The sequence below is a fragment of the Fundulus heteroclitus genome, chromosome 8 (genome assembly GCF_011125445.2).
Source record: "Fundulus heteroclitus isolate FHET01 chromosome 8, MU-UCD_Fhet_4.1, whole genome shotgun sequence".
NCBI lineage: Eukaryota > Metazoa > Chordata > Actinopteri > Cyprinodontiformes > Fundulidae > Fundulus > Fundulus heteroclitus.
In genome coordinates this window covers 151,636-276,440 of record NC_046368.1, presented here as the reverse complement: position 1 = coordinate 276,440, position 124,805 = coordinate 151,636, and the positions used below count along the sequence as shown (strand labels likewise).

At 41.3% G+C, this 124,805-nt stretch overlaps 5 protein-coding genes across 9 annotated transcripts; all 5 read left to right on the top strand.

Annotated features, from left to right (window-relative positions):
- The first annotated feature begins 7,516 nt into the window (after positions 1-7,516).
- Positions 7,517-20,627, top strand: swi5 (SWI5 homologous recombination repair protein). Of its 3 annotated transcripts, none has more exons than XR_004931472.1 (6): positions 7,517-7,712; positions 8,152-8,206; positions 8,309-8,412; positions 8,692-8,786; positions 18,381-19,945; positions 20,020-20,627. XR_004931472.1 is itself a non-coding variant. In XM_036139799.1 (5 exons), exons 1-5 carry the CDS (start codon positions 7,630-7,632, stop codon positions 20,082-20,084), a joined length of 402 nt encoding a protein of 133 aa, XP_035995692.1. In that variant the 5' UTR covers positions 7,523-7,629; the 3' UTR covers positions 20,085-20,627. The 3 variants fall into 3 exon arrangements, 1 of the variants encoding a protein (XP_035995692.1); XR_004931473.1 differs by having other exon boundaries at positions 7,518-7,712; positions 8,158-8,206; XM_036139799.1 differs by lacking the exon at positions 18,381-19,945 and having other exon boundaries at positions 7,523-7,712.
- Positions 20,628-24,013: 3,386 nt separating this feature from the next.
- On the top strand, positions 24,014-43,868 carry slc27a4 (solute carrier family 27 member 4). The gene is made up of 14 exons (XM_012871093.3): positions 24,014-24,407; positions 27,185-27,346; positions 29,575-29,785; positions 30,809-30,992; positions 32,060-32,218; positions 33,571-33,640; positions 33,833-33,924; positions 34,477-34,586; positions 34,719-34,928; positions 36,121-36,247; positions 36,540-36,677; positions 36,766-36,930; positions 39,712-39,858; positions 41,609-43,868. Exons 2-14 carry the CDS (start codon positions 27,186-27,188, stop codon positions 41,764-41,766), a joined length of 1,932 nt encoding a protein of 643 aa, XP_012726547.2. The 5' UTR covers positions 24,014-24,407; position 27,185; the 3' UTR covers positions 41,767-43,868.
- A 4,038-nt stretch (positions 43,869-47,906) lies between these two features.
- On the top strand, positions 47,907-54,488 carry ptgdsa (prostaglandin D2 synthase a). Its single transcript, XM_012871096.3, has 7 exons — positions 47,907-48,139; positions 49,746-49,885; positions 50,165-50,241; positions 51,104-51,214; positions 51,330-51,431; positions 52,964-52,995; positions 53,106-54,488. The coding sequence occupies exons 1-6, from the start codon at positions 48,041-48,043 to the stop codon at positions 52,981-52,983; spliced, it is 549 nt and encodes a 182-aa protein (XP_012726550.2). The 5' UTR covers positions 47,907-48,040; the 3' UTR covers positions 52,984-52,995; positions 53,106-54,488.
- A 2,886-nt stretch (positions 54,489-57,374) lies between these two features.
- LOC105932102 (protein AMBP) lies at positions 57,375-61,050 on the top strand. Of its 3 annotated transcripts, XM_036139797.1 has the most exons (9): positions 57,375-57,664; positions 57,743-57,863; positions 58,114-58,259; positions 58,335-58,411; positions 58,604-58,723; positions 59,742-59,843; positions 60,216-60,265; positions 60,364-60,430; positions 60,929-61,050. In XM_036139797.1, exons 1-9 carry the CDS (start codon positions 57,600-57,602, stop codon positions 60,943-60,945), a joined length of 765 nt encoding a protein of 254 aa, XP_035995690.1. In that variant the 5' UTR covers positions 57,375-57,599; the 3' UTR covers positions 60,946-61,050. The 3 variants fall into 3 exon arrangements, with proteins under 3 accessions (XP_035995690.1, XP_021176450.2, XP_012726549.2); XM_021320775.2 differs by having other exon boundaries at positions 57,375-57,863; positions 58,121-58,259; XM_012871095.3 differs by having other exon boundaries at positions 57,375-57,863.
- A 6,709-nt stretch (positions 61,051-67,759) lies between these two features.
- LOC105932101 (papilin) lies at positions 67,760-102,959 on the top strand. Its single transcript, XM_036139789.1, has 20 exons — positions 67,760-67,956; positions 68,334-68,476; positions 70,120-70,196; positions 70,308-70,424; positions 71,338-71,439; positions 71,654-71,709; positions 73,438-73,522; positions 73,624-73,791; positions 86,462-86,629; positions 86,758-86,931; positions 90,737-90,885; positions 91,327-91,469; positions 93,459-93,535; positions 93,647-93,763; positions 100,223-100,324; positions 100,521-100,576; positions 101,933-102,017; positions 102,119-102,286; positions 102,415-102,588; positions 102,785-102,959. The coding sequence occupies exons 1-20, from the start codon at positions 67,837-67,839 to the stop codon at positions 102,805-102,807; spliced, it is 2,304 nt and encodes a 767-aa protein (XP_035995682.1). The 5' UTR covers positions 67,760-67,836; the 3' UTR covers positions 102,808-102,959.
- The last annotated feature ends 21,846 nt before the right edge of the window (positions 102,960-124,805 follow it).

The window sequence follows — 124,805 nt, the reverse complement described above, 5'->3', positions numbered from 1 at the left end:
AAACTGTAAAGTCAGGAGAAGTGCTCAGAGTGTCTCTTTTTATTGCTCTGTACTGAATTTCTGCACTTGGATTCCTGTACTCACTTACCTGATCAAAAAAGAGAAAGAAGAATTTGACCAAAAAAAAGAGAAAACATATCAATGTGGCAGAGTGCATGTGCCATTATCTGTTGGCCTTTCCCAATTCAACTCTTAACCTCTGCGATAATTGTGTCCCTGTGCAAAAATGTTTTTAAAAACTACTTAAAATAATCAAGAATCTTCTTTCTTGTGACCCGATGTTTATTCAGCATCTCACATTAGGACCATTAAGGTTCTCAGGGCCTTTAAAAGGTAAACATGGCACACATCAAAGCTCTTCAACCATACTTAGGAGTGATTGAGAGTTTATTTTTAACACATTTTCATCCTTTGTTTCGCACCAAACCCACTTGAATGCGACTTTTTTTTCTTTGGATCTCTGTATGAACTGAACATAAGAAGCTGTTAAGTTTAAACCTTTAGTTGATGTTGTTCTAACTTGCTATTTTATCCATGTAACATTTAAAGGAGAAATAAATAATTATGACACCTAGCATTTTAAATTGGAACAACACATACACAACAGCCTGTCTGTTCCTCAACGGTCCGTTGCTGCTATAAAGTCCACAGAATTTTTACTTAAACAGGATAGTGTATGATGCTGTATTTTGTTCTATTTCTGGTCCGCTTCTCTTACTGGCTTCCATGTTTTCAGGCTTCTGCTCTCTTGCCAAGATAAGATATCAAATGCTGCGTTCTTTTCTGGGAACCCTGGGAACTGTCATATGATTGGCTGAGGAACCAGGAAGTATACATGGGCTACACTCTGCACAGAAGTAGTTCCGGACAGTACCACTAGGTTTTAAACTTGGCTAAGAAATTGTTGATTAAGAGGACCGATTGTTACTTCCTTACCAAGTGACAAATGAGAATGATTTTGATTAATTTTGCAGTAAATTTCTTACTTATTGCTCCTTTAATGTTTACTTTCACACCTGGTGCTCATGCTCCCAATAGTTCAATTAGCATGGAAATGTTTTGTGTTCGCTTATTTGTACATTTCTTTCAACTTTGCTTGTCACACTATTGGCCTGATTTACTGCTGAAAGTCATTGGTGTGCAATGCATGATACCAGCTGAATTCAACAAAGTTCTTAGTCCATGCAACATGCAAGTTGTTAAATTGCTGCTGGAACACATTTCACTTTATGCAGATGACTATGCAGTACTTTATGAACTACACATTATATATGATATGCATTTGCTGTGCCACCTAAATACATAGTTATTAAAGGTGTGTACTCTCAATTCACAATTCTTAGCTATTTTCACCCGAGCAGAACTTTTTATATTTATTTTCAGTTTTTAATAGCTCACATTAAGGAATCATCGTTTTTTTGGTTGCATTTATGTTCTTCCAAAATTCAAATCATTGCCGACATTGTTCCTGTTTGATGAAGGTTAGGGATTGCAGGCTTTCAGGGTTTCTGATGCTACAACTACATGGCTCCTGTGTCAAAGATGGGGGAGAAATAGCCCACCTCCATAAATCTCTTTCTCCCACACACACACACACACACACACACACGAGTGCATGCCGGAGCCATTACCCTCCAGTGTCTGTGATAGTGGTTTTTTTTAAAGGAGGAAAAGCCATGCTTCTTGTCTGAATTTTTTATTTTCCGCACTCTCTGTTTCTGTATAACAACTAATAAATAAGCAATGAATCCAGAGGACATAACACAGAATGGATGGGATTTTATACCCTCCGTGCCATGTCTGTTCCTTTGAATGTCTGGCCTTCTCTTCCTGCTTCAACCTCCTATTGTTGTCCCCATGAATGCGTTGTCTCTTTTTTAAGTTTTAAGAGCTAGATCTTTGACAGACCTTCTTGAACTTGAGAAGGGAATGGAACCAAATGGCTTTGGACCCAGTGTGTGGTGAAAACCAAGTTTCTTTTTCTGTTTTTGTCGATTGAGTATGACCTTTTGCTCTGTAAATCCATAACTATTTGTAGCTTTAGAGTGATTTTCAGACCTTAGGTAGTGCATAAATCTGAAATACAGGATTAACTCCTGATTAAATATGACAGCATTGCCTTTTTTTTTTACACAATATTAATTTTAGTGTGTGGGTTGTTTCACATAAAGAGGGTCAAAAATTCAACATTGTGAGACAAAAGCTAACGAGGTCTTTGGCGCCATCTGATGGACAGTAAGTAAATTGTTATGATTGTATTGACTGTTATGTCATTTCGTGTTTTTTTCTTTTTGTGCTGATTAGTATGTAGAGTCACAATGCAAAAGAAAGTGCTCCTTTTTTAATTCAGTGTTCTAGAGAAAAAAATTAATTTGACTGTTTCAAACGCATATCTTAACTAAGACGTGAATATTTTGTCTTGACTTTAGAGATGTACATCATTGATAAAACATGTTGACAAATAGTTACACTACATTACATAGTCATCAGTACTACACTTTTAAGACTTTTTGTAACCCTTTTACATCAATGGGAAAGGATATTGCCTTCTTAGGTTACATTTCACTAACAAATCTGTAAATATTTAAGCCCACCATTAAGTTTTAATGTAACATATATAAAATATAGAATGCATGTTAATTGACATTTTATGGTTTTGTATGATATTGGTATTGTATGGTCTAAGAAGGCTTTCCCTTCCTTTCCATCCTTCTCACTCTGCATGGTCGCACAGAATCCATCTTGCTTTAAGTCCAGTGTAAAGTTTCCATAATCAGTGATGATTTAGAGTACCAGTTTTAATTCAATTCAATTCAATTCAATTTTATTTATATAGCGCCAAATCATGAAACATGTCATCTCAAGGCACTTTACAAAATCAAGTTCAATCATATTATACAGATTGGGTCAGATTATACAGATTGGTCAAAAATGTCCTATATAAGGAAACCAGTTGATTGCATCAAAGTCCCGACAAGCAGCATTCACTCCTGGGGAACCGTAGAGCCACAGGGAGAGTCGTCTGCATTGTACATGGCTTTGCTGCAATCCCTCATACTGAGCAAGCATGAAGCGACAGTGGGAAGAAAAACTCCCCATTAACGGGAAGGAAAACCTCCGGCAGAACCGGGCTCAGTATGAACGGTCATCTGCCTCAATCGACTGGGGTTACGGAAGACAGAGCAGAGACACAACAAGAGAAACAAAAAAGCACAGAAGCACACATTGATCCAGTAATCTGTTCTACATTAGATGGTAATAGCGGGTGAGCCGTCTTCTCTGGATGATGTCACAGTTAACAGAACGCCAGACCAGGTGTACCTACTATGAAGAAAAAGAGAGAGAGCAAAAAGTTAAAAGCTGAAATGACGACAGTCATTTCAATGTAATACAATGCAAAACTGGAGAACAGTAGACTGAAGAACAGTAGAAATCAGTAGAGTGAGAAAATTAGACCCTGATGTCCTCCAGCAGCCTAGGCCTATCACAGCACAACTATAGAGATAGCTCAGGGTATGAGCCACTCTAACTATAAGCTTTGTCAAAAAGGAAAGTTTTAACATTAGTCTTAAAAATAGATAGGGTGTCTGCCTCACGGACCAAAACTGGGAGTTGGTTCCACAGGAGAGGAGCCTGATAGCTAAAGGATCTGCCTCCCATTCTACTTTTAGAGACTCTAGGAACCAGCAGCAGACCTGCAGTCTGAGAGCGAAGTGCTCTGTTAGGAACATACGGGGTAATCAGAGCTCTGATATATGATGGAGCTTGATTATTAAGGGCTTTATACGTTAGAAGGAGAATTTTAAATTCTATTCTTGATTTAACAGGAAGCCAATGAAGGGAAGCTAAAATTGGAGAAATATGATCCCTCTTGTTGATTTTCATCAGAACTCTTGCCGCAGCATTTTGAATCAGCTGAAGACTTCGAACTGCATTTTGTGGACTTCCTGATAGTAAAGAATTACAATAGTCCAGCCTTGAAGTAACAAATGCATGGACTAGTTTTTCAGCATCACTCCTGGACAGAATGTTTCTAATTTTGGCGATATTCCGGAGGTGAAAAAAGGAAACTCTGGAAATCTGTTTAATATGGGATTTAAATGACATGTCTTGGTTGAAAACAACACCAAGATTTTTAACTTTATTACCAGAGGCCAAGTTAATGCCATCCAGATTAAGTGATTGATTAAGAACTTTATTTTTTGAAGACTCTGGCCCAAAGATTACAACTTCTGTCTTGTCAGAATTTAAATGCAGGAAATTTAAAGTCATCCAGCTTTTGATGTCATCAAGACATGACTGCAGTCGAAGTAACTGATTGGATTCATCAGGATTTATGGATAAATATAGCTGAGTGTCATCAGCATAACAGTGGAAATTAATCCCATGCTGTCTGATAATTTTGCCAATCGGAAGCATATATATAGTAAATAGAATTGGTCCAAGGACTGAACCCTGTGGTACTCCACAAGTGACCCTAGAGTTTGAAGAAGATTTATTATTAACATGAACAAACTGGAATCTGTCCGACAGATAAGATTTAAACCAGCCTAATGCTTTTCCCTTAATCCCTACAGTATGCTCAAGTCTTTGTAGGAGAATATTGTGATCAACTGTATCAAATGCAGCACTGAGATCTAACAGGACAAGTATAGACACAAGTCCATTATCTGAGGCCATGAGAATATCATTGGTGACCTTCACCAGAGCTGTTTCAGTGCTATGATGAGCTCTGAAGCCTGACTGAAACTCCTCAAGTAGGTCATTACTTTGTAAATGTTCACATAGTTGATTAGCAACTACTTTCTCAAGAATTTTAGATAAGAAAAGAAGATTAGATATAGGTCTGTAATTTACTAACTCATCTTGATCAAGAGATGGTTTCTTAAGTAAAGGTTTAATAACAGCTACTTTAAAAGCCTGTGGTACATATCCATTTACCAAGGATAGATTAATCATGTCTAAAATAGGACCACTGATCAGAGGGAATACCTCCTTAAACAACTTGGTTGGGATTGGGTCTAACATACAGGTAGAAGGTTTAGATGAAGCTAAAATGTTTAGATAGCTCAGAAAGCTTTACTGCTTTTAAACAGTTCAGACACTGCGCAGGTTCTAAGGATTCCTCCAATGCTGCCTCACTTACTGAGGACGAGGTAATCATGTTTGGGAGGATGCCAATTATTTTATTTTTAATGGAATCAATTTTATTTATGAAGAATCCCATAAAATCATTACTGCTAAGAGCTAAGGGAATGGATGGATCAACAGAGCTGTGGCTCTGGGTAAGTTTGGCAACTGTACTGAAGAGAAATCTAGGATTATTTTTATTCTCCTCAATTAATGATGAAAAATATGCTGCTCTAACTCTGCGAAGAGTCTTGTTATACAACAATAGACTGTTCTTCCAGATTAGGTAGGATTCCTCTTGGTGTGTAGAGCGCCATTTTCTCTCCAATTTCCTAACATTGTGCTTCAAGGAACGCAGCTCTGAATTAAACCAAGGAGCCAGCTTCCTGTGAATAATCACCTTCTTTTTCAAGGGAGCTACATTGTCTAATGCAGAACGCAATGACGAAGTCATACCGTTTACAAAGACATCTATTTGTGAATTGGAAGAAACAACATTGCTGCCATCTACAGGGCATTTCTGCAATATGGAGGATATTAAAAAGGGGACAGACTCTTTAAGTTTTGATACAGCATTATCCGATAAAGATCCACTATAATGGAACCCTCTTTTGGGGGTGGAGAACTCTGTTAGATTAAACTCAAATGTTATTAAAAAATGATCAGATAGGACAGGGTTGTGAGGAAATACTGTTAATTCTTCACAATCAATGCCATATGTCAGCACAAGGTCTAAAGTATGGAGCCAAGAGTGCATCGGTTTATGCACATTTTGAGCAAAACCAATTGAATCTAGGATAGTTTTAAAGGCTACACTAAGGTTATCACATTCTGTGTCAACATGGATGTTAAAATCACCCACTATAATAGCCTTATCAGTATTTAACACCAAATCAGATAAGAAATCTGACAACTCATCCAAAAACTGAGTGTAAGGGCCTAGTGGACGATACAAAACAACAAACAGAAGAGGTTTTATTGCTTTGCAGTTTGGAGGAGGGAAACTGAGGGTTAAATGTTCAAAACAACTGTAGTTATTAATTGGCCTGGGACTAATTAATTAATCAGACTGAAAGATGGTTCCCACTCCTCCTCCTCTTCCCACAGATCTGGGAATGTGGAAATTTGAATAATTGGAGGGAGTTGACTCATTTATACTAACGTAGTCCTCTTGTAGCCAGGTTTCTGTGAGACAAAACAAATCAATCTGTTTATCAGAAATCAATTTGTTAACTAACAAAGTCTTTGGAGGGAGAGACCTTATATTTAATAGACCACATTTAATTGTTTTATTTTTAGGTTCAAGGTGAACCGTATTGATTTTTATTAGGTTTTTATGATTTGTTCCTTTTAGATAAGTTTTTGATCTGTTAAGTTTTGGCCGTGGGAAAGACACGTGGGAAAGAAGTCTTTATGCTTCCTTCTGCAAGCCTTATAGAGATGCTGATTTAATTTTCTATCAGGATTGGCCACTGGCCACACTGCCCAAGGTACCAAAAGCTGGTTCAATGAGGATGATGTTACTTGCCAGGAAACTCACATGAACTGCACCCCATTCAGAATGAAGTTTTGTCAAGACAAAGATCAGAAACACCAGACCCAACAAAGCAGATAACCTGAAGGCTGCTATGGTTAATAATATGAGTTGCACTTTCTTAAATGAGTGACAAAAAATATTGATATGAACTGTTAGCGGTAACAAAAAATGTGACACTGTTGGTTCTGTTAAAAGACGTTACTTAAACTTGTGGGATATTTACTGTCACCAAATAACTGTGCTCAAATTAAAGTAAAAAATGTAAAAGAAAATGTTACCGTGTGATATTACAACAGCTAAAAAGACACTTCAGGTAAAATAAATGTGAAGGAGCTGTATCTATATGAAATTAATTTTTTCTCCTAATATAATACAAAAAGGAAAAACACGTAAATCCATGCTTCACATCTGTTGTTTGGCTTCCGTTCTGTTTGATTTCAATGGGATATTTGCCACCGCCACTTACCAGAGTTCTTAAGGGGACTTTTCCCATGTTAATGCACTTGGCTTGATTTTTTACAAATTATTTTGTATCTGTTAATTTTATGTTATTATCATTTGAGTTGTTTCACTTTCCATACATTTATAGTAGACTACTAGCATTAGTATTATAGCTTAGGCCTAAGTATTTTGGTCAACTTCAGTTACTTTAACATGTGCTGCTCTTTAAATAAATTGCGCTTTAACTTTGGTAGGAGTTTGAGTGTATTGTCACTATTTTATGCTTATTTTTCAAAGTTTCAACTTTTCAATTAAAATAAAAATCCAATAAACTTGGTGAGTGCTCCGTGTGTAGTTCTGGTCTCCAAGTCCCGCCTCCTTGTTTCAATATCCAATCAAATACCGCGATGAGTCTGTTTTTAGCTTTAGCCGCGAGCTTCAAACCTCTTCTTCTTCTTCTCGGCGTTGTTGTATCGGAACATTAGCGCGAATGAACGTGTTTCTGTTGAAGTTCCAACAAAATGAGCACAGAGCAGAGTGTTGACAGTGCAAATAGTGCCACAGCGCCGGTGGAAGACGACCTAAAGCAAGAAGCATCAAAGAGGTAACTGACAGTTAGCTTAGCTCCGATGGTAGCTAACAGCTAACGATGCTAACGCTTCATCTCGGGGAGAGAAAAGACTTGAGGAGGGAATCTCAAGTGGCTTAGGTGTCTTAAAAGGGGCTAATTAAACTTTTTTTTTTTTAATGTTTAATATTTACATGTAGGCGTTGCGTAACTTTTAAATGGATCAACCTGTGCAAATATAATTTGTCCATGGTTTATTGGAATTGTGCTGCTGATTTGCTGCAAAGTAGCTCTAACCAAGCAAAATAAAAATAACATGTTTTCTAAATGCCTGCGTGTTGCGAGTAAAATACACTGTTTAGTACTGTGGTATTAAATTAAACAGGCTGAAGATAAGTCACAGCTGCTAATTAATTTAAATGTTTTTGCGTGAAACATGTCCAGTTATTTACTTTTTTTTTCAACCCTATTTAAAATCTAGAACTCCATTGTCAAAGTTTAGGAAGGTGAATTCCCACTTCAAATCACCTGTAAGTAGCTTTCTCTCTTTTACACTTACACAATACTGTGCTTTTGCTTCCTGTGTCCTGTGTACATTGGGTTTTTATGTTTTTTGTGTTTGAACCTCACAGCTTCAAGTAGCAGAAAGTCCTAAATTGAGTGCCGAAGAGGAGGTGGCAGAACTACAGAGGAAGAAAAGGCAGCTGGATTCAGAGATAGCACAGCTGGAGGAACAGTGAGTACAGCTGTGTTTGCTTTTCTATATTAAATATGTGAGGTCAAACCTCTGTGGCATTGCTGAGACATGTGGAGATGTTTTGTAAAATATTAGTAACCGTGAAGTTAATAGTTTTCCATATAAGACTTAATCATTTAAAGACCATGCAGGTCTTCTTTTCTGCACTTGTAATAATTTAGCATTTCTATGCATTCATAGAAACAATCAAATCAAACGGCTCTGGTTTAAGACCAACATTCAATGTTTTTTTTTGTTTTGTTTTGTTTTGTTTTGCAGGGGATATAGAGTTGAAGAGCTAGACCAGCATATTGATAAGTTGCATGAATACAATGACATCAAAGACATTGGACAGACTCTTCTGGGCCGTATTGGTGAGACATTCTTTTGAACGTTAAAAAATACACGGCAGAGGCCAAGGTATTCTGAAGTCTCTAATTTATAATTATCAATTATACAGGTGAAATCAAATGTTTACCTACACTGTATGAAAATATGCAATTTTTTTTCTTTCTTTTTTCTTCACTGCCTTGACATTAAATCAGACTAAATAATTGTTTTAATCTGTTAAGTGCTAGAACAATAGCAAGAAAGGTTTTGCAATGTTAAGTGTCAGAAGTCCTTAGTGTTTGGTAACATTATGTAGTAATCTGAAGGGTTTGGGTCAAAACATTTTTATGTGTCCAGTCCCTCCATAAGCCTTTTAAAATAGTTTTGGCTCATTCCTCCTGCATTGGGAGAACATGCAATCTCCAGGCAGGGATTTGAACCCAAGACCTTCTTGCTGCAAATAAACAATCCTACCAACTGCACCACTGTGCAGCCCCGTGTTGGTGTTTTTCTGCAGGAAACTGCAACGTAACTGTTGTGAGGGACTTGCGAAAGGGTACTGGAAACCCTTGTTTCTCAAGTCATACCGCAAGTATGTTCACCAAAAGCCAAATAAATCTCTACAAACTTCTAGGTTGGAAGGAAATTAAAAAAAATCAAGTAATAAATATTATTTTGCTAACTTTAAAAGTTGCGTCTGCGATTTTTCTAGAAATGTAAGTAAGAAATGCCCAAGTCCCTTTTTGACTAACTGCGCATGTGCAAGACCGTCTTACCTGCTCTTCGGCTCCTCAGGGGGATCGCATGGGGGAAAAAAAATCCCAAATCCACTGTGCTCTTATTTCGTTCTACTGAATCCTTCCTCTTCTTCTCATAAACTTGTACTCTGTTTGCTTCTTGCGACTCTCAGCCATGTTCCAAGTATACTGTTAGAGCAGCGGAGCTACAATGAAAGGCTAACACCAATGCTAACCGGATAATAAACACTAGAATCGTGCAGCCAGCAAGCAGAAACTAACAAGGAAGATTGGTGTTAAGTGAGCGTGTCAGTGTTATGATATATTTTTCTGGGATGAACCCGGACACAGTACGCACACACAGAGTCAGTTCTTATGAGTGAGTTTTATTGAATAGTTTGGAAGATGGAGGATGAGACCAGAGTCTTTCAACGGACGGAGGTGAAGGGTGTAGAAGCTGGCTGGCAGGAGGAGTGTGGAGAGACTGACCGGGAGGAACTCTGGAGCCGAGCACTGGAGAGCAGGACATCTGAGCAGAGCCGTGGAGCGCAGAGCATCAGAGCCGAGCAGAGCAGTGGCGAGCAGAACGTCAGAGCCGAGCAGAGGCGAGCAGATCATCAGAGTCGAGCAGTGGCGAGCAGATCATCAGAGCCGAGCAGAGGCGAGCAGAACGTCAGAGTCGAGCAGTGGCGAGCAGATCATCAGAGCCGAGCAGAGGCGAGCAGAACGTCAGAGTCGAGCAGTGGCGAGCAGATCATCAGAGCCGAGCAGAGGCGAGCAGAGCATCGGAGCCGAGCAGAGCATCAGAGACGAGCAGAGCCGAGCAGATCATCAGAGCCGAGTAGAGGCGAGCAGAACGTCAGAGACGAGCAGAGCCGAGCAGAGCATCAGAGCCGAGCAGAGGCGAGGCAGAACGTCAGAGTCGAGCAGTGGCGAGCAGATCATCAGAGCCGAGCAGAGGCGAGCAGAGCATCAGAGCTGAGCAGAGGCGAGCAGAACCTCAGAGCCGAGTAGTGGAGCACAGGACGTCCGAGCCGTGCAGTGGAGGGCTGAACGTCCGAGCCGAGCGGTGGAGGTCTGAACGTCTGAGCCGAGCGGTGGAGGTCTGAACGTCTGAGCCGAGCGGTGGAGGTCTGAACGTCTGAGCTGAATACTGGAGGAAACAAAACTGTCGGAAAGTCTATGGGCTGACTGTAACATGACCAGGTGAACGGAGTCTTCAGGCTGACGGGTACGAACGGAGCTGACAAGAAAAACTGGCAGGGACTGAGCGGGAGTGAACGCTATGGACCGGCGACGGGAACAGAAAGAGGTGAGTCTGATAAAGCGGTGGGAACAGGTGGAAGCAGTTGTGGGTTAATTGCAGCCTGCCAGGTGAAACTGATCAGGCTGCGCAGGAACAAGAGAGAGGGAGAGAGGCTCAGCATGCAGCCAATAAGCTGCATCCTGACAGTACCCCCCCCCCCAAGGCCGGACACCGGACGGCCCAGAATCCCCACGCCGGGCGGGTGGAGGGGGCCCAGGAAGGCGGGCAAGAGTCGAAACCGAACACTGAGGGACCAAAGAGCCTGCAAACACAAAAGGGGCCAGAGAATACGGGGAACCAAAGGGGCCAGAGAACACGGGGAACCAAGGAGCAAGAGAACACTGATGTGCCAAAGCACAATCAGGGGGCGGCACATCAGGGAAAGGCACGAACGCTTGACTGCGCCGGGGGAAAAAGCGAGTGCTTGACAGCGCTGGGGAAAGAGCGAGCGCAACACAGCGCCAAAGGGAAGGAACGGGCGCAACACAGCGCCAAAGGGAAGGAACGGGCGCAACACAGCGCCAAAGGGAAGGAACGGGCGCAACACAGCGCCAAAAGGGAAAGAACGGGCGTACACAACGCCAAAAGGGAAGGATCGGGCGTATGGAAACGCCAAAAAGGGAAAGATCGGGCGTATGGAAACGCCAAAAGGGAAGGAACGGGCGTATGGAAACGCCAAGGGGAAGGAACGGGCGTATGGAAACGCCAAGGGCAAGGAACGGGCGTGTGGAAACGCCAAGGAGAAACAACGCCGAAGCGTGAGAGGAGCGCTGGGGCCCAAGGGGCGAGATCGCCGGGGCGTGAGGGAAACGCCGAGGCGAAACGGACGCATGACAGCGTCAAGGGGAAAATATAGGCGTACAAAAACGCCAAGAGGGAAGAACGGACGTACTTAACGCCAAAGGAAAAGAACGGGCGTACAAAACGCCAAGGGGAAAGAACGGGCGTACTAAACGCCAAAGGGAAGGAACGGGCGTACTTAACGCCAAAGGGAAGGAACGGACGTACTTAACGCCAAAGGGAAGGAACGGGCGTACTTAACGCCAAGGGGAAGGAACGGGCGTACAAAACGCCAAGGGGAAAGAACGGGCGTACTTAACGCCAAAGGGAAGGAACGGGCGTACTTAACGCCAAAGGGAAGGAACGGGCGTACTTAACGCCAAAGGGAAGGAACAAGCGTACTTAACTCCAAAGGGAAGGAACGGGCGTACTTAACGCCAAAGGGAAGGTACGGGCGTACTTAACGCCAAAGGGAAGGTACGGGCGTACTTAACGCCAAAGGGAAGGAACGGGCGTACTTAACGCCAAAGGGAAGGAACGGGCGTACTTAACGCCAAGGGGAAGGAACGGGCGTACTTAACGCCAAAGGGAAGGAACGGGCGTACTTAACGCCAAAGGGAAGGAACAGGCGTACTTAACGCCAAAGGGAAGGATAAGCGTACGACAACGCCAGAGGGAAGAACAGGCGTACGACAACGCCAGAGGGAAGAACAGGCGTACGACAACGCCAGAGGGAAGAACAAGCGTACGACAACGCCAGAGGGAAGAACAAGCGTACGACAACGCCAGAGGGAAGAACAAGCGTACGACAACGCCAGAGGGAAGAACAGGCGTACGAAAACACCAAGGCTCAACAACTCCTGCTGGAACACGACTGGTGTACAGAAACGCCAGGGGAAAACCCGCCGGGGCGTGAGGGAAACACCGGGGCTTGGGGAAGAGAACGCCGGGGCGCCAGGAAGAAGAATGCCGGGGCGCAAAGGGAACGCCGGGGCACAAGGGAAACAGGAATATCTAAAACACCAGGGAACAAGAACGGAGGGCGTACTAACACGCCGAGGAACCGAGAAAAGAGGGCGTCCTAACATGCCGGGGAACCACGAATCAGAGGGCGTCCTAACACGCCGGGAAACCGAGAATCAGAGGGCGTCCTAACACGCTGGGGAACCGAGAATCTGAGGGCGTCCTAACACGCCGGGGAACACTAAATCTAAACGCCAGGAAAACAAGACCTAAACACCAGGGAACTAGAGGGTGAGCTAGGCAGCAACAGGCCTAGTGCGCCAGAGGGCACAGACAGCGACTTAAGCACTGGAGGGCTCTGGCGGCGACCTGCGTGCGCTGGGCAGCGACAGGTTGGCGCACCAGAGGGCTCAGCCGGCGACATAGGGGCGCCGGAGGGCTCTGGCAGCGCCTAAACAAGGGAATAACAACAAGAGGGTGAGCTAGGCAGCAACAGGCCAGGCGCGCCAGAGGGCACAGACAGCGACTTAAGCACCGGAGGGCTCTGGCGGCGACCTGCGTGCACTGGGTGGCGACAGGCTGGCACACCAGAGGGCTCAGCCGGCGTCATAGGAGCGCCGGAGGGCTCTGGCGGCAACCTGCATGCGCAGGGCAGCGACAGTCTGGCCCACCAGAGGGCTCAGCCGGCGACATGGGTGCGCCGGAGGACTCTGACAGCGACCTGCATGCGCCTAAACAGGGGAACAACACAGAGACACTAGGGCAAGACAGAACAAAACAACTACGGAAGGGAACTAAACTAACCTAAACAGGGCAAAACATACAACGAAAACAGGAGAAGGGTGTAGGGACCTAGAAAGCGTAGGGACCTAGAGAACACAGGGACCTTTAAGAGCGCTGGACTCCATCCAACGCAGGAACCCATACAGCGCAGGAACCCAGATGGCGCAGGAACCCTGACACCTAAATACTAAAGGGGGAAAAAATAAAGACAAAACAAAACTAAAATAAAGAAAAAAACAAAAAAAAAAAAAAAAAAACAAATACAGAACAAGACTAGAACTACAGGGCTAGGACAGAAACTACAGAGGCTAGACTGGAATTACAGGGGCTAGACTGAAACTACGGGGGCTAGACAGGGACTACAGGGTCAAGACAGGGACTACAGAGCTAACGAAACTACAGGGCTGACGAAACTACAGGGTCTCAAACTGAAAAATCAAAACAAGACTGGTAAACTAGGAAAGGAACCAAAAGCTAAAGCAAAACTATGAAACGAAACAGAACAGGGAGATGAGGGCAAGTACGACTAAATTAATGAAAAACTAGATAACTAAAGCTAGAAATCTGTACAGAAGCAAGCAAGAAGTCTAAAATAAAAAACTGGAACTCAAAAACAAAACTCAGAAGACTAAGGCGAACCTAGAACACTAAATCAGGGCTATGGCTAAAACAAGAAGACGGAGAACAAAACCCGAACTAGCTGACTAAGAAAACCAAAAACTAGACTACTAAAAAAAAACCCGAACGACTAGAGTAAACCTGGGACACAAAAACCCGGACAAAACCAACAAAATAAAACACAATACTCAAAAGCAACATAAATCTCAAAAAATCCTAAGTAAAGCAAAACTAAAGTTGAGCCAAAACAAAGAACAGAAGGCGGAAATAAATCTTCTAAAACAATAAAAAATATACAAAAAGACTAGAAACTAAAGCAGATCTAGAACACAACACCAAAAAATAACTCCAAACAAAAACCAGAAGGCGCTGGGCAGCAAAGTCTGAATCTGCTGGGCAGCAGCAAAAGTTAACGCTGGGCAGCGACGACGAGGAGCGCCGTCTTTAACGGCTGCGCAGCGTAGGAGGCGGAACTTGCAAAAAACGAACCAGGAAACAGAGTCAGAAGCGGGGCGTCGCGGATGCGACCTCGGCAGACGAACCAGAAGCGTAACGTCGCAATCCAGCGACCATGGCGAAACAGAGGCAAGGCGTCGCCGCACGGCGACCCAGGCGAGGCGAGACGGAAGCGTGGCGTCGCAACTTTGCGACCCAGGCGAGACGAACCGGAGGCGAGGCAGATCCTACCAGCTTCTACACCAGGCTCTGTGCGTGCTCGGGTTCATCCCTTGGCCGGTCCATAATGTTATGATATATTTTTCTGGGATGAACCCGGACACAGTACGCACACACAGAGTCAGTTCTTATGAGTGAGTTTTATTGAATAGTTTGGAAGATGGAGGATGAGACCAGAGTCTTTCAACGGACGGAGGTGAAGGGTGTAGAAGCTGGCTGGCAGGAGGAGTGTGGAGAGACTGACCGGGAGGAACTCTGGAGCCGAGCACTGGAGAGCAGGACATCTGAGCAGAGCCGTGGAGCGCAGAGCATCAGAGCCGAGCAGAGCAGTGGCGAGCAGAACGTCAGAGCCGAGCAGAGGCGAGCAGATCATCAGAGTCGAGCAGTGGCGAGCAGATCATCAGAGCCGAGCAGAGGCGAGCAGAACGTCAGAGTCGAGCAGTGGCGAGCAGATCATCAGAGCCGAGCAGAGGCGAGCAGAACGTCAGAGTCGAGCAGTGGCGAGCAGATCATCAGAGCCGAGCAGAGGCGAGCAGAGCATCGGAGCCGAGCAGAGCATCAGAGACGAGCAGAGCCGAGCAGATCATCAGAGCCGAGTAGAGGCGAGCAGAACGTCAGAGCCGAGCAGTGGCGAGCAGAGCATCAGAGCTGAGCAGAGGCGAGCAGAACCTCAGAGCCGAGTAGTGGAGCACAGGACGTCCGAGCCGTGCAGTGGAGGGCTGAACGTCCGAGCCGAGCGGTGGAGGTCTGAACGTCTGAGCCGAGCGGTGGAGGTCTGAACGTCTGAGCCGAGCGGTGGAGGTCTGAACGTCTGAGCTGAATACTGGAGGAAACAAAACTGTCGGAAAGTCTATGGGCTGACTGTAACATGACCAGGTGAACGGAGTCTTCAGGCTGACGGGTACGAACGGAGCTGACAAGAAAAACTGGCAGGGACTGAGCGGGAGTGAACGCTATGGACCGGCGACGGGAACAGAAAGAGGTGAGTCTGATAAAGCGGTGGGAACAGGTGGAAGCAGTTGTGGGTTAATTGCAGCCTGCCAGGTGAAACTGATCAGGCTGCGCAGGAACAAGAGAGAGGGAGAGAGGCTCAGCATGCAGCCAATAAGCTGCATCCTGACAGTCAGAATGATTGGCATGTGGGACAAACAATACATAAGGGCTCAATGCGAATTAGCCCTTATAGACCAAGGACTCTTTAGCCAAAGCAGAAGTGCGTTAGCGGTCGCGATAAGTGGTGTCTGAATAGTGCAGTCAGTAAGGAAGTAGGTAAGAAAAGTGGCCTGTACGCTCTCTCCTGTGGCTAGTTTTGCCTAGGAATCCTGCGACGTCCCTTACTGGCGCTAACAAACCCTCCACAATTCTATGCGTGACATGACGTATAAGCACAGCCCCCTCATGGAAATCAACGAAAATGTCCGGAGAGAAGAGATTGCGCACTTTGTAGTTCATTCCACACAATAGAGTTCTTACTGTCTTACTGCTAGAAGCTATAATTATGGGTATTCGGATGGAGCCAAGGTGATACCACTGGAACTAAATGGACACAAGGTGGCGTGGACAGGACGAGACATGAAGGCATCTGATTGGTTCTTTCCATCCAGATCAATGGAAACATACTTGTTAAAACTGTTTCAGAGTTTTGCCTGCTCCTCTCACAGAGATCTAACTTTTTAACCTCCTTTTTCCGAATACATGATGTATTAACCACTTTCAGGATGGAAGGACCATTTCACCCAATATAACAAAAAGTGTTTCTGAACAGGATTACAAACCATAGCTTTAACCTGCCTAAATCAGAAAATGTTATGTCTGATTTAATGGCAGATATTATTATATAAACAGCCAAAACCTTTTTTATAACTGTCGTTCATTTTTAGAGACAGGGAAGTATCTTTGTAGCAGGTGATTCTGAACAGCCTTCGAAGCAAGAATGGTTGTATGTAGTTTCTGATTGTTATCCTGCCTCACTCCTTGTATGGTGTTACTATTTAACCAAACCATAAAGTCCACATTCGGAGAAAAAAAAAAAAAGAATGGGATACAGGAAGCTGCAAGTCTGAAAAAATGCCGGTCAGCATTTAATATTGCCTACTCATACAGAACAGTTTTAAGAGGGATGTTTGTTGCCATTAGAGGGCAGCAGAGATGCACATTTGTTTTCTCGTGGCAGGCACAGCAAAGTCTTTTATTGAGTGATCTTTCATTTGTTTATGTCATAAATGGTTGTATAATGTTAGGGCCACAACAAATGTTGGACAATAATACATTCACACCAAGTATAAATGCTCATGTGGGCAGGGTAAAAAGGGTGATGCTTGTGCCTTTCACAATATTAGGAAGTTATGGTGAATCATGGTCATGTTAGTTTGACTCTTGACTTCACCCACCTCTACACATTCTTATATCTTTGTATCTCAGCCACCAACATGAAAAAACTCTATACTCCCTTTTGTTAACCCACGCATTAACTTCTTCTGCAGTTTGGGTGCTTAGTAAAACTTGCAAAATCTGTTTTATGGGTTAAAAGCTCCCTATCTCTTTAAATTCCAAGTACAGTGAAGAGTTGCGATGATAATGACCTCTTAGTGAACGGAGGTGGCATTTCCCCTCTGACACAATGACAGCCTTTCACATCACACACACATTGACAGACAATTACCGTCTCTGTCTGTGCCTATGGATATATTCATACACTCGCATGTCCACATGCAGTCAAATACAAACACGGACTATCTTCTCTCACCCCACACCCCTGTTCTTTCTCTTTCTACTCGTCACTTTGTCTCAGACAAGCACACTTATACAAAGAGTCTACACTTGGACACTGAGTGCCGTTGTACTGTATGTTCTTATACGGACAGGGAGGGGATTGGTGGGCAGGGCGAGGGGTAAGAGATGCCCTGTTGTACCCTCTAAAGACAACCGTCCTTTTGTTATGAATTATGGGTTTCTCTGTGTCTGTCTGTAAGGATAAAAACCGTAAATAATTTGAACAAACCATTTTTAATGTATGTTTCTTAATACACTGGCATTTTCTGCACTTTGAGGCTAATTTAAAAGCAGGACTAACTGTCCTTCACATTTTTTTCCTTAGTATGTATCAGCTGTGAATCTACACATTAAATTAAATCACAGAGATTAAAATTGTTAGAAGAGGAAACGAGTCTGTGAGCTTCAAACTGTCCGTCTGAACTGGCATGAAGATGTATGGTTGTTAGTTTCAAGCTGGTCTGAGTGTTTCAGAAACTGCTGATCTACTGGGATATTCACTCACAACAACTTCTCGGAGAAGGGACCAAAGAAGACAAAATGTCCAGGGACCAGCCGTCACACGGACGAAAAGGCCTTGTTGATGTCTGAGGCGAATAGGCGGACTGCCGTAGGTCAAGGTGATAGAAAGGCAAAAGCAGCTCAAGTGACCACTTGAAATACCGGCAGTGAACGGATAAGACGCTGAACCTTGAAGCAGATGTGAAACACCAGCTGAAGAACCACACCTTGTGTCCAATCTTGACAGCTAATCAGAGAAAACTGTGGCTTTGATTCATACTGACTAACCAGAGTTGCAACTATAAATGCTGCATCTTCAGCTGTGAGATTCAGATTTTGGGGTCATAATTTGACCTAAAACATAAAAGCATGGGTCCGTTGCGTCCTGCCTTGTGTCGAGGGCTCAGGCTGCTGCTGCTGCTGCTTGTACAATGGTGTGGGAGATATTTTCTTTCTGAGTCAGAGTTTTTTAGCTCACTGTATCCATCCTTTTATGACTACAGTGTTCCAGTCGTCTGACGGCTTCATTCAGCAGGAAACTGTACCAAGTCACAAAGTTCAGATCATCGCACGCCGACTTCTTGAAGATGAAATTGATCTTACTTTATCCAGGGACCTCAAGATCTCACCAGATCTCAATTTAATAGCACACCTTTGCTATGTGAGGGAACGGGAGGTTAACTTCAGGAATAAGCAGCCGAAATATCTGCAGCAACTCTGTGATGCCAACTTGTCCATATCGACAAGGTTTCCAACAACCTCGCCATGAAGAACAAGGGCAGTTCTTTAAAAAAGAAAAGTAAAAGAAGGTCCAACCTGATGTCAGCAAGGTGTACCTAATAATGTGGCCATGGAGTGAGTGTTTATGTATGTGTTATTTTTATTCATAATAATGTTATTGTCTTTTCTGGTGGAACTATACATCTATCCAAATCATAGTTATTCACAGACCTAGATTATCACAAAAGCCATAACTGTTTATATACCAGCATGTTTTATCTCTTCTTACATTTCTGCGTGTTTGATTTAGTTTAAAAGTTGATGTTTAATCTTTGGCTTTTTAATTAACCCTGGTGTCACCTTCGCAAACATTTGTTCAAATGTTGCCTTGAGGACGCTTTTACCTGTTCTGTTAACCATCAATTTGACAGGACACTAATGTAAACAAGATCTTTGATATGAATTTGTTTGGGGTTTATTTTTGGCTTTAATGAACTTAATAGTTTTCCACTGGAAGGAAAAGCTGGGTGAGAGGAGAGGTTAAATGCCTATTCAACATATAGTAGAAGCCCTCAACAGTAATTCTAGGAACAGGCAAAAGTATTTAGCTGTTTGCATTGAAAAGCAATGGAGTACAGAAAGAACAAGAGACCTCTGTGTGTGTTTGAAGACCCTGCCTGCTGTATTCCTGAAAAGCTAATGCTAACATATGTACAATGTCTCAGATTTACTGCCATTAAAATCAATCTGCAGAACAGTCGTATCAAACAAATAGTCTCTTACTTTAACACTGATAATTCTGTTATACCTGCATCGCTTATTCATTCTGTGTTGTCAAATGTTCCTTTTCTTACCCTGCAGCGTTAGACGTGGTGCCGGCTGCTTAGATAGAATGGTATCTTAATTGATCTCTAAATGTGAACTACTCTGAGCTAAGAAAGCTGCTTTTTCTTTATTTGTGGTAGGATGGTCATCATGAGATAGTGTTAACAATTTTTTTTTTTTTTATTGTTTTTCATTTTCGTTCACCCAATTTGATCTCTAACAGTGGTAAATAATAAACCAGTAGTCAAAGCAGCTCTCCCCTACAATACTTTCTTCACACTCCGTTAGATCAACGGACTTACCTACTATGAAATGCTAAAGCTGAAGGTTTGTTCAGATGTTCTTAAAAGAGCAATTATTTGCGTTCTTTCGTCAAAAAGAATGAAAATGTATATTCAAATGGCCAAGAATGCAAAACGTAGTGTGGCGCCGGTAACATTTTAACACGGTGGTTGTTGGGTTTTTTTTGTCTATCCCCATGTTGAGCGCTGGTGTGGATGTCCCACGCTGTGATCTTGGTCTGGTCAGTGTTCAGGGGATTGTTTGAAATGCCGAGCAGAGCGAGTTGACCTTGTAATCTGTGTTTGTGTCTTGCAGCTGCTCTGAGGGGGACCACCACGCGAGAACTCTACGCACACTTTGGTCTTGAACTGGACGACTGAAGACGAGAGCCTGCGAAGTGCAGTTATGACTGCTTCACCAAACCCGTTAAAGAATATAAAAGTTAGGCAGAAGCAGCTAATTTAAAAGCAATATGCTTTGGAACTATATGTCCTTTTTTATTTTCCTTTTTTTGTATATATAATTATTTAATGAGATGGGGGGGTTAGTTGAGTTTAACAGATCTACAATCCGATCTGAATAATGCCAGAGACAACAAGGAGGTAATGGGCATTGTTCAGCATGTATGTTATTTAAAGCATGCTTGCTATTCTGACATTTGGCTCACGGCAAGTTACTGCGTAGTAACAGAGACATTTTTTCCAACCCCCGGTTTGTCTAAGGTGTGAGAGGATGTTAAGTGTATTTCTGCGGTAGCGTACAAGAAATCGTTTCCTCACATTTGAAATGGCATGAATTGATTGCTTAGAGAAACACGACAGCACAGATGTCACTGTTGTTCTTGTTAAAAGCTCAGAGCTCTTTATGTAATTTCCTCTATATAGACTAATTTGTAATAATAAAACACACAAAGCATCAAAAAGCGTTGGCGTTTTTGGATATTTATTTAGGATACTCATTTAAATGGATTTAATTCAGGTGTATGTGTTGTTTTTGTAACCTAAAATATCCCCTCCTACTCAAGCTGCAGCCCTATAAAAATTCAAAGGCCTTTCAAAAATATCTAATAGTTAAACTGAAAAAAAAATGTGTTGATCTGAATGTGCTTAACAAAACGGTTTTAAAGTATTTCAAAACTATTTAAATCTTGTTGGAGCAGTTTAATCCATCCATTGACTGCAGGAATAGTCCAACTGGTAACACCAGAGTGTCACAACCCTAAACCTCTCTTCCGTTGTGTCTTTTGGGTCAGGCAGTATCTTATCTTGATAATTTTTAGCCAGTGATTGATAAATTAACTCTCGTTTGGAAAGTGCATCTCCTACTGTATTCATATTGCGATGACTGCATCAGTGCACTTTGTGCATTTGCAGAGTAATAACGTTTGTTCCTGTGCTAAATGACACAGCTCAGTTTCGGTACAACGGTTGTGTTTGATGCCATGATATTAATGCAGGTACAAGCAGCCGTTTGAAAAGGGGCAACATAAAATTGAATTACATGTATAAAGTTTTTTTTTTTTTAATTATTGTAAAGGGGAGTAAAATGTTGCACAACAGAGCCAGAGTTTTGTTGCAACAGAGCTTTTATAATTGCCCCAGGTTGGGCAACATGCTTAAAGCTGTGTCACATTCCTGTTACGTTATGTAAAATATAAACCTTACATTCTGCAGTTACTAAAATTAGGGCCTTTTTCAAGATCAGCCATAGCAAATTGTAGAAATGTTCTAGCATGTTGCTTAATAAGTCCTAATATCTGGATATTTTGTTGGTCTGTCTTGGCCATTAGAGCTGCTTGCCAGACTAAAAAAAAAAAAAAAATTCTTTCAGTCATCACAATCAGTTGATCTCTAATTTTTTTCTTTCCATTTTGTTGAAAATCTGCTTGTAATATAAAAAAAATCTGATGTGCACCTTTCTTGAGCTAGTGCAACAAAATCTCATTTAGATGTGTATGTGAAGGTGCAAATCTGAAGGCTAAAGTCTACTTTCCTAAAATAAAATAAAACTTCTTCTGCACACATTGGTGATATCACAAAAGGCACAAATCAACCAACTAGGTGCTTCTAGTATGTTCATTTAGATTTTTTTTATTTACTTTTTTCCTCTTTTATTTGCATGTTTAATAAAATTCATCCTTCAAATGTGTTTAATTTATACTCTGTACCTTTGCAGAAAATTTTCTTGGTGAACATTGCATTTTTTTTTTAAAGTCTGGAGATCCCTAAATATAATTATCAGAGTTAGACTCTGTGCACCTCAAGTACAACGCAAATGCTTTAGAGCAGGGATGTCCAAACTTTTCGTCCCGTGGGCCAAAATTGTCAAGTCAAAAGTAGTCGAGGGTCAAACAATTATATATAATATAATATCAAACTCCTCCATGAAATATGAGCACGCAAGTTAAACAAGTTAGTCAGATTTTCTGTAGGACCGACCAAGAGTGTAAAAAGTGTGGTTATTAAAAGACAAATACTTTATGCTGTGCCTAACATTTTAAACTGGAAAAAGAGCTTACCTTGTCTAATTATTTTGTCCTAAAAATAAAAAAGTCTCCATCCGCATCAACAGCCTGAGCTGGTGGACCAAATTATTCCTGAGTTGCACACACAAAATCAGTCCAGGGACCGCAAATGGCCCCTGGGCCACACTTTGGACACCCAGGCTTTAGAGTCTATGTTGAAATTTGTCCAATCCCAAAGGCACACCAAGTAGAATAAGTTAATTAACAATAAATTTTTACAGATTATTATGTGAAATCTTGCAGCGAGTCCTCCGTACTTTATTACCAGGCTGTGTTTTCAATGTAAGCACACATTTTCTATCAAAAAAAAAATTAAATTTTTTTTTTTAATAAATTGGCACCTCTCCAAAAACCACCCAAGCCTGCAATTAGATCAACAATTTGCCAGTTTGAAAATATCCAGGTTATAGGTCGTCGTGTTAAAAGGGTAGGAACTGGTTATTTTATTTATGACACTTCATACCCTGTCCTGCCTCATTCCTTGCTAATCAGCAGGCCCCTTTTGTTGACACAGCAGTATTAGTTGAGTGGAGTAGGGAGGGTAATGAAGTGGTGTGGCGAGGTAGGACTCATTTTACACCATAACAGCCTCGTCATCAACGGGTGGAGACCGCTGGGGTGGGCCGGCCTGTTTGGGTCCTCACCATTTCAAAGCCAGGGAATGCAGAGGGTGGGTGGGCCATGAGAAATGTGGCATGATTCCAGTGCTCACCACAGGTCTAACGGCCAATACGCCTACATTGACCATACTTGTACGGCTGATACAGATGCAACACAATTCTCCATTAGGAATAAACCCTGTGAATCTAATGATAATATATGTCTGTGCATTATTAAGGAGAGGGTGTGTGGTGTTTTGTAATTTTACTATGAATGATATGAAAAAGGTTTTACCGGGTCAGTAGGCCCCCGAGGCTTTGGGCGCCTCAAAAGTTTCTCCTTCCCTTTGTTTTTTTTTCTCTTTCATTCTTCTTGTTTAAGAAAACGTGTTGGAAAACGTTATTGCATAAAGTCGTTAACTTGCAGCTGTCCTGCGCCGGTCCTCAAAAGGCATGCGGCGCACGTGGAAATTAACAACTCCCTTTTTACAAGAAAATACACCTTGAAAAGAACCAGTTAGACTGGCCACCCGCTGTGACTGGCAGTTTTAAGATGACGGAGCAGGCACACAAAGACCCAGACGTTGCTTAAAGGTGTGTTTTTTGTTTTTTATGTTAAACAACAAATAGCTTCTTTAGTTGCTTTGTCCAGGAGAGATTGAAGACAAAATGACCCAAGAGTGCATCACCTAATAGGAAGAAGAGTTCAGTGACTAAATTTCATAACCGTTTACAGGCTTGGCACATTAACTATATTATTGTGGGCTAGGGGATATTTTTTTTTATCCAGAAATGATGTGCGTATGAATAACCTTTCAGAAAGATGCCTAGGCCTACTAAGATTGTCTTAAAAATCTTTATTTTAATTTGGACAAGGCCTGAAAATCTTTAAGTTGATGTGTACTTTACTTACTTGCTGTAATTTGTGTAAACAGTTGGTCCTATATAGGGTAGAAACTGTACATTATAAGGGCCACCCCCCTCATCCCTCGCCCCTCACGCCGGCGAACCAGAGAGGAGCGGACCCACAGCCTTGCGGGCCAGCAAAGCAGAGCCTGCGCCGCATTTCCTCTCCCACACCGCCGCAGACCCCACCTCCCCCCGGACGAGACGTAAGAAACAGTCCCTCTCCGTCTATTGGTCCGGTCGCCCCGTCTGTCAGCTTTTATTCCTGATTCACTGATTTGACGCGCCGACTGCGGTGGGCGGGCTCGGCTTAGAAAATTATAAGGTCATTTGAATTACGCCTGCCCGTTGTGCGCTCGCCGGTGACAATGGAGCGGAGAATAATAAAAGCGACCGTGACCCTGGACGGATGATGATCGCCGGGTCGAAGTCGACGCGCAATCGCTCGGGCATTTTCTCAGCGGCAGCAGCGGGAGGTCGTTGCGGGGTTGACGGCAGGAGGAGAGGAGCCCAGCGCGAGCGTCTGCTTGGGTGCGTTTCTCTGAGCCTCCATCGAGCCGGAGGGAGCGACCGGGCTGGCCTGTAAGCCGATCAAGGTGGAATCTCCCACATCGAGCTTCACGGTCGGATTGCTGCGCACATACATGCTGTAGCAGAGAGAAGAAAGGGGCAAGGTAAGCAAAAAATATATATATATATATATATATATCCTCCTCCCCGTACCGCTACTAGCGGCTTGGTGTGCGCCAACCATACGGGTTGATGGTCAGGTTATTATACCCCATAGGAGAGAAAGGAAGCGCGTCCTGACACTTCCTCGACATTGTGAGCCAATTATACACCGATGTGAATCAGTGGGCTCCCTGGGATGTGCAATTTAAAGGCAGCTCTCGGCCCTTAAAAGGTAAATTATGCATATGGGAGACCGCATGCCTGTTCATCACGAAAGATACAGCTGCTGCAGTTGTGCCGTCTGTCCCATCCGCTTCCTCACGCCGCGGCGCGCACTCTACGCAGCGCATCCTGCTCGTGTAGCAAAGCCTAGCTGCCACCGAGATGACCCGCATCAGGTTACAACAGACCAACCGGTTCTCAAATCAAGGCCTCGTCTGAAGCGCGCACATGGCATATGGTTAGAGAGGTTACAAGCAGTGGGCTGAGACTTCCTTTCTGTGCCAGAACATCCACCCACCCACCCCACCGCAATATGATGCTCCGCGCCTTTAGATTTCCGGGTTCAGCAACGGCGGATGATGAAGCTTTTGTCTCTCTCCGTCATGAGGCTGCTTTGGTGCCTTTCTGTCGCTTGTGACTTTGAGCCGACGTCAGATCCTATCCGTTGTCCCCAGCGATGCGAAATGAGGGTATGACAGAGGGGTTTATGTGTTGGCTGACGCATAAAACACACCACCAGGCGAAATTAAATGTGCCGTTGTTTTTTTTTTTTTTTTGATGATAAAGTGAGAGGAGATAAGGGCTGATTAATTTCTCATGAGCAGGGATGTAAACATATCATTTACAGCTTGGGGTCCGCTTTCATCGGCTACCAGGTGGCATTGGCCCCTAATATCAGTAACACTTGGATGCTTTTATGTGTTACTAAAAACTGCATGGGATTTCCTCAAGGTCTTAAATATTTCTCAGCTGCAAGTGAAAAGTAAAGGATCCTCTCAGGTAGCTGTGTATTTGGCTTTAGAAGCCTGAAATTTTAAGCAGCTGAATGTTTTTTATCATTATTTTATTATGTATTTTTTTTAAAAAAGCTTTTCACTCACTCATTAAAGTGTCTTGCAAAAGTATCCATACCGTTTCAGTTTCTTCACATGTTGTAAGCTTGCAAACAAAAAAATGTTCAATTTCCCACAAACCATGTGGAGGACACGGCGAAACACGTGGAAGGACTTGCTCTGGTCAGACAAGAGCAGGATCTATTATTATGCAAATTGCTGCACCTGTCAGGGAAAGGGCAATAAGCATAACCCTGAACCGTCGCTGCTGGGAAACGTGGCAGCAGCAGCACAATGGAGTTGATGGGAAGGTGGAGTGAGTTAAACACAAGCAAACGTCAATGTGTTTTAAAGTGAAAATCTGAAAAGTCTGGCAGGCATTAATATCGAGTCCCCTTTCCTCTTATACCCCTAAATAAAACCCAGAGCTACCAATTGCCTTCAGCAGCCATCTAGTTAGTAGAGTCCATCTCTGTTATTTAAACTAGAGTCCATCTCTGGTATTTAAACTCAAAATAAGTACAGATCTGAAGCCATTGGATGTATTTTCTTAAGGAAAATTGTGAAAAAGCTCCCCTGTGAAGGGGAAATGTATGGTATTAGAGAGGTTTAATGCAGGGCTAGGTTATGAAAAAATGGTTTGAACATCTCACATAGCACCGTTCAGTCCGTTTTCTGAAAATGGAACAGGTATGGCACTACAACAATCCTAGCAACTCATGGCTGGTCCACTAAACAGACAGGTCAGGCAAGGAAAGGCAGTACTAATGGGAATAAAAGCAGCCAGTAGTCTTGTGGTGTGCTGATCCGCAGCTCATAGGACAACTAGTACTCATTTACCTAAAGAATCTGGCCTTTAGGGAAGAATTGCAAGGTAAAAGCCAAGCCTTGTGTGTAGTTTTTGGAAAAAGTCAAAGAGGGGAGCCATTAAACATTATATGGTCACAAAAGACCTAAATTAATCTTTTTTTTTTCACCTATATGCAAAAGCTTTGTGTATCAGAAACCAAATGCTCCACATTGCTCAGAAAAAAGCCATCTGAATAGAGAAACGTGGTTGCAGCATCATAATGCAAAGGATGCTTCAGCGCAAATGGTCACACTAGTCGGTGTTAATGTTAATTTTGGAAGAAACAGATGCTCGAAAAGGGCTTGGGCCTGGGATAGAGAATCACCTTACATATAAGGCCCCAAAATGTAGAACCACAACCTGCAAGAAATGTTTATATCATTTTTGACTGGGCCTGTCGAGTGGCCCAGTCAAAGTCCAGGCATGAATCCGTCTGAGAATCTGTTGCAAGACTTCAGAACAGATGCCCAAAGACACAATGTGTCCAATCTGACCCAACTAAGATGTGCAAATCTATTATTTTTCCTTCTACTTAACAATCACATGCATGTCTTTTGCATAAAATTCCAATGATATAAACTGAAGTTTGGGAGAAAATGCGAAAACAAAATCCAACGTGCAAGAGGTATAATACTTTTGTAAAACACTGTACACCGAGCCCAGTTTAGTAGTTCAAACTTGGCGCAGCATGTGTAAACAGAATCAGTGCAGATAACATTCTTTGGCTCTATGGCAGTGCGAACTCTAGAAACCCTTCCTGTGTACATAATCTACAAGCAGCATTTGTGGAAGTGGTCTAACGCACAGCCTGGAAAGATTTGTAGTTATGCATGTTTTTTTTTTTATTTGTGATGTTTTGTTTTTCTTCTCTCAGGATGATGCGTCTGGCATGTTGCACAGCCCTGCTGTTTGTGTTGAAGCTGCTGGTGGGCCTGCCATGGCACCAGGTTATTCCAGGCATCCTGATCTTCTATCTCGGAAGCGGAGGATGGACCTTTCTGGACATTGTTGCCAAAACCATTGGCAGAGATCTACAGTAAGTATTTAAAAAAAATTACATTTTAAAATGTAAGCAATTATACCACATTTTTAATGTTTTACAACAGAATTGGGATTTCAGCTGCTAGTCTTTGGCGTCTCATGTATAGACGCTAAGTCACTGTCATTCATTGCAATTTTAAAACAACATGTAAAAGCTGAAAGCAATAGAACATTTGAAGCTTGTTAGTTTAAACCACAGGAAGCTGCTCTGACATAAAGTAACACCAACTTGATCTTAAAACAGTCTTTAGGTTTGTGTCTTGTCCTTTTAATTAAAAATAGAAGTTAGACAAGTTTGAAATGTGTTTTTTTTTATGCTCTCTCTTTTTGAAATTGTGTTTAAAAAAAAACATTTTATTCTTGCTGTTATCATTCGTAGATATTAAGTCTGCAGCAAAGTGCAGCATTCACATTAATAATCTAAATAACTTAAAATTCTGATTTGCCTAATAATGTCTGTCAGGACATAATTGCAAAGGAGCCTTTTTAATTATTGCTTCTTTTACAATACCTTGCCAAAGTAATCATACCCCCTGATTTTTTTTTTTTTTTTACATTTTGTGAGCTTTACAATCTCAAACTTACCTCAACTCTCCCAATAAAATATGATTTTTGAGCCACCTTTTGCCACAGCTGCAAGGAATTTACACATCCAAAAGACTGAACATTTTGTAAATCCTTCTTTGCAAAATAGGTTGGATGAAAACTGCTTGTTGAACATTACATTTGAAATCTTGACCATCAATTCTCACCCATAATTTTAGCTTTGACCTATAACCCTGTGCTCTGTATTTAGCTCCATTTCTTCTTCACACAGACATCAATGCACTGAGCTGTTCCTGCTAGAAAAAGGCTTCCCCGCAGCACAACGCCGCAGCAGTGAGGATGGGGTGTTGCGCTGACCTGCGGTGTCAGTCATCGCCTTTTTTATACGCAACATTGTTTCGGCCTGTTAAATAAAATCACAAGTTAAAGGCTTTCGCAAGGGGGGGGGGGGGGGGTTGTAGCTCCGTTTCCTTTTGAAAGTGGCAAGCGTGAAAAATGTAGTTTGCAATCCTGCAATCCTTGGCCACTGATGCCAAGAATGCAGCTAGACGGCGATGCTTCAATGTGTTAACCTTAAGCAAATATTTACAGATAAAGGGGTTACTATGGTAATATGTTTTGGTTAACTTCCTGTTTCCGCCCGCGCACCACTGCTGAAAGGGGAAATTGAAAACGACAACCTGGCCTTTTAATGACCTCCTTGTGACAAAATACCCCAACTAGTGGTCCAACTAGGGGATGGCGTTTAAAGCAAACGCTTTACGTCTTTTTCACTCAGGGGTACATTTCCTCTTTTTAATATAAATAAAAGAACATCTTTCTCTGCTACAACTGGGAAGGGTTGTTAGTTTTTGATGACATTATCCAATGACTTAAGGTTAAGAATTCAACAGATTTCATTTTGACTATGGCTAAAATTTCCACGGTGACTCACAGTGTCGTTATGTGAAGTAGTTTGCAAAGCATGTGTATGTGGATTGCATCCACACTTGTAACAAACGTTGGTATGCTACAGCGTATGATTAAAAAATGGATGTTTTTTTTTTTTAAGTTTTTTGAAAACTTTCCATTACTAAAATCTTAGCTTAAAACAGGTTACTGCTATTATTCGATTTCTTCTGCTGCCACAGAAAGAACCCTAAACACTATAGAATAGTCAATTGATATGTTTGAACCACAGTAAACTGCTTCTATCTAGCCAAACATGAAAATAACCCCTTATGTAATGATAAGCATTGCAACACGATCACATTATAACCATGAAATTACTTCTCCTGTTGGTTTTTTATGACTGTTATCTGAAGGGTGTCTTTTGCTTGTACCTCTGTGCAATAAACACAAAGTACGAAGCATTGCTATTTATTCAGACTTTGCCCCCTTGGGCAAGCTAGTTGCAAGTATTTTGCATTATCTACTTTTATGAGTGGCATACATGTTGATAACGGACCCAGTTGTGTTTGAGCAACGGCTTCATCCCGTTAAGGGTCAGCCAGCTCGCTCATCAGTATTTGAAAATAAAATGATAATTCTCCCTAGCTGCATTAAGCCAAAACGCCAAACATAGCTAAATATAAGTAGGTTTAGGATTTTCTTGCAGAGGAAAAAAATTTACTTGTAGCATTAAAAAAAAAATGTGTTTTTAAAACTGGTGTATGTTGTATTTTTTTTCTCCTCCAGTGCGGCCTACGTGTTACTGCGCGTGAAGCTAAACGTGAAGCGCCACGTCAGAGAGAAGAACACTATTCCTAAGATCTTTGCGGAAACTGTGCAGCGCCACGGCGACAAAACTGCTCTCATCTTCGAGGGGACCGGGGAGAGGTGGACTTTCCGACAGCTGGATGAATACTCCAACCGAGTGGCCAACCTGCTGCTGGATCGCGGCTTTAAGGTATTAAAAAAGTAAAAAAAAAAAAAAACATGGTAGAAATACTCTGTAAAAGATTCTGGTAATTGGTGTACCGTAAACAATTATAAACCCTTTGATTATTTTTTTTTAATGTATTCACATGACAACCTCAAGGTTTTTATGTGTTTCATTGTGTTTTTCTTATTATTCTTTTTGCTGTTTGGCCAACACAAGGTCGTACATAATTGAGAAGCAGAAGGAAACTCCTGCATGGTTTTCCTATATTTTTGTCACAAAAAGTTTGAAAAGTTTCGCCTGTTCTTCAGAAGAAAAGTTTCCCCACAGCATCATACTGACAACATCCATTTAGTTCCAAAAAAAGTAAAAAACAAAGCAACTGGACCTGTTTTCCGTAGTTGAAGACGTTTCGCTTCCTCTCCAGGAAGCTTTCTCAATTCAAATCAAAAAGTCTGGAGTAATGTGGAGTACCAACTTTATACTACTTGGTACTCCACATTACTTCAGACTTTTTGAATTGAGAAAGCTTCCTGGAGAGGAAGTGAAACGTCTTCAACTATGGAAAACAAGTCCAGTTGCTTTGTTTTTTTACTTTTTTTGGAATGACCATGACCTGGATGACTGAGAATCTTCACCAGCAACATCCATTTAGGGTAGTGTGCAGCTAGCTCTCAGGCATGTAGCTCAGAAAGTTCAGCTGTGGTCTCATCAGGCCACCTTCCACGTTTTGGATGTTTTCTGTATATGGCTCTTGGTTCCCTGTAATTTATGTGGGGGACATCAGAGTAAAAGGGCCGAATGCAAATGCAGGCCACACTTTTGAGATTTGGCGATGGCAGACGGTATCATGCTGTGGGGCTGCTTTTGTAAAAATCTACTATGCAATTACAATATACACCACTTGTCTATTATATGATACCCTAGCAAAATACATTAAAATTAGTGTTTGTAACATGAGAGATTCTAAAAAAAAAAAAAATTAAAATGATGTAAATACTGTTGTTTGACAGCTCTTACTTTTTCCCCCCCTGACGTTTCTACTTTAAGGAAGGCGATGTGGTGGCCCTCTTCATGGAGAACAGATCCCAGTACGTGGGGCTCTGGCTGGGCATGGCTAAAATCGGAGTCGAAGCTGCTCTCATCAACTTCAACCTGAGACTAGAAGCTCTGGTCCACTGTGTTACCATCTCCGACGCCAAGGCTGTGGTGTTTGGTTCAGAGCTGTCTGATGGTGAGATGACAGAAGAGCTCAAGTTCAACGACCGTCCAAAAAGGCATTTTATATGTCCAGACCCGACTTATGCTGATGGTTGCTGTTCTGCTTCCTTTGTAAGGAGATAGGCGAGTTCTGGGAGAAAGCAGCTGAGGTCATGAAAGATAAATGGTTATTTGAGTAGGTGTCTCCTCCGTATCGGTCGGCAGCGCTGTCTCTACCACCAATTACGCGGTATCAGAGGACCGACAAGAATTATCACCTGATAAGTGATAATCAGCAACCGATAATGTTGTCAGAAATGTGTAGAGCAATGTTCAATTCCTACGGATATTTATTACAGGCTAGAAATGTTCTACGATCCCTTTTGATGCGCAAAAACAGTTGAATGTTTGTAAATGAATCCCAGTTTTAATGCGGGGGGAAAACAGCGCAGCACATTATCATAGTTTTTAACTAAATACAACATCAAAGTCATTCGCCGAAAGGATTAGCTGACTCACTTGGGAGATAATTGAGTTATGAAAAGATCGTGTGTTTGTGTGGCATTGAAGTTGCATTAATTAATCTGCCATCTACTAATCAGCAGTATATTAGGAACTGACCTTCCTTTTGTCTTTTACATGGACTTGCATTGTAACATACGTTTAGGATCTACTTTACTTTTCCCCTCTTGGATCCACGACCCATCCTTGATTTCATCGCCTATAAAGGGGGAGAAAGTGTACAACTGTTTGCTCAGAGATTGATGGAGCTCTCTCTGTATTGGCTCGTCAACATGTAGTGTGCTTAATGCCTTTAAGTAATTGGAAGCGCTGCCTTTTAATGGTGCAGACCACCATCATGCTTGCAGCAGAAGTACTGAGCCGACGGGACATAAAGCTTCGTCACTCCATTTTTGTATATGCTGTAGGAGAGAAAACCTTTGAGAATTTTTCAGTCTTTTTATAGTTGTTTATTTTCTTTATTTTCTCTCCTAACTTCTGCCCTCATATCGTGTGTTCTCCCCGCGTCACTGATTTGAATTAGGATAATAATTATTATACAATATGTCAGTGTTGGTTTTGTTTGTTTTCTTATCACAGCGGTGTCGGAGGTCCACAGTTCAATGAGAAAGGCAGTTCTGATGTTTTGCTCTGGAGACTGGGACCCCAAGCGAGCACCGCAGGGAACCGAGTGCTTGGAGACCCTGCTGGCTGGTGCCTCGTCTCGCCTGCCTAAACGGCCGCAGCGCTGCTTCACAGGTGAAACACGCGGTTTCAGATCCACTAAATTACTGTGTTTGACTTTACTAACGGCAGAGGGGGAATTGAAGGAAGGTTTATACGGACACCATTTTCTAACGTTATCAGGAGTGTTTTTGTGATAATTCACCTTCCTCTGTTTACAGAGGATAAAACATTTATCACAGGATTTTTCGTTTTGAAAGATTAGCTGCGTAGGTGCTCACGTGTGCAAATGAGGGGAAAACACATAGAACAGCAGAGCTGCAAGTAGCTGGAGGTATTGAATGGTGACGAGTTTAACCCAGCAAATGTGCGTTCGTGGGGCCTGATGTGGGAACACCAACAGCTTTCCCCGCAGGCTGCTGTCCAGAGTGGGACCTGCAAATATCCCAAAATCCAGCTCACCTAGTGGGAAACATCTCTACCTGTGGATAGAGTTCAGTAAACAAATGTTTAAAAGTGGATACAAGTACTAGCAGTTGGTTGGTTTTGTTGATAGAACAGGAATGATAAGAGTTCTTCAGACCAAAAATACACAAATGTCCTTTTATTTATTTATATATATATATATTACTATATATATGATCGTAGATGATATAGATATGATAGATAGTTAGATAGATGTAGATATAGAGAGATAGAGCAGAGATATGAGGATATATAGATAGATATCGAGATAGATTATATGATATATATACGAGAATAGTATATATATATATATATATATATATCTATATATATATATATATATATATATATATATATATATATCCCAAAAATCTGCATGAGTAAAATGTGCATTGGGGCATCTAATGAGTAATGGGAATCCATTTGTGTATACATGTAGCTATGCTGGGCTATGAATATTTTTTTGCCAAGCATCATATATACAGCATTAGATTTAAATAGAAACTGCTGTCTTGCTGCTTACTCAGCTTTGTACATAAAGTACCTGACCCACAAAGATAATTTCTGTATACCAAACAATTCAGCAGAGAATGTAAAGTTTCCATGTGACCTGTGTATACACACACACAGCCTACTTGTGTTTTAATCCTTCACTCTAGCATCGGTCCATATTTTTTAAACATTTCCTCGGTTCTGTAGGCTTTAGGGATTGATTTCTGTAAAATCAGTCAAGCAAAATCTAAATGTAAGTGGATGACTGAGATTGAAAATGAATTTTTTAATCCACCTAAATGAATATTTTGGGTCAGAAGATACAATAGAGATGGATTCTACTTTTTACATTGGTCAACTCTATCTGTGCCTTGATCACATAGGCTTGTTAGATGACCGAGTCATTAACAAAAAGCTTCAAAGTACAACTACATATATTTTTATCTACTTTTTTGTGTTTTCTGTTTTAGATCGCCTGTTTTATATTTACACATCAGGAACCACGGGGATGCCTAAAGCTGCCATTGTTGTGCACAGCAGGTAGGAAACGGGCGTTTGGCCAACAAATGGACACGCAGGAACTGCAGCTGTTCTTTTTGGATCCATGTTGTGTGTAGTGCAAATAATCTTAGCACAGAAGGAGATGGAGATAAAGTAAAGCTTGCTGCTTTTGATTTGACTGATTTGAGCGTTTCCCTTCTGTCATTTCTAAAAATCCATTCTGCTTTTCAGATACTACCGCATGGCTGCTTTGGTGTATTATGGCTTTAGGATGACCTCAGACGATGTCCTGTATGACTGCCTCCCGCTCTATCACTCTGCAGGTATGTTTGGTTAAGCGGAGTCGGTTTTACACTTCATCTATGCATGAGTGGATTCCCCTCTTGTACTTCCTCTTGGGCTCAGTTTCCTACAAAAAAAAAAAAAAAGATTTAAATGGTGAAAACAAACACAAAAAAAACTATCTTGAGACGGTGTCTCGTGTTGAGGCTAATGGGTGGCATTAACAAGTAGATTTTCACTCGTTTCCATATGCAAATCAATCCATTGGCTTTGGGTTGGGTTACAGTTGGAGAAACGTCACGACCATGTTGGTCTGAGTCCTTGCACAAACAAAGCCAAATTAGTTTGACCCACCGACAGCACTTCCTCTGAAGGGCCTTGGCATCTTGTTGATTTCAGCACAATTTCTGTTTCAAACGTCAAGGGAGGGAAAACAGGATCAGATTAAGCTTGAATGGATACGACTCCAAACTGTTCTTTATGACATTTTAATGTTCATTATTACTGCATAGATCATGTCCGCTTAGCCATTGTTTTTATCATAACCATGTCAAGACCTGACACTGTGATTTGTTCATATTCTTCAATCTCAGGAAACATTGTGGGAGTGGGGCAGTGCCTAATACACGGAATGACTGTGGTCATCAGAAAGAAGTTCTCTGCATCGCGTTTCTGGGACGACTGTGTCAAATACAACTGCACCGTAAGCCTTGTTTAAATTGAAAGTTCCTGCCATGAGTCCCCTTTTTGATATTTCTTGTAAATAATAATGGTATTTGGATAGTTTTCGATCATTGTAAACGTTTTGCTTTCCGTGTCCCTATTCAACGTCTAGATTGTGCAGTACATCGGAGAGATCTGTCGATATCTCCTGAACCAGCCGGTTCGGGACACGGAGCGCCAGCATCGGGTGCGCATGGCGCTGGGCAACGGCCTGCGCCAGTCCATATGGGAGGAATTCATGAAGCGCTTCAATATCCCACAGATCGCAGAGTTTTACGGAGCCACGGAGTGCAACTGCAGCCTGGGCAACTTTGGGAACAAGGTGGGGACGCAGCCTTAAAAAAAGAAGCATTGAGAATGGTTCAACTCAAGTAAAATAACCTCAAGGACTCTGAAATAAATTATAAGGGAGGGAAATGATGTGTAAAATAGTCTACTAGGTCTACAGATACTCCTTCAAGTATCATCGGTTGCTCCAGATTCCTGATGTGTAAACACATGCGTTCCTAGACTACCTTTACACCAGGTTAAAGAACACCACACGGTTTTCAAAATCTCTGCAATCATTTGGATTTTGCATGATCACAGAAAATGTGGACATCCTCATTTCACTTTGAAAGCAAACCTGACGCTGCAGTTCTCTTAGTACTCACCACAGACAATCAGCAATGCCATCAGCTTGGCAACTAGACATGTGCTTTTCATTGATCAAGTACAGCCAATCAAACCAAGCTTTTAAACCATGTTTTAAAGCTTTGCTGCAGCTGTTGTAAAATCATACTGCAAACTCTGTAAGCTGTAATTTTTTGATTTAATTTTTTGTCACTACTGGTTGTCCTACTTTCTCATAACGGGTAAATTTTTGCATTTAAATTGGAGCCTGGAAAAACTCACAACTTTCTTTGGTCTCTGAACAATTTGGAGGTCTGCATACTTTCTCAAGGCGGGCACCCAGCACACACACATTGCCATTCACAAGAGGACTGGGCATGTGCCGCTCTCTTATTTGCATGATGAGGAAGGATTAGTAATTGCACCTGCTTGATAACAGTGTTGGCATGACTAGTTTGTGCCTTGACATGAGGCCTGCCCTCCTTTAGAGTTTCAGATGACTAAGCCGCACACAGCTGTCCACAAGCCACAGGAAGTAGATACACTGCTACTACTGCCACTACAGCCCTCCATGCCTCACCCTGGAACCCATATACACTGCAACTACACCAATAAACCCACCCTGACCAACATGCACTGGTTTTGAAGACCTGACTACGTTCAGTTGGATTTTTAATGTTGTAGTTAAGTCTTAATCTGGTGTAGAGGTGGTCTTCAGTCAAATGGAAATTTGCTTTAAATTTGCCTTCTCGTGTCAGCCGTGATATTTAAAGTTTAGCGCTGCAGCTTTAAAAATCCTCATCACAACTTCAAATTTGGCCGGATAGAAATGTTGTGTTATTATTCTTTCCCCAACCTCGGGAAATGTTATCATATTTCATATCTTTCTTTTTTCCATCTAGGTTGGCGCGTGTGGCTTTAACAGCCAAATTCTGCCCTTCATCTATCCCATCAGACTGGTGAGGGTTGACGAGGAAACCATGGAGCTCATAAGAGGGCCTGATGGAGTCTGCATTCCTTGTAAACCTGGTAGGTTTTTTATGTATGCATTATACAATCATGACTTATAGGCTAGAATTTGCTCAAAGTGGTTGTTCTAAGGAACTTTAGACAGAGATCCAGCAGTTTATACGTTCACATACAAATAGTGAATACTGGAAACTGGATTATTAATGAAAAAAATTAACTAAACTAATAATGGAAACGATGCCTTGGAAGTTTAATTTTTCATACAAACATAAATAAGTTTTAATTAGAATGTAGCAAACCTTTTTTTTAAAATTAGCGAATGTGAAATAATCTGATGCTTCCCTTGTTCAAGGCGAACCTGGTCAGCTTGTTGGCAAGATCATTCAGAACGACCCCCTTCGCAGGTTCGACGGCTACGTTAACCAATCCGCAACGAGCAAGAAGGTCGCCAATAGTGTCTTCAAGAAGGGCGACAGCGCCTATCTCTCTGGTTAGAATTCATCTCCTGCACACACTTGCTGTATTAAGTTGTTTGAAACATCTTATTTGAACAGACCTTTCTTAAATGCTCTCACCAGGGGACGTGCTGATCATGGATAAGTATGGCCACATGTACTTCAAGGATCGAACAGGAGACACTTTCCGGTGGAAAGGAGAGAACGTGTCAACAACTGAGGTGGAGGGAACCCTGAGCAGGCTGCTAGATATGAAAGATGTGGTTGTTTACGGAGTAGAAGTACCAGGTAAAAATCCTCTGATGTATTTCAGTACTGCATGTTTTCTGTTAAAGGAACACCATTAACACTATGTGGTAAGGCTATTAAGAAAATGTTCTGCTTAAACTTTTTTAGCTGTATCGGAATATGTATTTTTACAAACAACACTTTTTTAATGTAAGCTTTCTACTTGTTGAATTGAAACATTAGTATACAGGGCGACATTTTCAATGTATTTTATTGGAGTTTTATGGGCTTAGCAACATACCTATGAAATGGAAGAATAGGAAGAAAATGATACAATGTTTAAATTTTTATTTTCTTTTTTTAACCAAAAAATCTGAAAAGTGTAGCTTGCATATTTATTCAGCCAGCCTCTCTGAATACTTTTCCGAACCACCTGTCACTCATGGTTAAAGTCTCCGGGGCTATGTCTCTTAACCTTGCCTGCAAGATGACTTTTGGTTGGAATTTACGCGTTCACAAACACACGAGAATCTGTCTTGTACCGCTTCGACTGTTTGTCTCCGAACCAAAAAAAGGTTCGGGCCAATCCCGTTGCAGTATTGATGTTTAAACATGGCAGTGCAGAAGGACACACGCGTAGCTGCTGCTATCACATGTTTTTTCTTCTTTGATAGTACAACAGCCAGAGGCACCTTGACCAGCTTACCTAGTGCCTTCTCATAGCAGCTGTTGGTTGTTTTTAATTTGATACCGTGATTGGCTGAAAACCAACCTTTGGTAGGTTCGCCCAATCAGAGTTCTACTAAAATCTCCTCCTTTTTTCAAACGGATTCAAATGAAGTGGTCCCAGATTGATAATGTGCAGAACTAGAGTGCTACACATTATCAATCTGGTAGGCTAGGTTATATATTTCATCCAGCATTGCTAATGTAGTCTGGCATTTTTGTCCATTCTTTGCAGAACGGGTCAGGCCCTGTCAGACTGGATCTAAAGCATCTTAAAAAAATAAAAAAAATAAGCTTTGATCTAAATTCTCAATTAGGCTTTTATCTGGGCATTTAAACGGCCATTCCGGATCTCAAAATATGCACTCATCTAAATAATTTCATCATAACTTGGGCTGTGTGTTTGGACTCATTTCCTGCTGGAAGGTGAACCCCTGCCCCAAGTCTTTTGGACCCTCTATCAGATTTTTACCATCATTCATTTTCCCATGAAGTTAATATGTCTGAATGCGTATCAATGCTACATCATTTCCCCTACACTTTGCTGTTGTGTGCTATTTTGTGCTTATCATGTAAAATATCCATAAAACACACTGAAGTCTGTGATTGTAATTTAACAAAATACAAAAAAAAAGGTGAATACCATTGTAAGCTACTATATACTAGAGCAGGGGTTCCCAAACTTTCATAGCCACGCACCCCCTTTCATGTCCCAGCCTGCAGTTACAACTGAAACGTCGTGACAAAGCTTCTAAATCTGAGTCTGGCGCACAATTTACGCCGCAAAATACAAACACAAAGCAGTTTCATTTGTGTCCGGTGACGAGCGAGTGAGAGAGAGAGAGAGAGGGCGTAACAATAACTCCAGAGCTCCATAAAGATGTTATTAATCAGATAAATCTTTCTGATTGTTTCACAGCGGTTACCTTCAGCAGGTAAACACACCCACGACAACACACCTCGGCTCCCCCAGCCCGTTTCTGTCTGAATATGCACTAAAACTGCCTCTTTAAAATGAACTGCATGGTGCAGTCTGCACCTGTCTGAATCGCAATGAAAAGTATTTTAGATCTGTGTGTGGGCATAATCAAGAAATCATAGAGACAGAGTCACTCAATTTAATCTCGTATATAAAGAGAAGAGGAAGAGAGTGAGAGAGGAATTGAAGGCAACAGAGGAGAGAATCGCAACGGATCCGGGAGAAGAAACCGAGCCAGAATCAGAAAATGTCTTTCTCTTTCCTGACTTTTCGTCGTTTACGTCAGCAGAGAAAACATTTAATTCGGGCCGAATTAAATGTTTTCTCTGCTGACGTAAACGACGAATTGATTAAATTAACAGTTTTTAAGCGTTACAAAAGAAATGCTTATTTACACGTCTTTATTGTGTGGGGGAAAAAAAACACAGTCAGACGCCATTACAGTTTTTGCCTCGCGCACCCCCTAGTGGCAGCTCGCGCATCCCCAGGGGTGCACACTTTGGGAATCCCTGTACTAGAGTAGTTACAAGGCTCTTGTTGACAAAAAGCAGATGATAGTAAATACTGTGGCTGATGTAGCTGGAGTGTCTCGGCTCACTCTTGATCTGTTGCGACATGAAATTAATTACGGCACTGAGAAATGCCATCACCTATAAACCTACCCTGTAATTTAGGGCACCAGTGGCACAAAAGGCTAATCAGAGACGCCGCTTTTCAGTGGCTGCTGTTAGATTATTCTTCAGAGGGGAAGATATCAGCACACAAACATATCAGTAGCGTTAACGAGGAGCGTTAGCAAATGAGTTATAAAATAATTTTTGTCGCTTTACATCAAGAACGTGCTTGGTTTAAGAATTGGCTGTGCAGCATTAAAGATTGGTTCTTTTCCTCTATTGTTTTAATGGACTGATGGTCCCGCCACCATAAACGCTGAAGTAGACAATGTAGCTACAGAAAATGTTCAGCTGGATGTGCAAAATCCTGCAGCAAGGTATGAAAGAGTGACAACGAGTTTGGTGTGTTTAAGAATATTTGACAGGTTCTGAAATCTTGGCCTTGCTGCATGACAACCAAAACCTAAATTTTTATGGTCCCTAGTAGCTAATCGTCCTTCATGTCTGATTCTGTGTGCACAGGAGCAGAGGGGAAGGCTGGAATGGCAGCCATCGCCGATCCGTCCCAATCCACCGACCTGGAGAAGTTTTTTAAAGACATGGACAAAGTTCTCCCCCCGTATGCCAGACCTGTGTTTCTTCGCTTCCTCCCAGAAGTCAACAAGACGGGTATTTATTTGCTCATTTTGTTTTCTGAAGGCAGCATGTACTGTACAGGTGCAAAGTGTACACGCAATCATGGCGTTAATGCCATATTATATTTGGGTCTGGAGTGTTTGACCGAATTCTAAAAATTTAAAACAATGCATACACATCTTACAATGGACGGTGGATTTTCTTTAATAAAAAAATAATAATACAGAGATGCTCAATTATATACAACTCCACTAATATTTGAATAAAAGTAGAAATTTGAAGACAAACCAGATACGTTTGTTTAGTTCAGCAAGATTAAGGCATAGCTGAACATTTGATCACTCTTCTTGGCAGAAATGGTAGAAAAATTGCAATTGGTCAGTTTCCTGGTAAGGATCTGGGTTTAAAGCATTTTGCACAAAATGTCTTACATAGTAGAAGTGAGGGCTTTGGGAGAAACATTACAGAACCTGTCCATGTTGCAAAAAACACAATACTTGTCTATATGGACATAAAAGCTGTCAAAGTTGGCCATTTAAAATTATTATTATATTTATCTATTTTATCTTTTGTTAGTCACCCTCTGCATCTAAAGTAATGCAAAAGGTGCTTCCTTCCAGAAAGGGACAGTGTCGCTCTTTATTCAGGATGGATAATGCTGGCTCAAATTGAGTTAATGGCTTGAATCCATCGAAACTCTGAGCTACGGTTAAAAGCCGAGTCCTTGTCAGTAAATCAACCACAGGATCTTTACCAAATCTGCTAAGAGTGTTCAAATGTCCAGTCAGAGTTATGGCAGAAGCTAAAAAAAAAAGTGTACATGTTCTCTGCAATTTACTAAGAAAAACCTAACCAAATATTACGTTAAGAGATTAATGCACATATTTAAGTCTGTATGCATGGTTTTTAACAGTAGTCCCAAATTAACAACATTCAGACCAGTGATGAGTGTATATAAGCTTGTTACTATAACCGGACAAAAGATGGAAGCAATTTAGATTCAGCACTACGATTCGATCTCCTTTATCCAGCAATACTGGCCAAAAGGTGAAGAAGCAGGTTTGTGAATAGGTGCCGCATCCACCAGAGAATAACAGTCTATATTTCTGCTGTTTGTTTAGATTTTCTTTCCAGTGCTATTAACTATTTTTGAGGTTTAAAACACATTGTTGTTGTATTTATTTTTTATCCCACTCATAGTTTTCTAAATAAATTATGCAAATGTATGGAATTTACTTTTTTTTATTCTGGATGGGTATATAATAGAGTATGGAAAAACATTTGCATATCTAGGCTTTATTCCACTGTTTGCCTGCTGGATCATTCTTTCTATATTCTTTCCTTTTGTCCTTTTTCTCTTCCATCCTTGTTTTCCGCATTTGTTCCTTACTACTTCTGTTCCTTTTTTATTTCCTTTTTTCTGCTGTTTCTTTGATTCTTTCCTTCCTCTTCCCTTTCCCCCATAATTACTCCCTTCTTTCCTTTATATCCTCCCTCCTTTCCTTTCTTGTATCTTTATATATATTTTTTCCTTCCTACTTTCTTCGCTTTCTTCCTTCTTTCATCCGTTCCTTTCTTCAAAACCTCCTTGGTCAATGCTGCTTTCCTGTGGTTTTTGCAGGTTGCATGTTTCTGTCCAGACATTGACAAAAATCTAAAAGTTTCAGCTTGGAATTTGGACATGAATAATGTGTAGGGATCATGAAAACAAAAAATATAATATGTATATATTTAAATATATGGTAATAACCACACAACTTTCATCCGTGTCTCTTTTTTTCAGGAACGTTTAAATTCCAGAAAACAGAGCTGCGTCGGGATGGTTTCAATCCCGCTGCCGTCTCAGACAAACTGTTCTTCCTGGATTCCAGCAGAGGGCGCTACGTGCAGCTGGACGAAGAGCTCTACCGCTCCATCGTGTCGGGGAAGCACAAATTGTGACGGCCCGACTGACCACTACATCAACTTGAGCACACACTGACATGCAGACATGTTCCGGTAAAGAAAGCGAGGACATTACTGCCTGCCTAGGTCAGCAGAACATACACGTGGATGCTAATGCAAGAGCCATACGCTTCCAAAGGCCAGTGCACACACATGCATATATAACTCCCTCCTTTGTCCGTTTCCAGTTTTAAAATTAAGAGATGTATGGACAGCACGCTCAGAAGGATACGCTCTGCTCCACCCATCCCTGCTGAAATCACCCCAGCAAACCCCCTCTCGCTACCTCAGCAAACAAAAAGAGAGGCAACAAACCACAGACGCCATGTTCTTTCTGATTATAAAACCTCCTTTCATTGCACCACCGTCCTTGAACACCCCCTACCAACATGCTTTCCTGGCAAGAATTAAGGATTACTTGTCTGCTTGGAATCTAGAATGCAAAAACTCGCAAACTTTCAGATTTAACACAAACTTTAAAGGATACGGAAGAGAACTGTGAAGTCGGCTCTGCACAAGAAGTGTGCGGAACAACAACAAAAGGACCTTTGTGCTCCGGAGTTTTATGAGTTCATCGTTATCATGTCATGTTCTAGTGAGATTATTTTGTGAAAGATGGCACCTCTGCTTTTGACCTAACCTGCACAACTAGCCAGACGGTGAGAAAACCTGATCATTTGCACCATCTGAGGTTCAGATCATCTGAAAACATCAGTCATTCCAACCTTCTCGCTCTCCAAAGCATCCAGGCAATTTCTAATGAAAGGGAACAAAATAAGAGCAGCTGCAGTGAACACAAAGATTAAATTAGACCAGTGGTTGCAGCTTTAATGTGCAATAACTCTCCAGCATCTGCAGTGCAATAATGAGCTGCAAACCATGAGAATTTTGTGTTTATTTATTTATTTGAAAATGTCATCCAACATACCAAATATTTTTAGTTGATGTTTACATATTTTAGGTTTATAGAAGGTTTTTGTATTTTAACTTTATTTCTGTTGGACGTCTATCCAAATCCATCCTTCACTGGCTTCAGGAGCCAATCAAAACAAAGCTATTGAATGTTTTTTTTTTTTTTTGTTGTTTTTTTTTCTTTTTTTTATCAGATGCTGGAAGTAATTTGACAGGATAAAGTCAACCCTGGGCTTTCTGGTTTGCTTGCTGAACGTTTATGGTCATGTGGCCGTATTGTGCAGGTTTTGGCTAAAAAGGTAGACTTTGTTCATCTTGGGGGGGAGGGTGTTTGTGTGTCTGTTCATTTAAGTGTAATGAAAAGGACTTGACCGAAGACAGAAGGAATATCCTATGAGGGAAGACTTCATCAGGTGCTTAAGAGGGAGATTCTTCTCCAGGTTCAAAAGAATTGATTAATCCAAAGATTTAAAACCGAACAGGGAAGATTTGAACTGGAGCTGAGATGGAAGAAGAGAAAAGTCAGACGTTTACTTATGTTCACTATGGGTAATTTGGGGCTTTTAATAATATTTTTTGAATCACAGTTAATATCCAATTAGGATTATGCAATTCACAACCTGAAGGAACAGGCATCCGGTGTGTAAAAGGTTGAATTTGTGGGGGGTTATTTCTAATCAGCACAGGGTCAAGGATATCACTATTAGCTCATATATATATATATATACTCACGTGTCCCCATAAATGTTTGGGTAATTATCCCTTTCCAACACACAGCTCAATGCCTACACATGCTGTAGCCACCAGCGTGTCTCTGGCATGATTCTGGCAGAATATTTGACCCATGTTCATTTGAATTGTTTGATTTCCTGGTATGGAACCCGGACTTTTAAGCTTAGCCGATACATTTTCCACAGGACTTTGGGTGGGCATGAAGGTAGTTGTGTCACGCTGAGGCTATTTTACGTCTAGTGGCACTAGTGCATCTCGTAATAATGGGTTGGGCAATGAAGGCTAAAACCTGGCTCAACGTTCATCTGAGCTAGATGTGGGGTTTTTTTTTCGATTTTGAGACATGATGTTCTAACAGGACGATGACCTGAAACAAGCATAAGAACCGGTGAGAATGGATAAAGTAGCAAAACATTAAACTTCTAGAATGGCCTTCACTTCAGTTCCGTTCTAAATGGGAAATGCCAGGAAACCAACCAATAAAAATTTGCTCTGCCATTTTTATCAAGCATCTAGCCACGATCATAAAGGGTGAACTCCACTTGTAAAGCGCTTTGTAGGTCCTTGGATCCGATAAAATGCGTTACACTACATTCACTCATTTACCTGCCGACGGTGGTGGACCACATTGTAGACACAGCTGCCCTGGGCCAGCGTGACAATCTGCGTCACTGGGCCCGCTGACCACCAGCAGCAGGGAAAGCAGCTGAGCCCGTCTTGCCCAGGGACACAACCGAGATAGATGGCGTAGGGGTTGGAGCCGGCAACCCACCAGTTACAGGACGGACGAACTAGCTCCTGCACCACTGTCGGCCCACATGATCGTACTTGTTCATGACGCATGTGATTTCTGAATACTTGGCATATATTTGAGTAAGTGTGTTTCTGACCTGGTGTGATATGGGGGTGGTGATGGGGGGGGGGGGGGGCTTTTGCCATAAGTTCAAAATTGTGAATCAAATTCTTGTCCTGAACAAAAAGAACAGTGCAAATACATATTTAGAAGTCGGAAATGACTGATGTTTGAGCCCGTGATGAGTGCACGTAAACTTCTGGCTGGAACCGTACCTTCTAGATAATCTTACTGTCCCGACGCTTGCAGATGCTTACAGGAACGAATGAGCATCATCAACCACACGCAGAGCGCCGTGCCTTACTGCGAGTTCACCTCCCAGATCCACAGGCCCTGGCCCTCGCGTTTTAATCGGAGGTTTGCGGCATGTCTTTCTTCTTTCAGCTCCAGCCTGTTGTAATCTCACCTCTGAACATCGGCGGTCTCCATCAGGAGAGGTTTAAAATGACCTGAAATAACCAAGCGGGTGGCATCTCCATCCTTCTAAGAGCAGGAAGAGTTTATCTCCTAAACTTAGATTTTGTCTTTGCTTTGTTTATTCACCATCCCACCTTCTAACGGTGGGCTCGCCTGGTCCATCGTCGTCTGTCTGCTTTTGTCTCGTTGAGCTTGTGTTGTGTCACGGATGATGATTAAAAAAAACCTTCCCAGATATGACTGGACTAACGTAAACTCATTTCAAGAAACGTTGTTTTGCTGATGAGAGTTGTCTGCCACTGCTCTGTAATTGATGACCTTACATTGCATCCTGCATTCACACACGCGGTACAGTGAGGCAAGGCTGTTTGTCATCGTTTCCGGTAGACTGATGCTGTATGCATTGAAACGTGTTTTCTTGGCTCGTACATTGCACTTACTGACACAGGTGGTCTTCTGGCATTTTTTTTTTCACCCATTGTTTCCTCATTTTCTGAGGAGAAAAAGTCCAACAGAGTCGTTTAGGGTCGTTTAGCCTCCTTTGTGTCTTTCTCTACTGTGTTCATTCTTTAATGATGAGTGTATGACGTTCTCATGAATGTGTGGTGGGGGGTAGAAATGAACAAATGACTGATTTGTTTGTGAAGTAAAGTGAGACTTGTGTATCTAAGGTGTAGCTGTTATGATGCTTCTGGTCGGTGGGGGGTTGCATTAGTCAGCTCTTACCACCAGGGGGCGAGTGATTATACAGCCCCAGAACACAGCACTCTGAAGAAGAAGTTTTCATTTTTATATTTTATCATGAGCTTAAGTTATTGCATTTTTGACAACCTGTTGATTTGCTCTTTGATTCTTTTTCCCACTGCTTTATGTTTGTTTGTGCGTGAAATCATAGCTTTGCCATTGTGGTGTAAAAGGGGAGTCATGTTTGGGTGGATGACAATCTAATTATTGTTTTAAAATTTATTTCACCACTGAGCTACACAAGTAAGGACAAAAAAAAAGACAGAAATTAAACTTGTTTGATTTGCCACCTCTATGTTGGAAAAATACTGATAGGAATCCGAAATATGTATAAGTTGTCTTGGCACTACAACTAATGTGCATTTAATAGATGAAAATAAATCTCACAAGATAAACTGGACAATTTGAGTTTTCCTTGGGATGTTTTGGGTTTGAGAACTAGACCCAAATTTCTAATAGATCAAATTCTATTTCCCCATCACAAGCATATTTTTTCAGTTTATTTAACAAATTGAAATGATTTAACCCTTCAACTTTTGATCCTAACCTTATTAGTAGGGAGTCTTTTGTGTGTGTGTGTGTGTGTGTATATATATCTATATATATATATATATATATATATATATATATATATATAGATATATATAGATATATATATATATATATATATATATATATATATATATATATATATATATATATATATATATGTATATATATATATATATATATGTATATATATATATATGTATATATATATACATCTGATAAGATGTGTTCATTAAGAGCCATGTAGAACTGACATCAAATTCCTTCTTTCTGATCCCAAATATGAATTTCATTCATTTGTTCTAAAGTGAAAACATAATTGTTAGAAAGATTCAGAGGTCCCATTTAATCTGACCGATCAAGAGTACTAGAGTCTAAGGGGTTTAACTCTAAATTAGGTTGCAATTAGGTTTAATTAAACCTTTTCAAAGGAAACATGTTTTTATGATGCGTCTGTGTCCTCTTTCTCTCAAGCCGGCTTTTTGCACATTTTTGTCATTCCTTACGCTGTGGGCATTCCTGTGTTTCTGTTGTTTTTTTATTTTTTCTGTGTTGTTGCACTGGCAGCAGTTCTCATCCTGTGCAGAGCGTGTAGAAGAAGTCTGTGAGATGTGTGACACCCACACGCGCACACAGAGATATCCTGCCCACTCAAGACTGGTTGTGCAAACACTGTATTTAAGGAAAGGGAGATGTATGCAGTGCTGCAAATGGAAGAATAATTAATAATAAAACTATTTACATTGTTCAGTTAGGCTCTTGTCCTGTTCTTTCTTTTTTTTCCTCTGTCCATCGAGTGTCTCTAACCGCTTATCCGTGCAGGGTTGCTGGTGCCAATCACCAGCAGTGATTGGGTGAGAGGCAGGATACGTCCTGGTTAGGTCACCAGTCCATCACAGGGCACCACAGAGTCACACAGGACAGACAACCATGTAGACAAAGACCTAAGGTTAATATAGCGAGGCCAATTAACCTAAAAATCAAAGGCTGAGGGAGGAAGTTGGAGTTCCCAGACAGAACCCACCCATGCACAGGGAGAACATGTAAACTCCATGCAAAAAAGGCCTCAGGCCAGGATTTGAACCAAGGAATTTCTTCTTGTGGTACCACTGTGCAGCCCACTTTATTCTCTCTTAATAATTAATTTACTAAGATATTTCCCCCCACTAATTTAGTAATTCAATATAGATTTTTTTTTTTTTACCTTTTCCTATGTCTGAACATAGTTATGTAATAACAGTTAACATATTAGGCAACATAATAGTTCACTGAAAACACTAAATTCCCAAAACCATTATGGCATTTGTGCTCATGACAAATGTGTGTGTGTTTGAACTTTTTAAGACCATAATTAACTGTAAGATACGTTTATCTGTAAAGCACTTTTCAGTAATAAAACAATTCAAAGTGGCATACACGAAAAGAACACAGGAAAAGGAAACATCGCAGAGGAACAGTGACAGACTTGAAATGCGCATTTCTCCCTTTGACCACAAGAGGTCATATTTTCCTCAAATTAAAAGTTTACATTTTCCTCCCTGATCAGCTCCCAGTCAGGAGAGGGACGTTTATTTTTCACAGGGACCCTGTATATTATCTAAAGTAAAGTACAGGCTGTTTAAAAGCAGCACTAAGTCAGCATTGCAGACATTTGTGGTTTGCTCCTCCCGGTACATCATCTGCAAACTTTGCGAAATCACTTCTGCCCAAACTTGTGAGGACACCACCTGAATCTCAGCTGACCTCAGTAAACCACAGCCATGACTATGTGTGTGTTTCTGGGAAGCCAGAGGTTTTTTTTTTTTTGGTTTTCTTTGGAGCTGCATATTTTCAACAGTCACGTTTGTGTTCGCTGATCCTTTGCCTCCATTGGCTGACAAGCAGGTGGGTGGATCAGAAGTCAGAGCAAATATCAAGCCGCTCTCTGTCCATCTGTTGACTTTTTACTGTCTGCTGTAGGCTTAGGTCTGATAAACAGTTTCAAAGTTATTTTTAATTATTATTTTTGCTGTTGTCGTCGTTTGAAAACGTTTCCATCCTCCAGCCTTGCATCCTCACACAACCATGAGGACCATAGTGATCTCTGTCGCCATGGTGATGATGTGCGTGATGATGGTGCACATGGTGAACGTGAAGCCGCAAAAAGATTTCGACTTGCAGAAGGTACGTAAAACACGTCTTATAATATTCCTATACATCTGGCACACAGGCATCGCTGTGTGAGTATAGTCAGATTTAGGAACAGCTACAGGTGACACAAACAGGCTGCTGTTAATTAAATAATTAACGGGTGACAGGAGGAGTTCAGAGACGCAGGATGATGATTTCTGAGGCAGAAAGATAGTTTTTTGTTGTTGTTTTTTAAAGTACAAATATTTGTGGCAACAGAAGAACTGCCTCGATTGGTGTAAACAAATTAATTGGTTTACCTTTCTGTATAGTAAGACATTATGAAGTGATAGTTCAATGTGTAAAACGTCTGTTCTGCAGTGAGTCTACTATAAAAGGCAACATAGTGTTTTACAGTGGTTTTTAATATAAGTAGGATGGCTCACCACCCAGGGCGCCTTTTTGTAAAGGGGGGGGGAGGGGGGAACGAGTGCTTGGAAAAAATACTTAAAAAAAGATACGTTTCATTTTTTTTTTTGCTTAATGTCGGTGTCCAGTAAAGGGTTGTGTGGAGCGAAAACACTTCGGTTCATATTTCATTTGAGATTAGCGTTTAGTGCCACACTAAAGGGATATTTCAGTTTTTCACACACTCAGGTTCAAAATCTCATTTGTTTAGACTTTTCAAAGTTAAACAGTTTCCTTCTACACAAATAGAATGAGTTTCCTCATTCTACACAGATAGATACATTAGGTGAGATTATGTTGATTTGTTGATTTTTGTTTCAGAAATGTTATTGAAATAGTGAAAACACAAAATTCCCTTTAATGCTTTTGATTAAGAGAAGTACAGATTACTCAATCCTGGATTGAACTGTTCTACACTAGGACACAAGCCAGTCATTCAATTTAGGTGGGTCGCATCTAAACATTGCCTGTTAGGAGGGCTGGACCAGGGAAACCCTAATGTATATAATTTTATAGACAAACAGACAGAGCGATAAATAGATTTTTAAGAGTATTAAAAACTAATATTACCACAAAGTAAAATAAACTTAAAATTGAATGGGAACCAAATGAAGATGTGCTTAAAATAAACACATGTTAAATACTTAAAACCACTAAAAATTAATAATAAGGGTGAAAATAATTACTGCAATTTAAAAGTTACTAACGTATTGGACTTATTTGTTTCACAAAGAGCTTTATAAAATTTTGCATGTATGTCTCGAAAAACTCTCAAAAGACAGAAAAGCAACAATTAACCTTGTGTTTGGAAGGAATGACCTGTTAATCACTATAAAATTAAGGTTTTCACAATCCCTCCAAGAACCTACAGAAAGCTTTATGTGAAGGCGAGACGTAAATCTCAGAGTATATGAAATTTGGATATATTAGAGATTAATTCGTTTTAGTCTTTTTAAACACCTCTAGATTTGTTTTGAGACAGACTGTGAAGCAATATTTTTTTTATTCTAGGTTTTTGACATTTACATGTGCAAAAAATGCATTTAAAAAATGCACCCCGAATTTTATTCCGAATAAGATAAACCAATCTAATTTGCAACTTTTTCTCCCAAACCTCAACCATTAAATAAACTGCATTGTTTTTGTCTGGTTTAGCGTTTCAATCAAAATTGTTGTGCTTTTGTGTGTTAAGTTTGCAGGTAAATGGTACCGAGTGGGGCTCGCCTACGATTCTCCAGGATTCGTCCCTTTAAGAGACAAAGTGAAGATCTCCAAGGGCATCGTGACAATACTGCCCAACGGCAACGTCAACCTCACAATGTGGGAAGCCCTGTGAGTCCAGATAAGTGCTTGGCTGATTAATTTAGATTTTCAGATCTAAATAGTTTTTCAGATGCACTGATCACAGATAGAAAAGGGGACAAGTGACTGGTTAGGAGAATAAAAAATTGAATTAAACTTATTTCAGTTTACTCAAAGTGTGATTCACAACAATATAATGTCAAGGCACTTTAATGGGGACATAGTTCTAATTTATAAACTGTTAAAAACATTAAAATCCAAGTTTGATTGAGATTCAAGACATAAATGTATTTTTTTTCTGTGCTTCAGAGGTGGGGCATGCCTGCATAAAGTTTACCAGTATAACAAGACAAGCGTACCTGGAGAGTTCATCTACTTCAGCACCCGTAAGTCTCCTCTGATTTCATCCTGAAACATGTAAATCAAGTGATTGATAGAATGTGAATCAGGTTTTATTGCCAACTAATCAATTGTTACACCAGCAAGAAATTTATTTTTGGTAATTGGTGCCAGATACAACAAACGTGTATATTGTCAGACACAGAGCTAACATATATTCGCACAGTTTGTACATGATGTAAACATGAATTCACAATTGTGTGTGGAAAGACTGCAAAGTGTGCAAAGCAAACAAGTTCATAAAGTGCGTCATAAAGTGTGTTTACATCCTTGTTGAGAATGTGGGGGCTGAACATGATATATTGAACAGTCCACTTTCATGCAGGAGTTCATCCAAAGAAAATGTAATATGTGACTGAGAAATGCTTTGGACTCAATTAAAAAAAAAGTAATTAGAAAACACACAATATATACAATATAAATAAATATAAAGTGTCAGAGTGGGGAACATTTGATCGTTTTTTTGGCTCATTAATTTTGAAAATAAAATGTTTTTAAATTATTTTTTATCTTCTTTGTTGTTTTTTTTATTCAGTAAGAAAAAACACATTTAAATAAAGCATAAGTCGTTTAAATCGTGTTTTTTCTAACTACCCATTATCTGTCACTCCTTACCTTGATCTGTCAACATTCCTCCTATATTCCCTTTATTTGTACATTTTCCTGTTGCACATTGCATAATTTATGTTTTCAAAAGGTGTTTTGAGCTCTAGTAAGTAAACAGAAATCTAAGTTTTATGTTTATTTTTTATTTTTATTTTTTTTTTTTGTTTGCTAATTTGGGAATGTGTTAGATCCTCAAATTCCAGGTGTAATTTTCAGTAAATTCTTTGTTGTTTCTCTGTTCAGGCCATAACATGGTGAAAGACATCACAGTGGTGGACACAAACTACTCTGAATATGCTGTGGTTCTCAAGTACAAGAATTTTAACAGGGAATACACACAGGTGGCGCTTTACGGTGAGACTCAAAGACAGACTGGACATGTGCAGATTTCCTGGTTGATTTTACCGTCATATGCAAGTTTCAGCTCCTGTGCTGAATCCTCGTAGCTCATCTACTTCTGCACGAACAGGTCGATTACCGAGACCCAAAATACCTGTGATCCAGAAGTTTAAAGCCTTTGCTTTGTCCCGGGGTTTCCCCAGAACATCTATTCTGACTCCTCCTGCAGCAGGTAAAAAATGATTAATAAGTGTTTGGACATCTACCGTTTATGTACTGTAGTATACAGGTATATCTAAAAAATAAACTAAAATATCATAAAAAATGTCAATATTTTTTTTAATCATCTCAGAAAGGGAAATCTATATTTAATATAGATTAATGCCACATAAAGTAAAAACATTATAATGTTCTGCCATTGTTATGATTAGGTCTTACAAGTAATGAAAACCCCAAATTCATTGTCTCAGAAAATTAGAATATCTCATAAGGTCACTAAAACGAAACAGAATGTCCGCCTTTCCCAGGTATCACATTCAGATTCAGACATACTTTAATGATCCCAGGGGGAAATTACTTTTGTTACATGCTCCAGAATACACACATTGTTATATATATATATTTACAATATTCCACACAAGGTATTACCATATCACAATAGTCATATCACTTCCCTTGTGAATCCCAGTGAAGTGATGGTGACTTGTGCAAGAACAGTGCAGAGAATGCATAAATGACAGTTACAGAGGGGGGGTTAGGATAACTGAGGGAGGCGTTGTAGAGATTGATGGCCACAGGCAGGAATGATTTCCTGTGGCGCTCAGTGGTGCATCTGGGTAAGAGGAGCGTTCTGCTAAAAGAGCTCATCTAGTATGTTTGTTTCTATGCAGTTAATGCTTGGTTGGGCCTCCGTTTGTACAACACTGCAAAAACGGAACTAGAAATAAGTAAAATGTTCTTAAAATTTGTGTATTTGTCCTTGATTTGACTTATTTTTAGATCAGTTTTTGCAGTGTGCATCGATGCAGCGTGGCATGGAGGGGATCAGCCTGTGGTTCGGCTGAGGCGTAAGGGAAGCCCCGGTTGCTTTGATAGCGGCTCTCAGGTCGTCTGCTTTGCTGGTTGTGACGTCGCTCATCTTTTTCTGGACAAAACCACTTAGATCTGCTGTGGGGTTCAGGTCAAGCACAGTACCGCCATGGTCACTGAACCGGCATTTGGTACCTTTAGCAGTGTGGGTAGTCCTCCTGATAGCATCAGCATCTCCCTAGAGCTTGTCAGCAGAAGGAACATATAGTGCGCTACATTTTCCTGGTAGATGGCTGCATCGACTGTGGACTTCAGAAACCACAGTGGACCAACACCAGCAGATTACACGGCACCTACACCATCACTGTGGATCTAGCAGGAAGTTCAGCCTGCTAGATCTTCTTCCAAACAGTGTCTATGTGTCAGTCTCAGCCTGCATGAGCCAGGGTTAACCCTTCCCTGCCTCTGTGTTGGAGAGACAGATCCGTGACAGTCTTCTGTAAGCTTTAAGATCCTAGGAGGACTGGCCAGGTGCTTCCAGTCACCATATGTGTGACAAATCTATACAATATTTGAGTTTCATGTTTTGAAATTAGGAAGACGAAATACTAAACATTTGTCCACGATACTGAGATTTATTGACATGTGCCCATACGTGTAAATGAGCATAGTTAATGGATGGAAATGTATTGTTTAAGTTGATTAATCTTTACGTCTGTGTCGTCTCGTCAACAGAGAACTGCCCACCATCGTGATGTGGACATTAGGTGAGATTGTGTTGATTTGTTGGTTTTGTTTCAACAAGAAAACCAGAAAAAAAAATAAAATGTAGATACAGTTTCTATGCAGTATGAATTAACTGTTGTTTCTCTTCCAGGTTTTGTCTCAGACGAAGCTGAAATAATGTATTCCGATGTACTGCTTTACCCTTTAGTCCCAGAAAGTAATATTAGTTAGTCAATATTAATGATGCAATATATACCTGTTTTCACACTTTTAGTTGTCTAATTAAAATTAATTACTTACTTTTTTGTTTTTTCTATAATTGTTTTTTGAGATTAGACTATAGTATATGAAAAATGTTACCTTTTTTTGAAAAGTTAACAGTTTCCTTAACTCTTCACGAAATGTTCACCCAATGCTTTTGTGAATGTGTTCACATTGCAAAAGATTGTTTATACACAGCATCTTTTTAGTCTCATGTGTCTTTTCTACTCTCGTGATGTTTCTTGCATGCTCCAAATATGTTTGCCAAAAACACCAATCATTTAATCCCTTTTTGGATTTTAACCCTGGAAATAGGGCTGGTCAGTATATTGCAATTTTTAAAAAATATTGAGGGTTTTTTTTTTTAAAGGAGGTATAAAACGAGATTATATTGTTTATATCAAGAGGGTTTATGTCACACTGTAATTATACTTTTATGTGTTCCAGCAGGTTCTTTTTCAGCTTTTTCTCATATTTATCTGCAGCTGTTTGTTAAAAATGTGGCTGTTGGACATTTGGGACAAAGTGTTGATTTAGAGATTCCTTTTTATAATTACTTTATGAAAAGAAAAATATAAATAAATATAAATAGATAAATATCATATACTGTATTGGTATTCAGCCTAAAAATATTGAGATATTATTTTTGGTCGCCCAGCTCTACCTGGAAGCGTTTGATTGCTATGTTCCTCAGCTCTAGAAGCAGCAGCATGAAAGGCTGAGATTGGCACAATCTGTCATTTAGATTGCAATTTAAAACATTCGTTTCTTGCAGCTTACATATGTAGGTTAAAGGTTATTTTATCATTTCTATCATGTGTTCCCTCTTTATTTGCTCAAATTATATTAATATCGTGGTGCTTTCTTTTACATGATTATGTTTAAAGTTCTTATGTTTATGTGCTTTTCTAAGAGCATATGATTATGTCAGGTGGATGTTTTCTTTTAGGTTTTATTGTCATTAATTTAGTTCTAGTCCTTTTTTCTTCTTCCTGTAAAGTTCTTCGGATTACCCTGTGTATGAATGGTGTTGTACAAATAAACCCCCTGAATAGAAGTTTAATTATTTGAAAGTTTTCATTATTTAGAACAACGAAATGACACAAGTTCATAATATTCTATAAACTAAATAGTTAAAAGGAGTGGCATAATACAAGCATTATAGAAGAATGTCATGTGATAGACTACAACTGGAAAACAGTTGAATATGTAATATGGTAAAAATGTCAAATGTCTATAGTTTTCTTCAAAATAAAAAGTAAGCATTATAAAATCAGTGTTTTTATCCTGTCATGGCTGTGAGATTTTGGTAGAAGCCTCTGGCTTATTTTGGCTTCAAAGGTATGGGAGGGAGTGTCTTGCACTACATAAAAATACTAATGCAATTAAGTTTTTTTTGTTTGTTTTTTTTTTCTTTAGTTTTTTAGTTAATCTCTGATCTGTCTAAGACTCTAACTACCACCAAAGCCCTATCTGCCGATTATTTATCCATCCATCCATCCATCTATCCATCCATCCATCCATCCATTTTCTGACCCGCTTAATCCGTCATGGGGTCGCGGGGGCCGATTATTTATTTTGTGGAAAATAATAAACATTTACATAATTCAACTGCCGTTTAAAGGGGCAAAATACCAGCGGAAATTTAGGAAGCTTTGAGCAAAACTGGTGTTGTTTCACACATTTAAACCTCCAGCTAATAAAAACACAGCATTTAGGAAAATTGCGCCAGACCCATAAAAAAGCTAAATTATTTTCCTTAGAAATGCCTTTGAAACATTTGGCTCAGTGGGGTAACTTGCAGGGAACCCTTTAGATATTATCTGCTAAACAGACTTAATCCTTAGAGTTCAACCTGGCTTTTCATACTGTGATGACCACAATATGCTTTAGTTCAGCTGACAGGAGGTCCTGTACTCAAGACCTCCTGTCCTGTCCATAACTGAACTGCACTGTTTGTTTGTTTTGTAAAGTTGAAATTTGTCTTTTTTAACAGTATGACTAAAATAAAATAAGAAATAATTTGAATAACAACAAATATTTAATAAATCATAAAATAACCTGTATTATAATATTTAATGTTGGAATAGAATAGAAAAACATCCTTTATAAGCCCTCTGTGGAGAAAATCAGGTGTTCAGGCATGCAGATTACACAAACGTAAAAATACAAAAACAGAAAGTAAGAATAAGGGACAGGACAAATTTACAGCATAAAAATACAATGCAGTTAGCATGTAAAGAAATATTCAACGGAGTCAGACAAGTTAAAAAAATGTGCAACATGTGCATGTATAATTGTGCATAAAAACAACACCCTATCTACAAGAAATGGGAAAATGTGCAAAACCACCAGGGATCCAAACACCTGTTGAGTGTGTTGGGAGTCTAACAACTGCTTGGAGGAAGGATCTGTGATAAATCTCCTTTATGCACCTGGGATGCAGCAGTCCATCACAGCGATTATGATTTTGCCAGAGCTCTTCAGTCTCCTGTCATCTGCACTGGGTTGAGGGGACATCCTTGAACAGAGCTGGTATTCCTGATGAACTAACCGCCTCCTCTCAAATGTAGCTATGCTGCTATTCACACAAGAAGACTGTTGATGCCACCACAGAGTAAAAATTGTCTTCAGGAACATCAACTGCACTCCAAAATAGCTCAGTCTCCTCAACAGGAAGACTTTGCTCTGAACCTTCCTGTTAATAGCATCAGTGTTGTCACTCCAGTCTAGTTTATTGTTCAAGTGAGCACCCAGGTATAAAAGTCCCCTATCTCTATTTCAGTTCCCTGGGTGTTCACTGATGTCAGATTGTTGGCTCTTCACCTGTAGAAATCACCCACCAGCTCTCTAGTTTCCTCCTGCATTGAGCAAGAGATAGTTCCACTGGCGCCAGTCCACAAAGTCGTGATTCCACTGTCTGTACTCTGAGTAGCCCTCATTTTTGATGTCACCTACTGTTGTACAGTCATCTGAGAACTTTTGCAGATGGCAGCCTGGGGAATTAATGCAAATGTCTGCAACGTAGAGGGTAAAGAGGAACGATACCAGTACAGTACCTTGCGGGGTCCCCATACCGGTGATCGGCCTGTCAGAGAAAGAGCCCTGTGTCCTCACCTACTGTCAACGCCCAGTGTGGTTGTTCAGTATCCACTGGGAGAGGTGGTAGTCCTCCTCCCGCAGCTTCAGCTTGTTCCCTAGAAGTCCCGGCTGGATGGTATTAAAAACACCATGGCCTGCACTTGTGTAGCACTTTATCAAGTCCTGAGGACCCCAAAGTGCTTCACACTACACTCAGTCATTCACACGTTCTTTCACACATTCACACGCTGGTATCATCAGGTAAATGGTAAATGAAGGTATACTCCCTAGTGCCAGGCTGGCAGGTAAACTGCAGCAAATCCTACAAAGACCTCACCAGGGGGCAAAGACGGTCGAGGAACAACCTTTCAAGGGTCTTAATTGGATGCAAGGTCTGAAGCTTCTGAGGTTCTTTGGGTGTGTGGTCTTTGGCATTTGTACCACAGAGGAAGGCTTTCACAGCAGTGGTACCTTCCCTGGCTTTATGCTCATGTTGAACATGTTTCCCATGATGCTACACAGTTGATCTGTGCAGCACCTTATGAGCGTAAAGTTGATGCCATTTAGACCTGCAGCCTTTTGAAGCTTGTTTTTGTGCAGCTTGTTCCTCCGCTGATTCAGATCATTTGCCCACCCTAAATCCCCTACAGCCTGGGAGTTTGGTCTGAGAGCTGAATTTGCTTTCAGGCTCTTCCAAACCCCACATAAGTTGTTCACCTGCAGTTTGCCATCTTCCTGTTGAAGGTTATTTCTGATCTTCCTTTTCAGTTGCTTCTGCAGAGCTTGCAGCTCATCCTTGTTTCCTGCTCTAAAGGTTCTCTTCTTCTCCAAGGACAGTGTTTGAGGGTTGATTTGGGGCTTGTTATTGAAATAATGTGTAATTTCCTCTGGTAGACAATATGGCCTCATTAAAAACAAAATCTTGGTACTTCTTTGAATTTGCTACATGTAAATGATCCATTGTACATTTTTTCTTTGTGTTTATGTAAATAATTTAGGTGCCAAACAGGAAGCAGATTTATAATCTTTTTTTTAAAAGAGTCACTGAAGTTTGACAGAAGATTTTTGTACACTTACACTCTGTCAGGGTGCATCGACATGTCTCTTGATATCAAGTGGTTGAAGCTAACACACAGCCTGTAATGGTAGTCTGAAAGATCCACTCGCAACAGTAGAGCAGCCTTTTCCCCACTAGCCAGCTGTTAAAATCTAACAGCTATTGATTGGTTGCATGTTTGCGGGTAGTTTCAAACTCTGAAGTCCAGAGTTTTACTTCTGATTAGTCTGAACAACAAACACTTGAATGTCCAGAAACAGAGCAGGAGATAAAGTGATGTTCAGACCTTCGCTCTCTGTCTTTGAAAGCATGTGGGTGGGAATTTAAAAGAGCAAAGCATGATGGTTACACTTGGAAAGGCCAAGTCTTAGCTCTGAAAGGATGTTCAGGATGCAAAGGGTGGTGTTTCTGGTGCCTCTACTGGTTGCTGGATCAATACGGACCCTCCAGACGGACCCAGTGAAAGGAAAAAGTCCAATAACGGCACTGGAGAACTTTCATTTTGAGCAGGCAAGTGTTTACGATGGCAGTTGTTTTTATGCTTCTGTTGGTTAATTATGAATTATCATTGCAGATTTTGTTTTCACAACACAGTTTGTATTTTCCCCACGATCTTGATTGCCGGTTTATGCAAAACTCTATTTTTCTCTCCAACTAAACATTTTACAATCACTTTTGTGAACGCTTTTATATCTGTGTGCCACATCAATTCACATACAGATGGTCTAATGTAGACTGAATTTACATATGTTGCATTCAGTTTACAGGACGATGGTATGAAGTAGCTGTGGTGTCTACCTGTCCTCACTACATGCAGCGCAAGAAAAGAAACCCCGTCATGGTGGCCCTGGAACTGAAACATGTCCCTTCTCAGCATAACTTTACAATGACAACCTCCACCTTCACGTCAGACTCTTGTGTGGTAGTGAGCCATAAAAGATGTGAGGTTGCATGTGATCTATAATGTGTTTCCTCTTTCAGGAATGGCACATGTAGGGAGACTTGGACGGTTCTCAGTTTTACCAACACTCCTGGCCAATTCTTTCACCATGTTGCAAGTATGTTTCTCTGCTTACCTTCCTTTACACCTTTACTATGTGATCTACAGTTGTTGAAAGCATTTTACACAGCACAACATATAAAAAACTGAGTTCTAACATTAATTACATATGTTTGCAACACAGTACAATAGATTCCATGCTGTCATTGCCAACTAAACAAAGGTATCAAATGAAAGTTCCTCTCTGCAGGATTTGGAGCAGATGTCGATTCCTTCGTGGTTGACACCGACTATGATGAGTACGCTCTGATGATGCAGCTGAGCAACGAGAAACCGACAGGGAATAAAACCACCATAGTCAAGCTTTACAGTAAGTCACAGACTTACGCAGAGCATTCAAGTCTAACTCAGCCTGAGTGATCTGGAGAAGGAAACTCATTGTTTCACACCAACATTATTCAATGTCATACCGACATTATTCACACCCAGACAGATTTAGTTTCGTAGTAATCGCTTCATTTTATCAACATGTTTCTTTTAATATGAAGTAATACTGTATCAACATTTTGGTGGCCCAGAGTCCTGACTTGATAGAGAATCTGTGGAGGTAGCTAAAGATTAGGGTCATGGTAGGAAGGGTTTCAGTCTCAAAGATTTGGAGCTCATCACTATGGTACTATATTTAATATAGCAATTGTAATACATTATACTCTGTCACCCCTAAAGAAAATCCAGTACAACCATTTGTCTTCAAACGTCCCAATTTAGAGTCCGCAGTTCATCAGTGATGATTGTTTGAATGGTGTTTATTAAAATAATTAATGATACTATGAACTTTTTTTGAATATACTGTCGCCAATTTGACCTAAATCACCAATAGCCAAAGTGAGGTGTGTATACCACTGGTACCTGCTGATGCATATTTTACACACTCCAAGTATACTATTGGAAGAGCTTTACTACCATCTAGTAGTAGCATTATGTTCAACTATATAAAATCCAAAAACAGTTTTTCATTTTTTGTGGATTTGCCATGTTCTGGATGGCTGAGAATCTATGTCGAAGTTTGCTAATTAGCACGCTAAATATATAATGTAAAATTCCTGTTTGGTTTGTACCATATTCAATCACAATTCCTGCTTTTTAAATATAATTGTTATCATATACATACAGAAAGGGGTTTATGAAAGAAACGTATTTATCAACTGTAACCTGGATCCATACCAGTTCTTCTCTCCTCGGGCTTCGTCAGCAGGTTAAGCTAAAGCTGTCCTGCTAGCTGACAAATAAATAGCAGCCACCTGGGGCTTCAAAACTAAACAATATAAAACTGTCTTTTAAAAAACCTCCTTTGTTATAGTAAAATACAACAAATCTCTCCTCCTCAGGTCGAACTATGAGCGTTAGTCCTCCTGCTCTAGAAAAATTTAAAGAACTCATCAGACACCATGGAATGAGTGAAGATGCTGCTATCATGAATCAACACAAAGGTACTTCTGTTATCTGGACCTTTACAAACCTGTTTTTAAGCAGCATATATATATATATATATATATATATATATATATATATATATATATATATATATATATATATATATATAATATAATAATAATATATTATTGTATTCACATGGTTTATTCAATATAATGCTATACTTTTGAAACACATGATCCATTTTATGTGTTTTACACTTTCAATCTTGCAATTACGGGCTCGGAAAAAGCACTTTCAAAAAGAAATGCATGTGCTTTATTCTCTTTCTTTCTTTCTCTCTTTCTTTCTTTCTTTCTTTCTTTCTTATAGGTAAGCATGAAAGACTGATGTTACTATTTAATGAGTTTTGGTTTCTGTTTTTCCAGGTGAGTGTTTACCAGGCGAACCAACGAAGGAGGCAGCTGCTCACCATCAGGTAGCTACGACCGGCTATGATTAACCGGCAGGCAAGGGGCTTTATGTGGCATATGAGTAATCACCAAAAACTGGTGCTTTGTTTTGATTTGTATTCAGGTTTTTGGCCATGAGAGCTCCAAACAGATTATTCCTGCAGAGGAAGAGCAAAGTGATGTCAGACCAGGTTACAAATGACTCTTTTTCTGTGTTCCACAAAGCACACTTCTCTTTAGTTTATGTTTTCCCCTTCTTTTACTTGTGAAAGGCCCTAATTGTTCAGTGAGTACCACTGCATTGAAGCAGCTAAATGAGTTTGCAGTCATTGTTTGTAACATCATTAAACACTTAACATTTTATTTTATGTATCTCTTTTTATTTCTAGTTTTGTTAATGTGTTTTTCTTAGTTATTTTATTTTATTCCACTTATCTGTCTCTCTCCTTTCTCGTTTTATGTATCGTAATATTTGTATGTATTTATAGTATAGATTTATATATGTACGTTTTTGATGTATTATATATTTATCTGGTGTTCCAAGTTTTGTTAAACCACCCATTTGTGGCTGTAATAATTTTGAACACACTATACTAACTGTGTTTTTATTAGTAGTAGTAGTATTGGTAGTTGTAATAGTAGTAGACATGGTAGTAGTAGTATGCATTAAGTGATGTTTTCTTTCATAGGGTTAGAGAACCTGTGAGGAAGAGGAGGATGACCAGATATTGAACTTGTTAGAACACTATGAACAAACTAAATATGAGAAATGTTTTACTCAAGTAATAAAGAAATATTTGTTTGCACAATATCTGAAATGAACGTATCTGTCTGAAAACTGTATTAACACAATGTATAATGAAATTAATTATTTGCTGCTTGTATTATATGAGGTGCCTATTTGTGGGAAGTTTGAACCTTTTCTAAACGTGTGCTATAACTCAACACCCCATGTTCTGAGGAGCAGGTTGAATACAACTTGTTGTCTTAAGCGATCAGAGAGGCGAACATGCTGGGATACTGCAAATGCGGGGGCTCTTTCGGCTGTGCTTTGGTAAACTTGGAGAGCAATATTGTTTGCAGGCAGTTGCCAAAGTGCCTGGCAGTGAGTCACAATATGAGTGAAGATTAGCAGAGACGGTGGATGCCATGCAGATGTTTTGGACCACATTGACAGCACTTTGTAAAGTTATATAGATCTTATTGTGGGTTTGCATCAGCCCTGGTGATCATGTACAGCCTGGCATGTGGACCAGTATGGGCAACGGTAAAACCAACAGACGTGACGGTAGTTCACCCTCTGATGTGTTGCACAAGATCCAGGACATCCTGACCACATCTCGTGAGCTTCTGTAATGCTTGGCACACAATAAAAGGATCTTATGATGAGTTTTGCTTTGGGCTGTGGTAACGTCGTGTACTTTTACAAGCTCTGAGATTTAAAATCAAAACCTCAAACTACCTTAAACCAAATCTAAGTCGTACAGATTTATGGAACTGCACACAGTCAGTGAACAGAAATAAATAGCTGATAAAGCCTTGTAAGACCTGCTAACCTTCAGAAAATATGTATTTGTGTGTTTTATGAACGTCATGAAACAAATTTCACAGTATGTCAATTTTCAGCAATAATAATATAAAGAAAGAAAAGCAAGAATTGATCATTATTGTAGCTATAAATGTGTAACGTCTGGCTCAGACTTCCTTGAACCTTGTCTCGTTTCTCAGATTACAACCACAAACTTTTGTGTATATCATTAGGACTTTAAGGCTAACACAATGTAGGGCATAGTTATGAAGTGAAAAGAAAATGTAACATAATCTAAAAATTACAAAAAACTAATTGTAATGCATTTGCCCCTTCTAATTGTATACCGTTAAATAAATTTAAATATGCAACAGGTTCCCTTTAGAAGCCACCTAATTGGCAAATAGAGATTTAAGGTGTTCTGTGAAGGCCACAGAGGATTTTTTTAAGAGAACCTTAAGGAACAAACACCATCATGAAGGCCAAGGAACATAGCAGAGAGGTCAGGGAGAACATTATGGACGAGGGAAAATGAGGGTCAGGTTGAAAACTATTTTCTAGTATTTCAACATTTCACAGAGAACTGTTCAATCGATTATCCAGAAATTGGTCAAAGTATAACTAAACTTCAAAGCAGCGCGTTAATCAGAAAAGACGGAAAGAAACCCAAACAGTAAAAACTCCCAAATACACAAAGTACCATCCTCATACAGTGAGCTGTGCGGACTTCACACTGACTCTTTGCTAAGCTTTTACCCTTCATAATCGAGCGTACCTTTTGCCTACATTTCTTGTAACAGATTCCTATAATTCCTACACTTGCTGTCAGCCGGACGGAGTGCAGGAGGAATGGTAAAAAGTTTGATTAACTAATTCAGCACCTACAGCCGGTTCTTTTCCAGCAGGCTCCCACCGGACACCTGTCAGTGCAAATAGAGAGACTGTGATGCCGCGCGTTCTTGTATCGAGCTCTGTGTCACATATAAAACAGTTCGATGAGAAGACTTCTTGCTTCTGAGAAGTTTATGGTGTGACTCCGCGTACGCAGCCGTAAAACTGAGCTCTGCGCGTACCTGTCTGCGGGGACGTCCACGGACTTGTGTCCGCGCAAGTATGTGGGGGCCTTAAGTATGGAAGGGCTGCAGAGATCCAAAGGTCAGGTAGTAGAATCTGTCAATAATCTGTCAATAGAAGAGCTTTATGTCATGCACTCCTCAAATCTGGGCTTTGTGGAAGAGTGTAGAGGAAACTGTTAAAAAGAAAGCAATGAGAAGTCCTGTTTCCAGTTTGCTACAAGCCATGTAGGAAACACAGCAAACACGTAAAATTGTTAAGAAGGTCTGGTCATGTGAGACCAAAATGTAGCTTTTTGGCCCTCATACAAAATGTTAATTTTAGGGAGAAAAATCATTTTGGACATCACTCTGAACACACCGTCTACCCCATGACACACGGTGGCAGTATCGTGTTTTTCTTTAGCACGAATGGGAAGCTGAGCGAATGCAAGACTTTGTTAGTTAATGAATTGATTTCTGATAATCAGATTGATTTGTTTTGTCTCACAGAAACCTGGCTACAAGAGGACTACGTTAGTATAAATGAGTCAACCCCCTCCAGTTATTCAAATTTCCACATTCCCAGATCTGTGGGAAGAGGAGGAGGAGTGGCAACTATCTTTCAGTCTGATTTATTAATTAGTCCCAGGCCAACTAATAATTACAGTTCTTTTGAACATTTAACCCTCAGTTTCCCTCATCCAAACTGCAGAGCAATAAAACCTCTTCTGTTTGTTGTTTTGTATCGTCCACCAGGCCCTTACACTCAGTTTTTGGATGAGTTGTCAGATTTCTTATCTGATTTGGTGTTAAATACTGATAAGGTTATTATAGTGGGTGATTTTAACATCCATGTTGACACTGAATGTGATAACCTTAGTGTAGCCTTTAAAACTATCCTAGATTTAATTGGTTTTGCTCAAAATGTGCATAAACCGACGCACTCTCGGCTCCATACTTTAGACCTTGTTCTGACATATGGCATTGATTGTGAAGAATTAACAGTATTCTCTCACAACCCTGTCCTGTCTGATCATTTTTTAATAACATTTGAGTTTAATCTAACTGAGTTCTCCACCCCCAAAAGAGGGTTCCATTATAGTAGATTTTTATCGGATAATGCTGTATCAAAACTTAAAGAGTCTGTCCCCTTTTTAATATCCTCAGTATTGCAGAAATGCCCTGTAGATGGCAGCATTGCTGTTTCTTCCCATTCACAAATCGATACCTTTGCTAACAATCTGACTTCCTCATTGCGTTCTGCATTAGACAATGTAGCTCCCTTGAAAAAGAAGGTGATTATTCACAGGAAACTGGCTCCTTGGTTTAATTCAGAGCTGCGTTCCTTGAAGCACAATGTTAGGAAATTGGAAAGAAAATGGCGCTCTACACACCAAGAGGAATCCTACTTAATCTGGAGGGACAGACTATTGTTGTATAACAAGACCCTCCGCAGAGTTAGAGCAGCATATTTTTCATCATTAATTGAAGAGAATAAAAATAATCCTAGATTTCTCTTTAGTACAGTTGCCAAACTTACCCAGAGCCACAGCTCTGTTGATCCATCCATTCCCTTAGCTCTTAGTAGTAATGATTTTATGGGATTCTTCATAAATAAAATTGATGCCATTAAAAATAAAATAATTGGCATCCTCCCAAACATGATTACCTCGTCCTCAGTAAGTGAGGCAGCATTGGAGGAATCTTTAGAATCTGTGCAGTGTTTGAACTGTTTAGAAGCAGTAGAGCTTTCTGAGCTATCTAAAATTTTAGCTTCATCTAAACCTTCTACCTGTATGTTAGACCCAATCCCAACCAAGTTGTTTAAGGACATATTCCCTTTGATCAGTGGCACTATTGTAGACATGATTAATCTATCCTTAGTAAATGGATATGTACCACAGGTTTTGAAAGTAGCTGTTATTAAACCTTTACTTAAGAAACCTTCTCTTGATCAAGATGAGTTAGTAAATTACAGACCTATATCTAATCTTCTTTTCTTATCTAAAATTCTTGAGAAAGTAGTTGCTAATCAACTTTGTGAACATTTACAAAGTAATGACCTACTTGAGGAGTTTCAGTCAGGCTTTAGAGCTCATCATAGCACTGAAATAGCTCTGGTGAAGGTCACTAATGATATTCTCATGGCCTCAGATAATGGACTTGTGTCTATACTTGTCCTGTTAGATCTCAGTGCTGCGTTTGATACAGTTGATCACAATATTCTCCTACAAAGACTTGAACATACTGTAGGGATTAAGGGGAAAGCATTAGGCTGGTTTAAATCTTATCTGTCAGACAGATTCCAATTTGTTCATGTTAATAATAAATCTTCCTCAAACTCTAGGGTCACTTGTGGAGTACCACAGGGTTCAGTCCTTGGACCAATTCTATTTACTATATATATGCTTCCGATTGGCAAAATTATCAGACAGCATGGGATTAATTTCCACTGTTATGCTGATGATACTCAGCTATATTTATCCATAAATCCTGATGAATCCAATCAATTACTTCGACTGCAGTCATGTCTTGATGACATCAAAAGCTGGATGACTTTAAATTTCCTGCATCTAAATTCTGACAAGACCGAAGTTGTAATCTTTGGGCCAGAGTCCTCAAAAAATAAACTTCTTAACCAATCACTTAATCTGGGTGGCATTAACCTGGCCCCTGGTAATAAAGTAAAAAATCTTGGTGTTATTTTTGACCAAGACATGTCATTTAAATCCCATATTAAACAGGTTTCCAGAGTTTCCTTTTTTCACCTCCGGAATATCGCCAAAATTAGAAACATTCTGTCCAGGAGCGATGCTGAAAAACTGGTCCATGCATTTGTTACTTCAAGGCTGGACTATTGTAATTCTTTACTATCAGGAAGTCCACAAAATGCAGTTCAAAGCCTTCAGCTGATCCAAAATGCTGCAGCAAGAGTTCTGATGAAAATCAACAAGAGGGATGATATTTCTCCAATTTTAGCTTCCCTTCATTGGCTTCCTGTTAAATCAAGAATAGAATTTAAAATTCTTCTTCTAACGTATAAAGCCCTTAATAATCAAACTCCATCATATATCAGAGCTCTGATTACCCCGTATGTTCCTAACAGAGCACTTCGCTCTCAGACTGCAGGTCTGCTGGTGGTTCCTAGAGTCTCTAAAAGTAGAATGGGAGGCAGATCCTTTAGCTATCAGGCTCCTCTCCTGTGGAACCAACTCCCAGTTTTGGTCCGTGAGGCAGACACCCTGTCTACTTTTAAGACTAGGCTTAAAACTTTTCTTTTTGACAAAAATTATAACTAGTGGCTCATGTTACTCTCAGCTACCTTTATAGTTTTACTGCTATAGGCTTAGGCTACTGGAGTATATCAGGATCTAATTTTCTCACTCTATTGAGTTCTACTGTTCTTCAATTATGCATTATGTGTTGTCATTTCTGCTTTAACTTTCTGTTCTCTCTCTTTTCTCTTCATAGTAGGTACACCTGGTCTGGCGTTCTGTTAACTGTGACATCATCCAGAGAAGACGGCTCACCCACTACTACCATCTAATGTAGAACAGATTACTGGATCAATGTGTGCTTCTGTGCTTTTTGTCTCTCTTGTTGTGTCTCTGCTCTGTCTTCTGTAACCCCAGTCGGTCGAGGCAGATGACCGTTCATACTGAGCCCGGTTCTGCCGGAGGTTTTTCCTTCCCGTTAATGGGTGGTTTTTCTTCCCACTGTCGCTTCATGCTTGCTCAGTATGAGGGATTGCAGCAAAGCCATGTACAATGCAGATGACTCTTCCTGTGGCTCTACGGTTCCCCAGGAGTGAATGCTGCTTGTCGGGACTTTGATGCAATCAACTGGTTTCCTTATAAAGGACATTTTTGACCAATCTGTATAATATGATTGAACTTGACTTTGTAAAGTTCCTTGAGATGACATGTTTCATGATTTGGCGCTATATAAATAAAATTGAATTGAATTGAATTGAAATGCATGCCACACTTTTCAGATTGATGTTTGTTCAACCATTTGATAATATCCAATCTTGCTTATTCACCGTCACAATTGTTCACTTCTTTGTGTTGTTCTACACACATATAATCCCAGGACATGACCAGAAGTTTGATGTTGCATCATGATAAAATGCAAAAAGTCTCAGGGGGCGTGATTTGTTAGCCTTGCATTGTGTCATGGATAAAATACGTTCTGTAACACTGGAGCTTCGACAAAGTAAAGATTTCAAAAGGCAGTGATCAGAGGTAGAAAAGCATGCTGCTTCTTCTGATTTTACCCAATTTCATATAACCAGCGTTTCCACTTCTTGGTCAGCAGGAGGTGCTGTGACTCATGGAATAGTCCCTTTCTATTTCGCTGTAAGAGATCTAAAAACCATTATATATTAAAACCCCATTAGGTCAACTTATAATGAAACTATTTCATACGTTATAATTTGTTTAAAACAACAAAATATATGGTTGCATCTACACATTTTTGCCCGTTTACAGATTATGCCTTAAATGTAAACTTGTGGCCCTATTCTGCAACCCTTATTCCAAATATGGGCACTATTCCACAATGAATATACAAATATGTGCCTGTTGATTGTGTATCACTACTGTCACATATTAGAAACTAAAGTATATGCTGTTCTTTTTTTGCACCCCAAATGACTACAAGCAAAAGTAAATAACACTTGTAACCATAGACCCACACAAATCGACATACACATTACCATACACCATTTCTTTTTTTTTTGCTCAAACTATGACATGCATCGATCTGCCAATATTGCAGCAACTCTGAAGTCCAATGTTTGAGTGGTTCACTGCCCGTGCTGTTAAAACAAGCAAAAACAGATAAACAGAACTTTGCTCCGTTGCTTGTTTGTTTTCGGAAGCTCGGCTGTGGGAGTGATTAGTCCTTTACAGTTCAATGTGTGGTCCCTTTTTCAGCAGTAGAGAGGGGGTGTCGCTGTGTCGCACACCTAAAGGACAAGGTTTGAAATAAGTGGACGCAAAGTTCTGACGAGATGCACAAATCTGTGGTTCTGGTTTCTTTGCTGGTGTTGGGATGGACACGGACCCTCCAGGGGCTCCCAGTTCTCCCAGATCCTCTTTACCCCACACAGGAGAACTTTGATCTGAGCAAGGTGAGAGGAGAACCTCTTGGTTTGTCTGTAATCTATTACTGTTAAGTAAAAATAAAATAAAAAGCAAGGAAGCGGATATTGATCTTGGATTATTTGTTCTTGTTTTTCTTTGTTTTGTTTTATGTTCTTGCTAATATTTAAGAATGCATTTTTTTCTTCATTTCATCAATCACACTTAAGTAGAAAACAATGATGATTTTTTTTTTACAGTAAAGACACAACACATACAAAAGATAAAAGGCAACAAACCCGAACGATTGAAACACTGTTTTATTTGCATTTCAGAAATGTTCCACAAAATCTTAACTGTGTGTTGAATTTCTAATAGTAAAATGTTATTTTTATATTATAATTTATCTCTTAACTTTTGATTACAGTTTTTGGGAACATGGTACGATGTTGCAAAAGCGAGTACGTCTCCCTACATGCAAGGCTACAGGGGAGACCTGGCTATTGGGAAACTAGTGCTGAAGAAAGGCACAACGGAAGAAAAGCTCAACATGACCCGAACAGTACTCAGGTTGGATAAAAAAAATATCTCTCATTATTAGAAAGAAAGTACCTTAAAATATTATCTGTTTCGTCAATCATCAAATCATATTTTTATTTGCTCATTTTTAAATATTTTCTGTCTTAAGAATGAAATGGAAATTTTAACTTAGATTTATAAAAATAGGAAAAAATATGTATATCTATTCCGATTAAATTAACAAATTGCAAAACAACTAAAACCTGTATTCAGGTAAAAACAGTCTTAACAATCTTCTTTTATTTTTATTTGAAAATCAGATTAGCGACAATAGATGAGGATTTTGACAACATGCCTCCAAATATGCCATGATGTTGCCAGTGAAAAACAAACTATATTTGTGATGGAGGTGACAGCAGACTAGTGTCACTGTTTTGTCCTACAACAATAGACCTCGGTTGAACATCTTAAACACAAAAACCTTGCAAGTATTTCCAATTAGCCTTGAGCTTTTTCACAGGTTATCACCGCAGACTTCAATGCGTTTATTTGGATACCAACACAAAATAGTGAAGTGCAGAACATTTTTCACGAATAAAAATCTGAAAAGTGTGCCACATATTTGTGGTCATGGTTGATATTTTATAGAACCGTTTCACCCAGCAATTACAGCAACAAATCTTTTGGGGTCTGTGTCTACCAGCTTTACACATCTAAAACCTTTGAACAATTGGGGAACCTTGTTTTCCTAATTTTAGTCCAAAATAGCTTAAATTCCGTTTGATCGGATAGAACATCTTTGAACAGTTATGTCACATATTTTCAAGTGGATTTAGGTCTGAGACCTTAACTAGGCCATTTCAATACATTCGGTATATGTTAATGAATTTAAACCATTTCATTGTAGCCCTGGTCATATGTCTAGGGTCACTTTTCTTCTGGATGATAAACATCCACCCCAGTCCCAAGTCTTTGCAGCCTTTACACTGCAAAAGGGAACCTAAAAGTGAGTCAAATCTTTTTGAAATGAGTGTATTTTTTCTTGATTTGAGCAGATAAATGGAATGAGTATTCTTACCCCTAAACTATAAACAATTAATCTCCATCATCTTATTTCAAATACAGAATATCTAATTATCTTATTTTTTAGGTAAAAATACTAATAGCATTGGCAAATAGTCTTATTTACCTGCTTAAATCATGGAAATATACACAAATTTTAAGAAAATTGTACTTGTGCTGAGGATGCGCCTCCCCACACCATGATGCTGCTGCCACCATGTTTCACAGTTGCAATGGCGTGATCTGCAGTGTTTTCTGTTACATAAAGCACTCCATATAGTAAATACAACTTATTTAACAGTGTAAACCATCATTTTCAGTCCTCTTTCAGGATCAGAATCACCATTTTATTAAAAAAAAGGGGGGAGAAAAAACAATCCTTAAAAAAAAAAAAAAACTTCAAATCTTATTCATGTAATCCCAGGCAACGTAATAAAACCACGGAAAAATCTGAATGTAAGCAAAGTTCATCAACTACAATGTGCACCCACTCGTGTCTTCGTCTTGAGACACTAGTATTAGCAAATATTTAAAATGTAATAAACTGTATTATTCTGGCCGGGTTGTAGATTATGTGTTCAGTGAATAAATTATCAAGTCTGATGATTTGGATTAAACTGTGTTGTGTTCAGAGAGGGAACGTGCAAAGAGAGGACCGGAGATTATGAGTTGACCTCCACACCTGGACGATTTTTCTATCATGTTGCAAGTATGTCCTTTCATTTTTTTACTCTCTGTTCATCCGTTTAATGTGATGACAGTGCTTTGAAGAGTACCAGAGAGAAATAACTCTTGTTGGGCATTCTTTTGCCACCTGCAGAGTGGGGGGCCGATGTGGACGCTTATGTGGTTCACACCAACTACAACGAGTACGCCATTATGATCATGAGCAAGCAGAAGTCGACGGGTGACAAGAGCATCTCACTCAAGCTGTACAGTAAGTGTTCCCATTACAGACGCTGGTAATTATCAATACTTTCAACCAAATACGCTAATGAAGCACAAAATAGCAGCTAACACACGTTTGACATGCTCTGGTATATTTCTTAACACTGTGTCAAGGAAATGTTGTATTTGGTGAATATTAACTGAGCCATAGGTGACATGCGTATTTATAAATAAGATCTGAATGCAGAATGCTTGGGAGCAGGAAAAGGATATTTGGAGAAACCAAATACCCTTTAGTGATGTTTCTGGACCTTGGGAAGATGACAGTGTTCACGGAAAGAGGCCATGCAACACCGGGGAGAACATGGTCCATGCACAGAGACCCTGGGCTTGGATTGGAACTAGAAAAATGCCAAGAACGGCTCCACCGTCCAGCTGTGGAAGGCATTAAGATATCAATGGAAACAGAACTAAAAGTGTGCAAGGCAGCAATTTAATTTACCAGCTGACAGGAAGACAACGGTGATGAATCAGACAAAATAAATTAATATTTCTTCTGATCGTGACAGACACAGCACAGATGCAGAAAGGTAAAGGAGGAAAAGATGTGAAATGACAGCAGAAAGCAAAGCAAGTCAAAACGAGGAAACAGAATATAAAAGAAAAACAATACAATAGAAAAATTGTATAATCCCAAACTAAGTGTTTTAGCAAACAGAAAAAAACAGAAATACATTGCCATTTCTGTCCCCAGAAGTAAATCCTTCAGAAAACCTGTGGGCCGAGATGAAGATTAAAGATCAAAAGAGGGGAACCAGAAAGATCTAGAGATTGTATAAAGAGGAATGATCACTGATCCTTTTCTCTGTGCTCCAACCTTGTAAAATGTTGAAGAATGGCACCCCCTAATGCCAAGACATTGCCATTTACAGTGCCGTTTGTTTGTCATCTGTTCTCTGTAGGTCGAACAAGGACTGTGAGACCCACCATCCTCGATGACTTCAAAACGCTGGTCCAACAACAAGGAATAGGCGAAGAGTTCATTTTCATTAGAAAGGACAAAGGTAGATAAACACATTTACATGCAGCCAGATGTCAGATCACCCTTCTCTGCAGGTTTTTTGAAAAAAAAAAAGGGTAACTCAAAAATAGAAGGAATCTTTCTTTATGCATCAGTATACTTGACATAGCCCAACATAGACTGTTTTGAAAACCGTCTTGTCTATAAATCAATGCATTCATCATATGAGAGAAATGTCTCCATCTCTCTGTGTGCAGGTGACTGTGTTCCTGGAGAGCAGGTGGCGGCGCCGACAATTCAGCCTGAGCCTCAGGTTTGAGCATTATGGTTGAAACCAGATCTTTCATCCACTGTATTAAAAGAGACAAGCTATGTATTTTGTTCTCACTGACATTAAAGCAGACAATCATTTCCTTTTGTAGGTCTGGTATGACTTGGGTCAAGCGTTTTCTGTCTCCTCCATAAGTTTGCTGGAGGACCACCTTGTTCTCACACACCTTTTCTGTTCTGTCCACAAATCGTCTCTGGGACTGAAATCAGGCCTTTGAGACGGTCCGTCTGAAACATTGACCTGGAGACACTTTGGAAATAGTTTGACTGTCTGCATGACTTGCATTATTGTCTATTTAGAAGACTCATTTGTGCCAGAGCTTTAAATTCCAACTGATCTCTTGAGACGGCGCTTCAGTATTTCCACACAAGGTTCCTCCTTAATGATATCATCTATTTTTGTGAAGCGTACTCATCCGTCCTACAGCACATGTTGCTGCCACCGTCGTACTTTACAGTCAGGACGTTGCTCTCAGGCTTGGAGGCTTCCCCGTTTTTTTTCCTCCAAATGTAATATTGATCATTATGACCAGTTTCACTGAACTACAGGCCACGTCTCCTAAAAAGAGACGGTCTTTGTCTCTGAGGGCATCTGTGAACTGTGACCTTGTGTTTTACGATGCTTTTGGAGTGATGACTTCCTCCCACTGAGTGGCCTTTCAGCCCATGTTGGTACCGAACTCCTTACACTGTACATTATGAAACTCTTCAAGGTATTTTGCGCTTCTATGGTTGAGACACACGTCTCACACCAAGGAATGCTCACCTTTGGTTCATAAATGCTCCTAGCTGAAGAGCATTACGGCTGGACATTCCCGTACTAGCATATAATTGGTTGGACAGATGAACAGGCATACTTTAGGGCATCTGGATCAAAGAATGTGGAAGTCCACAAAGCCCTTCCTGATATGTTGGCTGATTTTCTTTGTTGTTGTTGTTGTTGTTTTTCCCATGATGTCACACGAGGATGTAGTGTGCTTGAGATGTTGCCTTGAAATACACCCACAGGTGTACGTCCACTAATCTAAAATGTTGTCAACTATTCTACCAGAAGCTCACAAAGCAATGGCAGCATCTTCTGGGGTTCTCCCAAACAGTTTAAATGCATAAACACCTCATGTAAAAATAATAATAAAAAAATAAAAGTTCTCATTATTCTTGCATTTAACAAATTAAAAGTTCTAGTAATCTGGATTCACCTAAAACAGGAAATGGTTTAGTTTAATGTCAATGAGAGCAAAGAGTACATATTTTTATGGGTTTGTGTAAATATGTGCTACTCACAAATACCTCTATCCTAACAGAACATTTATACCAACACTTTATTTCATCGTTGCTGTTAACATTACGTTTAAAAAGATACATATTGTCAGGTTTTTAAAGCTAGCATGTACTGCAACATTTTGGTCACTGGGTTCAGGAAAGATGTGAGTGGAGAGGTCTTCCCATTACCTTACATGTTTTCTTGAAAAATGTTTGTGTTTGCCTTTCTCTGAGCTCTCAACAAGAATTTCTCTGTATCAAAACTTGATTTTTGCTTTCAAATGTTGTAGGTAAAATAGTTATAATGACCACAGTTGAAACAAATTCGACATTTTAACATAAAAACCTAAAGAAGTCGGGTTTATACGTACAATTTGATCTAAATGTTGTGAATAGGACTGAAATGGATTTGATAAAGCTGATTGAGTTTTGTCTCTCCATGCTGCAGCGGGTGAGGAGAAACGCTGCACCTTCTTTGGCCCCCGTGGAGGTAGAGGGCTCTGGTGACGATACGACCCTGTTCAGTGGAGCCAGTAAGAGATGAGCTGCATACGAAACATCAGTTTATACCTTGAGACACTGCAGGACCTGTAGTTCCCTGTCACACACTCTGTGCATCTGTCTGTCTTCACAGAGGCGTGCAATGCCACTCCAGACACAGGACCCTGTTTCGGGATACACAACCGCTACTTCTACAACTCTTCCTCAATGCGCTGCGAGCTGTTCCAGTACGGCGGCTGTTTAGGCAATCAGAATAACTTCAAAACCGAGAGAGAGTGTCTGCAAAGATGTCGCACAGAGGGTGAGGAGATTGCACCGAACGTAACGCTGGTGTTGGACCAATAAGAAGGTTGCTGTGTGCAGAAACTGATTTGTGAATAAGTACTGTGATGAAATTTCAGCGAGGGTTATTCTTATTTGATTCTCCAGCTGTGTGCCGTCTGCCTATGGCGGCCCAGCCCTGCACGGGCCAACCAGTCATTTGGGCCTTCGACTCCTCCACTGGACTGTGCATGGCCTACAAACCGGGCTTCTGTCAGTCCAACGCTAACAAGTTCTACACCAAGTCAGAGTGTGAGGAGTACTGCGGAGTGATGAAAGACGGTGAGGCAGTCCGGGAAATCTGACAAAGTACCAATGCCGAAAAGTGTTTTTCACAGAGAAAGGCTGAAAATATTGATCTCCGGGCTGTTTGGTAGAATTTGTATTAATGAACACCACGACTAAAACCCAATCGAACTGCACGGCCTGTGTGTCATAAAGTAAAAGCCTTGCTCAGAACATTTACTGTATTTCTCTGTTGGCCAGATGACCTGCTGGTGCCAAGCTGAGCAAAGCGAGGAAGTGCTGCAGCTCTCCGGATCTCTTTCCACAGAGAGGAATCATGAATCAGACTTGAACGAGGCGCACAATAAAAACACATCTCAGCAAAAGCAAAACTGGTATCAAATCATGACAAGCCCTCAATAAAAAAAAGTCAGCACTTTGTTGGTTTGTTATTATTTTTTTGGTTCTGTTTGTCCATGTATTGCATTGAAAGATAGAAGGTTTGACTTTATAGTAAACAATCATTTATAAGTCAATAGATGAGTATATAAGTCAAGTATAAGTATAATCATTTATAAACAAGTATAAGTAGAGCGAAAGCAAAAAAAAAAAAATTATTTAAAGCTTGCAAGGCTTTCTTCCTGTTAATTACGAGGATTTTCTGCTTACAGATAATGAGGACAAAACATTTACGATTAGAATATTGCATCCAACCAATCCAAAAACATTTTTAGTACATAAATCAGGGCCTAATGATGAGTATGTTTACTACCTGCTTTAAAGGTTGTAATTTTCAAAAGGTGGTTTAAATCCGACAAACGAGCCTCATTACACTGAAACACTAATTCTAAGTCATTCTATAGATCTGTATATACAGAGATACAGGGCGTTGCAAAAGTGTTTTTATCACATATAGTGTGTTTACCATTTTGTTGTCTTACAACCACGTCTCCTAAATGGTAAATGGAGACCACAAGAGTAACTTATTTTAAGTTTACATGCAGCTGTTCTCTGAAGGCCTCAGAGCTTTATTATTGAAGTCAACAATCATGAAGACCCAGGAACACATCAAACAGGTCAGAGAGAAGTTTATAGCAGGGTGAGGTTATAGTTTAGCATCTTGAGTTTTAAAAGGCTCATAGCGCATCTGTCAAAATCAGTTTTTAAAGTGCTGTTTACTAATTCTCAAAAAGATTTGGATCTGGTCTCTGACTGGATCGTGTTTAGTTAAATATTTCCCTTTATAGTCCAACAGAGGAGAAATTTGTCTCTGCGTTTAACCCATCTATTAGGGCAGTTGTCCTCAAGAACCCCTGTCCTGCATGTTTCAGGTGATTAAGAGGCTTCTGCAGCACTTGATGGCTGCAGAAGAAGGAGGTTCTGCAGTTCTGCAGGTATGCTGAACAGAGACACCTCTAAAACATGCAGGGCAGGGCTACTTGAGCACCAGGGTTGGGAACCACTGCCTTAGGGAGCAGTGTGCTGCCACACTGAGTGATGCACAGGGAGCAATCTGTGCTTAGAGAGCCAGACTGAGTTTCAAACTAACAACCTTTGCAGCCTCTCCAAAATGCAAACGCCTGGTTGCCTAACCACAAGCCCACCACTCCCACTTCCACTCAGGGTTAATGTCCCACTGGAAAGTGACTCTATGCCCAGTCTCAACATTTTTTCAGCCTCTGGGAGTTTTTTCCTGCGTCCCCAGATTCATCACCAATCACATCGTGAAGTTTGATGACGACACAACGGTGGTGGGTCGGATCAGAGACGACAACGACCAGGACTACAGAGAGGAGGAGGAGCAGCTGGTGGGCTGGTGCAGAGAAAACAGCCTGATCCTGAACGTGGAGAAGACGAAAGAGATCATCGTCGACTTCAGGAAGAACCAGGCTCACCACGCTCCACTGCTCATCAACAGCTCAGCTGTGGAGGTGGTCAGCCGCACCAAGTTCCTGGGGGTGCACATCACGGACAACCTCAGCTGGTCTGTGAACACCACGTCACTGGTGAAGAGGGCACAGAAGCGCTTGTACTTCCTGAGGAAGATGAGGAGAGCCCACCAACCCCCGCCCATCCTCACGACCTTCTACAGAAGCACCATAGAGAGCATTCTGACCGGCTGTCTCTCTGTGGAGGCTGCAGTGCCTCGGACTGGAAGAACGTGAGGAGAGTGGTGAAGACAGCAGAAGGGATCATCAGGGCTCCTCTTCCCTCCATAAAAGACATTTAATCTCAGCGCTGTGTGTCTCGAGCCCGTAACATCATCGGGGACCCCTCACACCCTCACCATGGACTGTTCTCCCTGCAGCCCTCTGGGAAGAGGTTCCGCAGCATCCGCTGCAGGTCCACCAGGTTCTGCAAAAGCTTTTTCCCTGCTGCCATCAGACTGTTGAACTGCTGTTGAACTGCTGAACTCTAACCCATAAACTCTGCACAACATTCGCATATTTGCACATTTTGCATCATTGCATCTCCATCTAGCATTACAAATGCTGCCGAACTCTTAGTTTTTAAATACATTCTTGCACAAATGCCCTTTGCACAATCAAATGGTTTTTAAAAATACTCACCTGTACACATTGACTTTCTCCTGCAGTGTTTACATTTCAATTGTTTTACTTTTAAATCACTGCTGCACCTAATACTATATTTTAAATCTACTGTAATTTACAAGCTTTATTCTTGCACAAATGCCCTTGCACAATCAATTCTGCACATAAAAGGCTTTTAAAATACTCACCTGTACACTGTGACTTCTCCTGCATTGTCTACATTTAAATTATTTACTTTTAAATCACTGCTGCACCTTATACTGTAATTTGATTTTTTACTGCAATTTCATACAAGCTGTATGCAACGAAATTTCGTTCTGTACGCACTCTGTGCATACAAAAATGACAAATAAAGTTGTCTAAGTCTAAGTCTAAGTCTAGATTCTTCTGACACATACATGTATTTTACATTTGTGCGGCCTCTCATATGTATGCCCACATTATCATGCTGCCATTCACCATAGTTTGTTGTGGGGCTTGTTTTAGCAGGACAATGTGTATATCACTTAGCGCTTTGGATGTTGGCCTAAAAAGCTCTAGTTTTGTCTCATCTGACCAAAGCATCTTGCACAAGTCTGCTGTGTCGCCCACATGGGTTGTGGCAAACATTTAAAGGGACCTCTTATAATTGTTTGTCAATGGTGGCTTACTTCTTGCAACTCTTCCTTAAAGAGTAGACTAGTAATAATAGTAATAGTAATATCATCTTTATTGTCATTGAAACATACATTACAACAAAATTTGTTCTCTGCTTTTAACTCATCACCTTTGGGGAGCAGTGGGCTGCCACAGTGCGGCGCCCGGGAAGCGTTCTTGGGTTAAGGGTCTTGCTCAGGTACCTAGAATGCAGGCACTGGGGATCAAACCGGGTACTTGCAACCTTCTCTGAGTGCAAGCACGCTGCTCTAACCACTAGGCCAGCACTCCCCCAGGAGTGGGAGTGCTGGCCTAATAATCAACTAATAGTGCTCTTATCAAAAACAGGCAAAAACAGATAAATAGAACTTTGCTCCGTTGCTTGTTTGTTTTTGGAAGCTCGGCTGTGGGAGTGATTAGTCCTTTACAGTTTAATGTGCGGTCCCTTTTTCTGCAGTAGAGAGGGGGTGTCGCTGTGTCACACACCTAAAGGACAAGGTTTGAGATAAGTGGACGCAAAGTTCTGACGAGATGCACAAATCTGTGGTTCTGGTTTCTTTGCTGGTGTTGGGATGGACACGGACCCTCCAGGGGCTCCCAGTTCTCCCAGATCCTCTTTACCCCACACAGGAGAACTTTGATCTGAGCAAGGTGAGAGGAGAACCTCTTTGGTTTGTCTGTAATCTAATACTGTTAAGTAAAAGTAAAATAAAAAGCAAGGAAGCGGATATTGATCTTGGATTATTTGTTCTTGTTTTTCTTTGTTTTGTTTTATGTTCTTGCTAATATTTAAGAATGCATTTTTTCTTCATTTATCCATCACACTTAAGTAGAAAACAATAATGTTTTTTTTTCACAGTAAAGACACAACACATACAAAAGATAAAAGGCAAAGAACCTGAACGATCGAAACAGTTTTGTTTGCGTTTCAGAAATATTCCACAAAATCTTAACTGTATGTTGAATTTCTGTTAGTAAAATTTTAATATTATTATGATTATTATTATTATTTTTAGTAGTAGTAGTAGTAGTAATAGTAGTAGTAGTAGAGGTAGTATTTATCTGTTAACTTTTCATTACAGTTTTTGGGAACATGGTACGATGTTGCAAAAGCGAGTACGTCTCCCAACATGCAAGGCAACCGGGAAGACCTGGCTATTGGAAAACTAGTGCTGCAGAAAGGCACAACGGAAGAAAAGCTCAACATGACCCGAACAGTACTCAGGTTGGAAAAAAAAAATAATACTCTCATATGTCTCATTATAAGAAAGAAGGTACCTTAAAATATTATCTGTTTTATCAATCATACTTGTATTTGTTAATTTTTTAAATATTAAGAATGTCTTAAGAATGAAATGGAAATTTCTAAAAACAAAAATAGGAAAAAACATATTTCTCTATTTCGAGTAAATTAACAAATTGCAAAAAATAAAACCTGTATTAAGGTAAACATAGTCTTAACGGTCTAAACTTTTTAAATTTGAGAATCTTGGATTTAGATTAGCAACAATAGATGAGGATTTTGACAACAGGCCTGTCTTTGCCTCAGTCTCTCCAAATATGCCATGATGTTGCTGGTGAAAAACAAACTATATTTGTGATGGAGGTGACAGCAGATTAGTGTCACTGCTTTGTCCTACAACAATAGACCTCGATTGAACATCTTATACACAAAAACCTTGCAATTGTTTCCATTAACCTTGAGTTTTTTTACAGGTTATCAGACTTCAATGTGTTTATTTGGGAACCAACACAAAATAGTGAAGTGCAGAAAATGTTTCACGAATAAAAATCTGAAAAGTGTGCCATATATTTGTGTTCATGGTTAATATTCTGTAGAACACCTCACACTGCAATTACAGCAACAAGTCTTTTGGGGTAATATGTTGAAGTGGATTTAGGTCTTAGAACTTTACTAGGCCATTTTAAAACATATGATATATGTTAATGAATTTAAACCATTTCATTGTAGCCCTGGTTGTAAGTTTGGGGTCACTTTCCTGCTGGATGATAAACATCCACCCCAGTCCCAAGTCTTTGCAGCCTTCATACTGCAAAAAGGAACCTAAAAGTAAGACAGATTTTCTTAAAATTATTGTATTTTTCCTTGATCTGAGCAGATAAATAAGATTAGTTGCCAGTGGAATGACTATTCTTACCCCTAAAATAGAAACAATTAATCTCCATCATCTTATTTCAAGTACAGAATATCTAATTATCTTATTTTTGAGGTAAAAATACTCAGAACAATAGTCTTATTTACCTGCTCAAATCAAGGAAAAACACACAAATTTCAAGAAAGTTGTACTTATTGTTTGTTTCCTTTTTGTGTAGTGTAACATTTTTTCTTAACGGATCTTCCTGTAGTTAGCTTCATCAACTCTGACCAGGTTTCCTGCCCGTGCAGAGGAAGAGCCTCCCCACACCAAGATGCTGCTGCCACCATGTTTCACAGTGGCAATTGTGTGATATGCATTGTTTTCTACTACATAAAGCACTCCATATAGTACACAGGTGGCTTCTTAAGGCAGTCTGTGAACTAGATTTCAACAAGGAGTATCAGATTAAGTGGTATGAATACAAAAAGGCTCACCAAGCTTAGCTAGATTTGCTAAAACCGTTGTAAACCAAGTGTCATTTTTGCTTCCACTCCACGGATAATACATAATTTTATGTTGAGCATAATATCCTAACATAATTAACTGAAGTTTATGATTAAGACGTTAGTCTTAAAAATTACTTCAAGTAAGTTCTATGGGTTTTATCTCTTTGCAAGACACTGTAATTAGGCTCAAACTATGGTTTGTCCACTTCAAAACGGGGCATCTTGGAGTCTTTCAAATGTAAATTTGCAAGTGATTTACTATGGAGGTTAAAACAAAAATGCTAAAAAAAAAATGTTATACCATCATTTCAGTCCTCTTTTAGGATCAGAATCACTATTTTATTTTTAAAAAATGGGGCGAAGAAATTAGTCCTTAAAAAAACAACTAATTTCAAATCTTATTAATGCAATCCCAGGCAACGTAATAAAACCTCAGAAAAATCAAAACGTAAGCAAATTTCATAAACTGCAATGTGCACCCACTTGTGTCTTCGTCTTCAGACACTAGTATTAGCAAATATTTAAAATGTAATAAACTGTATTATTCTGGCCGGGTTGTAGATGATGTGTTCAGTGAATAAATTATCAAGTCTGATGATTTGGATTAAACTGTGCTGTGTTAAGAGAGGGAACGTGCAAAGAGAGGACCGGACATTATGAGTTGACCTCCACACCTGGACGATTTTTCTATCATGTTGCAAGTATGTCCTCTCATTTTATTACTCTCTATCCATCTGTTTAATGTGATGACTGCGCTATAAAGAGTACCAGAGAGAAGTAACTCTTGTTGGGCGTTTTTTTCCCCCCCACCTACAGAGTGGGGGGCCGATGTGGACGCTTATGTGGTTCACACCAACTACAACGAGTACGCCATTATGATCAAGAGCAAGCAGAACTCGACGGGTGACAAGAGCATCTCACTCAAGCTGTACAGTAAGTGTTCCCATTACAAACGCTGGTAATTATTAATACTTTCAACCAAATATACACACGTTTGACATGCTCTGGTATATTTCTTAACACTGTGTCAAGGAAAAGTTGTATTTGGTAACTAGTAACTGAGCCGTAGGTCACATGCGTATTTATAAATAAGATCTGAATGCAGAATGGTTAGGAGCAGGGAAAGGATATTTGGAGAAACCAAATACCTTTTAGTGATGTTTCTGGACCTTGGGAAGATGACAGTGTTCCCGGTAAGAGGCCATGCAACACTAGGGAGAACATGGTCCATGCAAAGAGACCCTGGGCTTGGATTTGAACTAGAAAAATGCCAAGAACGGCTCCACCGTGCAGCTGAGGAAGACCTTAAGATATTAATGGAAACAGAACTAAAAGTGTGCAAGGCAGCAATTTAATTTGCCAGCTGACAGGAAGGCAACAAGTGATGAATCAGACAAGATAACTAAATATTTTTTCAGATTGTGACAGAAACAGCACAGATGCAGAAAGGTAAACGAGGAAAAGATGTGAAATTAGAGCAGAAAGCAAAGCAAGTCAAAACTGTCATGTATTTACCTTGATTTATATCAATAACAAGAAGACAGGCTGGAATGTGGTTGCGATACATTTACTAAAACTGAACTGCAGAATACAGGAAAAACAGTCCCTTCCGTAACATGGGGGTACGGTGGCCGCAGAGGCACAAACATAACAACGGTAGAACCCGATTTAATATCTAACATTTCCTTCCCCCATAATCAGTAAGACTAACCCCCAGAATAAGATAACGTACCCCAAATTAAGGTATGACCCAACTTCTACGTTTTCAACCAAAAAAAGGATGTAAGGATTCAGCTACAAGTCCAGGCGGTCAGGAGGTCGTCGCTCGCGCATGGGGTATCGGCGAGGATGGTGGGTCACCTGAGACGGCGGTGGCGCTGATTCCGTTGCCGATAGGGGCTGGGGAACCTGGTCTGTAACGTTGTCCTCTTGAAGTGTGGCTGGCAGGGTGTCGGGGGCGGCCAGGTCCTCCACCGCGTCTGCCCGGCTGGAGATATCTAGTGGAGGAGAGCCCATCGGCTCCGGGGCACGGCCCTTGCTGGCCAGCAGTTGATCCATATGACAACGGCACACTGCGTCATTGTTGGTGCGTACTTGGTATGTCAGCTGGCTCGGTAATAGCCACTATCTCTGCTGGCACCCACCTGGGACCCCTTAGGTAATTGCAAGCTAGGACCGGGTCTCCTATATGAAAAGACCGTGGTGTGCCTTACCTACGTCGGCTCTGCTCTTGCTGACTGCTATGGACAGTTTGGCTCCTTGACGGCAGCCGTATGCAATCCAGTTGGGTGCACAGCGCTCTTTTCAGAAGGAGCTCAGCGGGCGATGCTTTAGTGGTGCTGTGTGGCATGTTTCAGTAAGTCAGCAGGAAACTGTACAGTCGCTGATGAAGGGAACCTTGGGACACTGAACCCTTTAGACTGTGCTTTAAGGTTTGTACAAGTCTCTTGGCCAGTCGATTGGTGGACGGGTGGTAGGGTGCTGACTTAATGTGTTGAATTCCATTCATCTTGAGGAAGGCCTCAATCTCCTCGGCGACAAACTGGGGCCCGTTGTCGCTCACCAGCTGTTCCGGTATTCCATACTGGCTGAACATTTCCTCCAGACGCTCAATGGTTTTCCTGGTGGTTGTAGACTTCATGATGGCCACGTCGGGCCCTTTGCTGTGCGTGTCCACCACCACCAACAATATCCTGTCCTCGATTGGTTCCGCAAAGTCAATGTGTATACGCTGCCACGGCTACGCGGGCCGTTCCCATGGGTGGACTGCCGCTGGTTTAGGTGTGTTTCGCACAGTCTGGCAGGTAGTGCAACGGCCCGCATAGTCCTCAATGTGCTTCTCTAGCCCCGGCCACCAGAAATAGCTGTGAACCATCTCCTTCATGCACTCTATGCCACAGTGCCCGACGTGGAGTTGTTTTAACATGGGGCTCCGCAGAGAAGGGGGTATGATGACCCTTCTGCCCCACAGCAGACACCCAGACTGTGCAGAAAGTTCTTGTTGCCTGACCAAGTATGGTTTGTTGTCAGGTGTGCTTGAGATTCTCCTGCCTTTCACGATGGCATCCATTACCGCCGATCGTTCCGTGTGGCATGTTGCACTTGTTTAGCGGTGACAGGGGTGTCGCTCACGTGCTGAAAGTAGAAGATGTCACTTTGTCGGGTCATTGGCCTCACTACGGGGAGCGGTAGGCAGGAGAGGCATCCGCATTACCATGTAATTCAGATTGGCGGTACTTAATGTCGTAGTCATGGCCTGAGAGCAGCAGGGCCCATCTCTGCATTCTGCTTGCGGCCAACGGTGTAATGCCCGCGTGTGGTCCCACCAAGGCTGTCATCGGTTTGTGGTCAGTTAGAAGTGTAAATCTCCTTCCAAAAAGGTACTGATGGAATTTCCTAATTCCAAACACGATGCTCAGGGCCTCCCGCTCGATCTGTGGATAGCTACATTCAGGTTTATTTAGGGTCTTAGAGGCGAAAGTGATGGGGTTTGTCTGTGCCGTCCGGCATGATGTGTGAGACAACCGCGCCAACCCCATAGGGGGTGCGTCGCAGGCCAATTAAAGTGGCAGTGCTGGGTTGAAATGGGTAAACACGAGAAGGCAGGCTGGAATGTGGTTGCGGTACATTTCCTAAAACTGAACTGCAGAATACAGAAAAAACAGTCCCCTCCAAAACATGGGGGTACGGTGGCCGCAGAGGCACAAACCTAACAACGGTAGAACCCGATTTAATATCTAACAAAAACGAGGAAACGGAATATGAAAGAAAAACAATACAATAGAAAAATTGTATAATCCCAAAGTAAGTGTTTAACACATAGAAAAAACTGAAGAAATCTTAAAAAATAAAAGTTGACTTTTGTAAATTTTGTTGAACAAAGATAAAAAGACATTTGCTTTCATCAACAAACCTCAAAATGTGTCTCATGTACAACGGCAGATGATTATCAGCCCGTCTTGCATGTTGAAGAAACTGTGATGCCTTCTCTTCTGAAGGCTCTCGTTAGACTGTGCATCATCATAAACCATTTAAAATACCAGGAAACTGAAAAGGAAACTCTTTCAGCAGAATAAAGATCCAAAACTATGGCCAAACTGACAAAGATCCTTCACCAGAGACAAAATCAATCCTCATTCATTGCCATTTCTGTCCCCAGAAGTAAATCCTTCAGAAAACCTATGGGCCGAGATGAAGATTAAAGATCATAAGAGGGAAACCAGGAATATCTAGAGATTGTATAAAGAGGAATGATCACTGATCCTTTTCTCTGTGTTCCAACCTTGTGAAATGTTGAAGAATGGCACCCCCTAATGCCAAGACATTGCCATTTACAGTGCGGTTTGTTTGTCATCTGTTCTCTGTAGGTCGAACAAGGACTGTGAGACCAACCATCCTCGATGACTTCAAAACGCTGGTCCAACAACAAGGAATAGGCGAAGAGTTCATTTTCATTAGAAAGGACAAAGGTAGATAAACACATTTACATGCAGCCAGATGTCAGATCACCCTTCTCTGCAGTTTCTAACTCAAAAATAGAAAGAATCTTTCTTTATGCATCAGTATACTTGACATAGCCCAACATAGACTGTTTTAACAACCGTCTTGTCTATAAATCAACACATTCATCATATGAGAGAAAGGTCTCCATCTCTCTGTGTGCAGGTGACTGTGTTCCTGGAGAGCAGGTGGCGGCGCCGACAATTCAGCCTGAGCCTCAGGTTTGAGCATTATGGTTGAAACCAGATCTATCATCCACTGTATTAAAAGAGACAAGCTATCTATTTTGTTCTCACTGACATTGAAGCAGACAATCATTTCCTTTTGTAGGTCTGGTATGACTTGGGTCAAGCGTTTTCTCTCTCCTCCATAAGTTTGCTGGAGGGCCGCCTTGTTCTCACACACCTTTTCTGTTCTGTGCACATATCGTCTCTGGGACTGAAATCAGGGCTTTGAGACGGTCCGTCTGAAACATTGACCTGGAGACACTTTGTAAATAGTGTGACTGTCTGCTTGACTTGCATTATTGTCTATTTAGAAGACTCATTTGTGCCAGAGCTTTAAATTCCATCTTGAGACGGCGCTTCAATATTTCCACACAAGGTTCCTCCTTAATGATATCATCTATTTTTGTGAAGCGTACTCATCCGTCCTACAGCACATGTTGCTGCCACCGTCGTACTTTACAGTCAGGATGTTGCTCTCAGGCTTTGAGGCTTCCCCGTTTTTCTCCTCCAAATGTAATATTGATCATTCTGACCAGTTTTACTGAACTACAGGCCACGTCTCCTAAAAAGATCAAGGTCTTTGTCTCTGAGGGCATCTGTAAACTGTGACCTTGTGTTTTACGATGCTTTTGGAGTAATGACTTCCTCCCACTGAGTGGCCTTTCAGCCCATGTTGGTACCGAACTCCTTACACTGTACATTATGAAACTCTTCAAGGTATTTTGCACTTCTGTGGTTGAGACACACATCTCACACCAAGGAATGCTCACCTTTGGCTCATTAATGCTCCTAGCTGAAGAGCATTACAGCTGGACATTCCCATACTAGCATATAATTGGTTGGACAGAGGAACAGGCATACTTTCGGGCATCTGGATCAAAGAATGTGGAAGTCCACAAAGCCCTTCCTGATATGTTGGCTGATTTCCGTTGTTGTTGTTTTTCCCATGATGTCACACAAGGATGTAGTGTGCTTGAGATGTTGCCTTGAAATACACCCACAGGTGTACGTCCACTAATCTAAAATGTTGTCAACTAATCTACCAGAAGCTCACAAAGCCATGGCAGCATCTTCTGGGGTTCTCCCAAACAGTTTAAATGCATAAACACCTGATGTATATGCCTTTGAATTGAAAAAAAAATAAATAAATAAAAGTTAATTATTTTGGCTTTTAACAAATTAAAAGTTCTAGTAATCTGAATTCACCTAAAACAGGAAACAGTTTAATTTAGTGTCAGTGAGAGCAAGGAGTACGTATTTTTATGGGGTTTGTGTAAATATCTGCTACTCACAAATACCTGTATCCTAACAGAACATTTATACCAACACTTCATTTCATCATTGCTGTTAACATTACGTTTAAAAAGATAAATATTGTCAGGTTTTTAAAGCTGGCATGTACTGCAACATTTTGGTCACTGGGTTCAGGAAAGATGTGAGTGGAGAGGTCTTCACATTACCTTACATGTTTTCTTGAAAAAGATTTGTGTTTGCCTTTCTCTGAGCTCTCAACAAGAATTTCTCTGTATCAAAACTTGATTTTTGCTTCCAAATGTTGTAAGTAAAATAGTTATAATGGCCACTGTTGAAACAAATTCGACATTTTAACATAAAAACCTAAAGAAGTTGGGTTTATACGTACAATTTGAGCTTAATGTTGTGAATAGGACTGAGACGGATTTGATAAAGCTGATTGAGTTTTGTCTCTCCATGCTGCAGTGGGTGAGGAGAAATGCTGCACCTTCTTTGGCCCCCGTGGAGTTAGAGGGCTCTGGTGACGATACGACCCTGTTCAGTGGAGCCAGTAAGAGATGAGCTGCATACAAAACATCAGTTTATACCTTGAGACACTGCAGGACCTGTAGTTCCCTGTCACTCACTCTGTGCATCTGTCTGTCTTCACAGAGGCGTGCAATGCCACTCCAGACACAGGACCCTGTTTCGGGATACACAACCGCTACTTCTACAACTCTTCCTCAATGCGCTGCGAGCTGTTCCAGTACGGCGGCTGTTTAGGCAATCAGAATAACTTCAAAACCGAGAGAGAGTGTCTGCAAAGATGTCGCACAGAGGGTGAGGAGATTGCACCGAACGTAACGCTGGTGTTGGACCAATAAGAAGGTTGCTGTGTGCAGAAACTGATTTGTGAATAAGTACTGTGATGAAATTTCAGCGAGGGTTATTCTTATTTGATTCTCCAGCTGTGTGCCGTCTGCCTATGGCGGCTCAGCCCTGCACGGGCCAACCAGTCATTTGGGCCTTCGACTCCTCCACTGGACTGTGCATGGCCTACAAACCGGGCTTCTGTCAGTCCAACGCTAACAAGTTCTACACCAAGTCAGAGTGTGAGGAGTACTGCGGAGTGATGAAAGACGGTGAGGCAGTCCGGGAAATCTGACAAAGTACCAATGCCGAAAAGTGTTTTTCACAGAGAAAGGCTGAAAATATTGATCTCCGGGCTGTTTGGTAGAATTTGTATTCATGTACACCACGACTAAAACCCAATCGAACTGCACGGCCTGTGTCATAAAGTAAAAGCCTTGCTCAGAACATTTACTGTATTTCTCTGTTGGCCAGATGACCTGCTGGTGTCAAGCTGAGCAAAGCGAGGAAGTGCTGCTGCTCTCCAGATCTCGTTCCACAGAGAGGAATCATGAATCAGACTTGAACGAGGCGCACAATAAAAACACATCTCAGCAAAAGCAAAACTGGTATCAAATCATGACAAGCCCTCAATAAAAAAAAGTCAGCACTTTGTTGGTTTGTTATTATTTTTTTGGTTCTGTTTGTCCATGTATTGCATTGAAAGATAGAAGGTTTGACTTTATAGTAAACAATCATTTATAAGTCAATAGATGAGTATATAAGTCAAGTATAAGTATAATCATTTATAAACAAGTATAAGTAGAGCGAAAGCAAAAAAAAAAAAATTATTTAAAGCTTGCAAGGCTTTCTTCCTGTTAATTACGAGGATTTTCTGCTTACAGCTAATGAGGACAAAACATTTACGATTAGAATATTGCATCCAACCAATCCAAAAACATTTTTAGTACATAAATCAGGGCCTAATGATGAGTATGTTTACTACCTGCTTTAAAGGTTGTAATTTTCAAAAGGTGGTTTAAATCCGACAAACGAGCCTCATTACACTGAAACACTAATTCTAAGTCATTCTATAGATCTGTATATACAGAGATACAGGGCGTTGCAAAAGTGTTTTTATCACATATAGTGTGTTTACCATTTTGTTGTCTTACAACCACGTCTCCTAAATGGTAAATGGAGACCACAAGAGTAACTTATTCTAAGTTTACATGCAGCTGTTCTCTGAAGGCCTCAGAGCTTTATTATTGAAGTCAACAATCATGAAGACCCAGGAACACATCAAACAGGTCAGAGAGAAGTTTATAGCAGGGTGAGGTTATAGTTTAGCATCTTGAGTTTTAAAAGGCTCATAGCGCATCTGTTAAAATCAGTTTTTAAAGTGCTGTTTACTAATTCTCAAAAAGATTTGGATCTGGTCTCTGACTGGATCGTGTTTAGTTAAATATTTCCCTTTATAGTCCAACAGAGGAGAAATTTGTCTCTGCGTTTAACCCATCTATTAGGGCAGTGGTCCTCAAGAACCCTTCTCCTGCATGTTTCAGGTGATTAAGAGGCTTCTGCAGCACTTGATGGCTGCAGAAGAAGGAGGTTCTGCAGTTCTGCAGGTATGCTGAACAGAGACACCTCTAAAACATGCAGGGTAGGGCTACTTGAGGACCAGGGTTGGGAACCACTGCCTTAGGGAGCAGCGTGCTGCCACACTGAGTGATGCACAGGGAGCAATCTGTGCTCAGAGAGCCAGACTGAGTTTCAAACTAACAACCTTTGCAGCCTCTCCAAAATGCAAACACCTGGCTGCCTAAACTCAAGCCCACCACTCCCACTCCCACTCAGGGTTAATGTCCCACTGGAAAGTGACTCTATGCCCAGTCTCAACATTTTTTCAGCCTCTGGGAGTTTTTTTCCTGCGTCCCCAGATTCATCACCAATCACATCGTGAAGTTTGATGACGACACAACGGTGGTGGGTCGGATCAGAGACGACAACGACCAGGACTACAGAGAGGAGGAGGAGCAGCTGGTGGGCTGGTGCAGAGAAAACAGCCTGATCCTGAACGTGGAGAAGACGAAAGAGATCATCGTCGACTTCAGGAAGAACCAGGCTCACCACGCTCCACTGCTCATCAACATCTCAGCTGTGGAGGTGGTCAGCAGCACCAAGTTCCTGGGGGTGCACATCACAGACAACCTCACCTGGTCTGTGAACACCACGTCACTGGTGAAGAGGGCACAGAAGCGCTTGTACTTCCTGAGGAGGATGAGGAGAGCCCACCTGCCCCCGCCCATCCTCACGACCTTCTACAGAAGCACCATAGAGAGCATTCTGACCGGCTGTCTCTCTGTGGAGGCTGCAGTGCCTCCGACTGGAAGAACGTGAGGAGAGTGGTGAACACAGCAGAAGGGATCATCGGGGCTCCTCTTCCCTCCATAAAAGACATTTAATCTCAGCGCTGTGTGTCCCGAGCCCGTAACATCATCGGGGACCCCTCACACCCTCACCATGGACTGTTCTCCCTGCAGCCCTCTGGGAAGAGGTTCCGCAGCATCCGCTGCAGGTCCACCAGGTTCTGCAACAGCTTTTTCCCTGCTGCCATCAGACTGTTGAACTGCTGTTGAACTGCTGAACTCTAACCCATAAACTCTGCACAACAATTCGCATATTTGCACATTTTACATCATTGCATCTCCATCTAGCATTACAAATGCTGCCGAACTCTTAGTTTTTAAATACATTCTTGCACAAATGCCCTTTGCACAATCAAATGGTTTTTAAAAATACTCACCTGTACACATTGACTTTCTCCTGCATTGTTTACATTTCAATTGTTTTACTTTTAAATCACTGCTGCACCTAATACTATATTTTAAATCTACTATAATTTACAAGCTTTATTCTTGCACAAATGCCCTTGCACAATCAATTCTGCACATAAAAGGCTTTTAAAATACTCCCCTGTACACTGTGACTTCTCCTGCATTGTCTACATTTAAATTGTTTACTTTTAAATCACTGCTGCACCTTATCACTGCTGCACCTAATACTATATTTTAAATCTACTGTAATTTACAAGCTTTATTCTTGCACAAATGCCCTTGCACAATCAATTCTGCACATAAAAGGCTTTTAAAATACTCCCCTGTACACTGTGACTTCTCCTGCATTGTCTACATTTAAATTGTTTACTTTTAAATCACTGCTGCACCTTATACTGTAATTTGATTTTTTACTGCAATTTCATACAAGCTGTATGCAACGAAATTTCGTTCTGTACGCACTCTGTGCATACAAAAATGACAAATAAAGTTGTCTAAGTCTAAGTCTAAGTCTAGATTCTTCTGACACATACATGTATTTTACATTTGTGCGGCCTCTCATATGTATGCCCACATTATCATGCTGCCATTCACCATAGTTTGTTGTGGGGCTTGTGTTTGCAGGACAATGTGTATATCACTTAGCACTTTGGATGTTGGCCTAAAAAGCTCTAGTTTTGTCTCATCTGACCAAAGCATCTTGCACAAGTCTGCTGTGTCGCCCACATGGGTTGTGGCAAACATTTAAAGGGACCTCTTATAATTGTTTGTCAATGGTGGCTTAGTTCTTGCAACTCTTCCTTAAAGAGTAGACTAGTAATAATAGTAATAGTAATATCATCTTTATTGTCATTGAAACATACATTACAACAAAATTTGTTCTCTGCTTTTAACTCATCACCCTTGTGAGCTGCCACAGTGCGGCACCCGGGAAAGCATTCTGGGGTTAAGGGTCTTGCTCAGGTACCCAGAATGCAGGCACTGGGGATCGAACCGGGTACTTGCAACCTTCTCTGAGTGCAAGCGCACTGCTCTAACCACTAGGCCACCACTCCCCCATGAGTGGGAGTGCTGGCCTAATAATCAACTAATAGTGCTCTTATCAAAAACAGGCAAAAACAGATAAACAGAACTTTGCTCCGTTGTTTGTTTTTGGAAGCTCGGCTGTGGGAGTGATTAGTCCTTTACAGTCAATGTGTGGTCCCTTTTTCAGCAGTAGAGAGGGGGTGTCGCTGTGTCACACACCCAAAGGACAAGGTTTGAGATAAGTGGACACAAAGTTCTGACGAGATGCACAAATCTGTGGTTCTGGTTTCTTTGCTGGTGTTGGGATGGACACGGACCCTCCAGGGGCTCCCAGTTCTCCCAGATCCTCTTTACCCCACACAGGAGAACTTTGATCTGAGCAAGGTGAGAGGAGAACCTCTTTGGCTTGTCTGTAATCTAATACTGTTAAGTAAAAATAAAATAAAAAGCAAGGAAGCAGATATTGATCTTGGATTATTTGTTTTTGTTTTTCTTTGTTTTGTTTTATGTTCTTGCTAATATTTAAGAATGCATTTTTTCTTCATTTATCCATCACACTTAAGTAGAAAACAATAATGATTTTTTTTTCACAGTAAAGACACAACACATACAAAAGATAAAAGGCAAAGAACCTGAACGATCGAAACAGCTTTGTTTGCGTTTCAGAAATATTCCACAAAATCTTAACTGTATGTTGAATTTCTGTTAGTAAAATTTTATTATTATTATGATTATTATTATTATTTTTAGTAGTAGTAGTAGTAGTAGTAGTAGTAGTAGTAGTAGTAGTAGAGGTAGTATTTATCTGTTAACTTTTCATTACAGTTTTTGGGAACATGGTACGATGTTGCAAAAGCGAGTACGTCTCCCAACATGCAAGGCAACCGAGGAGACCTGGCTATTGGAAAACTAGTGCTGCAGAAAGGCACAACGGAAGAAAAGCTCAACATGACCCGAACAGTACTCAGGTTGGATAAAAAAAAAATACTCTCATATGTCTCATTATAAGAAAGAAGGTACCTTAAAAATATTATCTGTTTTATCAATCATCAAATCATACTTTTATTTGTTCATTTTTTAAATATTAAGAATGTCTTAAGAATGAAATTGAAATTTCTAAAAACAAAAATAGGAAAAAACATATTTCTCTATTCCGAGTAAATTAACAAATTGCAAAAAATAAAACCTGTATTAAGGTAAAAACAGTCTTAACGGTCTAAACTTTTTAAATTTGAGAATCTTGGATTTAGATTAGCAACAATAGATGAGGATTTTGACAACAGGCCTGTCTTTGCCTCAGTCTCTCCAAATATGCCATGATGTTGCCGGTGAAAAACAAACTATATTTGTGATGGAGGTGACAGCAGATTAGTGTCACTGTTTTGTCCTACAACAATAGACCTCGATTGAACATCTTATACACAAAAACCTTTTTTACAGGTTATCACCACAGACTTCAATGTGTTTATTTGGGAACCAACACAAAATAGTGAAGTGCAGAAAATGTTTCACGAATAAAGATCTGAAAAGTGTGCCATATATTTGTGTTCATGGATAATATTCTATAGAACCACCTCACACTGCAATTACAGCAACAAGTCTTTTGGGGTAATATGTTGAAGTGGATTTAGGTCTTACAACTTTACTAGGCCATTTTAAAACATATGATATATGTTAATGAATTTAAACCATTTCATTGTAGCCCTGGTTGTAAGTTTAGGGTCACTTTCCTGCTGGATGATAAACATCCACCCCAGTCCCAAGTCTTTGCAGCCTTCATACTGCAAAAAGGAACCAAAAAGTGAGACAGATTTTCTTAAAATTATTGTATTTTTCCTTGATCTGAGCAGATAAATAAGATTAGTTGCCAATGGAATGACTATTCTTACCCCTAAAATAGAAACAATTAATCTCCATCATCTTATTTCAAGTACAGAATATCTAATTATCTTATTTTTGAGGTAAAAATACTCAGAACATTGGCAAATAGTCTTATTTACCTAGGAAAAACACACAAATTTCAAGAAAGTTGTACTTATTGTTTGTTATCTTTTTGTGTAGTGTAACATTTTTTCTTAACGGATCTTCCTGTAGTTAGCTTCATCAACTCTGACCAGGTTTCCTGCCCGTGCAGAGGAAGAGCCTCCCCACACCAAGATGCTGCTGCCACCATGTTTCACAGTGGCAATTGTGTGATATGCATTGTTTTCTACTACATAAAGCACTCCATATAGTACACAGGTGGCTTCTTAAGGCAGTCTGTGAACTAGATTTCAACTAGGAGTATCAGATTAAGTGGTAGGAATACAAAAAGGCTCACCAAGCTTAGCTAGATTTGCTAAAACCGTTGTAAACCAAGTGTCATTTTTGCTTCCACTCCACGGATAATACATAATTTCATGTTGAGCTATCACATAATATCCTAACATAATTAACTGAAGTTTATGGTTAAGACGTTAGTCTTAAAAATTACTTCAAGTAAGTTCTATGGGTTTTATCTCGTTGCAAGATACTGTAATTAGGCTCAAACTATGGTTTGTCCACTTCAAAACGGGGCATCTTGGAGTCTTTCAAATGTAAATTTGCAAGTGATTTACTATGGAGGTTAAAACAAAAATGCTAAAAAAAAATGTTATACCATCATTTCAGTCCTCTTTTAGGATCAGAATCACTATTTTATTTTTAAAAAATGGGGCGAAGAAATTAGTCCTTAAAAAAACAACTAATTTCAAATCTTATTAATGCAATCCCAGGCAACGTAATAAAACCTCAGAAAAATCAAAACGTAAGCAAATTTCATAAACTGCAATGTGCACTTGTGTCTTCGTCTTCAGACACTAGTATTAGCAAATATTTAAAATGTAATAAACTGTATTATTTTGGCCGGGTTGTACATTATGTGTTCAGTGAATAAATTATCAAGTCTGATGATTTGGATTAAACTGTGCTGTGTTCAGAGAGGGAACGTGCAAAGAGAGAACCGGACATTATGAGTTGACCTCCACACCTGGACGATTTTTCTATCATGTTGCAAGTATGTCCTTTCATTTTATTACTCTCTATCCATCTGTTTAATGTGATGACTGCGCTTTGAAGAGTACCAGAGAGAAGTAACTCTTGTTGGGCGTTTTTTTTCCACCTACAGAGTGGGGGGCCAATGTGGACGCTTATGTGGTTCACACCAACTACAACGAGTACGCCATTATGATCAAGAGCAAGCAGAACTCGACGGGTGACAAGAGCATCTCACTCAAGCTGTACAGTAAGTGTTCCCATTACAGACGCTGGTAATTATTAATACTTTCAACCAAATATGCTAATGAAGCACAAAACAGCAGTGAACACACGTTTGCCATCCTCTGGTATATTTCTTAACACTGTGTCAAGGAAAAGTTGTATTTGGTAACTAGTAACTGAACCGTAGGTCACATGCGTATTTATAAATAAGACCTGAATGCAGAATGGTTGGGAGCAGGGAAAGGATATTTGGAGAAACCAATCACCTTTTACGTCCCAAGACGTAAAAGGTGATTGGTTTTTAACAACCTCGGCAACCTCAGCACCAGAGATGGGAGAACCCGACCCAGAGTCCTCAGGCTCTGCTTCCTCAATGGAAGACGTGTTGGTGGGATTAAGGAGGTCTTCGAAGTATTCCGCCCACCGACGCACGACGTCCCGAGTCGAGATCAGCAGCACACCACCCCCACTGTAAACAGTGTTGGTACTGCACTGCTTCCCCCTCCTGAGACGCCGGATGGTGGACCAGAATCGCTTCGAAGCCGTACGGAAGTCTTTCTCCATGGCCTCTCCGAACTCTTCCCACTCCCGAGTTTTTGCCTCGGCGACCAGCCGAGCCGCCTGCCGCTTCGACTGCCGGTACACATCAGCTGCTTCCGGAGTCCCACAGGCCAAAAAAGCCCGATAGGACTCCTTCTTCAGCTTGACGGCTTCCCTCACCGCTGGTGTCCACCAGCGGGTTCGAGGGTTGCCGCCACGACATGCACCGACAACCTTGCGGCCACAGCTCCGACTAGCCGCCTCAGCAATAGAGGCGTGGAACATGGTCCATTCAGACTCAATGTCCCCCGCCTCCCTCGGGACGTGTTTAAAGTTCTCCCGGAGGTGGGAGTTAAAGCTCCGCCTCACAGGGGACTCCGCCAGACGTTCCCAGCAAACCCTCACAGTGCGTTTGGGCCTGCCCGGTCGGACCGGCTTCCTCCCCCGCCATCGGAGCCAACTCACCACCAGGTAGTGGTCGGTGGAGAGCTCCGCCCCTCTCTTCACCCGAGTGTCCAAGGCATGCGGCCGCAGGTCAGATGAAACGACAACAAAGTCGATCATTGAACTGCGACCTAGGGTGTCCTGGTGCCAAGAGCACATATGGACACCCTTATGCTTGAACATGGTGTTTGTGATGGACAATCCATGACGAGCACAGAAGTCCAACAACAAAACACCACTCGAGTTCAGATCAGGTGGGCCATTCCTCCCAACCACGCCCCTCCAGGTCCCACTGTCATTGCCCACGTGAGCGTTGAAGTCCCCCAGCAAAACGAGGGAGTCCCCAGGAGGGGCACTCTCCAGTACCCCTTCCAAGGACTCCAAAAAGGGTGGGTAATCTGAACTGCTGTTTGGCGCATAAGCGCAAACAACAGTCAGAACCCGTCCCCCCACACGAATGCAGACGGAGGCCACCCTCTCGTTCACCGGGGAAAACCCCAACGTGCAGGCACCGAGATGGGGGGCAACAAGTATGCCAACCCCAGCTCGGTGCCTCTCACCATGGGCAACTCCAGAGTGGAAGAATGTCCAGCCCCTCTCAAGGAGACTGGTTCCGGAGCCAGAGCGGTGCGTCGAGGTGAGTCCGACTATCTCTAGTCGGAACCTCTCAACCTCGCGCACAAGCTCAGGCTCCTTCCCCACCAGAGAGGTGACATTCCACGTCCCAAGAGCATCTCTGGTGCTGAGGTTGCCGAGGTTGTTAAAAAGCTCCTCGGTGGCAAGGCTCCGGGGGTGGATGAGATTCGCCCTGAGTACCTTAAGGCTCTGGATGTTGTGGGGCTGTGTTGGTTAACGCGGCTCTGCAACATTGCGTGGACATCGGGGGCAGTTCCCCTGGATTGGCTGACTGGGGTGGTGGTCCCCCTATTTAAAAAGGGGGACCGGAGGGTGTGTTCCAACTACAGAGGAATCACACTCTTAAGCCTCCCTGGTAAGGTCTATTCAGGGGTTCTGGAAAGGAGGGTCCGTCGGATAGTCGAATCTCGGATTCAGGAAGAGCAGTGTGGTTTTCGTCCTGGCCGTGGAACACTGGACCAGCTCTACACCCTCAGCAGGATTCTTGAGGGGGCATGGGAGTTTGCCCAACCAGTCTTCACGTGCTTTGTGGATCTGGAGAAGGCATTCGACCGTGTCTCTCTGGGGGTCCTGTGGGGGGTACTCCGGGAGTATGGAGTACCGGACCCTTTAATAAGGGCTGTCAGGTCTCTGTACGACCGGTGTCAGAGTCTGGTCCGCATTGCTGGCAGTAAGTCGGACTCGTTTCCGGTGAGAGTTGGACTCCGCCAAGGCTGCCCTTTGTCACCGATTCTGTTCATAACTTTTATGGACAGAATTTCTAGGCGCAGCCAAGGTGTTGAGGGGATCCGCTTTGGTGGCCTTAGGATTGCGTCTCTGCTATTCGCGGATGACGTGGTCCTATTGGCTTCATCAGGGCGTGATCTACAGCTCTCACTGGAGCGGTTCGCAGCCGAGTGCGAAGCGGCCGGGATGAAAATCAGTGCCTCCAAATCCGAGACCATGGTCTTGAACCGGAAAAGGGTAGAGTGCCTTCTCCGGGTTGGGGAGGATGTCCTGCCCCTAGTGGAGGAGTTCAAGTATCTTGGGGTCTTGTTCACGAATGAGGGGAAGATGGAGCGGGAGATCGACAGGCGGATTGGTGCAGCGTCTGCTGTGAAGCGGGCGCTGTACCGATCCGTTGTGGTGAAGAGAGAGCTGAGCCAAAAGGCGAAGCTCTCGATTTACCGGTCGATCTACGTTCCTACCCTCATCTATGGTCACAAGCTTTGGGTCGTGACCGAAAAAACGAGATCCCGGATACAAGCGGCTGAAATGAGTTTTCTCCGTAGTGTGTCTGGGCTCTCCCTTAGAGATAGGGTGAGGAGCTCAGTCATCCGGGGAGGACTCAGAGTAGAGCCGCTGCTCCTCCACGTCGAGAGGAGCCAGTTGAGGTGGCTCGGGCATCTGGTCAGGATGCCTCCTGGACGCCTCCCTGGAGAGGTGTTCCGGGCACGTCCCACCGGGAGGAGGCCCAGGAGAAGACCCAGGACACGCTGGAGGGACTATGTCTCCCGGCTGGCCTGGGAACGCCTTGGGGTTCCTCCTGAGGAGCTGGCCCAAGTGGCTGGGGAGAGGGACGTCTGGGCCTCCCTACTAAAGCTGCTACCCCCGCGACCCGACCCCGGATAAGCGGAAGACGACGGACGGACGGACAATCACCTTTTAGTGATGTTTCTGGATCTTGGGAAGATGACAGTGTTCCCGGTAAGAGGCCATGCAACACTAGGGAGAACATGGTCCATACAAAGAGACCCTGGGCTTGGATTTGAACTAGAAAAATGCCAAGAACGGCTCCACCGTGCAGCTGAGGAAGACCTTAAGATATTAATGGAAACAGAACTAAAAGTGTGCAAGGCAGCAATTTAATTTGCCAGCTGACAGGAAGACAACAAGTGATGAATCAGACAAGATAACTAAATATTTTTTCAGATCGTGACAGAAACAGCACAGATGCAGAAAGGTAAACGAGGAAAAGATGTGAAATGAGAGCAGAAAGCAAAGCAAGTCAAAACTGACATGTATTTACCTTGATTTATATCAATAACAAGAAGACAGGCTGGAATGTGGTTGCGATACATTTACTAAAACTGAACTGCAGAATACAGGAAAAACAGTCCCTTCCGTAACATGGGGGTACGGTGGCCGCAGAGGCACAAACATAACAACGGTAGAACCCGATTTAATATCTAACATTTCCTTCCCCCATAATCAGTAAGAATAACCCCCAGAATAAGATAACGTTCCCCAAATTAAGGTATAACCTAACTCCTAAATTTTCAACCAAAAAAAGGATATGAAAGTCCATCAGCAAGGATTCAGCTACAAGTCCAGGCGGTCAGGAGGTCGTCGCTCGCGCATGGGGTATCGGCGAGGATGGTGGGTCACCTGAGACGGCGGTGGCGCTGATTCCGTTGGCGATGGGGAACCTGGTCTGTAAGGTTGTCCTCTTGAAGTGTGGCTGGCAGGGTGTCGGGGGCGGCCAGGTCCTCCACCGCGTCTGCCCGGCTGGAGATATCTAGCGGAGGAGAGCCCATCTGCTCCGGGGCAGGGTCCTTGCTGGCCAGCAGTTGGTCCATATGACAACGGCACACTGCGTCATTGTTGGTGCGTACTTGGTATGTCAGCCGGCTCGGTAATAGCCACTATCTCTGCTGGCACCCACCTGGGACCCCTTAGGTAATTGCGAGCTAGGACCAGGTCTCCTATATGAAAAGACCGTGGTGTGCCTTACCTACGTCGCCTCTGCTCTTGCTGACCGCAATGGACAGTTTGGCTCCTTGACGGCAGCTGTATGCAATCCAGTTGGGTGCACAGCGCTCTTTTCAGAAGGAGCTCAGTGGGCGATGCTTTAGTGGTGATGTGTGGCATGTTTCAGTAAGTCAGCAGGAAAGTGTACAGTCGCTGATGAAGGGAACCTTGGGACACTGAACCCTTTAGACTGTGTGAAGGTTTGTACAAGTCTCTTGGCCTGTCGATTGGTGGACGGGTGGTAGGGTGCTGACTTAATGTGTTGAATTCCATTCATCTTGAGGAAGGCCTCAATCTCCTCGGCGACAAACTGGGGCCCGTTGTCGCTCACCAGCTGTTCCGGTATTCCATACTGGCTGAACATTTCCTCCAGACGCTCAATGGTTTTCCTGGTGGTTGTAGACTTCATGATGGCCACGTCGGGCCCTTTGCTGTGCGTGTCCACCACCACCAACAATATCCTGTCCTCGATAGGTTCCGCAAAGTCAATGTGTATACGCTGCCACGGCTACGCGGGCCGTTCCCATGGGTTGACTGCCGCTGGTTTAGGTGTGTTTCGCACAGTCTGGCAGGTAGTGCAACGGCCCGCATAGTCCTCAATGTGCTTCTCTAGCCCCGGCCACCAGAAATAGCTGTGAACCATCTCCTTCATGCACTCTATGCCACAGTGCCCGACGTGGAGTTGTTTTAACATGGGGCTCCGCAGAGAAGGGGGTATGATGACCCTTCTGCCCCACAGCAGACACCCAGACTGTGCAGAAAGTTCTTGTTGCCTGACCAAGTATGGTTTGTTGTCAGGTGTGCTTGAGATTCTCCTGCCTTTCATAATGGCATCCATTACCGCTGATCGTTCCGTGTGGCATGTTGCACTTGTTTAGCGGTGACAGGGGTGTCGCTCACGTGCTGAAAGTAGAAGATGTCACTTTGTCGGGTTATTGGCCTCACTACGGGGAGCGGTAGGCAGGAGAGGCATCCGCATTACCGTGTAATTCAGATCGGCGGTACTTAATGTCGTAGTCATGGCCTGAGAGCAGCAGGGCCCATCTCTGCATTCTGCTTGCGGCCAACGGTGTAATGCCCGCGTGTGGTCCCAGCAAGGCTGTCAGCGGTTTGTGGTCAGTTAGAAGCGTAAATCTCCTTCCAAAAAGGTACTGATGGAATTTCCTAATTCCAAACACGATGCTCAGGGCCTCCCGCTCGATCTGCGGATAGCTACATTCAGGTTTATTTAGGGTCTTAGAGGCGAAAGTGATGGGTTTGTCTGTGCCGTCCGGCATGATGTGTGAGACAACCGCGCCAACCCCATAGGGGGTGCGTCGCAGGCCAATTAAAGTGGCAGTGCTGGGTTGAAATGGGTAAACACGAGAAGGCAGGCTGGAATGTGGTTGCGGTACATTTCCTAAAACTGAACTGCAGAATAGAGGAAAAACAGTCCCCTCCAAAACATGGGGGTACGGTGGCCGCAGAGGCACAAACCTAACAACGGTAGAACCCGATTTAATATCTAACAAAAACGAGGAAACGGAATATGAAAAAAAAACAATACAATAGAAAAATTGTATAATCCCAAAGTAAGTGTTTAACACATAGAAAAAACTGAAGAAATCTTAAAAAATAAAACTTGACTTTTGTAAATTTTGTTGAACAAAGATAAAAAGAAATTTGCTTTAATCAACAAACCTCAAAATGTGTCTCATGTACAACGGCAGATGATTATCTGCCCGTCTTGCATGTTGAAGAAACTGTGATGCCTTCTCTTCTGAAGGCTCTCGTTAGACTGTGCATCATCATAAACCATTTAAAATACCAGGAAACTGAAAAGGAAACTCTTTCAGCAGAATAAAGATCCAAAACTATGGCCAAACTGACAAAGATCCTTCACCAGAGACAAAATCAATCCTCATTCATTGCCATTTCTGTCCCCAGAAGTAAATCCTTCAGAAAACCTATGGGCCGAGATGAAGATTAAAGATCATAAGAGGGGAACCAGGAAGATCTAGAGATTGTATAAAGAGGAATGATCACTGATCCTTTTCTCTGTGTTCCAACCTTGTGAAATGTTGAAGAATGGCACCCCCTAATGCCAAGACATTGCCATTTACAGTGCGGTTTGTTTGTCATCTGTTCTCTGTAGGTCGAACAAGGACTGTGAGACCAACCATCCTCGATGACTTCAAAACGCTGGTCCAACAACAAGGAATAGGCGAAGAGTTCATTTTCATTAGAAAGGACAAAGGTAGATAAACACATTTACATGCAGCCAGATGTCAGATCACCCTTCTCTGCAGTTTCTAACTCAAAAATAGAAAGACTCTTTCTTTATGCATCAGTATACTTGACATAGCCCAACATAGACTGTTTTAAAAACCGTCTTGTCTATAAATCAATGCATTCCTCATATGAGAGAAAGGTCTCCATCTCTCTGTGTGCAGGTGACTGTGTTCCTGGAGAGCAGGTGGCAGCGCCGACAATTCAGCCTGAGCCTCAGGTTTGAGCATTATGGTTGAAACCAGATCTATCATCCACTGTATTAAAAGAGACAAGTTATCTATTTTGTTCTCACTGACATTGAAGCAGACAATCATTTCCTTTTGTAGGTCTGGTATGACTTGGGTCAAGCGTTTTCTCTCTCCTCCACAAGTTTGCTGGAGGGCCGCCTTGTTCTCACACACCTTTTCTGTTCTGTCCACAAATCGTCTCTGGGACTGAAATCAGGGCTTTGAGACGGTCCGTCTGAAACATTGACCTGGAGACACTTTGTAAATAGTGTGACTGTCTGCGTGACTTGCATTATTGTCTATTTAGAAGACTCGTTTGTGCCAGAGCTTTAAATTCCATCTTGAGACGGCGCTTCAATATTTCCACACAAGGTTCCTCCTTAATGATATCATCTATTTTTGTGAAGCGTACTCATCCGTCCTACAGCGCATGTTGCCATACTAGCATATAATTGGTTGGACAGATGAACAGGCACACTTTCGGGCATCTGGATCAAAGAATGTGGAAGTCCACAAAGCCCTTCCTGATATGTTGGCTGATTTCCTTTGTTGTTGTTGTTGTTGTTGTTTTTCCCATGATGTCACACAAGGATGTAGTGTGCTTGAGATGTTGCCTTGAAATACACCCACAGGTGTACGTCCACTAATCTAAAATGTTGTCAGCTAATCTACCAGAAGCTCACAAAGCCATGGCAGCATCTTCTGGGGTTCTCCCAAACAGTTTAAATGCATAAACACCTGATGTATAAGCCTTTGAATTGAAAAAAATAAAAAATAAAAGTTCATTATACTAGCTTTTAACAAATTAAAAGTTCTAGTAATCTGAATTTACCTAAAACAAGAAACAGTTTAATTTGGTGTCAATAAGAGCAAAGAGTATGTATTTTTATGGGGTTTGTGTAAATATCTGCTACTCACAAATACCTGTATCCTAACAGAACATTTATACCAACACTTCATTTCATTTCATCATTGCTGTTAACATTAAAAAAGATAAATATTGTCAGGCTTTTAAAGCAAGCATGTACTGCAACATTTTGGCCACTGGGTTCAGGAAAGATGTGAGTGGAGAGGTCTTCACATTACCTTACATGTTTTCTTGAAAAAGGTTTGTGTTTGCCTTTCTCTGAGCTTTCAACAAGAATTTCTCTGTATCAAAACGTGATTCTTTACTTACAAATGTTGTAAGTAAAGTAGTTATAATGGCCACAGTTGAAACAAATTCGACATTTTAACATAAAAACATAAAGAAGTTGGGCTCATACGTACAATTTGAGCTGAATGTTGTGAATAGGACAGAGATGGATTTGATAAAGCTGATTGAGTTTTGTCTCTCCATGCTGCAGCGGGTGAGGAGAAACGCCGCACCTTCTTTGGCCCCCGTGGAGGTAGAGGGCTCTGGTGACGATACAACCCTGTTCAGTGGAGCCAGTAAGAGAAGAGCTGCATAGAAAACATCAGTTTATACCTTGAGACACTACAGGACCTGTAGTTCCCTGTCACACACTCTGTGCATCTGTCTGTCTTCACAGAGGCGTGCAATGCCACTCCAGACACAGGACCCTGTTTCGGGATACACAACCGCTACTTCTACAACTCTTCCTCAATGCGCTGCGAGCTGTTCCAGTACGGCGGCTGTTTAGGCAATCAGAATAACTTCAAAACCGAGAGAGAGTGTCTGCAAAGATGTCGGACGGAGGGTGAGGAGATTGCACAGAACGTAACGCTGGTGTTGGACCAATAAGAAGGTTGCTGTGTGCAGAAACTGATTCGTGAATAAGTACTGTGATGAAATTTCAGCGAGGCTTATTCTTATTTGATTCTCCAGCTGTGTGCCGTCTGCCTATGGCGGCCCAGCCCTGCACGGGCCAACCAGTCATTTGGGCCTTCGACTCCTCCACTGGACTGTGCATGGCCTACAAACCGGGCTTCTGTCAGTCCAACGCTAACAAGTTCTACACCAAGTCAGAGTGTGAGGAGTACTGCGGAGTGATGAAAGACGGTGAGGCAGTCCGGGAAATCTGACAAAGTACCAATGTGTTTTTCACAGAGAAAGGCTGAAAATATTAATCTCTGTGCTGTTTGGCAGAATTTGTATTCATGAACACCACGACTAAAACCCAATCGAACTGCACGGCCTGTGTGTCATAAAGTAAAAGCCTTGCTCAGAACATTTACTGTATTTCTCTGTTGGCCAGATGACCTGCTGGTGTCAAGCTGAGCAAAGCGAGGAAGTGCTGCTGCTCTCCAGATCTCGTTCCACACAGAGGAATCATGAATCAGACTTGAACGAGGCGCACAATAAAAACACATCTCAGCAAAAGCAAAACTGGTATCAAATCATGACAAGCCCTCAATAAAAAAAAGTCAGCACTTTGTTGGTTTGTTGTTATTTTTTTGGTTCTGTTTGTCCATGTATTGCATTGAAAGACAGAAGGTTTGACTTTATAGTAAACAATAACTTTGTATTAGTATAAATGGAGCGAAAGGAAAATTAAAAAATGTATTTAAAGCTTGCAAGGCTTTCTTCCTGTTAATTACGAGGATTTTCTGCTTATAGCTAATGAGGACAGAACATTTACGATTAGAATATTCTAACCAATCCAAAAACATTTTTAGTACAGAAATCAGGGCCTAATGATGAGTATGTTTACTACCTGCTTTAAAGGTTATCATTTTCAAAAGGTGGTTTAAATCCGACAAACGAGCCTTATTACACTAAAACACTAATTCTAAATCATTCTATAGATCTGTATATACAGAGATACAGGGCGTTGCAAAAGTGTTTTTACCACATATAGTGTCTTTAACATTTTGTCGTCTTACAACCACGTCTCCTAAATGGTAAATGGAGACCACAAGAGTAACTTATTCTCAGTCTACATGCAGCTGTTCTCTGAAGGCCTCAGAGCTTTATTATTGAAGTCAACAATCATGAAGACCCAGGAACACATCAAACAGGTCAGAGAGAAGTTTATAGCAGGGTGAGGTTATAGTTTAGCATCTTCAGTTTTAAAAGGCTCATAGCGCATCTGTTAAAATCAGTTTTTAAAGTGCTGTTTACTAATTCTGAAAAAGATTTGGATCTGGATCGTGTTTCGTTAAATATTTCCCTTTATAGTCCAACAGAGGAGAAATTTGTCTCTGCGTTTAACCCATCTATTAGGGCAGTGGTCCTCAAGAACCCCTCTCCTGCATGTTTCAGGTGATTAAGAGGCTTCTGCAGCACTTGATGGCTGCAGAAGAAGAGGTTCTGCAAGTGTGCTGAACAGAGACACATCTAAAACATGCAGGGCAGGGCTACTTGAGGACCAGGGTTGGGAACCACTGCCTTAGGGAGCAGCGTGCTGCCACACTGAGTGATGCACAGGGAGCAATCTGTGCTCAGAGAGCCAGACTGAGTTTCAAACTAACAACCTTTGCAGCCTCTCCAAAATGCAAACACCTGGCTGCCTAACCACAAGCCCACCACTCCCACTCAGGGTTACTGTCCCACTGGAAAGTGACTCTATGCCCAGTGTCAAGACCTTTTCAGCTTCTGGGAGTACCCCCCCCCCCCTGTATTTAGCTATCTGTCTTCTCATCAACTCTGATCAGCTGCCCTGTAGCTGCTGAAAAAAAAAGGTACTGGATGTATGAGGGGCCATGCAAGCCATAATTTAATATACCACCCTCACAAACACATATACATCTCTCACAAACATAGATTCTTCTGACACATACATGTATTTTACATTTGTGCGGCCTCATATGTATGCCCACATTATCATGCTGCCATTGACATAGTTTGTTGTGGGGCTTGTTTTTGCAGGACAATGTGTATATCTCTAAGCACTTTGGATGTTGGCCTAAAAAGCTCTAGTTTTGTCTCATCTGACCAAAGCATCTTGCACAAGTCTGCTGTGTCACCCACATGGGTTGTGGCAAACATTTAAAGGGACCTCTTACAATTTTCTGTCAGTGGTGGCTTACTTCTTTCTTAAAGAGCAGACTAATAATCAACTAATAGTACTCCTATCAACAAATTGTCCCACCTGAACTCTGCAGCTCCTCCAGAATTGGCATGAGCCTCTTGGCTGCTTCTCTGATCAATGTTCTCCTTGCCCAGCCTATCAATTTAGGCTTGTCATATTATTTCCATTTACCAGGATAATTCAAGCTAAGCCTTGACCCGACATAGCTTCGATTATTCTGGAAGAAATGGCAACAACAAAAAACCTCAGTGAAAATGTGGTAGAAGCATGCCCTTAAAAGACTAGCTAGTGTAATTGCTAAAAGTTGGCTTATGAAGTATTGACTACAGCTAAAATGTGGCACAATGTTCAGTGCAATGGGCTAAACAATTTGGAAGAACACCAAAGTATCCTCAGATTTGAATTATATTTACAAATGTAAATGTTAAGCCTTTTTACCTATCTGCCTGAACTGGACATCTTGCATATGGAGCTGCTCCTTTCTCCTTGTTTTGTCATCTGACTCGATGCATGAAACAACCCATTTTTATGCCTTAAACTGTCATATATAATCCAATTTGTAGATTTGGTTCTATTCTGTAAAAAGGCATTGGCCTATTACGAGTTTATTGCGCTAAGGTATAACAAGTCTTATTAGATATTAGATCTTTTTTGTTTTTCCAGAAAAAAATAAGTGTAATTTCATTTTTCTGTATCTCTCCGGCCAAATGGTCAAATTAAATTATTAATTCATCTGTCCATCCATTGTCTATACCCGCTTATCCATGCAGGGTCTCGGGTCTTGGACAGTTCGTCTGTCCATCACAGGGCCATGTAAATCAGGGAGGAGCAAATAAGCTGATCTGAATTCAACGTCCCATTCAAGGCCTTAACCAGGAGGTGGCGATATTATTCAAACTAATCATGACCCTCCTGAGTTTCTCAGTGGCTCGCCATGATACCTGTTTTCATGTAGGGACTTTAGTCAGCAAATGATGAGTCACTCAGAGCTGAAAAAGTCACCGCTACAAGCTTTCTCTCCAGTGAAGGAGCCAGGCTTCCTGTTCTCAGTTCCCAGAGTTCCCGGCTGCTGGCAGTAGAATGCTGGGAATATCCGGAAAGGAAAGGGAAGTGACATCACAGTGCTGACCTTCCGTACCAGGCCAGTTCACCTGGTGCACGCTGCACGAGAGGTGCCAAACAAGCAAACAACACACACGGATAACCAGAGGAATTTACTTTGTCTTGCTCTCACAGGCCCACACAAGGATGCGGACATATGTGCGGAGAGTGCTCCTGACACATTTTGACACTTTTAGTTTGTTTTCCAAGACAGCAGTAAGAGAGAGGCCCTGAGGTTCCCATGAGAGAGAGGAAGCGATAACCTCGATTAGTTCTGCAGAAAACTTTCCGACAGTCTGAACTTACCACAAATCTGACAGTAAAATTCCCACCACGGCCTCAGCTGCTTTCTCACCACAGCAATTACTTCAACTTTTCATCTGTCAAGCAATTATTTTTAATTTTACTACCTCACAGACAGCAGAAATAACTTTTAATTGCTCTCAATTTATACAGCTTGGTTGTGGGTACTGCAGAGCAGGTCTGCACCATCTCCAGCTAAACCTTAGAAAGTGACCTTCTGTTTGAGATAACTAATAAACTTTGAAAAACAAGAACAAGGAAGATTAGAGCTATCCTGGCTGTTGTGTATTTAAAAAGGCACATTGAAAATCAATGAGCTGATCAAACCCTATGAATGTGCCAGATGTTTAGCAGTCCTAGCCAGAGCAATGTTAGCACTAAACACTTGTTGATTTCTTCCCCGCTCAGAAAGACATTGGAACACAATATATACCATCCAGTTTTTTGTAAAACATGACTCTCAAAGTAGTTGTGTTTGCTTCGGTAATAGACAAGAAACTTCCTTCAAAATTAAACCAGCAACAAAGTTGCTTTAATAACCATACCATTGGTTTATTAACCATTCTCATAGAAAAGGACAAACACTATAAACTATGATGTGTGCATCACATAAAAGTCCAGATTTCTATTTGCAATCCTTCAGTTGTCTTACAGTGATAGAATAAATGTGCGCAGAAAAGTAAAAGCAGTTGTTCCAAACAGCATTAAGGACTTAGAAAATGTCCATCTAATCATTGCAAACAGACGAAAAGTGTATTTTTCAATAAACATTTTAAATTTAAATTCAAATACACTCTTTTGAATCATTGCTTTACCTTTAAGTGTTTTTCTTCTTTTTCAATGTGATCAATGTTCTGCTCAACTCATTTGACATTTTTTTTTTTTTTATAAATTTAAAAAAAGCAGAGTAGTGCGCCTGCATGAATAAAACACAACTTTAAACCAATGTTCATTGAAACAATTTATAATTCAATTTTAGCATTTATTTATTTATGAACAGTGCGACATGTGTTTATGTTCATTACGTTTTAGAACCACATTTTGCTGGATTTGCAGCTGAAAGTCTAGTGGGGTGTGTTGTACCAGCTTTGCAAAGACTGACCCTCTTCCAGAGTGGTGGAAGTAACAGCAGATTCTCAATAGACGTTGACTACGCCATCTGAATACATGACCTTGCTTTGATTCACTGCAGCTCGGCTGTATATTTAGGGTCCTGAAGGGTTCTTTTGAGAACCATGATTCTCAGCTGGAACAAGGTGCACCGCTTCCCCAAGACAGTGAAGGACAGTCTTAATCTCAAACGGAGGAGTTTAAGTATCTTAGTTTCTTGTTTGTGTGTGATGGTTGGATGGCTTGGTCGATGGATCAACTGATTAGAGCTTCTTCTGCAGTAATGCAGGCGCTGCTTTGCTCTGTCGTTGTGAAGAAAGAGAAAGAAGCTCTCAATTTACCGCTTACTCTACGTTCCAACACTCAAATATAATTGCGAGATATCGATCATGACTGAAAGAACGAAATACAAACGTCCAAAATTAGCTTCCCTGGTTTGTCCTCAGATATAGTGTGAGGAGCTCTGTCACCTGAGGCGGCGTCGAAGCAGAGCCACAGATTTTCTAGGAGCCTCCCTTCTGAGCTTTTCCATACACAGCCCACTTGGAAAACCTAGAACTCCTGGAATGAGCTGGAGATTGTTGCCAGGGAGCGGGAGGTCCGGGTTTCCCTCCAGGACCTTGTTATGCCCACCACTCTACTCCAGTCAACACCTCCAGGACTGGCCTGTGTACACCTGCATCCATTTGCTCAACAACTGTCTGTGGAGCAGTTGGCAGTGGCACTGTTGCCTTGTAGCAAGAAGGTCCTGGGTTTGAGTTTGCATGTTCTCCCCGTGCATGAGTGGGTTCTGATCGGGTACTCCGGCTTCCTACCGCAGTCCAGAAGCATGGCTGTTAGGGGAGTTTGTTACTCTAAATTTCCCTTAGGTGTGCGTGCGTGCATGGTTGTTTGTCCTGTTTGTCCAGGTGATAGACTGGCAACCTGTCCGTGGTGTACCCCGCCTCTCATCCATTGATGGCTGGAGAACTGCTGGAGGTGACATTTATTTACTTATTAGGTGACGTCCAAAGGCCAGTAGTTGCACTAGATCTTTTCAGGAGTACCAAATTAAAGGATCTCCAAGTTAGTACAAGTGCACACCAAACTTTTCAGATTTTTTCTTGCAACAACGTTGAAAATCCTTTTTTCACACCTACGTCTGACTTCTACGCTTGAAACGTTTCAGTGTTAGTGAACTTCATATTGCCACAGCGATTCGGGAATGCGTTTCACTGATTGTCGGTGGAGTTCCCTCATTTCCCATTTGAAAAAGCAGTCAAAAAGGTGAGGTGTCTCACATGTGATTATAGCAACGCAGAGCTCACCTCTGTGTTTGAGTCAAAATGCTGTCAATGACCCATGACCAACTGACCTGAAGTATATTCTGCCCTCCACCGTCTGTCTCGCTGCACAGTGTGACACCCCGGCCCACTCTGCACTGCCTGACCTCTCTGTGACACACGCACACACACACACACACACACACACACACACACACACAGTGTAGCTGACTGCTCAGCGCGCTCCCAGATGAGAACACATACTCCACTGAAGGAGCCGGCACATTCCTTTCCCCAGGTGGCATAAAAAACACAGCCAGATCAATATCCTAACGGCTTGCAAACCAGCGACAGACGATTATTAACCCCTGACCAGTGTGAGTTCCTCCTCTGTGAGGACAGACCATTGTGTGACCTGTGTGTGTATGTGTGTGTGCGTGTGTGTGTGTGTAGGGGGAGTATCTCTGTAATGTGGACCTGGTTGACCGCCACACAAGAGGTGCAAGAGTACGATGACGTCTGATACTGAGAAAGGGAGGGCACCGGATTGCATCAAAATGTGCTCCGACAAACAATTTGTATGTTTTTAAATTTCTAAAGTTGCAATTGCATAAGATACGATTCAACGGTGACGTTTGGATGACGTCATTTTGTTTCCTCGCCTCACCCTCTTGACAGCTCTCTTAAGTTTAGCTCTCTTATCCTCTATCCTCCTCTTTCTCCCCTAGGCCTCCGCTTTAAATCCGGCACAGCCGTGTGTGTGTGTGTGTGTGTGTGTGTGTGTGTGTGTGTGTGTGTGTGTGTGTGTGTGTGTGTGTGTGTGTGTGTGTGTGGGACTGCTGGTGGGAGGACAATAAGCAGTAAGGGGGCTAGTTGAATGGGACTATTGAGCCTGCTCAGCCAAACAGAAAATCATCTCCCATCTCACTTCAAACCCCACAGTTTCACTCTGTACAAGCGGGCCTTTATTCTCCATAATTACTCACTGATACACATGCACACACGATTTGGCGCACACACACATTTACATATATACAAATGCATATTGTCTCTATGCCCGTGTACCTTAACGCATGCCCGTGTGTTGTTGTTCCATGAATACCAATGTGCATGTAATGCACGATTTTGAGTTTTGCCTCATTGTTTTTCTGTGTGGTTGGAAATGAAATAAAGTAAAACAAGATAAAATTTAGAGATAATTATGGGTTTCACTAATTTATATGCTTTATACATACATACATACATACATACATACATACATACATACATACATACATACATACATGCAGACAAACTCGTTGGGCAAATTTTTAAGAAAATCATTGCTGTTGACAAAATTTCTTATGCCAGCATTGGTGCACTTTCCAACTTGGCAATATAAATGTAAATGAAGCATTTCGTTTAATTTATGCTTACCTCTTGTTAGGTTGTTGCTTCTTTACTGTTTGCATTAAATCACTTAAGGCTAAAATCTTTAAACCAAGCTGTGATGTGACCAAAGTCAAATAAAGCATGTGATTGTCCTTTGACCAGAAGCCTCCTTGTCTCACCTCAGATGTTTCATCTTCTACCTTGGCCGTGGGACCCAACCAGATTAGAAGATGGTGCTGCTCCTTTTGCACCACTTTTTTGTCTCTAGAACTCAGGTGAAGAGGCCGCTGGGGAGAATGAACTTGAATGAGGATGCGGGTCCAGAGTTGAAGATGCTGTCATACACCTGCTTCAACGAACCCACTGTCATCTGATTTTTTTATTTATTTTTTTACATTGTTTACATTTCAATTGTTTACATAAACCGCTGCTGCATATTTATCCTGAAAATTAGTGCAATTTACTGTGATTTTTCAAGCTGTATGCAAACGAAATTTCGTTCTGTATGCACTTTGTGCATACAAAATGACAATAAAGTTGTCTAAGTCTAAGTCATCTGGACAGAGCAGGCAGCACTGTGAGGATCATGTTCTTTGATTTCTCCAGTGCATTTAACGCAATTCAGCCTGATTTGCTTCGTCAGAAACTCCAGAACATTCAGGTGCACGCCTCAACAATCACCTGGATCAGAGACTACCTGACAAACAGAGCACAGTTTGTAAGACTGAAGGGCTGTGTGTCTACCCAGGTAGTCAGCAGCAATGGAGCACCACAGGGTACTGTACTCTCACCGTTCCCTTTCACTCTTTACACCTCAGACTTCTAATACAAGACAGATTCCTGACATCTGCAGAAATTACTCTGCAGTCATTGGATGCATCAGAGATGGACAGGAAGCTGAGGACAGGGAGCTGTTGGACCATTTTATGGGACAGTGTGAAAACATTCATCTCATCCTGAATGTGAATAAAACAAAAGGAGATGATTGTAGATTTCTGGAGAAACAGGAAAACGTTCAACACCATCCTGAGAGAGGCGGTGGAGACGGTGGAGGAGCATAAATACCTCAGTGTTCACCTGGACAACAATCTGAGCTGGAGACACAACTGTGGAACTCTGTACAACAAGAGACAGAGCAGACTGTACTTCCCGAGGAAGCTTAGGTCCTTCAGAGTTTGTGGCAAGATGATGCATTATTATTATGAAATGAAGAACACTATGGATAACCCTGAACATCCTCTAAATTATACTCGTGTACAACAAGAGCGTCTTCACTTAGAAGCGTCTCCAGACCCAGGAGATCCTTCCTTCCTGCAGCATCACCACCTACAACAACTCATTGAAGAACCCCCTATGAGTTACACCGGCATTTGACTTCTCTTTGGGCTTAAGAAAGTCTCTTTGAATTGAACTGAATTATGAGAATTTTGTCCTTTAGAAAATGAAAGGACAAACGGTCTGCAAAATCCAATATTTTCCATAGTTTTCTACGGGGGGGAGGACATTTAGCAAAGGACCACAGGTTGGATTTGAACCAGGGTCAGGCCTGAGGCCTCCGTACATGGGTCATGTGCCATGGCTACACTTTTGTTAATCATCATTTATGTATTTAAACATAACAATCAGGGTGTGCTGGTGGCACAGGGGTAGCACATGCAGCCCATTTATAAAGGCCTCAGTCCTTTGTCACATCTTCCCCTTCCTGTTCTGTGTTAAAAAATACATTCAAAGATAACAAGCAGTCCACAGTTTGATCATGTAACGTATATAGGTGGGCTGGTAACCTTGCTTACAATTTTACTGTATTTTTACTGAAACATTCTGGTAACTACAGCTGCCAAAGTTTTTCAGTGAAAACAACAATTTTTTTACATTGTGTGACATTACAACATCAGCAGACATCTATTGGATGAACTGCAGCCTGAATAATTAATTTAATTCACGAAATGACCTGAAGTTGAATGTAAAACCGTCTCTTACCCTGATTAATGACACATTATCGGCAAATTGAAGCAACAGAGCAATAAACTCATTATGGCAGATTTATTTGTTGCGTTGCTTTGGTCAAATATACCATCAAGTTGATTATTCTGTGCAAACTACTGTAATTATTTACAGTGTTACATCTTCTTTACCTGGCAGGTGAGTCTCCCACTGTAGAGCTTCTTCTTTTTTTTTGCCGTCCACTCATTTCTGCTGTATTTACTTTTCATGATATCCTCATTCTAATTCCATCTAGACTTTAATATTTCTCCTTTTACACCTTTTACACCTTCAATTTTTCTGAACAAGTCATTTTATAACATTTAATTTTCCCCTTTTTTTTATTCTGCCAATGTAACAGTGAAAGCTTCTTTTTTTTTTTTTTTTTTTTTGCTTTAAACATGTCAGTCTGCGTGTTAAAACCATGCTTCAGCTACAATTGTATGAAGCCTAAAAGTAGGATGGGAAACGCCTAATCCCTATAATCTCCAAACCCATATAAGCCTCATTTTCTCTGCTGTAATAACTAAATATTGCTGCAACATCTGTGTCACAGTATGAGTTAACAACCTAATTCAGCGTAAGCCCCTCAACTAGAGGTATTATGAGAAACCACCTGTCAGACAGAGGCAGCAGGCCACCACGGAGAAAGTGCTGCTGCAGGGTGCAGCTATGGAGGGGCATTTAAATCCAACAAGCCTCGTTGTCTTACATCCACCCATACGGGCACACCCAGACGTGGGCTGGCATGAGATTCTCACCGTGTGATGACCCTGGGAAAAAATAGCACAGTTTCACAGATTAATGCCAAGAAAACCGAAATTTGGTTCCAATTGTTGTGCATTTTAAACAGGAGAGCAAAAATCATCCCTATTGGTGCTTAAAAAATAGGATTATTTCAGTTATATGAAGGTTTTCTATGACATTTATCTATTTTTATTTCAATTATGAGTCTAAGAATCCAATATAAGGAGTGAACGATATTTGTAAATGTGTTGACAGTCACTGTTTTAATTTGGAGTCCTCGCTTACATGTACCCATGACAATAATCCACAGTTTAATTTGCAAACAAAAATGTCAGATATCAAGATTAGATTTCAAAATGTCAGGGAAAGGTAGTGACATAAATCAGCAGGCCGTTCAAAAAGATTTTATTTTTATTTTAGAGCATAAACACCTCCTGAATTTCATAAATAGGCCAAACTTGCACAGCTCTACTCTCGTCCTACTGACCAATCAGATTGCTTTCACACAAAACTCTCATTGACCAATAAGAAATTACAACGCTCGCACATTCATATAACAGATTGGTTGGCGACTGGGTTAAGTGCTTTGCCCAAGGGCACATTGACATATGTTAGGGACGTTGGAATCAAACTCACAGCATTCAGAGATGCCAGACATCTACTCTTCCAGCTGAGATCACAGCCCCTCAGATATTTCTCTCTTTCCTAACGAACTTTGCTTTCATGTCACTAGTTCTTCACAGACAGACTGTCTTGTAAGCGGATAAATAGTGGTATTATAACTGTAAAACTCTATTTATAGTAATATCCACCTGTATATTATATTCGGTACATATCCAGCTGTAAATTTAGTTCACAATACTAATTACCTATATATTATATTCATAGGACAAATCTATCAGTAAAACTCTGTTTATAATAGTATTAATCTCCATATTTATTCAGTAATAACCCACGTCCTGTACTTATGGAACCATTGTTTATCCTGCACTTGTTGCTATTGCACTTGTGGTTAGACCTAAACTGCATTTCGTTGCCTTGTACCTGTACCTGTGTAATGACAATAAAGTTGAATCTAATCTAATCTAAATGTGCAAAGTGCCCGGCAGTCCACAAGAACAAGTGTGTGTGTGTGTGTGTGTGGGGGGGGGGGGGGGGGGGAGGAGAGCTGCGCGATAAAGTTTGGTTGTCAGAGTATTTCCTCTTATGCATTGACTTCACTACTTCAGACACATTTTAAATAAAAAAAACTGTTGTAACTATAAAAAGAACATTAAACATGAAGAAAGACAATTTTCAGGCATAGATGCTAAGGCTTCTGATCATTTCACACTTGTGTTAAGCTGAACCCCCATTTTATCTCTACATGTCGTCATTTTCTCTCCTCCTACTTCCATTTCTTGCCTCTAAGCAGTCCATTTTGTCCCCATGTGCTTCACTGTAGTATTTTACCTTATTATTCGATCGTATTTTGATGAACGATTGAGATAATTAAGCATAGAATGATAAAATCTCACACATATTTTAACTTAACTTTATTAATTTTCCTTCCTGAAGACTATATACATTACATTACTTCCTATTTCTGTCGATTGTGACTCAGATCCCCATTTGGCCAGTTAATTCTTATGAAAGCCGATAAATTATGGCCTCCCCTCAAACCAAAATGTATTTGAGCGCCCGCTCACTGGTTGATAATTTTCAGAGCAACATAAGTACATTTTTATACAGGAAACTATTACTTGATTCTAAAAACTAAATCGCTTGACATTGTTATCTGTCAGAGCAGAAACATTTTCAAGGTAGGAACTGAAGCACATTCAGGTCAGTCTGTGCCAGAACGCTTCTTTGTGGGCCCAAAAGATTCGGTAGAAAACCCCAAACTATGAAATGGCACCTGGGCAACAACTTTCACATAACAATTATAGCTTTTTTAAATAACTCATTATTATATATTATCTTTTATTAAGCTTTCTGGCCAGTGATCATCACAGAGTAACAGCAACAGAGCAACAGGACATGTCCCCATGAAGAAACTCTGTTTTTTACTAAATAAATGCTTTAATAAACATATTTATGTTTGCTCAACGCTCTTAAAATTTTGACCTGTCTAGAACTGGATGATTCTTAGAGCCCAAATCTCTTTAAAGTTTGCTAGACATTCTCCATTTTTGTTAATTTTGGGGCACAGCGTGTTTAGTCTTGCTTCATTTTCATTAGAAATGACCACACTTTGGTAGATGCTCCTGTTACACCCAGTTTGCAAAGTCCCTGTCTGATAAATCCTTTTTATTTTTTTATTTTAATGAAACAGATTATATAGCATGAACCAGCCAGCTCCTTTGCTTTGGTTCTGGAGCCGATATGCACACATTTGCACCAAAACACTTTTTTCTTTTAAATGTAAATCTTAATTTTACAAAGAAGATCCCATGGATGCCAAAAACTTGTTTTTTTTTTCAAGGGAATCCTAGCCAAGATATGTAGCAGCAGCACAATTTCGAAAGTTACATAAACATTAATCTGTATAAATTAATTTTTGGGACTCAGAACCAGTCTCCTTCGTGCACATTATGATGGTTGGACATTACCGAGGTGATTATACCTGTATGTGGCTGTTTGAGCAGATGAACATGGCAGCCTTATGCATCTGAAAATTGTAAAAAAGATGGAAGTAACCTTGTGGGGGTCTACAATTCTCACCCTGATATCTTGGCATATTTTCTCTGTTTGCTCCATGGCCTCACACAGGGAAGCGTTGGTTCTGTGTTGCATTAAAATCCATCCACAGGTCTGCCTCCCCTTAACTCAAATGTCACGAATCAGAATCTTCCAAACTCTTGTAACCATCTAGACTTTCCCAGTTTCGTTGACCGCATAGTAATCTCAGAGTCTGTAACTTTTTTCAATTTCAAGCAAGCAATAGCAAATATCTCTTATTATTCTGGTATTTAGCGAAAAGAAATCCAAACTGACCGAAACAGGATCACTGCTGTCTGATTTAATGTCAAACTGTGATGGAAAAATTGCTAAGTGTCTTTTTTAAACAACGTCTGTAAAAACTGGACCAGCCAACCAGAGTGAGTTCTTCTCAGCAGCCAGAAGCCAGATGATGACTGGCTGCAGATTTACATTTCACAAAAAAAAGATGACATTCAACTGTGCAAAAACACAGACTGAGCAATCTTTGAGAGCTGTCAATATTTGAAAAATAAAGTTTTTGATCAATCTGCTGGTCAAAGAGAAGTCATGCTGGAGAATGGAAAAACATAATGGATCATCGATGAGTTGCTTAACGCATGATGCATTGATCCAATCCAACAATAATACGCTTAGCTGGGTGATAAGAAAAAAAGCTTTTCTGCAACTTGATCACAGATCTCAGCTTGTGAAGTTTGCACAAGCAGCAACAAAGATAGGATCTACTGAAAAATCAAGGCCAAACAAGGAAATGATGGAAACATATATGGGTTATTGTTCTCAGAACTTCTCATATGTACAAGTTGGTACAAAGAGCGCAGGCATCAGGAGCCGCATGTGTGTGTGTTTGTGTGTGTGATGGGCAGGGGAATGCTAGGTTGGGAGGGGGGGGGGGGTTGTTGGGTTGAAGCTCCATATGGGCACCTCCCTCCCCCAACCCCTTCCCCCTGAAAACAGGCAGATGTCAAATGGGACGTGCCGGCCTGACGGGGCACAGGGTCACACTGCACAGGGGCAAATAACAGAACAGGAGGGGCAGACGGAATGAGGAGAAAATGCCTTCTTGCCAACAAACCCCCTCCTCTTCCAGCCCCCCTCCCCAGATTCCCCCCTCCCCCTAAACGCACCAAAAAGATGCACACACATGCTGCCAGAGACAAAGCTGCTGGTGCAAAACATGCCAACACATAGGCCGTCTGCATAGCATTACATTTATTAACCTGACAAATGAATAATAGATACATATGAAATTTATACATTTACAGCAGAGAAGAATACAAGCAAAATGCACAAATTAATAACAAAAACATGAAGACAAATTATTGATTAATTATTTAATTATTAATGCGCCATGGCTCATAGTACTACTGTTTGTATCTTTTTAAAGTATTAAATGAATTTTGATTCCTCCATAAACAGTGGAGAAATGAACATTGTGAAAAGGGTGTAAATGTGCCTCCTGTTGATGGTGTCCCTCTCAAGGGAAACAACAACAAAAAAACACAAAAAATTATATAAATAATCATTGATTGTAGAAAGGATATTGCTATAGTGTTCTCATTCTATATTAGATGGAAGTACAATATCCCATATCTGTCTGGCTCATCCCATACATTGCCTTGCGATAAATATGATAGAAAACAAGATGTTTATTTTATGAAACATTTAAAGTTACATCATTAAAGAGTCTTAAACATTCTGGTTAAATGGCATTAAGAATTAAATATAGAGATTGAAATCTTTTTAATGCATGCATAGTGGGATTTTTCTAATCATGATTGCTTTCAGGCCTTTAATTTTTCATATTTCATATACAACAGTTAGATTACATTCAGAAAAATTTGTGAATATATGTATGAAAACTAATTTCAATTATGTGATGTATGTATATGCATGCATAACATTGGAAAATATGGATAAATGACAGCTTAACCTGTAAGATAAAAGATTGAAATCAATAATATAAGCATCCACTAAAATATTAAAAAATGAAAATATATACTTTAAAATGAAAATACAAACAAAGCTGAATATTTTTTTACTATAACATGGCATCTCTCACTCGTGAAATTATCCCAAGTAAAATTTCTAAATGTAAATCATCTTTGCCATGTTTTTTTATCATTTTCCATGAGATGTGAGTGATATGTAACATATTTGTCTGTTTCTTTCACCATTTGTCTCACTGATGTACTGGATTTCCTCGTTTTAAGGTGCATTTAGAGTTGCATCCGTCAAGAAGTTTGATCATTCTAATGAAAAAATATAAACTTGATTATTTTCATTATCCATTGTTGGTCCCAGGTTGTTTTAGAGTTGCCACGTGTGTTTGCATTTATCAAAAACATTTTTATTGTGCATTAAAATGAAGCTGCAGCCCCTGAGATGAGCATTGAGTTCATTTAGCACCGCCATAAAACAGCCTCACCAAGGACGAACTTCATCACAGAGCTGTCGTTGCTTGTTTTAGTTAACTGTGAAGAATGAAAAGAAACGCGGTTGTACTTGATCATAAATTGCGCAGTGATTGCTGAGTGTGCAAAGCTGCACGCATGCCTCCGATGCATCCGAGACTCTTTGAAGGGAGATGCGGCACAGACAGGTGTCTGTTGTGTGGGTGGGTGGGTGTGGAGGTATGGGCTTCAGTCATAAACAAAGCAGGCAAATGGACACACACACACACACACACACACACACACACCCAAAACAGAGGCAGACCTCTGAGCTCTGAATGGTTACGCCCGCAGGGCAGGAGTAAGGTTACTTTACATACTGCACTTACAGCTCCCTTTACCACTGGGGTATAAAATGGATTTGAATGAGAAAGAGGAGAACAGAGAGGGAGGAGGGTGAGAAGAACAGAGCGGAGGAACAGGGAGGGGTGAGGAGCGGGTGGGGTTCTCCCTTTGTGTAAGGGGAGGTCTGCTGCTGCCCTGGCACGGCTATGGAGATGGAGGAGCGGGGGTCACTCTCCCTGCTCTCCCCTCCCTCTGTCCTTTGACTATAGGCTGGCTCCTCCGTCTCTCCTCCTCGTCCTTTCCTCCCCATTAGCATAGCAGCTGCCTGATACAGGGCGTAGGGTGGAGAATGGCCAGGTTGCTGTGTGCATATGTGTGTGAGAGTGTTTTTCTGCAAGGGGAGGGGGGGGGGGGGTGAATAAGAGGGGCAAGGGTGTGGAGGGGTGGGGGTGGTCCAGTCAATGGCGGTCCGTCTGGCTGGTGAATAGCAGCTAAAGCAGGCCCCTGGAAGATAGACAAAGGAGGCAGGAGGGGAGGGGATGGGGTCTGGGGGGTGTGCGAGGGAGATGGAGGGGTGGAAGAATAAGGCAGTGAATGGAGCGCCTTGTCACTGGAGCTATGGAAAGAAGCACAGAATGAACTGGAAGAATGAAAGAAGAGTTCAAAAGGGAGCGGAGGGCAAGGAAAAGACCAGCCCGACCACCTGTCTCTCTGCCTCTCTCTCCATCCAGTTTCTTTTACTCCCCTTCTTACGCGGAGGCAGACTTCAGAGAGGGGGTGGATCGGCAAAGGGAGGGTGGCTCGCTGGTCACGGTTAGCGCGACAGACATGTTTTTGTTTGCAGGGAGAAAGTGCGGTATCAGCAGAATTTAAAGCTCACCGTCAATCCGCCCGCATCTGACTCTGTGCGGGTTTAAATGCGTCTGGACCAGGGCTGAAGGCCTTTGGCTCCGCCGTCTGAGTCACGAACGAATGAGCCAACAACGGGAGTTAGAGACCATGTAGAGCAGGCTTGGTGCTTGCAGTGAACGCATAAAAATTCTAAATTTGCAAAGTACAAAATTAAAATTTCTTTTCATTTTGTACTTTGTAAGGGGTGGTGAGTGCTCTGGTTAGCCAGAGGAGCTGTGACTGGAAATAGCCTGACTTAAACAGCCAAGAAGCATAATTACTGAGCAAAGGCCGGAGGTAGTTATAGTTTATTTGAATGTCATATTTATCGCTGTTAAATCAAATACTGCTCAGCACCTCTAACATGCGTTAAAGGAGGCCTAGAGCTTTGTGAAATGACCAACTTTTCAGATTTGCAGAACTTTTTCTCTAAGCTGCATCAAGAGGCCATGACATTTTTACCTTTCTGGGCTCGTCATTGTCTGCAAAAGATGGGAAAAAAATCAGTAAGAGAAATAAACCTTAGTATCAAAATCATATATAAAAATCTGCCCACTTGAATGAGTTTAGGTGTTTCGCTCACTAAACCCTGGGGGGCTTCAAACAAGTAACAAGTTATTTACCGTCAGTGCTACCCCTTGGTCAGCAATGCCTCTCCACCAGTCCGTGTTCACTCTCCGTAGCATCAACATTAGAATAAAACTTTTTTTGCAGCAACAAACTCTCTTGTCTAGATGGCAGGTGGGTGAAAGGTACCCAGCATCGCAAGCACCTCCAGCAGGATTCAGAGATGTTGCAGTGGAGACCGTCATAAAACAAAAACACAGCACTCTCTTATTTGCTGCTGCAAGTCATTTTTAACATCTTGCTGGAACATAAAAACACGGTAACAACATGAGAATTTCTATCCTTTATTAACTTTGCAGATGATTTCTGAGGTCTTCTGCGGTTCTGAGTCTTACTTGTTCTGTGATTAACATTCAATTTCCAAACTGTCATCTAATTTCCAGCCGTTAAAGGTGAAGATTTGTGGTCCCATGGTGTTTTTAAATCTTGTTGACTGGGGGAATTTCTTGAAACTAAACAAAAGCCCGGTTAGCATGAACATAAGCATGGTTTTCCATTCTAAGAGGGGAAATGGAAAAACTGTGCATGCAGTTTTCTTAACCGGGAAACAGATTTCCACATCTGGAACTCACTGAGATTCATATTCAGAAATGTCATTGGGAGATAAAAAGCACTCATGACAATAAAGAAAAACATTTGTGTCACTTGTGATTGGTTCTTATGTTGCTCCAACGCAGGAAGAGATTTCAAAATAACCCTAGTCATTGCCAAGTTGGGACAATAAATGTACTAACTTTTATTGTGAACCTTGCTTGGCTGCAAACTTCACAGAAAGCTGATTCATAATTTCAAAAGTGTAAAAAAGATTAATAAAGGATCCATTGTTTTCCTTTTATTTTTTACAACTAAAACTCTGACAGAGCGGCGCATCCCCCTTTACTCTGATACCCACTAAATCAAATCCAGTTGCCTTTAGAAATTACTTACTAACAGAGTCCATCTGTCCCAACTGGGTGCAATTAAAATTCACACCAAAATAGAAACACATAGTAGAAATATACTATATATCATTGTCGATTTAGGACTGTAAGCCCGAAAACTGCGATTCAGAATTAATCTTGCTTGGCAGTAATTTTTAAAGAATACTTTAAAATTAGGATTCACCGTTGGATGTGAGGCGTGTCTCCATCTTAACTATTTAACAACAAAATTTCAAAAGCATAACTATGCAGACGACACACAGCTCTACATCACCATGTCACCAGGTGACGACAAACTCATCCAAGTGCTGAGTAAAGGCTTTTCTCCAATTGAGTAAAAACAAAACTGAAGTAATTATTTTCAGATCAATAGAGGAGCAATCAAGAGTTAATGCACAGCTTTAGTTGCTTCAGCTAGTAACCTCTGATCAGGCCCGAAATCTGGGTGTAGTGTTGGACTCAGACCTGGACCTCCAAAATCGTCTAAAAACAATTACAAAGTCGGCTTTCTATAACCTGAAGAACATTTCTAGGATTAAAGGACTAATGTCTCAGCAGGATCTAGAAAAACTAATCCATGTGTTTATATTTAGTGGAATTGATTACTGCAACGGTGTTTTCACAGGTCTGCATAAAAAGTGGGTCAGACAGCTGCAGCTGATCCAGAACGCTGCTGCCTGCGTCCTCACTAAGACTAAGAAAGTAGAGCACATCACCTCAATTCTAAAGTCCTTACACTGGCTCCCTGTATCTCAGAGGATAGACTTTAAAATACTTCTGTTAGTCTATAAATCACTAAATGGTATCAGTGTATCAACCATCCAGACCACTCAGGTCTTCTGGCCCCAGCCTACTCTGCATACCCAGAACCAGAACCAAACACGGAGAAGCAGCATTTAGTCCCTATGCTCCACTTGTCTGGACCAAATTCCCAGAAGACTGTAAAAATGCTAAAACCCTGAGTTCCTTTAGATCAAGGTTAAAATTTTGTTTAGAGTTGCCGTTAAATGTTAATGTTGAGGTTTGTAGTCCAACTTGTCTTATACTGTATCTGACCTGCTGCTACTGTTACAATGCAATGTGCTTGCCTCTGCAATGTTTTCCCTCTGTCTCTGTAATGATTTCTTTCCTCTGTTTGTTTTTTTGTTCTGTTCATGTACAACACCTTGAATCGTCTTATTACTGAAAAGTGCTTTATAAATAAACTTGCTTTGCCCGTCAATCAATCCTGGAGGCTCATCAGTAACTTACCACTCAGCAAACACAATTTGTCCCAAAGTGAAACGCCCTTTACCTGCAGAAGCTGCACTGCCTTTATCTCTGACAACACTGCTGGGGCTTTACATTACAAATGCATTGCGGTCAATGGGATTTCGTTAAAAAACATTTTCAGTGGGGAAAGCGCAGTCCAGACATGTGTTATCCCCAAAGTGTAGAGGGTGGGAAACCATATATTCCTTTCCCAAACCTAAAAGGTGTCTGGAACAATGTAAAAGATGGATAAAGGCATGCAAATGACCTCATGAGCAGCTGAACACAACAGTGATGAACTGGGAACTACCGCATGTTCATCTGTAATAAAATTTTTGCTTATAGGTTAAACTCATTTTAGATAATTCTGCTTTGTTTCGGGTGTTCTGGAATCTGGATATATGTATGTTGCAACTTCTGAGTTGAGTCTTCAGCTATGATCAGTAAGCAGGACTCCATTTTGCACAAAGCTTTTAATAGCTAGTGTAGCATAACATTTATTAGTGTAGCATAACATGTTATGCTACACTAGCATGCTACATGCTAGTGTAGCATAACATTTGCACTCCTAATACAGAATTTCCCTGTAAAATCTTGCCATGGAGAGCTGAATGGCAGCATGAAAACATCTACTGAAGTAACTATTTTGGTTACTAATATATCTTTTAAATTGGGTATAAGTTGGTCATTTAAACTTGGGCTTTAACCTGGATTTGTCCGTGCTTACCTTGAAATGACTTCAATGACAACTTGTTCGAAAATGTTATTCCCCGGACTTCTTTGTCATAATGGTGGTAGATAAGGCAAAATTGTCTCTGTTAATGCTGTGAGCGTCAATCATCACTATTACAGCTTCTTTGTTGTCAGGGGTTAGATCTGCATTCTTTCCTTCATGTCACTTAGAGCGGAGATCGTGAGCCAGGCCTTCTCATCCAAACATCAGTGTCTGGCCTCAACAATGCTTTCTTTGAAGAATTGTGAGAAATTCCCATAAGCCCATTTCTAAACCTTGTGGACCGCCTGTACCAAAGAGCTGAAGCTGGTTTGGTGCAAAGCGTGGGCCAATGCAAAATCAATTCCTTTCTGTTAAAAATTAGATGTCTTTGAAGCTCACTGGTGTGTAAATGCAAGTGACGCAATGTAGTGTGGGCAAAATGGAAAGCCTCAAGTCAAAAGTCCATATGTTAGCATTTTTTTTCTCCTGTAGTTGCACTGCGGATGAATGATCAACATATTTATGGTCCTGCGGGCCGCTCAATCTATGTGAGTTTTCTGGTTAGTTAGGAGGCAGGTGGATGACGAGAACTGGAAACTGAAAACCAATTTTAAAATGATGTCAACAGTGTGAGCTGTCTCACCTTTGGATGTGCATGAAAACTAACTGAGAGTGAAGGAAGGAAACCAACCAAGATGGTGCACACTCAATGCGGTACCGCGCACGTGACGTCACCGTCTCAAGAGCAACGCCCCTTTTGCCGCTTAGGTAGGGCATACAGGAGAGAACGCACGGATAACGGATATGACCGACTTTACAGCCGTCGGCCTTTTTTTTTGTTGTTGTTTGCAATCACCGTCCAGGAATGGGTATATGTTTAATGTTTGTCTCATTTGAAATGTTTTTGAGTAAGCTATCCTGGTAGCAGGCTATCATGTTAGCGCCTGCTACCATGATAGCCTATATGCTGTCATGGTAGCAGGCGCTACTTTATTAACATGTCGGCCACCAAAATACTCTTACCTTGACTTGATGTCGCTGGAATTGGGTCAGGATGTTATTCGGTTGTGCCCTTTCCTCCGACAAAATGCTTGCTACATATGTACTTGAATTGCGTAACTTTTTCCGGGTTGAACTGTTGTGTAGGCCGACCGCCCCGGTGTTCCAAGCACACACATTTCTCCTTGGCAGTCTTGAAGAAAACATCCTTCATATGCGGCGGATCAGCGTACCTCGAGTCGCTGTTGCCCGTTCCATAGCAACAATGTTTAAAAACCATGGTCTTAGATTTGGAAAAAGCAGTCGTTTACCGAGTAAAACCTAGGCTAACGCACGTCTCTTTTAAAGCAAAGCAGCGGCGGGTTTCAGGAGTTTGCCCCACTGCGTACCACATGATGTGACGTCATTGTGACATTGTGTTTCTAAAAATAGCTCGCGCGCGGTACCGCATTACGCGGGAAACGACAGTGACACCAACTGTGAAGGTGAGCTACCACCGTGCAAGAGATCTGACCTTTTATGTCACAAAATTTGAAGTAATTGCAGGTTTGGAGCCTGTTTAATTGCTAAATTGACTTTAAAAATATTTTAAAATATTTACAGATAAGGCAATTTTGGCAAAAAATATATAAATATAAAATGCTAAGAAGCAGCAACAAGGCCAAATCTTTCTAAATATGTACATGCTTAAATGAAAAAACAACAACACAGTGTTCCTCTTTATGTGGTTTTCAATATTCCACATTCTTCCCCATGTGTCCCCATCACATGTCCTTCAAACAAATCGTCCGTTGCGCATCATTGCTCAATCGGAGTGCAATCAAGTGAAAACCGGTGGACTGAGGAGGAAGTCATAAACCCAATCCCACAATCAAGGCTCACACCGCTGGACACATGTCGTGCAGGGCGCGGCTACAAAATGGGGAAATCGCCGTTGCAAAAGCAGTTAAACTTGCATTTTACTCATATCACATGATGTTCGGTTAATATTATGGGTTTCAAACATTTCGAATGAGGGGTGCGAGCACGGTTATGAATATTTTATGAGCCCCGGAACAATGGCCCATTGAATGGAGCTGCAAGATAATCGGACAGATGCACTTGATTGCAGCTGCTGCAACACAAACCCGGCGGAAAAACATTTCACTGTGCCACTACTGTTGAAGAGATGTCGCAAGCAGCCGCCGTTTTGCCCCGATCCGATTGGCTGCTCTTGTGAAATTGATTTTGTTGCTGCTCTCTTGCCTTTTCTAGAGCTGATGCAATTCCTTGAGCAAATCACAAGCTTAGAGGGGGAAAACTCTCTGCACCTCTAGAAAACACGCCTTGTATCGCAGGGCTCAGTGACACAGGCCTCACCGCGCAAAGCCAAGACTAAGATGTGTGAGGAAAGCCAAGGCACATGAAGAACCTATTAGGGGGCCTAGCAGCCAGCAGCAACCCTGGGAGGCCAGCCAACTGAGTGTGTGAACAATGGGAACCCAGCTCAACAAAAACATCCTGCAGAAGTGAGGGAGGGAGGGAGGC

What these genes read in the sequence shown, in the direction of transcription:
- slc27a4 (XM_012871093.3), top strand. Translation starts at nt 27,186, where the DNA reads ATGATGCGTCTGGCATGTTGCACAGCCCTGCTGTTTGTGTTGAAGCTG. An exon ending in GCCATTGTTGTGCACAGCAG is followed by an intron (nt 33,641 to 33,832) that starts GTAGGAAACGGG and finishes TCTGCTTTTCAG; the next exon opens with ATACTACCGCATGGCTGCTT. An exon ending in CCCGCTCTATCACTCTGCAG is followed by an intron (nt 33,925 to 34,476) that starts GTATGTTTGGTT and finishes CTTCAATCTCAG; the next exon opens with GAAACATTGTGGGAGTGGGG.
- LOC105932102 (XM_036139797.1), top strand. Translation starts at nt 57,600, where the DNA reads ATGTCCAGAAACAGAGCAGGAGATAAAGTGATGTTCAGACCTTCGCTC. An exon ending in ATTCTTTCACCATGTTGCAA is followed by an intron (nt 58,412 to 58,603) that starts GTATGTTTCTCT and finishes TCCTCTCTGCAG; the next exon opens with GATTTGGAGCAGATGTCGAT. An exon ending in AGGCAGCTGCTCACCATCAG is followed by an intron (nt 60,266 to 60,363) that starts GTAGCTACGACC and finishes ATTTGTATTCAG; the next exon opens with GTTTTTGGCCATGAGAGCTC.
- swi5 (XM_036139799.1), top strand. Translation starts at nt 7,630, where the DNA reads ATGAGCACAGAGCAGAGTGTTGACAGTGCAAATAGTGCCACAGCGCCG. An exon ending in ATTCCCACTTCAAATCACCT is followed by an intron (nt 8,207 to 8,308) that starts GTAAGTAGCTTT and finishes TGAACCTCACAG; the next exon opens with CTTCAAGTAGCAGAAAGTCC. An exon ending in GACTCTTCTGGGCCGTATTG is followed by an intron (nt 8,787 to 20,019) that starts GTGAGACATTCT and finishes TGTGTCTTGCAG; the next exon opens with CTGCTCTGAGGGGGACCACC.
- LOC105932101 (XM_036139789.1), top strand. Translation starts at nt 67,837, where the DNA reads ATGCACAAATCTGTGGTTCTGGTTTCTTTGCTGGTGTTGGGATGGACA. An exon ending in CATCTCACTCAAGCTGTACA is followed by an intron (nt 70,425 to 71,337) that starts GTAAGTGTTCCC and finishes TGTTCTCTGTAG; the next exon opens with GTCGAACAAGGACTGTGAGA. An exon ending in CAATTCAGCCTGAGCCTCAG is followed by an intron (nt 71,710 to 73,437) that starts GTTTGAGCATTA and finishes TCCATGCTGCAG; the next exon opens with CGGGTGAGGAGAAACGCTGC.
- ptgdsa (XM_012871096.3), top strand. Translation starts at nt 48,041, where the DNA reads ATGAGGACCATAGTGATCTCTGTCGCCATGGTGATGATGTGCGTGATG. An exon ending in AAGATTTCGACTTGCAGAAG is followed by an intron (nt 48,140 to 49,745) that starts GTACGTAAAACA and finishes TTGTGTGTTAAG; the next exon opens with TTTGCAGGTAAATGGTACCG. An exon ending in CACACAGGTGGCGCTTTACG is followed by an intron (nt 51,215 to 51,329) that starts GTGAGACTCAAA and finishes CTGCACGAACAG; the next exon opens with GTCGATTACCGAGACCCAAA.